Source organism: Panicum virgatum, chromosome 3K, assembly GCF_016808335.1.
Source record: "Panicum virgatum strain AP13 chromosome 3K, P.virgatum_v5, whole genome shotgun sequence".
NCBI lineage: Eukaryota > Viridiplantae > Streptophyta > Magnoliopsida > Poales > Poaceae > Panicum > Panicum virgatum.
The window spans coordinates 31,960,670-32,103,587 of record NC_053138.1 but is presented as its reverse complement, the minus strand read 5'-3'; the positions used below and the strand labels follow the sequence as shown (position 1 = coordinate 32,103,587).

The 142,918-nt window shown below is 45.3% G+C and overlaps 7 protein-coding genes and 2 long non-coding RNA genes across 14 annotated transcripts in view; 4 read left to right on the top strand and 5 right to left on the bottom strand.

Annotated features, from left to right (window-relative positions):
* Window positions 1-46,283: 46,283 nt before the first annotated feature.
* Window positions 46,284-50,608, bottom strand: LOC120698995 (lysophospholipid acyltransferase LPEAT1-like). 2 transcript variants are annotated; one of them, XM_039982818.1, is made up of 9 exons: window positions 49,974-50,608; window positions 49,274-49,393; window positions 49,131-49,168; window positions 48,901-48,965; window positions 48,262-48,330; window positions 47,857-47,990; window positions 47,145-47,285; window positions 46,975-47,038; window positions 46,284-46,670 (listed from the first exon to the last, which is right to left on the bottom strand). In XM_039982818.1, the coding sequence occupies exons 1-9, from the start codon at window positions 50,484-50,486 to the stop codon at window positions 46,651-46,653; spliced, it is 1,164 nt and encodes a 387-aa protein (XP_039838752.1). In that variant the 5' UTR covers window positions 50,487-50,608; the 3' UTR covers window positions 46,284-46,650. The 2 variants fall into 2 exon arrangements, with proteins under 2 accessions (XP_039838752.1, XP_039838751.1); XM_039982817.1 differs by having other exon boundaries at window positions 46,326-47,038; window positions 49,974-50,606.
* Window positions 50,609-56,570: 5,962 nt separating this feature from the next.
* LOC120701413 lies at window positions 56,571-57,539 on the bottom strand. The gene has a single exon (XM_039985466.1). The coding sequence runs from the start codon at window positions 57,294-57,296 to the stop codon at window positions 56,835-56,837; it is 462 nt and encodes a 153-aa protein (XP_039841400.1). The 5' UTR covers window positions 57,297-57,539; the 3' UTR covers window positions 56,571-56,834.
* Window positions 57,540-73,061: 15,522 nt separating this feature from the next.
* On the bottom strand, window positions 73,062-74,222 carry LOC120701412. The gene is made up of 3 exons (XR_005686091.1): window positions 73,899-74,222; window positions 73,516-73,596; window positions 73,062-73,445 (listed from the first exon to the last, which is right to left on the bottom strand). It is a non-coding gene; the product is annotated as an uncharacterized LOC120701412 (long non-coding RNA).
* Window positions 74,223-75,111: 889 nt separating this feature from the next.
* Window positions 75,112-84,855, top strand: LOC120698994 (pyrophosphate-energized membrane proton pump 3-like). Its single transcript, XM_039982816.1, is given in 16 exon segments — window positions 75,112-75,452; window positions 76,279-76,556; window positions 77,400-77,603; window positions 79,016-79,167; window positions 79,250-79,397; window positions 79,479-79,611; window positions 80,481-80,653; window positions 81,252-81,274; window positions 81,276-81,370; window positions 81,630-81,817; window positions 82,390-82,827; window positions 83,314-83,478; window positions 83,565-83,720; window positions 83,803-83,914; window positions 84,003-84,222; window positions 84,444-84,855. Coding segments are annotated over 15 exon segments (2,397 nt in total). The 5' UTR covers window positions 75,112-75,452; window positions 76,279-76,466; the 3' UTR covers window positions 84,544-84,855.
* Window positions 84,856-89,017: 4,162 nt separating this feature from the next.
* Window positions 89,018-125,918, top strand: LOC120698991 (serine/threonine-protein kinase TOR). 2 transcript variants are annotated; one of them, XM_039982812.1, is made up of 58 exons: window positions 89,018-89,344; window positions 89,461-89,516; window positions 90,314-90,652; window positions 90,725-90,799; window positions 94,306-94,478; window positions 97,699-97,797; window positions 98,072-98,231; window positions 98,356-98,499; window positions 98,581-98,753; window positions 98,830-99,025; window positions 99,091-99,288; window positions 100,892-101,044; window positions 101,660-101,781; window positions 101,875-101,974; window positions 102,043-102,138; window positions 102,245-102,375; window positions 103,400-103,502; window positions 103,587-103,769; window positions 103,850-103,942; window positions 104,064-104,099; window positions 104,773-104,874; window positions 104,989-105,099; window positions 105,982-106,144; window positions 106,229-106,344; window positions 106,468-106,520; window positions 113,241-113,364; window positions 113,435-113,617; window positions 113,949-114,101; window positions 114,164-114,316; window positions 114,393-114,464; window positions 114,549-114,683; window positions 114,762-114,823; window positions 114,921-115,018; window positions 115,097-115,206; window positions 115,290-115,463; window positions 115,547-115,612; window positions 117,354-117,422; window positions 117,491-117,601; window positions 117,681-117,821; window positions 117,903-118,031; window positions 118,110-118,275; window positions 118,358-118,572; window positions 118,864-119,070; window positions 119,981-120,094; window positions 120,165-120,356; window positions 121,733-121,813; window positions 121,896-121,970; window positions 122,056-122,122; window positions 122,270-122,430; window positions 123,066-123,239; window positions 123,332-123,460; window positions 123,545-123,628; window positions 123,706-123,767; window positions 123,848-123,920; window positions 124,331-124,465; window positions 125,071-125,244; window positions 125,325-125,587; window positions 125,674-125,918. In XM_039982812.1, the coding sequence occupies exons 1-58, from the start codon at window positions 89,296-89,298 to the stop codon at window positions 125,690-125,692; spliced, it is 7,395 nt and encodes a 2,464-aa protein (XP_039838746.1). In that variant the 5' UTR covers window positions 89,018-89,295; the 3' UTR covers window positions 125,693-125,918. The 2 variants fall into 2 exon arrangements, with proteins under 2 accessions (XP_039838746.1, XP_039838744.1); XM_039982810.1 differs by having other exon boundaries at window positions 106,229-106,350.
* LOC120698993 lies at window positions 96,673-97,520 on the top strand. Its single transcript, XR_005685154.1, has 2 exons — window positions 96,673-97,007; window positions 97,147-97,520. It is a non-coding gene; the product is annotated as an uncharacterized LOC120698993 (long non-coding RNA).
* Window positions 125,919-125,997: 79 nt separating the features above from the next.
* On the bottom strand, window positions 125,998-130,029 carry LOC120698992 (DNA primase small subunit-like). Of its 3 annotated transcripts, none has more exons than XM_039982814.1 (17): window positions 129,889-130,029; window positions 129,661-129,799; window positions 129,148-129,198; window positions 128,889-129,064; window positions 128,708-128,785; window positions 128,495-128,606; window positions 128,272-128,356; window positions 128,152-128,203; window positions 128,008-128,069; window positions 127,802-127,917; window positions 127,560-127,681; window positions 127,276-127,344; window positions 127,130-127,187; window positions 126,959-127,032; window positions 126,800-126,848; window positions 126,607-126,686; window positions 125,998-126,398 (listed from the first exon to the last, which is right to left on the bottom strand). In XM_039982814.1, exons 2-17 carry the CDS (start codon window positions 129,779-129,781, stop codon window positions 126,336-126,338), a joined length of 1,368 nt encoding a protein of 455 aa, XP_039838748.1. In that variant the 5' UTR covers window positions 129,782-129,799; window positions 129,889-130,029; the 3' UTR covers window positions 125,998-126,335. The 3 variants fall into 3 exon arrangements, with proteins under 3 accessions (XP_039838748.1, XP_039838747.1, XP_039838749.1); XM_039982813.1 differs by having other exon boundaries at window positions 129,899-130,029; XM_039982815.1 differs by having other exon boundaries at window positions 127,276-127,338; window positions 129,899-130,029.
* Window positions 130,030-132,935: 2,906 nt separating this feature from the next.
* LOC120698990 lies at window positions 132,936-139,627 on the top strand (the record flags this gene model as incomplete). Its single annotated transcript, XM_039982809.1, has 7 exons — window positions 132,936-133,076; window positions 133,676-133,753; window positions 133,859-133,903; window positions 134,119-134,163; window positions 134,270-134,321; window positions 134,766-134,862; window positions 139,188-139,627. Coding segments are annotated over 7 exons (624 nt in total), but the record flags the coding sequence as incomplete, so codon positions are not given.
* Window positions 139,598-142,918, bottom strand: part of LOC120698989 (probable protein phosphatase 2C 48) — a 3,437-nt gene continuing 116 nt past the window's right edge. Inside the window, exons 1-3 of one of the 2 annotated variants that reach the window (XM_039982808.1) lie at window positions 142,179-142,918; window positions 140,377-140,797; window positions 139,598-140,297 (exon numbers count right to left, since the gene is read on the bottom strand). The exon at window positions 142,179-142,918 is cut by the window's right edge and continues 112 nt beyond it. In XM_039982808.1, the coding sequence (XP_039838742.1) occupies window positions 139,894-140,297; window positions 140,377-140,797; window positions 142,179-142,400 (1,047 nt within the window). In that variant the 5' untranslated portion in view covers window positions 142,401-142,918 and the 3' untranslated portion in view covers window positions 139,598-139,893. Of the gene's footprint in view, window positions 140,298-140,376; window positions 140,816-142,178 lie in introns of both variants that reach the window. The other variant, XM_039982807.1, reaches the window with a different exon arrangement.

Here is a 142,918-nt window from a genome sequence, read left to right as displayed (position 1 = left end):
AGTCGCGGACATGGGAGTGCAGCCGAATGGACAGAACCCTCCCCAGGATGAACAAGAAGTGAGCCAAAACCGGGGACCTGGCACAAATAATCCACAACCAGACCCTAATCCTAGAAACACTGGCCAATGCTCTTGTCAACAGCAGCCACGAGGACAAACCATGAATGACAAGCTGACAGCTTTCCTGAGGACCAAGCCGCCCACCTATGCTGGATCCAGCAATCCTTTGGATGCAAATGACTGGCTGCGTGTGATCTAGAGGAAGCTTGAGCCGTTCGAGTGCCAGGATCGAGATAAAGTTCTGCTGGCAGCACATCAACTCACTGGGTCTGCCTTAGCCTGGTGGGAGAATTACTGCGCTGCTGCCAAAGATGCCTCCACCATCACTTGGAATGAATTCGTGAAGGAGTTCCGCCGTTATCACATCCCTTCGGCCACCATGAAGCGCAAGGCAGATAAATTCCGCGCACTTCAGCAGGGGAGTATGTCGGTGGAAGAGTATACTCACCAATTTATGGAGCTGGCTCGCTATGCACCAGAAGAAGTAAATGACGACGAGAAGAAGCAGGATATGTTCAAGAAGGGACTAAACCCAGAACTCAGGACCCTGCTCACCCCTCATATCTATCCTGATTTCAACACCTTGATGAACAAGGCAATCCTCACAGAGAAGGCCAAGATTGATGAAAGAAAGGATAACAAGCGCAAGTTCCTGAAGAGCAAGTCACGCCAGCAGGATTGTTTCCATAAGCCTAGAAGCTTCAGCTACAACGCACCAAGGTCCCAAGCCCCAATGCAGTACAGAACTCAGTCTCAAGTGACAGGACCACGGGCCCCTAACACTCAGCTCAGAGGCCAGAACACCATGAGGGCCCCGCAGAGTAATGCAAGCCAGGTCACCACCAACAACAGCAATGTGAGGGCCTGCTTCAACTGCCAAGAGACGGGACATTTCATCGCCGACTGTCCCTATGCCAAGAACAAGCCCGCTACGTCAGCATTCTCCAACACGGTGAATGGACCAAAGCCAGTCCTGACTGGTGCCAACCGAGTGCCCATCCGCAACAACAGCAATGCCAACAACAACAGTCAACAGATGAGGCAGCCTCAGCAGTCGTTTGGACGAGCCCGCATCAACCACATCGACGCACAGGAAGCTCAAGGAGCTCAGGGCGTAGTACTCGGTGAGTACCTAGTCAGCTCAACCCTCGCAACAGTACTGTTTGATTCAGAAGCATCACACTCATTCATATCCTCAAGTTTTGTGGATAAACATAAAATACCTACAGTACTACTAAAAACACCCCTATTAACTCGGACACCCGGAGGTGACATCAGGTGCCAACTGGGTTGTCTACGGGTAAGGATCAACTTAAGTAGGGTAGAATTTTTAGCGGACCTGGTAGTACTTAGGTTAGAAGGGATAGACGTAATCCTTGGAATGGATTGGTTAAGCCGACACAATGGTCTCATAGGCTGTACTGATAAAGTGGTACACCTAACAAACCCGGAAGGAGTAGCAGTGGATCTCGAAAAGGTCAAAGCAGTGTCCAACTGGCAGCAACTGACCAACGTCAGTGAGATCAGAATTTTCTTGGATTGGCTGGGTATTATCGGAGATTCATTGAAGGATTTTCCAAGATAGCCCGACCCATGACAGAGCTACTCAAGAAGGAGAAGAAATTCACTTGGACAGAGTCATGTGAAAGGAGTTTCCAGGAACTGAAGCGAAGATTGACGACCGCTCCAGTACTAACCCTACTAGATATTCATCAGGATTTTGTCATCTATTGTGATGCATCCGGACAAGGATTGGGTTGTGTATTGATGCAAGATGGGAAAGTTGTTGCATATGCTTCCCGCCAACTCAGGTCTCATGAGCAGAACTATCTGACCCATGATTTGGAACTTGCAGCCGTAGTGCACGCTCTTAAAATTTGGAGGCATTATTTGATCGGGAATAAGTGCGAAATCTATACTGACCATAAGAGCCTGAAATACATCTTCACCCAGCCGGATCTGAACCTAAGGCAGAGAAGATGGCTGGAATTGGTTCAGGATTATAACTTGGAAATCCATTACCACCCGGGAAAAGCAAACGTAGTAGCCGATGCCCTAAGTCGGAAATCCTATGGACCCAAGAATGATCATCTGCGAGAGGAAATGGCACGATTAAATGTGCACATTGTCCCTCGAGGCTCCAGCCAAGTACTGAACGTTCAATCCACGCTAGAAGACAGTTTCCGAAAGGCACAAAGTTCGGATAAGGGGCTGATGGAAATCCGGAGGCAGACTGGAGAAAATAAGTCACCAGACTTTAGAGTGGATAATAAGGGAACCCTATGGTATAAAGATAGAATTTGTGTACCCCAGAAAGGATACTTCAGGCAAATGATCATGGATGAAGCTCACAACTCGGCATATTCCATTCACCCAGGATCCACCAAAATGTATATGAACTTAAAACAAAAATATTGGTGGAATGGGATGAAGGCAGATATTGCACGATTTGTCGCCCGGTGCGATACTTGTCAAATAATCAAGGCCGAACATCAGAAACCAGCAGGGTTGTTGCAACCCTTACCCATCCCGGTTTGGAAATGGGACGAGGTAGGAATGGATTTTGTAGTAGGTTTGCCCAGGACTCAGAAAGGGCACGACTCCATATGGGTAATAGTGGATCGACTTACTAAATTAGCTCATTTCATACCCGTACGGACCAACTACGGCGGAGAGAAGTTAGCCAAGCTCTATTTGGAAAACATAGTAAAGTTGCATAGTGTGCCCAGCCAAATTGTTTTAGATAGAGGGACCCAGTTCACCTCTAGATTTTGGAAAAGTTGCATAAAGCCATGGGCACCAAGTTAGATTTTAGCTCCGCTTATCACCCGCAGACAGATGGCCAAACAGAAAGGGTAAACCAGATTATGGAAGATATACTGAGAGCGTGTCCTCACTTATGGCAAAGATTGGGAGTAGAGTTTACCCTATGCCGAGTTCTCATACAACAACGGGTACCAAGCAAGCTTGGGCATGTCACCGTTCGAAGCTCTCTACGGAAGAAAGTGCAGAACACCGCTGATGTGGTCAGAAGTTGGAGAACGTGCCTTAGTCAGGCCCGCACTTATAAAGGAAGCGGAAGAAAGAGTTGCCGAGATTAGAGAAAAGCTGAAGGCAGCCCAGTCAAGGCAGAAGAGCTACGCAGATAAGAAAAGACGAGAAATAAGCTTCAACCCTAGAGATTTCGTGTATCTCAAGGTGTCACCCATTCGAGGAACCCGAAGGTTTCAGTCCAAGAAAAATTGGCCCCTCGGTACATTGGACCATACCAGGTTCTGAAGAAAGTTGGGGCAGTAGCATACCGCCTAGAGCTACCAGAAGAGATGTCAGATATACACCCGGTGTTCCACGTCTCGCAATTAAGAAGGTGTTTGAGGGTACCCGAAGCGGAACATGTGCCAGTAGAAACGATAAATCTGCAGCCAGATCTGCGGTACCAGGAAGTACCGGTCAAGATTCTAGACACTGTCACTAGGAGGACCAGAAACTCCGAAGTACGGATATGCAAAGTCCAGTGGAGCAGACACGGAGTGGAAGAGGCTACGTGGGAACGTGAAGACGCTCTAAAGAAGGAGTTTCCCCATCTGTTTAGGAACCAACCGAATCTCGAGGATGAGATTCATTTTAAGTGGGGTAGGTTTATAACATCCCAAAATTCGCTAAGTTAAATCGTAAGCTAATTAGTTTCAAAATCGAGTTTCCGTCATTGAGCTCAAGTTTTTCCCTAAAGCCCTAACCCTATTATTTCGGGAACTTTCCCTGTTCCGCCCGATCTCCCGATCCCTGATAGACCCGCCCCCGACACCCGACCGCGCACGCGTGATCGGCGCTGCCCGTGGCCGACCGCGCGCCGCGGATCCGGCGCGAATCTCTCTCCCTCTCTCTTCTTTCTCTCTCTCTCTCCCCTCCTTTTCTTTTTATCTCTCCTATTTTCCTTTTTCCTTTTTTTCTTTTCCTCTCTCTTTCCCTCCTCCTCTGCCGCGCGGGCCGACCGCGCCACCCCTCCCCGCTCCCGGCCCACTCTTCTCCGCTTGGCCTGGCCCCCCTCTCCTCTCTCCTTCCCCGCGCGCCCGGCCCGGCTTCCCTTCTCCTCCACGCGCGCGCGCCCCTGGCCCACCGCACCAAGCGCCCCGCTGCCCCCTCGCCCACCCGCGCAACAGCAGTAGCTCGCCGCTGCCCACGCCCGTGCGCACGAGCCGCTCCCCATGCACGCGTGCGTGCACGCGCTAGCCGCGCTGTGGCGCGCCGAGCCGTGCACGCCGCGACGCCAGCCGCGCAGCCGTGCCACGCCACCGCCCGCGCGCACACCCCACGCCCCTCGCCTTGCTCCCTGCCCCACGCACGCCACCATGCTCCCTGTGATACCTCAGGTGTCAGTACATTTAAATACAATCAATGTACCTTAGTTAAAGTTAAAGGAAAATTTTGAGAAATTAATTCAAAGAGAAAGGGTCAAATAAAAGACAAATCATACAAAAGAAATTAAAGGAAAAAGAAAAAGGAGTGAAAAGATACTCAAAAATTTAATTCAAAAATGTGCACAAAATTTTAGTTGGCTCATGAGAGGTGTTTCAATTAACATGTGCTCAATTGAACTTCAGCCAAAATCAAGTCAAAAACTGAATAAAACTAAAGTCCTTTTGTGCAAATTTGCAATTGTACAAATAGTTCAAAATGTGAGTTTCAAATGAAAATTTGCATAACACAAAAGTTGTAGATCTTGAAAAGTTATGCAAAAGTGGTATTCAACACTTTTCCATTTGAGCCCTCCAAATAGGAGATAATTTTAGTTTACCGAAAGGTCCCTGGAATTTTTAGAAATCGCAAAAGAGTCCCTATCTCCATCTCTCTCTCCCAGCTGGCTCTGTTTCGCCCGCCGCCCGCCGTACGCCGCCGGTGGACTTCGTCCACCGCGCGCCCGCGGCCAAATGGACCCGGAAAGTACCCCAGCGCCACCTGGCCCGCCCCTTGGCACCTCCTCGCGCGCACACGCGTCCCGGACGCCTCCCCGAGCCGCCACGACACCCCCGCCCGGCGCAGCGCCGCTGCCTCCTCCGCCCGCTCGCCGTCATGCGCCCCTGACCCAAATCGACCGCCCCCAGTCGCTACTTCCCTCGCCCAGGCACTCCTTGGCCTATAAGAACCCCCAGAGCTCCACCGGCGCGCCCCTTCTCCTCCTCCTTCTTCTTCCTCCCGCCGCTCCGCCATGGCCGCCGAGATCCAGCTCTCGCGGACCGGCTAACCCAGCCCCACATTGCCCCCTCCGACCACCGCAGCAGCTTCGCCACCTCCTAGTTACGCTCCACGCGCGCGGAATCGAACCAAAAACTCCTCCCGACGCCGTTCCCCTTTTGCGCCGCCGCCGGCGAGCACAGGCTCACCGCGGACCGGCCAGCTCCGAAGAAGACCGAGCACGACAGCTACCCCAGAAGCTTCCACGAGCTCACGCGGTGCTCGTGCGTGCCCTGTTCCTCTACCCCGAGCCCTCCTTCCCCTCCAGCGCCGGTGAACCGAACAACCGACCCGCCATTGACGCCGACGAGCTCGAACCCGTGCACCAAACACTCGAACGTCGACCAGGGTAGGTGTTCCTCGATCCCTTCTCTCCCACGCGCCTCCCCGTGGCAGCCCCGGTAAGCCCTGCACCGCAGAACACCACCGGCAAGATGCCACGGCGGAGAAGGCCGGCGAAGGACCCGGTTGTAATTTTTTTTTGTTCAAGGGTGTTTCTGCAAGTATTCCAGTGTATACCAGTGAACTTCTAAAATGCGAAACAAATCACATAAAAATCAGAAAAATGTAAACTCAACTGATCTAGAATCCTTGTAACAAAATCTACAAATTTTGTAACATTCACATCTGCAGAAACTCAACCGAATTTAATCTAGGGAAAAGAATAAGAAAACCACCTTATGCATGTTCATGAAGTTCTGCTCATCAAATGACCTTGATTTTTGGATATGTTATCACTAATGGAATTTTAAGATCACAGTAAAAAGATGGCACCAATCCAAAACATTTATCATGTTGGAACAATCAAGATTCTCTAATCTGTTGTTAGCTTTCTCGATTTAATTATGGAAAATATGCACATGAACTTACTCTGGAATTTTTACTGCGTGCATGTAAAACTAAAACACTGTTAATACCTAAATTGCATATTTATTAGAGTTCATTTGCTATATACCATGATTTATGCTTTTTTAATCAACTTAATTCCTCATATATAGTTCTTATGCTCAGAAAAATCTATATTTATTTTTGGAGTCTCTTTTTAGCTCTGTGTTCGTGTATAAAACTTTTGAGCTGCAGTTACTAAGTTTTGCTTTGTTGAATAATCATACTTAGCATCTTAGGGCTAGATTTACTATTTTTGTTCTGAGTAATCTACAATGTTTCTGATCATTATTTTTGGGCACGATCTTGTTTAGAGTATGCTCTGCCAGTAATAGAAAGTTCATATGCAATACTGGTTAAATGCACCTTGAGAAATTTATGCAAACTCATGCTAAGTTAACTGAATAACTAATTTACCATAGTGAGTTAAATCTTGAAGAAATTTCTGTAGTATGTTTAAATCACGAATAGTCTCTGGTAAAAATTTGAAAGCCATATCCCTAGTAAAACTCTCTGTAGAATTAATCTTAGTTAAAAGCTTGCTGTTTTTGTTCTTTTTGTCACCTCAGTTATATAAGTGAATAAAATCTGGAAAAATTTCAGTGCTGATTATATGCTATGAAGTTGCTCTCGTAAAATTTGTAGCACCAGAACCCATATTAAACATTCTGTACAAAAAGATGAAGTAACTAGAGTGACCTACTTGCATGAATAGTTATAGTTTTTGCTTTATGGTTAAATGCTGAAATCTATACCATAAGTACTTAATTTGAATCTGGGTTACTTTAGTGTTTCCTCACTAGCTCATTAGTAATTTTGGGTTGTTACAAAATAATGAAAGCATGCTATATGTTGAAATTAAAAATGGAAACCAAAACCCCACTCATTCATGAAGAAACGTAGTTATGTTTACTACTCTATAAATGACTGCCCATGAAATAAACTATTGAAATCATCACTAAAGTAACTTTTGTTGGACTACAACTTTATCGTGAAGGAAAGAAATTGTTATCCATGAATAACTCATAATCTTGCATTGCATATAGAAACGGTTAATCTCGCGGACGGTGACTACGAGTTGGTGCCCGCGGACTCTCGTGCGGAGCAGGAGGTTAATCTGAACTGTGCTAACTTGTCTCAAGACCTGGGCCAAGCCCCAGAGGCTTTTCTGCCTGACAGTGCCCAAGAAGGCAAGCCCCGGAGCATACTCCCACTATTTTCTGAATTATCATTCAGCTATCTATTTATTAATGTATTGTAATATTTTGTTTTCTGCATTTAAGTTTTCTAGGCGTTGATCGAAAACCCTAGATGCATGATCCCTAGGAACCTATGTTTGATACCGGATCTTTTTATCGACTAGTTGCCATGCTAAATAGGTACGGTAGAAGTCGAGTGGTTTCCTGCCTCTCGCGAGCAAATAGGAATTGTACTGACCTTAATTCCTGTTGAAATGTAAGGACAATGGGCGGGGTTGTGTAGTTGTGATACCCCGCTGGTATAGTCAAAAATGACTAAGGTCGTGGTGTGTGGCTCATTTCGTTAAGCGTTTGAAAGTACTAGCCACATACGGAGAAATTTGGTAATCGGTAAGCTGAAGTACCTGATTGGACCGGCGAGTGGAACGATCTCGCACCCTCCTGGTAGAAGTAGGATTTATATTTTTGTCGGGACGTACGGGTGCAGAGTGGTCGGACTCTGTAGTCGGGGAGGGTGCCCCGGATCCACGGACTGGAAAGAAAGGGGAAAAGTAGCGTGGGCGGGAGCAAAGTCAATCCCCATGCGTGTGGTCTAGGTTCCCCTGGCCAGGTTGAAATTCGATTCGGAATCGTCCGCCTCTCACGGCATGAGATTGCTTAATGATTTCGGTCACATAGAGTAACAAGTGGAACATGATGATGATAATGCTGCTGGTTGCTTAAATGATTTGCTCTACCATGTTTGTGTAGAGTTAGTTGCAAATTTAGAATGGTTAATCCCACTAGAATCCGGCTAAGTAAAACCTAAAAGTAAGGATCAACACTTAGCGGCATTTTTGGCAAACAAACCCCACCAACCAAAAAGCCTTGCATGTCTAGTTATCGGACTATGTTATATCCGGTGACGGGTCAGTCTTGCTGAGTATTAGTATACTCAGCCTTGCTTGTGGCACTGTTTTTCAGGTACTAACTTTGAAGATCTGTTTAAGAGTCTTACTTGGCCTTATACTTTGCCTCCGGGTTGGTCTGTTGAGTGGGATGGCCCTTCAGCTGGTGTTGACCTCCCTCCTGCTGAGTGACGCTTTCGTACGGGCTTTATCGATGCGTCATGTTATTTCGCTAGTTACCTTTTAATGCTTCCGCTGAACCATGAGACTTGAATAATTTGAGTAGATGGAACTCTGTAGTACTTCGCTACTCTGAACATGGTTGTAATAAATTTCCTTTCCGCTGCAATCACTCTGAGATGTATGAATTGTTCTGTGTTGTAATCTCTGGGCTCACCTTCGCGTGAGTGTTGTCTGCTGATCCTGGAATAGCGTGGCTTTTATCAAGGCTTCACTCGAGGAACTACCGTTGAGTGCCAATTTGGGTCAGAGTTGGTTAGCAACAAAGATCAGTGCACCCGGGCCCAGTATTTTTGGGTGGTTCCGCCACAGCTGGCATCAGAGCTCGCAGACAGCCTACCAGAGATGGCAACCTCGGTTTTCGAAACAACAATTTAAAACTTGACTTCAAAACTACTAAAGTTTTTGAAAGAGTTTAGGAGCTCCAAGGACAAGTCTAGGACGTAAAGCCCTAGGGGATCTTATGGGTATGATCAGGTGGCTTATATTGTATGGCTAACTTCCAGCACATTATCTTTCAGTATTTAAAATTCTGCAATTTAAATTCTGCAACAACATCGTCGCCACAGAGGTATGCTTACTCAGTCAGCTGAGGGAGTCTGACCTTCCCGTCGGTGATGCGAGCCGAACGCTGGAGCTCAAGCAGTGGCCTACTTGAGCTGCTGCCCATATACCAACTTCGGTTGATTATATGGGGAGTAATGGTTTGAAATTGGAATTCAATTCCCCGTCAAAGACGGTACTCAGTCAATACGTTGTTTCGATAACGTATGCTTAACGTTGTCCATACGGCAGTAATTGTATGGATGCCGATTCTATAGTAATCGGTAATGTATGGGAACGCTTTCGTGAGTGCTGGCACGAAAGGTTCATTTTATATACTGTCAATTTTCTGCAGGTACGCTAACTCGAAATCGAAATTTAGGCTATCTAGCTATATCGAGTAGCTATATAGTGAGGGACGTAATATGTATGCCACCAAAGTCATTACGTAAGACCAAGGTTACTTGGCAATTCTTTTCTTTGGTGAGGACGTATAGGTTCGGCATTCATTCTCAAAATGGTTAACAAAGAAATTCTTGGAAGAAAACCCAATCAAATTGGCTAAAAACCTATCTTAAGGAGCATCTTGATAGTCTGCGATTTCAGGGAAATCGGTTTCCACGAATTTTAACCTCTGCTAAAAATTTTTAAACCAACTTGAGTCAGTGAGATGAAATGAAGCTACTTAAATCACCAAACTACTGTAAAAGTTTGAGAATTTTTGAAGCCTTCTAGCTTGGTATTTGTGATTTTAGATCAACCCTGGGTAAAACTGTTAACTCTGAACAGTCTGTACAACTGAAATTTTTCGACCTTTATAAGTTGTTCAAACGAAAAATCGTTCCACATGAAAGTTGTAGACAACTAAGAAATTACCTTACCATAAAAATTTGAATAATTTTTCACAACTGGATTGAGAGTTATGGTCCAAATACGCCCTCTTTGGACACCCAGTTTTCCTGGTTGACGTCACTCTGAATACCTGAGCATATCACCCCCATGGAATCCGAATTGATCTTAGTGGTGACTAGATGAATCGTTCCTTAATATCAGAGGGATCTTTTGTAAAGTTTTGAGAATTTTTGAAGCAAGTTATCTACAGTTTTGGCCATTTCTTTCACTGTTCCAGAGTTAGTAGTTCTTGTTACCATCAGCTGATCCATCGGTCTTTTGTTGGGACAGATGGAAGAGCTGCTGGTCGTTGACGCGCAGGGGCACGTGCACTCCGCTTGCCTGCACTGGGACGGGTTTCCCCGCCGTCTTTGGGAGCTTTTGAGTGCAGCCGGTTACCTCCAGCCACCGGTTTACGATGGCCACGAGTTTGTGGAGGACGGAGTTCGTCGCTGCAGTGTGACGATGGTGATCCCGCAGCACCCGCTCAACGGGTGGGAGCCAATCGTGACTCAGATGGTCGGTCACTACCTGCTGGACACTTGGGAGCTTACCGCCATGCGGGCGATGACCACCTTTTGCTCTTTGCGCCCTCTGGAGGTGGTTCTGACCGCGTTCGGGTTGTTCCCTGCACCTGACCCGGCAGACCCGCTTTGGCTCGACCGGATGGCACACGTGGATGTGGTCGCTACCCTTGACCCGGTCGAGGCACTTCGGACGACAGCGATGTGCTTGGATGGTCTTTACAGACTTCACACTTACCAGAGTTACGTCGTCGCTCAGTTGGTGGACCACGCTCAGGCCCTGCACCTGGCGGTCCAGCTGAGAGATGGACAGCTTCAGGAGGCTAGCACCGAGCTCGAGAGAGGGCTACTCTTATCGCCCAGCTCCACGGTCAGGTTCACAAGCTTCAGGACACGGTGATGCATCGTGACGCTACGATCAACTTTTTGGAGGACCAGTTCCACGACCTGCAGCTTGAGTTGGACGAGGCCCAGGGGCAGCTCCACGCGATACAGCACGCGCAGGATGCCCTTCACGCACCTCCCGACGAGATGCAGGTGGACGAGGAGGACGAGCCCCAGGAGATCGAGGGCGTTTCGGAGATGGACTCCGAGAACCAGGCGCCGCAGCCCGCACCGGTTGAGGTTCACACTCCCGCGGCGAGTGAGGCATCGGTCAACATGTAGACCGGGGCGCTGTTTCTTAGCTTTTGTAGACTCCTCTTAGTGTAGCCTACTTTTGGAACATGGCTACTAGGCTAACTTAGAGTTGAGTAACCCCCTTAGTACTGAGGTTAGGAGTGACCAAGTAGAAATGAGAGAATGATGGATGTAATGAACCCCTAATGCTACTAGTGTGAATTATCAGTGATCTGTGAAAAGCTGAAAGCAGCAGCAAGTTCGAATTTTTATCCTCTTTTCCTTCCGGATTTAGCTCCTGAGTTGAATACCAAAGTTGTTCCAAATTTCATCGGGAACATGCTCGCAAAATTTCAGCCCAAACGGATTAGTATCGCAGGAGATAATCGCAAATTACAGAAGCTCTGTTTTCTGTGAAACAGAAAGACCAGAGGAGGAGTAGATGAATTTTTCGACTAACCTACTCTGGAAATCTGACTTTGTGATGACTACCAAAGTTGTAGATCATGAAATTATCTATCTCCTGTAAAAATTTCAAGTTTATATCATGTACATAACTCCAGTTATGAGCGTTTTTTGTATCACTGGTTTTCTGCACGACGTGATTTAAGCAATTCTGAATATTTACATGTCATCTTGAGTTGAAATTCCCATTCGAGATGATGATAATGATGAGTCTAATGCAAAAGTACTCACATTTCAGATGGTGGGATCAACTCGAGGCACCCCTAGTGGTTTTGGAGCCGGGGGGAATGGCGATCCACCTCCACCTCCTCCACCAGTGGGTATTGCTGAGGTTCTTGCCGCCCAGACGGAGATTTTGCGGCAGTTGGTTCAAGCTCAGCAACAACCGCGGGGTGGGCATCATGCTCATCACGCACAAGAAGCGAGCTACCAAGATTTCCTCAGTACTCAACCTCCGCTGTTCAATAAAGCGGATGAGCCTCTGGACGCGGACGCTTGGATTCGCACGATCGAGTCCAAGTTTTCTCTATTGACTACTCCTTGTTCCGAAGCGAACAAGACTCGCTACGCCGCGCAGCAGCTTCGCGGATCAGCTCGTATGTGGTGGGATCATTACCACGGGATGCTACCGGCTGATCATGTAGTGAATTGGAATGAGTTCAAATTGGCTTTTCGAGACCATCATATTCCAGCTGGGCTTCTTGACCGTAAGCTCAACGAGTTCTTGGCTTTGACTCAGGGCACTCGTACTGTGGTGCAGTATGCCCAAGTATTTCATCAGTTGTGTCAATATGCTGGACATCACGCGGATACCGACGCTAAGAAGCGTGAACGCTTCCGTCGAGGCCTTAGCACCAAGTTACAAGAAAGGCTAAATCTTGTCCGTGCAGACTCTTTCAATGAATTGGTGAATATGGCTATCTCTCAGGAGGATCTTATTTCTGCACACCGCGCTGAAAAGAAGCGCAAGGCACCTGCTGGACCCTCGAGTGCCTCTGCACCGAGGTATCGTATTGTGCAGAATAGCCCACCCGCACTCTCTCAGAAGGCCCCTCAGCCAGGGCGTTGGATTATTCGGCCTCCTCAACAGCAGCAGCAGACTCGATTCAGGTTTCCTCAGCAAGCTCGATTTGCACCTCAGCAGCCGTAGAACGGCCCTAGGCCGAATACTCAGCCAGCCGCTCGCCCTGATAATAATAACCGCTGTTTCAGATGTGGGAGTCCAGATCACTTTGCCAAGATGTGCCCCCAGGCGGGACAATCTCAAGGGCAGACTTCTCGCAGGAACGATTAGAACAAGGGCAAGAGGCAAACCGTTCAAGTCAGGCAGGGCCGACTTAACTTCACCAACCTTGCTGAACTACCCGAGGGAGCACCAATCATGTCGGGTACATTCTCTATACACCATCACCCCACAGTTATCTTATTCGATTCTGGTGCATCCCATAGCTTCATTAGTGCTAAATTCGGAGCAAGGGTTGGGTTGGATTTTCGTCACACGAAAGGGTCATTTATGATGTCTACTCTGGGTGGTAAAGTTGCAACAAACCAAATCGTTCGTAATGCGCCACTTAGTTTGGGTAGTAAAACTGTTCCTACCACTTTAATCTTGTTGCCACTAGAAGGTATGGACATTATTCTGGGAATGGATTGGATGAACAGACATGGGGTAATGTTAGATATCTCTTCCCGGGCCGTTGAAATAAATTCTCCAACTCATGGTCATTCGGTTCTATATTTACCTCATCATCAATGTCCCAACTCTTGTGCCTATGCCATGAAAGATATTCGTCTCGAAGATATTTCGGTAGTCCGTGAGTATGCAGATGTTTTTCCGGATGATTTACCTGGTATGCCGCCAGACCGGGATATCGAATTTGTCATTGAACTTCAGCCTGGTACAGCACCTATATCAAAAAGGCCGTACCGAATGCCGCCTAAAGAATTAGCTGAACTAAAATTCCAGCTACAAGAACTATTGGACAAGGGTTTTATTCGCCCAAGTGCTTCACCTTGGGGCTGTCCAGCATTGTTCGTAAAGAAGAAGGATGATAGTCTGAGATTGTGTGTTGACTACCGGCCTCTCAATGCGGTGACCATCAAAAATAAATATCCACTTCCCCGCATTGATGTACTGTTTGATCAGTTGGCTAGAGCCAAGATCTTCTCCAAGATTGATCTCCGTTCGGGGTATCATCAAATTAAAATCCGGCCTTGTGATATTCCCAAGACCACCTTCTCAACCAGATATGGTCTTTATGAGTACTTGGTTATGTCTTTCGGTCTCACAAATGCTCCGGCTTATTTTATGTATCTCATGAACTCGATATTTATGCCGGAACTTGACAAGTTTGTCGTGGTCTTTATTGACGACATTCTGATCTATTCCAAAGATGAGGCAGAACATGAGCAACATCTGTGCATTGTTCTTCAACGTCTCAGAGATCATAAGTTGTACGCAAAATTCTCCAAGTGTGAATTCTGGCTGGACACAGTCAAATTTCTGGGTCACACTATATCTAGTGAAGGCATTTTAGTTGATCCCAGTAAAGTACAAGAAGTGATGGACTGGAAACCTCCTACTTCAGTTCATCAGATCCGCAGTTTTCTCGGCTTGGCGGGGTATTACCGCAGATTTATTCCGGACTTCTCCAGAATTGCTAAGCCCATGACAAAACTACTAAGGAAGGATGTCAAGTTTAAATGGAACGCAAAGTGCGATGAAGCATTCCATACATTGAGAGCACATCTAACCACTGCACCAGTCTTGGCTCAACCTGACAACAATAAACCCTACGACGTTTATTGTGATGCTTCAGGCACTGGTCTTGGTTGTGTTCTAATGCAAGACAATCGGGTTATAGCCTATGCTTCCCGAGCTCTTCGGCCACACGAGCTAAATTATCCCACTCATGATCTTGAGCTAGCCGCAGTTATTCATGCTCTCAAGCTTTGGAGACATTATCTTATGGGCACTCATTGCAATATCTATACCGACCATAAGAGTCTCAAATACATTTTCACTCAAAGTGAGCTGAATATGAGGCAACGAAGATGGCTGGAATTAATCAAAGATTATGATCTGGAGGTTCATTATCATCCGGGCAAGGCTAATGTTGTAGCCGATGCGCTCAGTCGCAAGGTTCACTGCAATTGCCTTTCAGTAGAGTCGTATAATGACACATTGTGTGCTGAAATGCAAAGGCTGAAATTGGAGATCATCCCTCAAGGTTCGTTGAATCATATTTCGGTGGAACCGACACTTTATGACAAGGTCATCATGGCACAATTACAGGACAAAAGTGTTGGTATCATCAAGCAGAAAGTAGTAGAAGAGGAAAATAAATATAAGTGTTTCCGAGTGGACCATAAAGGAATTTTGTGGTTCGAGGATCGCCTAGTCGTTCCTAAGAATCCTGAGCTGCGGAAACAAATCCTGGACGAAGCACATCTCTCTAAATTCTCTATTCATCCGGGTAGCACCAAGATGTACCAAGATCTCAGACAAAATTTTTGGTGGACTCGCATGAAGAGAGAAATTGCCAAATATGTCGCAGAATGTGACACCTGCCAGAGAGTGAAAGCTAGTCACTTGAAAGTTGCTGGAACTCTCCAACCTCTACCAATTCCATCTTGGAAATGGGAAGATATCAGCATGGATTTCATCGTGGGCATACCAAATACTTCCCAGCACCATGATTCCAATTGGGTCATTGTTGATAGGCTCATAAAGACTGCTCATTTTATTCCAGTGCATACTGAATATCGAGCCAAGAAATATGCTGAGATCTATATTGATCGGATTGTCTGCCTACACGGTATACCCAAAATGATTATATCGGATCGTGGCCCTCAGTTTGTGGCACGGTTTTGGGAGCAACTCCTAGAGGCTCTCGGAACTAAATTAATTCGAAGCTCAGCTTACCATCCACAGACTGACGGACAGACCGAAAGGGTGAATCAAATTCTTGAGGATATGCTTCGAGCATGTGTCATTCATTTTGACAAGAACTGGGACAAATGTTTATCCTTGGTGGAGTTTTCTTATAACAATAGCTATCAGGCCAGTCTGAAGATGGCACCCTTCGAGGCCTTGTATGGTCGACGGTGTCGAACTCCTTTGAGTTGGTCCCAGACTGGAGAACGTCAAATATTTGGACCCGAATTAGTGGTCGAGGCTGAGGAGAAAGTAAAAATAGTACAAGCAAATCTCCGAGCAGCCCAGTCTCGGCAAAAGAGTTATTTCGATAAAAGAAGGGACCCTTTGAAGTTCATGGTTGGTAACCACGTCTATTTACGAGTGTCCCCAACTCGAGGCGTTCAACGTTTTGGAGTCAGGGGTAAGCTCGCACCTCGCTATGTCGGGCCATATGAAATCATTGAAGAATGTGGACCCGTGGCTTATCGTTTGCGACTTCCTTCACGACTCGCCACCATCCATAATGTTTTCCACATATCCCAACTCAAGAAATGTGTTCGAGTTCCTACGGAAATCATTGATCAACAAGAAATTTTAGTGGAGCCCGATCTCTCATATACCGAGTATCCACTCAGAATTCTGGATCAAAATGAGAGAGGTACTCGTCGAAAGGTGGTAAAAATGTATAAAATTCAGTGGTCTCATCACACTGAAGAAGAAGCCACCTGGGAGACGGAGGATTATCTTAATCGGCATTATCCGGGTTTTCTTAGCTCCACCTCAGGTATACATTTTCCCCTACCTCAATTCAATCATCCAATCTCGGGGCGAGATTCTTTTAAGGGGGGTAGGTTGTGACACCTCAGGTGTCAGTACATTTAAATACAATCAATGTACCTTAGTTAAAGTTAAAGGAAAATTTTGAGAAATTAATTCAAAGAGAAAGGGTCAAATAAAAGACAAATCATACAAAAGAAATTAAAGGAAAAAGAAAAAGGAGTGAAAAGATACTCAAAAATTTAATTCAAAAATGTGCACAAAATTTTAGTTGGCTCATGAGAGGTGTTTCAATTGACATGTGCTCAATTGAACTTCAGCCAAAATCAAATCAAAAACTGAATAAAACTGAAGTCCTTTTGTGCAAATTTGCAATTGTACAAATAGTTCAAAATGTGAGTTTCAAATGAAAATTTGCATAACACAAAAGTTGTAGATCTTAAAAAGTTATGCAAAAGTGGTATTCAATACTTTTCCATTTGAGCCCTCCAAATAGGAGATAATTTTAGTTTACCGAAAGGTCCCTGGAATTTTCAAAAATCGCAAAAGAGTCCCTATCTCCATCTCTCTCTCCCAGCTGGCTCTGTTTCGCCCGCCGCCCGCCGTACGCCGCCGGTGGACTTCGTCCACCGTGCGCCCGCGGCCAAATGGACCCGGGAAGTACCCCAGCGCCACCTGGCCCGCCCCTTGGCACCTCCTCGCGCGCACACGCGTCCCAAACGCCTCCCCGAGCCGCCACGACACCCCCGCCCGACGCAGCGCCGCTGCCTCCTCCGCCCGCTCGCCGTCATGCGCCGCTGACCGAAATCGACCGCCCCCAGTCGCTACTTCCCTCGCCCAGGCACTCCTTGGCCTATAAGAACCCCCAGAGCTCCACCGGCGCGCCCCTTCTCCTCCTCCTTCTTCTTCCTCCCGCCGCTCCGCCATGGCCGCCGAGATCCAGCTCTCGCGGACCGGCTAACCCAGCCCCACATTGCCCCCTCCGACCACCGCAGCAACTTCGCCACCTCCTAGTTACGCTCCACGCGCGCGGAATCGAACCAAAAACTCCTCCCGACGCCGTTCCCCTTTTGCGCCGCCGCCGGCGAGCTCAGGCTCACCGCGGACCGGCCAGCTCCGAAGAAGACCGAGCATGACAGCTACCCCAGAAGCTTCCACGAGCTCATGCGGTGCTCGTACGCGCCCTGTTCCTCTACCCCGAGCCCTCCTTCCCCTCCAGCGCCGGTGAACCGAACAACCGACCCGCCATTGACGCCGACGAGCTCGAACCCGTGCACCAAACACTCGAACGTCGACCAGGGTAGGTGTTCCTCGATCCCTTCTCTCCCACGCGCCTCCCTGTGGCAGCCCCAGTAAGCCCTGCACCGCAGAACACCACCGGCAAGATGCCACGGCGGAGAAGGCCGGCGAAGGACCCGGTTGTAATTTCTTTTTTTTTGTTCAAGGGTGTTTCTGCAAGTATTCCAGTGTATACCAGTGAACTTCTAAAATGCGAAACAAATCACAGAAAAATCAGAAAAATGTAAACTCAACTGATCTAGAATCCTTGTAACAAAATCTACAAATTTTGTAACATTCACATCTGCAGAAACTCAACCGAATTTAATCTAGGGAAAAGAATTAGAAAACCACCTTATGCATGTTCATGAAGTTCTGCTCATCAAATGACCTTGATTTTTGGATATGTTATCACTAATGGAATTTTAAGATCACAGTAAAAAGATGGCACCAAACCAAAATAGTTATCATGTTGGAACAATCTTAGATTCTCTAATCTGTTGTTAGCTTTCTCGATTTAATTATGGAAAATATGCACATGATTTATACCATGATTTAAAACTAAAACACTGTTAACACCTAAATTTCATATTAATTAGAGTTCATTTGCTATATACCATGATTTATGCTTGTTTAATCAACTTAATTCCTCATATATAGTTCTTATACTCAGAAAAATCTATATTTATTTTTGGAGTCTCTTTTTAGCTCTGTGTTCCTGTCTAAAACTTTTGAGCTGCAGTTACTGAGTTTTGCTTTGTTGAATATTCATACTTAGCATCTTAGGGCTAGAGTTACTATTTTTGTTCTGAGTAATCTACAATGTTTCTGATCATTATTTTTGGGCACGATCTTGTTTAGAGTATGCTCTGCCTGTAATAAAAAGTTCATATGCAATACTGGTTAAATGCACCTTGAGAAATTTATGCAAACTCATGCTAAGTTAACTGAATAACTAATTTACCATAGTGAGTTAAATCTTGAAGAAATTTCTGTAGTATATTTAACTCACGAATAGTCTCTGGTAAAAATTTGAAAGCCATATCCCTAGTAAAACTCTCTGTAGAATTAATCTTAGTTAAAAGCTTGTTGTTTTTGTTCTTTTTGTCACCTCAGTTATATAAGTGAATAAAATCTGGAAAAATTTCAGTGCTGATTATATGCTATGAAGTTGCTCTCGTACAATTTGTAGCACCAGAACCCATATTAAACGTTCTGTACAAAAAGATGAAGTAACTAGAATGATCTACTTGCACGAATAGTTATAGTTTTTGCTTTATGGTTAAATGCTGAAATCTATACCATAAGTACTTAATTTGAATCTGGGTTACTTTAGTGTTTCCTCACTAGCTCATTAGTAATTTTGGGTTGTTACGAAATAATGAAAGCATGCTATGTGTTGAAATTAAAAATGGAAACCAAAACCCCACTCATTCATGAAGAAACGTAGTTATGTTTACTACTCTATAAATGACTGCCCATGAAATAAACTGTTGAAATCATCACTAAAGTAACTTTTGTTGGACTACAACTTTATCGTGAAGGAAAGAAATTGTTATCCATGAATAACTCATAATCTTGCATTGCATATAGAAACGGTTAATCTCGCGGACGGTGACTACGAGTTGGTGCCCGCGGACTCTCGTGCGGAGCAGGAGGTTAATCTGAACTGTGCTAACTTGTCTCAAGACCTGGGCCAAGCCCCAGAGGCTTTTCTGCCTGACAGTGCCCAAGAAGGCAAGCCCCGAAGCATACTCCCACTATTTTCTGAATTATCATTCAGCTATCTATTTATTAATGTGTTGTAATATTTTGTTTTCTGCATTTAAGTTTTCTAGGCGTTGATCGAAAACCCTAGATGCATGATCCCTAGGAACCTATGTTTGATACCGGATCTTTTTATCGACTAGTTGCCATGCTAAATAGGTACGGTAGAAGTCGAGTGGTTTCCTGCCTCTCGCGAGCAAATAGGAATTGTACTGACCTTAATTCCTGTTGAAATGTAAGGACAACGGGCGGGGTTGTATAGTTGTGATACCCCGCTGGTATAGTCAAAAATGGCTAAGGTCGTGGTGTGTGGCTCATTTCGTTAAGCGTTTGAAAGTACTAGCCACATACCGAGAAATATGGTAATCGGTAAGCTGAAGTACCTGATTGGACCGGCGAGTGGAACGATCTCGCACCCTCCTGGTAGAAGTAGGATTTATATTTTTGTCGCGACGTACGGGTGCAGAGTGGTCGGACTCTGTAGTCGGGGAGGGTGCCCCGGATCCACGGACTGGAAAGAAAGGGGAAAAGTAGCGTGGGCGGGAGCGAAGTCAATCCCCATGCGTGTGGTCTAGGTTCCCCTGGCCAGGTTGAAATTCGATTCGGAATCGTCCGCCTCTCACGGCATGAGATTGCTTAATGATTTCGGTCACATAGAGTAACAAGTGGAACATGATGATGATAATGCTGCTGGTTGCTTAAATGATTTGCTCTACCATGTTTGTGTAGAGTTAGTTGCAAATTTAGAATGGTTAATCCCACTAGAATCCGGCTAAGTAAAACCTGAAAGTAAGGATCAACACTTAGTGGCATTTTTGGCAAACAAACCCCCAACAACCAAAAAGCCTTGCATGTCTAGTTATCGGACTATGTTATATCCGGTGACGGGTCAGTCTTGCTGAGTATTAGTATACTCAGCCTTGCTTGTGGCACTGTTTTTCAGGTACTAACTTTGAAGATCTGTTTGCGAGTCTTACTTGGCCTTGTACTTTGCCTCCGGGTTGGTCTGTTGAGTGGGATGGCCCTTTAGCTGGTGCTGACCTCCCTCCTGCTGAGTGACGCTTTCGTACGGGCTCTATCGATGCGTCATGTTATTTCGCTAGTTACCTTTTAATGCTTCCGCTGAACCATGAGACTTGAATAATTTGAGTAGATGGAACTCTGTAGTACTTCGCTACTCTGAACATGGTTGTAATAAATTTCCTTTCCGCTGCAATCACTCTGAGATGTATGAATTGTTCTGTGTTGTAATCTCTGGGCTCACCTTCGCGTGAGTGTTGTCTGCTGATCCTGGAATAGCGTGGCTTTTATCGAGGCTTCACTCGAGGAACTACCGGTGAGTGCCAATTTGGGTCAGAGTTGGTTAGCAACAAAGATCAGTGCACCCGGGCCCAGTATTTTTGGGTGGTTCCGCCACACTCCCCGACCTCGCCAAACTCCCGGCCACTCCCCGCAGCCCGCGCTCTCGCTCACCCGCGTACGTGCGCGCCGCCCTGGCCTGCCAGTGCGCCTGCGCGCACGCACGCGGCCTCGGCGCACCGAGCCGCGATGCCGGACGTCCACACGCACGGCCGTGCCAAGCCTCACGCGCACAGCGCTGGCGACCTCGGCACAACACCGCCTGCGAAGGTCGCCGCCAGCCCGAAGCGTCGCATCGCCTCGCCACCCGCACGCAAGCTCGCCACCACCGTTGACGCTCGCACAGTGCTACCTGCCCGAGGCGTCGCGTCACCTGTGCTCACCTCGGCACACTCACCGCGTCAACACTACACCACCACCCCGGGGACACGACCGCTCCGACAGCACCGCCCCACACCATTAACGCCGCCCTCAGAGTGTGCCCCGCCGGACACCTTTGCACCCTCGCCTCCACCGCCTTAGCCGCCTATAAAAAGGGCCGAGGGGCACCCCCGAGCTCCACAGCCCCCACTCCGAGCTTCACAACCACGTGCCGCCTCTCCCTGAGCTCCCTAACACCGCCACCGGAGTAGCCTAGCGCCGCCGATGCCCGCTCTCGACGACCCGCCGCCTCACTCCACCTTGAGCCGAGCCAGGTGGGGGAATCGAACCGCCGCTTCACCCTCTCCCTTTTCCCTCTACCCCGGACCACCCCCGAGCCCCTGGCCACCGGATTTGGCGCCGCCGACGAGCGCCGGCCCCTCCCCTGTTTCCCAGCGTGGGGGGAGGGAGACGACAGGGCATTATGCCCAAAACCCCCTAGCTTTTCCCGTTTTTGTGAAAGAAACCCCCACCCTTTTAACCTTTTTCCCAAAAAGCCCTTCCTATTTCCCTATTTTGCAAACAAGCCCTCCAACTTATAAACCCAATAATAAGTAAACCCCTACACCTTCCTAATAGGCCCAAATATTTCTAGAAATTACAAACCAAGCCCCTGCTTTCTCAAATATAATTGCAAACAGGTCCCTGGACCCTTGTTTAGACCCTAAACACCCCGTTAACCTATCATTTCATGCGCCAAAAATAACTCTGATCAACCCGAAACTTTACCACGCCTCTTTTAACTTAGTTTCGGCCATGCCATTCAGAAACCACTCGAAAATATTACTCCGTGCTCCATATTTTATGTGTTTCCGATTCGAGCTCAATGATAAATCTTTATTTTCTGTGTCTTGATTGTGTGCTTGTTTGTTTACGTCGTAGACCACGGTGTGAACGAAGGAGAGTTCGTCAACGAGCAGTACTGCGAGCCCGCGAATGAGGACCAGTTCCGTGACCCTGAGCCCGAAGGACAGGACCTCCCCGAGGGCTACGGAGACGGCAAGTTCAATCCCATCCTTTGATGCATGTTTCTGTCCTAGTTTTTATAAACACAACCCAATGGCCTGCTTTATAAATTGCATATGTTTTGCTTGCATGAAAACACGGTTGGATAGCCACCCCTTGATTTGTGATGGCCATTCCTTGGCCACCTAGTTTTTATAAACACAACCCAATGTGCTTGTTTTGAAATTGTGTCCGGCAGTTGTGTCGTGTGCTACGACGGACGGGGAGTCCGGTAGCAGTTTAAAACTTGAACTCCGTGTTACTACAAAAACTGGTTTCTGAAATGTTTTCGGATAAACAAACCCCTGCATAAAATTTAGCTTTCTGCAAATTAAACCGTAACCTTACCCTTGATTTACCTGTGCATACTATTCTGATATAACCCCCTCCGTGGGTGTGGTTGGACTTGCTGAGTACGTTTGTACTCACCCCATTCTTACTTTTAACAGAGGAAGACCCAGACTTCGTACCAGACGACGCCGAGTAGGGTTATCGTTCTACACCCAACCTTGCCTGTGGAACCGGCCCTGTTCGAGATGATTTCGCTGATGCAGTACTCTGAGCCCGAGCTAGATCCCATGTGGGTCGCGCTCTGGTGTTATGTCGTAGCTTGGTTACTTTTTATTATCATCTGTATCGAGTGTCCTCCTCGGAGGTTTGTATGGTAATGAACCATCTGATGTAATAAATGTGGCATCTGCCTCCTGGGACTGATGTTTGTATCACATTTAAGTTCTCTCTTATGAGGGGACACTTCACGCATGTGCATTGATTTCACTGACCTCAATAAAGCCTGCCCGAAGGATGACTTCCCACTGCCAAGAATCGACAGAGTCGTCGATGATGCGGCAAACAGTCAACTGATGTCTCTGCTGGACTGTTTCTCCGGATACCATCAGATTTGGATGAGGAAAGAAGACGAAGAAAAAATAAGCTTCATAACCCCCTTCGGCTCCTACTGCTTCATGAGGATGCCCGAAGGATTGAAAAATGCAGGACAGTCTTTTCCAAGAATGTCTTCGATGGTCCTGGAGCACCAACTCAGAAGAAATGTCCTGGCTTATGTTGATGATATTGTAGTAACCAGTTCAACAAAAGGTAACCATGTGGCAGACCTGGCTGAAACCTTCTCAAGCCTAAGAAAAGCAGGGCTGTCCTTGAACCCCAACAAGTGCATCTTTGGAGTTCACAAAGGAAAGGTGCTAGGATGCCTCGTGTCCACCAAAGGCATCGAAGCAAATCCTGACAAAGTGAAAGCTCTCTGGAACATGGAGGAGCCCAAGTCCATCAGGGACGTACAGAAGCTCACAGGGCGGATAGCAGCCCTAAACAGATTTATCCCTCGCTCTGCTGACCGAAGCCTACCATTCTTCAAGGTCCTTCGCAATGCCAACAAATTCGAGTGGGGCCTCGAGCAAAGCGAAGCCCTTCAGGCACTCAAAAACCATCTCCAGAACACGGTCAAAATGACCTCACCTGACCCGAAGGATGTGTTGCTCCTGTACATCACGGCATCCTACTCTGCTGTCAGTGCAGCGCTCGTGCTCAAGAGAGAAATCGAGGGAAAGAAGAAGCAGGTACCTATTTACTTCGTATCCGAAGCTCTTGCAGGCTCGAAGCTCCTGTACTCAGAGCTAGAGAAAATTGCATATGCAGTAGTCATGTCTGCTCGGAAGCTTCGACACTATTTCGAAGCTCACAAGATAATCGTAGTTACAGATCAACCTCTGCATGACCTATTCAACAACAGAGAGGCCTCAGTCAGAATAGCTAAATGGGCTTCGGAACTCTCTGAGTTCTACATAGACTTCGAGAGAAGAACAGCCATCAAGTCACAAGTATTAGAAGACTTCATTGCCGATTGGACATCCCCAATCTTCAAGGAGGAACCTTCGGCTGAAACCTGGATCGTGCACTGCGACGGGGCCTGGTGCAACGACGGAGCGGGTATTGCTGCAATCATAGAATCTCCTTCGGGAGCAAAAACAAGATACGCAGCACGTCTAAGCTTCGGCAACCTCGAATCATCAACCAACAACACCACCGAGTATGAAGCCTTGCTCCTGGGCCTTCGCAAAATGAAAGGCCTTGGCCATCAAAACTTCATAGTCAGAACAGATTCGAAGGTTGTCAGAGACCACATTGAAAAAGACTCAGAAGCAAGAAAATCAGAGCTCATCGAGTACCTCGATGCCGTCAGAGTGATGGATAAATATTTCAAGGTCTTCGATATCGTTCATATCCCAAGGCACTTGAACGACGAAGCTGACAAGCTGGCAAAAGCAGCATCAAGAAAGGAGCAATTACCTTCGGATGTATTCTACGAAGAAATCACAGAACCTTCGGTCCAGCCGAAGAAAGAAAAATAGGTTTCAGTCATAGCAGCTGAAGACTGGAGAACACCCATAATGGAATACCTTCGGGGAAACAATGAACTGGCAAATGAGAGAGAAGAGAAAAAAATGTTCCAAAGAGCAAGGGGCTACATAATCTCCGAAGGTGAGCTGTTCAAGTCAGGCGTCACCAGCCCATGGCTGAAGTGCATCTCCACAGCCGAAGGCATCGAGCTCCTAAAGGAAATACACTCCGGGTTCTGTGGATCCCACATTGGCTTCAGACAACTCATCTCCAAAGCCTTCAGGCAAGGATTTTTCTGGCCCACGGCGCTAAAGGGCGCCCAGCACATAGTCAAGACATGCCAAGCATGCCAAATGATGGGCCCGAAGTCCTCAAAACCTTCGGAGCCAACCCAGCTAATACCTCCGACCTGGCCCCTGCAAAGATGGGGAATTGATCTCGTTGGACCCTTACCCACCGCTCAAGATAATTACAAGTACGCAACAGTTGCTGTCGAGTACTTCACAAAGTGGATCGAAACCAAGCCCCTAATCAACATCACATCAGAAACAATTAGAAAATTCTTCTGGCAGAACATCATCTGAAGGTTTGGGGTCCCACGGGATATCACCGTCGACAATGGCAAATAGTTTGATTCACAACTCTTCAGAGAGTTCTGTCACAGTATGGGCACGAAGGCAATCCTTGCTTCGGTTTACCACCCGCAATCAAATGGGGCCGTCGAAACAGCCAACGGCATCATCTTCGGCAGCATCAAAAAATGCCTGTTTGATCAGAAAAAGGGCAAATGGGCGGATGAACTACCGAAGGTCATCTGGTCCCACAACACTTCAGAATCAAGAACAACAAAGTTCACACTATTCAGGCTACTCTATGGTGCCGAAGCAATGACACCAGAGGAGCTTAAAAACCGAAGCCTAAGGGTGACTCACCAAGTTGAGGCCATACCATCGATCGACAAGGATCATATGGAACTAGATATCCTCCAAGCTTCGGAGAACCTTGTGAAGTATCAATAAGAAATCACGAAGTGGAGAGACAAAAAGGTCGTGAAAAAGAACATCACAGTCGGGGACTGGGTCCTAAAAAGAAAGCCAAACGCCGAAACCTCCGGCAAGCTCCACTCAAAATGGGAAGGGCTATTCCTAGTAATCAAGAGCAACAGGCTAGGGTCATATCACCTGTCCGACGCCGAAGGCAATGAGCTGCAGCATCCTTGGAATGCGGACAGCCTTAAAAAGTACTACATATAAGCATGTAAAAAGGCCGCATCGCGAAACTATAAGCGATTGCGGACCTTCGCAGATATTTTCAGTTCTTTTTACATTGTAAAAGGGCCGTACACTTTTCCTCACAGGGGGGAACTCCACACCGGAGGTGTGGTTTTTGACGAGGCGGACCCATTGTAAACTCTCTCAATGCAATGAATTTACCCCAAATAAAGTGTCACCTTCGCCTAAGCAGCCCAAATGGCAAGCTTCGGCCAGCATCTACATGCTGCATAAAACAGTAAGTTAGCAAAGTATGCAGAATCCGCAAACTTTGCATACTTATCAAACGAACGCCAAGGGGCCTCGACCTTTCAAAAGGTCCGAACCAAAAAACCTTCAGCACAAAAGGCACAATAAGTACAAAACGAACGACAAGGGGCTTCGACCTTTCAAAAGGTCCAAACCAAAAAAACCTTCGGCACAAAAGGCACAGTAAGTGCAAAACGAACGCCAAGAGGCTTCGACCTTTCAAAAGGTCCGAACCAAAAAACCTTCGACACAAAAGGTACAATAAGTATGCCAAGGGACTTCGACCTTTCAAAAGGTCCGAACCAAAAAACCTTCGGCACAAAAGGCACAATAAGTGCAAAACGAACGCCAAGGGGCTTCGACCTTTCAAAAGGTCCGAACCAAAAAACCTTCGGCACAACAGGCACAGTAAGTGCAAAACGAACGCCAAGGGGCTTCGACCTTTCAAAAGGTCCGAACCAAAAAACTTTTGGCACAAAAAGCACAATAAGTGCAAAACGAATGCCAAGGGGCTTCGACCTTTGAAAAGGTCCGAACCAAAAAACCTTCGGCACAAAAGGCACAATAAGTGCAAAATGAACGCCAAGGGGCTTCGACCTTTCAAAAGGTCCGAACCAAAAAACATTCGGCACAAAAGGCACAGTAAGTGCAAAACGAATGCCAAAGGGCCTCGACCTTTCCAAAGGTCCGAAGCAAAAAAACCTTCGGCACAAAAGGCACAATAAGTGCAAAACGAACGCCAAGGGGCTTCGACCTTTCAAAAAGTCCGAACCAAAAAACCTTCGGCACAAAAGGCACAGTAAGTGCAAAACGAACGCCAAAGGGCCTCGACCTTTCCAAAGGTCCGAAGCAAAAAAACCTTCGGCACAAAAGGCACAATAAGTGCAAAATGAACGCCAAGGGGCTTCGACCTTTCAAAAGGTCCAAACCAAAAAACCTTCGGCACAAAAGGCTGAATAAGTGCAAAACGAACGCCAAAGGGCCTCGACCTTTCCAAAGGTCTGAAGCAAAAAACCTTCGGCACAAAAGGCGCAATAAGTGCAAAACGAACGCCAAGGGGCTTCGACCTTTCAAAAGGTCCGAACCAAAAAACCTTCGTCACAAAAGAAACAATAAGTGCAAAACGAATGCCAAGGGGCATCGACCTTTCAAAAGGTCCGAACCAAAAATAACCTCGGAAAAATCGAAAGATGGATGCCAGAAAGGGGGGAGACGTTTTTTCCATCTGAACCCTCGGCACCCATCATTCGATCTACCCGAAACAAAAAGAACAAAACCCCTCGAAGACAACAACGCGCAAGAAAGGGGGGAGACATTTTTCCCCAAAATACAAAATTTCCGCGCGTTGCCCCGTTAGTAAACAAATTATCTATCGAGGTTCCACAAAGAAAGAAACCCCCTTATTTCATTAACTGCCTCCGGGCGACGACTCGTTAGGAAGGGGGGGGAGACGTTTTTCCAAGAAACACAACCCTAACGAGCGTCGCCTCGAACGACAACAACTTACTTCTCGAAGGACACGTCCGGCATCCAACAAAAGGCAGAGACATTTCTCATACTCAAAGCCGACCAATTTTTACCAAAGGGAACTTGCCCCTGCAAAAAGCAACCTTCAAAAAGATCCTCTGGGACAACACGCTGGCAAGGGGGGAGACGTTTTTCTCCAAAAACAAAATCCCCGCGTGTCGCCCAGTCCTACATTACCTAACAAACCTCCGAGAGGAATATACCAGAAAGGGGGGAGACATTTTTCTTAAGACCCCTCCCACATCCCACAACAAGGCACCTCGAAGGATGCACAAAACAGAACACCCCGAAGGATGCACACAACAAGGCACCTCAAAAGATGCACAAAACACAACACCTCGAAGGATGCGCATAACAAGGCAACCCGACGGATGCACACATCAAAACACCCAGAAGTATGCACATGCGTAAAGCACCTCGAAGGATGCATTCAAAAAGTCATCTCGAAGGATGCCCGCAGAAAGGCATCTCGAAGGATGCACACAGAGAGGAAGCCCGAAGGATGCGCAATAAGAAGCCCCGGGAAAGGCAATCGTGAGAATAACATACACGTCGAGAAGCATCGCGAAGGTCACATTCGGACGAAAAAGCAAAAGAGATTACAATGAATCACGACCGGACCAGCATAAGTATTCTGCAATGCTGCATTCGGGACGAGCAAGGCTGAAAGCCTCCCAGCTCATCAATACCTTAGCGCTGTTCACGTCCTGTAGCATGGGAATATTTACAAACAAATTCTAAAGCCCCCAAAACAAATCCCTACAAGCTAATCTTTAGACCTGAGCCCTCGGCGATCCGTCCGTGTCGCGTCCCGAAGGAGACCTGCTAGCCTCGGGCGTCCCACCAACCCCCAAAGGTTGATTAGGATTTAATTCCTGTACAAATAACAAAGTTTTACCACAAGAAAGCAAAAAAACACAGAGCTAGCTGAAAGAAAGCTTACCCCTGTCGCAGCAGCCGCGAGGGTCCGAACAGCGACCTTACCCGAAGGTTCCCAGAAATGCTCGAAGTATGCAATCTTGACACCCTGTATCTTGTTAACCTCTTCGGACAAACCCTGTATCTTGACACCCAGAAATGCAGTTGTCTCTAGCTTCGAACACTTGGCCATCATTTGCTTGTTTTCGTCCTTCAGAGCGAGAATCTCCGCCTCAGCCCACCGCAGTTTGTCTGCTAGACTCAATCTCTCAGTGGCGCTCTTGACCCGAAGGTCCGCATCTGCCTTGGCCTTCTGCATCAAAATACGACTGGCGTGGGCAAGCTTCTTACTCAAATCAGCAACGATGAAGGCAGCATCGGAGGTGGATGTTTCTGCCGCGGCTGCATTGAACTCTGAATCAAACACAACATCACCTTCGGGGACACCAAAAATTGAACAAAAGCTAAACGCAATCAGACCCCACCGTACCCTTTTCAGGGGGGAGAGTCCCGATCGTGCCAGGCCCGTGCATCACGACCAAAAGCTGCTGCATCGACGCAGACACAACTGCAAAGACAACAAAAAGGGGGCCCCCAGGTCATAAACAAACCAAGTGCCCAAGCAAAACAAAGAAATGAAGCTTACCGGGCTCGACGAAGTTCAACCCCTCCAACATCTCCAGTTCTTTGTCCGCAGGTGGAGCCGAGGACCCACCCGGGATATCCTCGCCCCTAAGAGAGAGCAGCGTCTCACCAACCAAGACCTCCCCCTCCTCGATGCCAGCCGCAGGGGTAGGAATGGCCACTGCCAACACCGGCGCCGGAGCCATCGGAGCACCAGCCGCAGGCCCGGTGGGTCTCGGCTCAGGCGACTTCGGAAGGTCTGAAGGCTTGGCGCCAGTCTTAACGAGACTCTAAATCCTCCGGCGTTTTGTTATACCTTCGGGGGGACAATAAAGGTTAATCAGTGCCCTCGCCACCTCAACCTGACGGCCGGAACCAAAAAGCATGGTCCCGTACTCATCGCTAAGATCATAACGGGATCTAAAAAGCCTCCCTTCGGGAACTACAATCTTCCCGCCCACCGTCCCCATGAGCTCTTCCATAAAGGAGGGCGTACCACTATCTCCCGAAGAAACCTCCTCGTCCCGCGCCTTCCTCTTAGCGCTCTCGGCCCTCGCAACCAAATCCTTCGAGCTCGAAGGCTTCCTCCCCCTCCCGCGACCATGACCACCCCCTCCGCCACCTTCGCCCGAAGTCCCAACCTCTTCTTTCTTAGCCTTGCCCTTGGACTTCTTCGATGCCACCTCGGAGCCAACATTGCCCGGAGGCGTCATCCTTGAAACTGCACCTGCAGGCACCGGCCGAAGGCCGTACTCCACGCCCATCTCCGCCAAGCATCTGTTCAAACGAAGGTTCCTCTTGCAAACCTCGACCAAGGAAAGATATTCCTTCCTATTCCAAGGCCCCAAGATGTCCGAAGCCTCCCGCTCCAGCTCGGCAACAATCACCTCGTCACTAGAACCTTCGGGTCTCCGAAGACCGAAAACTGGAGAGGTCAAGTCATACGCCATCCCAGAAAAATGCTTCCGCTCGAACCCTCGAGGAGCCCAACCAGCGGACAAAGGCCAAATCCCCGCAGCCAAAAACTCTTCCACCACGTCTCTGCCCCCGCAAACTTGACAGGCCGTCATAAAAGCTTCCACACACGGTTTAAAGCCTGGCGCACGCTTGTTGTACGCAGGCTGATAAGTGTGATCGAATGGCTCGATATCCGAAGCTAACAGATACTTCTCATTCGAACCCTCGGGATCCGGAAAACCGATCTTGGCATAAAACCAGTACCCCAGCCAGTTCCCCTCCCATTTATTTTTTTGGGCTGCGGCAAGCACAACCTTCGCCAAGCCTGTCTTGTTGTTGAACTTGCGAGGGACGAAGGTGCAACACCCATTCTGCACCTCACTCTCTTCATCATCATCATCCACAAAAACCTTCCGAGGCTGACAGTGCAACTGAAACAGCCTACAAAAGGCATCAACGGACACCCCACCTCCGAACGTCCTCGCAACCCACAAAAATTTTGACAACGCTGCTATCCCGTTCGGGGTGAAATGGTGAAGCTTCACGTTGAATGGCTCCAGTAGCTTCGGAACTATAGGATCCATCGGAATGCACAACCCAGTGGTAAAAAATCCTTAAAAACAACCACCTCCCCAGTCTGAGGCACCAGGAAAACCTCTGGGCCAGGAGGGCGTCACACCCCCTCGGGAAAATATCCTTTCGAAACATAGAAATCGATCGTACTCTGGGAGACGACAGATGGCTCGAAGAGCAAGGTCTTACGCTTCTCAGGACCCATCAGGTCGGAAACACTCACTGAAACCCCCGACAGACTTCCGCTGGCCTGTTCTTGTTGGACTGGCGGCCGCGAAGCCTCGGATCCTTCGGGGTGTTCAACGGGATCAGAGTCTGCACGGAGAACCGCCCTCTTAATAAATGCCATATCTACATAAAAATGAAGAAAGGAAAATTAGAAAAAGGGGTTCAATCAAACCTTCGATCAACCTCGCTGTTTGCTTAGTGCAAGCCATGAACCGCTATTCTACTTACACCGACAAAAACGAGCAGCTTGATCACGAACGAAGCAGAACCTTCAGAAGAAGCGCTTTATAGCAGAAAGCGTCGAAGGTAAGCAAAGCTCAAGAGGGCACAGGTTTTACCCCCCCCCCCCTCCGCTTATATAGGCGGGGTAAAGCAACAGTACCAATGATAAAATCGAGGAGTCAGCCGCCCAAGTGACGCAATCGGAGCCTGACACGTTGCAGCCGATGGTTCGGGAGACATTTTTCCTCGGGAGCTTCCCGAAGGTTATGCGCAATCTTCTTCTTTAACGCGGGTTCGGACCGTCGGCTTCGGACCGCGCCCTCGAGGGGCTACTGTTGGGGATTGGAACTTCGGATAGGCTCCCACCCTCGGAAATGCTCCCTAACTCGTTTGCAGGGCTCCAACGAAGGAAGGCGAGCATACCCGAAGGGCGACGGTCGCTCCCTAGATCGCCTAGGCCAGGGAGCTCACCTTCGGGTGGCCGAAGGTGATGAATAATCACTCAGAAGCACAAGCTTAAAGATCAAGATCTTCGGGACCAAGGGGATCGCCTTCGGGAACGAAGGTGACGCCTGATCGCTCGAAGACGGAACCTTCAGGGCCGTGACCTCCAAAGTACCCCAAAGGACACGAAGACATTCGTCAGATGTAGGTGTGCGTGTAAAACATGAATACGTGAGAAGGTCGGATTTGTACACCTCTCACCCTGTAATTTTACCCCGAAACCGGCTGTAAGTGAGCTGTAAATGAGTTGGAAGGGGGCAATTTAGGAAAACCTGGCCGAGGGCTAGGGGTATAAATAGCCCCCTCTCTCCACAGTGTAGAGGGTTGAATTTTTTGGTTATTACTGGAGAATTAAGTGCCAACTTTCGTTGCCATTTTCATAATGTTCATGCTCCCTGTTTGGGCATCTAAGAAGCTAAGATCCCAACACCCTGGAGGCCGATAGGAGGTCCCGGAGTGCCTCATCGGCTGGGAGGAGGCGCTGGGTGATGAGGTGGTGGACGAAGGTGCCATCGATGAGGACCTTGTAAGGCTCACGGAAGCCGAAGCAGGTGGAATAGAACTTGACCGCCTTGCGGTGCTTCGAACGCATCTTAACCCGCATCCTGGCCGCTCAGTTGGGAGCAGGTGGCAGTGGTGGACCTAGGAATTGGAACTAGGGTAGTCCTGGCAAAAAAATTAAAAAAATAAAAATAAAAAATAAAAATCAAGGTGCAATCCAATATACTCTAATAGCTTTTCGGCAAGAATACAGTATAGAATGATCAAATTACAATAACATGAGTAAAAAGATCCATAATACATTTAATTCAACAAATTAGTTCAGAACTCCAATAATTTACAATATAAATAGTTGCAGCATCAATAATAAATTACATAAATAGAATATTACAATACAAATATAGTCTAATGCTTTTGCTTTACGCCTCGTGTCCATGAAAGTGTGAGCTATGCCATCCTCACTTATATTAGAGAAAATTTCATGCTAAATAAAAGTGACCAAACAATCATTCAATAACTCATCACACATGTGATTTCTCGTTTCATTCTTCACAAGATTCAACCCAGAAAATACTCTTTCCACTAGATTCTTTCACACAAGCAATTTTTCAAAAAAATGGCCCAACAACTGCCTCAGCCCAGAAGTACTTACCAGCGAGGGGATTGGCAATGGAGCTGGTTAGCTAGTAGCCTAGCTGCTGCAACCGAGCGCCGGATCTAAGGGTCAGGGCGGCGGGCGGCGGGCGGCCAGGCAGGTGCACGGACGGCCTGAGGAGCCGGCGCGCCGGGTTTGCCGCGGCCGCGTGCCCGCGCATGGCGCCGGCTGGAGGCGTGCGCTCGCCCAGGCGCACAGCAGGCACCAAGGCGTAGGGGCAGCGGCCCGCGTGCGTAGTGCGGCAGGTGGCAGCCAGCGGGAGGCGCAGCCACGCGGGTGGCGGCCGGCGGGGAGAGGAGCGGGTGGGGGCGGTGCCCTCGGGGTCGGGGATTGGGGGATGGCCGAACGGGAGAGGTGGCAGGGGAGTTGGGACCAGAGTTATTGGTGAAGCAAAATCACACTATTTTACTCCCGATAGCCCATAAATTAACTCCTTTTCAGATAAATCATTTTGCTTATCGAGGACCAGGATTTTTAAGCTAATCGAGAGCACATAAAACACGCACTTGGGAAACGATTTTTAATCATATGGATATATCATTTTACTTCTAGAATACACAAGTAATCCATCTGAACGATTCACATATTAGTGAACCAAGCGAGTAGTACACAAAAATCACACCTATTTTACTGCTTTGGATACATCTTTTTACTTATTATGGCCCATAATATATAATGTGCAACTCGTCGAGACTTCGTCCATAACGTCTAGACAGGAGCGCTGAGTATTATTTTTCTTTCACTACGCTTAGACTTTCGAAACACTACTTTTTACTTCCACACATTCTAATTTATACTTCAGCGGTACACGGTCAAGGCAGCCCATAAGACACACACGACTGGAACAACATCTTTTTTTGGATGCCACGACCCACACGTAAGTGTGTCGTAGTTTTTTACTTTCGCATATTCCAGTTTATACTCCATCTAAACATTTACATCAAACACGGGAAGATATGACACGCTAATGTCGTCATATTCACTGGTCAACCTATGCTCAAAAAAATTGCAAATCATTGAAAATGTATTAAATACCCATGGCCATGTCAGCCCATGAAAATTTGACCAGATCCACTGCAAACTACGTTAAAATCAAACCAAACACTAAAATTTACTACCAACTTAAGCATTAACCGTAATATCCATGACGCGGGAAAACTACTTTTTACTCACATGCCGGGAAGCATGAACCTCTTTCGACAAAACTACTTTTTACTCCATGGCAATCCAATTTATACTACAGCGATACCTGGGCAAGGTAGCAACACGCTCATGGCGCTATATTCACTGGTCAACCAATTCTAAAAAAACATCCAAGTCATTTAAAATGTATTGAATACTCCATGGCCACATCAACCCATGAGAATTTAACCAGATCCACCGCAAACTATATTAAAAGCAAACCAAACACTAAAATTTACTACCAATTCATGCATTAACCGTAATTTCCATGCCGCAAGGGGAGGGGTGGCGCTCCGCCGTGGGTGTTGAATAATATTCAACACCCGGGATGCTAAATAGACCAGCCCTATTGTCTATTCTACACACAGGGTATTGAATAGTATTCAACGCACCGGAGTAAAATTCTCATGATATTTACTGCTGCAACAGAAGGTCTTCCTACAATAAATACACAATAATGTGTCACGTCATAATTTCCTGTCCACTTTCAGTGCACATTGACTACGCATTCTCTTCCCCCCTTATTTCTCTCACATACCTGGTTGCAACCGACAAGCCAGCAGCCGGTAATACTTTCCTTATTTTTTTTATAATAGTTCTACATACAAGCGTAATTCTTAGTTTATGGTGTGTGGTTGGAATACATTTTTTGCCGTTAATGCACTTGAAATATATGGAATATAACTTGAAAGCTTGATTTACAGTTCTTTAGTACTAAAATTACTACAATCAAGTTAATGTGCTTGGAGTATATGGTACAAGTGCCGAGAAGTTTGAGCATGATATGTGGGAGCCTTTTATTTGAGTTGGTCCCATGTGACCTGACTTTGAATTCCAAGAACTACAATTGAGAATTGATATTAGTAGTAATATTATCAATATCAAAGAGTATTATCATAAAATTAGAGAAGTAATAACAACATAAACAGCTTCTCTATCATTGGGTCGATGTCATAATTAATTTTACTCCTCAAAATTTGGTAAATTACTCCTAGATATTACATGTCTAAATTTTCTAAGAACAAAGAAGTATTTTGTAAAGGAATAATTTCTAAAATTGTGTTTATATAGATGAATGGATTAAATGCCAAGTAAGGAATAGTATTGTGCAACAAGGAATAATTGGCCATATACACAAGAAATAAAAATTGAGACTAAAGGAATCTGTGTGTTGTATGTGTCCATCATGTGGTTTTTACACATTCTGTAATCATGTTACAAAATGTTGCATCCATACAAGGATATCTCATTTTAAAATACAAATGGATGCTAATTACTCTCCTAAATCTTACTCGGGTTAGTTTCTGTGCATCAATGCGTTTAACAGCCTCCTGAAATCCCTCATCCTTCAATTTTATGACAACTACAGATTCAATGTATTCTTTCTATACACAAAGGCCTGCAAGTATTTCTCTCACAAATCTCGCTCAAACTAATAGGCTGGCAGGCAGGTTTTGACTTCCTCCTAAAATTGCTCTCTAATGCAAGTTTAAGATAACATCAATGGAGATTCCATGCATGCCGCATGAACAGCATGCTCAAAAAATTTTGCATGATGAAACATGCACTCCATGGACGAAATTGTTTTTTTTACTACAGACCACGCACCTCCTCATACGGATTATTACCCCTTGTGTGTGGCATTGGCACGGGCATGGCGTTGGTGCACAAGATGGCCGATTGACAAACCGGTTACACGAGAGAAAAAAATGGTGATTGCGACATCTCTGCTACGGTGCACTACTGCCCAATGTTCTAACATGCTGCCATCCACGCACAACAGGAGATGCCATGCTTCGAGGGACCAGCAGTGCTAAAAATGGATGCTGACAAAAAAATGATGGATTTTACGGTTGTGGAAGCTTGCCAAACCTCTTTGCAGCCCCAAAGGTACACGCACCATGCTCTGCGCACAGCAAGACTCGGTGGAACATGCAACAAATCAACAATGCTAAAAATCAGATGCGAAACTAATGTACAACCAAATTTTATGATTGCAGCACAAAGCACAGCACGCAAGTTTTTACGGTCCTGGAGGCTTGCTGGACCTCCGGCTAGAAGCGCCGCCACGGACGAATCACTAGGTTTACTTCCACAACTCTATCACTGACGAACCACTACTTTTTACTTCCACACCATCCACTTTATACTCCATCCGCATATTTTCCATAGCTCTAGTGTTGCTGAAGGGAAGGCCGCGCAAATGACCCATGCATGGCGCCGTTTTTACTTGTCAATCGGTGCTTTATTAATGTCGGAGCAGTCAAACATGCATTAAAACAGGCCACAACTGTGACAAAACCATTGGCTCCAGGGCCATGTATGCATTAAAAGTACACACTTAACCAAATTTTACTACCCTCACATTGTGGCACCGTAATTTTGCCTTGCTAGAGTGCTGGCTCCCCCGTGGACGTTAAATAACTATTCAACACCCCGGGTGCTAAATAGACCGGCCATGTATATATATAGACATATATATGTATATATATGTATATATATAGACATATATATGTATATATATAGACATATATATGTATATATATGTGTGTGTATATATATATGTATATATATATGTATTAAAGATCACATGTGCATATACATATACATATAGACACACACACTATTTATTAAATATTCATGGTGTTTAAAGAAATGACAATACATGTGCGATATGTTTTCGTAACGGAAAGTCAAGTTTGATATAAAGATCACACGAAGTTGACGTGACTCCCACGTGTTTTTTGATGAACCGAACCCATGCCTTTTGCGGGATCTCTATAAGATTTTGATATTTTTCTTGTGGCTTCCTCAAAGAGTCGAACACCACAACTCGAGCCCGATTGATCTCGATACTGACCAAGATCCAGTGGAAGCTGTTGACATTGAAGTTATGAAAAAAAGTTAAAGGGCTCAATTGAAGTATGTACAGCAAACTGAAGTGATGAAAAAAAGTCAAAGGACTCACTCGAAGTTGTACAGCAACTGAATGATTGTACAGGCGTGCTGCCCATCCAAGGCCATGAATATGTTATTCTCTATTTTATTTGGCCATTTACGTACACTCTCCTCATGCATGACATTTGGGTCCATGAAGCCAATGTTGTAGATACCCTTTTTTCAGCATTCGTGTATCTTCATCCTACACGATTAGAAATAGAAGGACGACATTCTTGTACATTGTTAACTTTTCTTTTTACGAATGTCTCTTGATCGTGATCATCAAACTGATCAAAATCTTCTGAATTGTCCGAAATGTCTTCAACTCCAATAATTTTTATTTTTCCTAAAAGAATTATGTGGTGTTTTGGCTTGTCGTCGGACTTGCCTTGATTTTTCTTAGGTGTGCTTGCCATGTCCTTCACATAGAACACCTGCGTAACATCCTTGCCTAGGACGAATGGTTCGTCTTTATATCCAATATTTTTGAAGTCCACTATTGTCATCTCATACCGGTCTGTCGTTATGCCGTCTCCTGCTCGGTTCACCCATTGGCACTGAAACAATGAAATGTTCAAAGGCCCATAGTCTAGCTCTTATATCTCCTCTATGACACCAAAGTAGCTATCCTTATTTCCATCATGGCCTATTGCATCTATACGCACACCGCTATTTTGGTTCGTGCTCTTTTCATCTTGGACTCTCGTGTAAAATGTATATCAATTTATCTCGTACCCTTGGTATTGCATGAATGTGGCCGATGGTCCCCTACCCAGCCATTGCAGTTGTTCATCAATTGTGCCATCACCCATGAGTTCCCATTTGAGCCAAATAGCAAAGCTATCTATGTGATGACGTGTTATCCAAGCCTCAGACTTCCCTGGGTTTTCAAACCGGATAATATTCATGTGCTCAATGCGGGTGCTCTGAGAGCCTGTGACTACACGGTTGAACGCTGCTGTCAACTTTCGACCTTTGACCAGCTTCCGGTCATGCATTGGATGTGCGCACGCCCCCTGTCCTCCACCCACTACACCCAAAAGCCTAGCAAGGCCTACGGGTGAGCACAATTTCCCGAACCCAAACCCCGAACCCGATCCCAAATTACCCGAACCCCTAATATACGAGATCACTATTTCGGGTAGAAAGTTATGAAAGCATCTAGGCCCCTGATTCGTGTTTTGGTAATTAATGATAACATTTATGGACTAACAATTTTTTGAGAGAATTTGTATGTAAGGTTGGTCCATGAGAACGTGTGCATGAGTTGATGCCATGAAAGAAATTGGTGATGACAAGGATGGTTTCGCTCAAGGCAAAGGTATATGTTAGGGCTTTTCTATTTTGCCGGTCATGAGGCGATTAGTGGTTGAAATATGACCAGATTAATAGGATACATAGCCGTACTATCAAGAGGGGTCGTTGTGCCCTTGCTTGACTATTCTATAGTGCCATTTTGCTCAAACATAAGTTGCATGCATGAGGGCTAACAACAATTTGAGTAAACCATGACTAAGTTGGAAAAACCTGTGCTGACTGCCTATGGGCGGACGGTCCGGCTTTATAGGGTGGACGATCCGCCCCTTAGTTTCCTGATCTGGATAGAAACACAGTGTTTCTGTGTTGAGCTCAAAAGTCATGGGCGGACGGTCCGACCCAAGCGGGCGGACAATCCGCCCTTCATCTTGTTATGCTGGACAGAAACACCAAGTTTTTGTGGTGCGCGATACAATACAGGGGCGGACGGTCCGGCCCATAGGGGCGGACGGTCCGCCCCATAACTTCTCTGCCCGGACAGAAACTTTGGGTTTCTGGTGAGTCGCGCAAAGTGTAGGGCGGAAGCCCATCCTTTTCTGACTTGCCCAGAAATGTTTGTTTCTCTGAGTGAATGAAGTTTTGAATGGCAGACGGTCCGCTCCTAGGGCGCGGACAGTCCGCGAGATGCTATAACGGTCGACTCTGACACGTAAAGAATATGTTTCTAGCCGTTGGCTTTTACCGGCGGACTGTCCGGTCTGTCTAAGGCGGACAGTCCGCGAAACCCCTGCTTGCACGCGTTTTGAACATAACGGCTAGATCCCGTGGGGTACACTATATATATCTCATAACCGGCCGTGGGGGAGCTCTCTTGGCCTCTTGAAAAGCTTTCTTGACATCCTAGAGCTGGTTTCCCCCTCTCTCACACACTCTTTGCTTAGGGATTGCATTCTTGTGAGTGTGAGAGCATCCTAGTGTATTGCATCAAGAGTTTGAGCTTTGTGGCACTAGAAAATCTTCAAGCAAGTGTCATCGACTTGTTACTCTTGGGAGTTGCCGCTCCCTAGACGGCTTGGAGGAGTTGATTTCGTGGAGCCCTTCAAGAAGATTGTTGAGGAGCCCCGAAATTGGTGTGAGAGGTCTTTGTGCTCACCTCGCCGGAGTGGTGAAGAGCAACTCTAGTGGAATTGAGATTTGGAGATGTTCATCGATTCAAGCCGGCTCAAGATCAAGGGGAGTCTTGATAGAGGAGCGGTTAATTCTTTGAATCCACCTCAACGTGGATTAGGGGTGACCGGCAAGTCATCGACACCATGGGAAAAAAATCTTGTGTCAAGCTCGGTTATTTCTTTGCTCATTTCAATTCTTGCAATTTACTTTGAGCAATTTACTTTCCTAGTGCTTGAATTGTCTCTTGTCACCCTAGGTTGCAAACCCAACTAGTGATAGGTTTTGCTAGAAGTAGAAGCTCTCTTATTTTACTAATTAAATCTATCTAGTATTTGTGTATGAACTTTAAAACCGCCTATTCACCCCCCCCTCTAGTCGGTGTCCTTGATCCTACAAGTTAAGAAACCTAAATTTAATTCGAGTAATTCGGGTATTGACTCCCGGTACCCGAATTACCCGAACTTTATTGAAAACCCAGTACATCATGACCTAATCCACTCACTTGACCCTAACAATCCAATAAGAAATTTATTTTGATTTGTTGATTGCTTGTTTGTTTGATTTGTACAATAAAAGTGATATATTGATCTTAATTTTGTACTTAATCCTCTTTTTTACTTGTTGCCTAATGAGAGAGACATGCAGTTAGCAGTTGATCGCGTATTTCGGGAAAACCCGAACCCGAACCCGAAATTTTCAGGCACCTGAAATTTTAGGTATTTCTTTTTTCGGGTTGATTTCGGATAGCATTTCTAATTATTCGATATTTTCATTATCCGAATTACTCGACCCGAATTACTCAAATTACCCGAAAGCCTAGGGCTAGCGAGGCCCATGCCATTTTTGGCATCCCATCCTGCCAGCAGACCCGGACGACGGCCTATACCATCTAGTCGGAGCGGAGCCAGCTCGGCGCTTGTCCTTCTGGAGTAAAATTGCTTGCACCAGGTGCAATAATAACTTAGCGCGGGTCCTTTTTCTCAAGCTTTTTTTTCTTGGTGTCCCTTGAGTAGTGTGGGTGCAGCAGTAGATCGTCTGTAACCGGAAGGTCCCAGGTTCGAGCCCCAGCCTCTACACATTTGTGTGGGTAAGGCTTGAGGCTTAAAGACAACTCTTCCCCAGACCCCGCACAGTGCGGAAAGCCTACGGGACTGGGTACGCCCTTTCGCTTGAGTAGTGTGCATGATTTATAGGAATACTGCATTTGCCCCCCGCCGACTCAGCACTACCATGTGTGTTTTGCCACCAGGTCTGCGGCCTGTCCGCGGTATGTATTTATAGTTGCACGCGATATCTGGCGATCAAAGAACCTCTCCATGTGATCTTCACTTCATCGCAGCATAGTGCTTTTCATTTGAATATTGCCTACCACTACTGCTTCGTGGTGTAGCACAGTGATTTATCTGCAGTAATTGTGCATGTCCTCAAAAATTTGGTGATTATGTGCAGCAGAATGTCAAGATCCCAGCAGAGGATCCCAAGCCGTGTCCGTGCATAGATGCGTACGGAAAGAGAAAGAGTGCAAGGAACGCTTAAAACATCACAGCCATGTAACTTCAAATTTGACTTAATTTGTCAAGTTATCACGCACTTAAAATGGTATAATCTGGCACTATGTCAGGTAAATCCTGATAAACCACGTAATCATGGATCAAAACAAAAATACTGCAAGTCTCGCATGAACACGAGCACAGATGATACAATCATACAAATATTTTTAAATTTAATTTACAACACAAAGTTTTACAAATTGAGTTTAAAACAAATTAACCAAGTTCAATATGCAGCAGAATTTAACTAGAAGCTCAGTTTAAAAATAACAATAACTACGAAGACATGAGGATGTCACATCGAGCCCACCGATGTAAATCTTGGTTAGCTCCAACCAACAGCAGCCAATGTTTAAAATAGAGGGCTATGAAGTTTAGCAGGGGCCTTCTCTAAAAGCTACGAAGTTTAGCAGTGGCCTTCTCTATAGCGAAAGCTAAATCATTTAGGGGAATGATAAAATCATCAATAATCACATATAAAATTATAAGCATTATTGGTCTAACACCAAAAAATAAACTCTAACATGTCCCTTATCTGCCTAATGGTGCCCATGCTACATACGCTGTCTAGGGTCCACAATATGTTCATTTAGTTATATCGATTCTTTTGACTGCGTCTTTAAGCAAACTGACTACACCTTTGAGCGAATGACACCACTAAAATCTATTGGCTACTTGAAAGATTTGTTAATTTATTTTTACAGATGATAACCTTAGCTCTTATTCCATTTCAATAATATACAACTTGTAGCATGACTACCCCCAACACCTTACATTTGAATCGGGAGGGTCATGCAATGGAATCATCCTCGTTCTCTGAAACTAGAATCTGTAAGATTAGAAACGACATCATCTTAACAAAACATGTTCAAGCCGCTCAACGCTCCATTGTCCACTCATAAGTTAGATCAATAAGTTCCTTGACCTTTCAAACTATAGTCGAATCACATTTCTGTGCATGATGGAGCCTTGAGCAAACATAAAAAGATGGCTAAAGGCAAAAGTCCCCGATGCACCAGACAGTGAAGGGGGCAAAGGCGGCTAGAGTGGGCGGGGATGTAACAGCGTTGGAGAAGCGAGGAGGGCGGGAAAGGAGAGAAGGGTGGTTCGTGCACCTAGAGGGAGGAGTGGTAATCCGGGACGAATCCAATGGGGGGATAGGGGGCTTCTAATGGAGGGCTAGGGGGGCTCATGCCCCCCAACCAACCCAATATCAATGCATACCCCCTAAGCCTCTCCCCTCCATTTTTTGGAAGAAAGAATGATGAAGAAGGGGTGAGAAGAAGAGAAGATGAGCCCCGTTTTCATACGTTGGTTGGATTCTCCACTGGCGATAATAGAGGCGATGGAGCGCCTGGTGATGGGGGTGGTGGACAAGACGGGGTGGAGGGGCAAGTTGGCTACTTCAAGGGAGGCTAGGGTGGCGTTGGTGCACTTGCAGGGAGGACGGTAATCAGGCACACATATTTGTATCATCCGCCGTTAGGCTACCATCTTTTGAAGGGTCTTCATCACTACTGTCATCCACATAGGTTATGAAATATTCATCATTTATGTCATCTCTCAATAGTCACAACAAGACAATCATGCATGCATGTTTCTTGACTTAATTTGTTGCTTGATGAGCCTGGAGCAGGTGTTCATGGGAATTCATGGCCCAAGACCTAACGATCCAGAACATGGCAGGCCCAGAGAGTCTGCAGGCGGTGGCACTCATGTCAAGGTCGCACTTCTCCCTAGTCTACCGGTGCTCCATCGAGGGTTATCAAGATACCCTCGACGCTGACACTAGTGGGCGCTGGAGGCAGGAGACGGCGGGCGCCGCAAGAGGACGACACGGCGGGTAGGCGCTGCAGGAGGAAGGCCCGGCAGGCTAGCGGCCACTCCCTGAAGGCGGACAAGAAGGCGGGCATAGCAGCCTGGAAGGAGGAGCGGCGGTTGGGCGGGCGCAACAGGCAGACAGGGGTGGCCGGCCGCAGGGAGGAGAGGCCAGCGACTAGATCCAGTCGGGGCAAGGAGGGAGAGGGCCAGTGCCCTGATCCGCAGGGAGGAACCGTGCGGGAGGAGACCGAGGGGCTGGAAGGGGAAAACCGGTGCATTTTCGGATGAGCGAGGTCGGAGCCGCGTTTCGAAACGCTGTGGTGAGATTTTTTTCGCGGTGGCGGTCCAAATAAGCAAGTTGATAATCAAGGTGTTTGGCGGGATTATTTCGCTTTTTTCGCTTAAAATCTAAGTTAAGCGGTGCCAAACAGGGCCTAAGTGGGGCTAGGGGGCACAAGCCCCCCTACCATCCTAAGATCAACGGCAAGACGCGTTGGCTTATATTTGTTGAGAAAGCAATTATTTTCATAAGACTGTTGTTCATTAACATTGGTCGGATCCCTTCTCTCCAAATTATTAGTTCAAATGATCATTTGCAATTATAAAAAAAATAAAAAGGTGCATACTAAAAGGTGCTTAGCAAGATTACGGCTATCAATTAATCGAAGCGTGGAAGACCATCTTGAAAATTCACAAAATTTTGCATATATGTGCATTCATCTGTCACTCTTAGTTCATTGGTGTCTGCACATATTGGTAGCTATTTTTATATTACTATTGAATTATGTAGCACGTACATGTACACTAAAGGCTCATATGTGTAAACACCCATGCACTAAGAGTGACATTGACATATAGATGAATGCCATTATATGCAAGTTTTTTTTTTGGAATTTTCAGTGTCGTTCCTCTTAGTTATTACTTCAAATCAAATGATAAAAAAATAAAAGATACATATTAAAATGTACTTGGCTCGTGGGCCAGTACAATAAAATATAAAATGGTAGACCAAGTAGCAATTAGAAAAGTAATTTGGCCAGTTTGATGTAATTCTGTTTTGGAGAAAATAGTCAGATCCAGGCCAATGTCAATGAGGTATTTCAAGTTTATGTTTTCAATACAGCCACATAAAGTAGTATTCCCTCTGTTCCAAAATGTAGGTCGTTTTGATTTTTTTAGATTCATAGTGTTTGCTATACATCTAGATATAACGTATGTCTAGATCCATAGCAAAATATATGAATCTAAAAAAGTCAAAACGACCTACATTTTGGAACGGAGGGAGTACTTTGCAAAAAATAAAAATATCATCTCCAATGCATTGTTTTATAGCACTTGTGAAGATCTCTTCACTTTCTTTAGGCAAGCTAAGCATTCGTAATCGTGTGGTTACTCTGACCAGGGGTATAGTCTGCAAACACATACTCTATAATAGGATAGTGTTCCAGTGCCAAAGCACTAACACTATCGGCAGATCATCAATCGCATAAACCGGGCACACACACGGGCAGACAGCTTCAGCCTCCATGCAATATCTTCCAGAAATCAGCCTCTCATTCCATTAATCATCGTGTGATTAGTGTTTTCATGGTGTTCCTATTGTCGCAACTCGCAAGTGTTGCTTCTCCAAACACATTTGAAGAGTTGTGCCATTGTTTAAGGGGTGAGAATGATGAGGACATCATCCACTATTATTCACTGGCAAAGACGCAACAAAAGGGCCAAGTGACCCAGTTGTAGTCAGACGGCGACCGTGTGAGCCTCTGAATAATCTCACCTTGCTTAGCTTGGGAGGAGGAAGCCACCTTAAAAGAAAGAGCCACCCTTCCCCTATTAGACTAGTCAAACTGTTAGGGTCCGAACAACTATACATAGCCATGCAGCCCGAGCCCGTTGGCCCAGCCCGGAGCCCTTTTTTTGCCCGGTCCAAGCACGGCACGTCCCGAAGGAGCAGGCCGTGCCTGGGCCGCAGCTCAAGCACGTGACCCGGCACGAGCACGGCCCGATCTCAACGACGGCCCGTTGGCGGCCCGGTGCCCCAACTGCTTTCCCGGCCCACCCAGCCCATGAATCCTCCCACATAAAAATGTCCCCTGGGCCTTAGCCCCCCACAGAACCCTAAAATCCCACCCATTCCTCCACCCCCGTGCGCGTCGCTGTGCCCCGCCGCCGCCGAGCACCAATGCCGCCGGCCCGCCGCCGAGCACCAATGCCGCCGGCCCGCACCTCCTCCCGCCACTAGTCCTTGCCGCACCTCCCCCCGCCACCGCCGCCGAGCACCACCGCATCCCGTGCCTCCTCCTGTCGCCGGTCCTTGGCGCACCTCCTGCAGCCGCCGCACCGCACCACCCACTGCCCCACGCCTCCTCCCGTCACAGATGCTCTGCGCCTCCCAGCGCCGCCAGTGCGTGCCGTCGCCGTCGCGCCTCGTGCATCCTCCTCCCGCCGCTTGTGCGCGTCGCGCCACCCAACGTCGCCGCCGCACCTCCTCCCGCTGCCGCCTCGTCCCGAGACCCCTCTCACCGCCGCGGCGCCGCCACACAGATCTGGGGCGACCGGTGAGGGGCTAGGGGCTGACCGGCTGAGGAAGGAAGGAGAAGATTGGGAATGTTTTAAGGGTGTTGGGCTGTGGGCCAGCACGACACGTTTGGGCCATGCTTCACGGGGCGGCACGGCCCGAAAAACGGCCCATAGTGCCGTGCCTGGGCCGAAGGCCAGGCACGAAGCACGCAGCGGCCCGGCCCGTGACGGCCCGACCACTAACGGGCCGTGCCGGCCCGACGTCGTGCCGGGCCGTGTCGGGCTGGCCCGTTGGACATCTATACGGACAACCTTAATTTATTGGGATAAAAAGGGACCTTGCTTAGTTTGGGAGGAGGAAGCCACCCTTCCCCTATTAGACTAGTCAAACTGTTAGGGTCCGGACAATCTTAATTTATCAGATTCACTCCTTTTAAGGTGACTTAGATCTTTTATTTGCGTAAGTCACCAGTGTTGGGCTGCCTATGTTGTGTTCACTGATCTATCTTTTCTTTTTTCCTTTTCTATTTCTATGATGTAGATGTATTTTTCTATGTGCAACTAACTTGTTCGCAATGCTGAATTATTTGTTCGTTTTGTAGATTAAATTGTCCCGTGATGTCGATTTATTTGTTCGCAATGTTCGTGATATGTAATATTTTGTCCGTTGTATTATTATTTATTCGTCATGTTCAACTTTTTGTTAGTAGAAAATAATCATTTGTTCGTGTTGTTAAAATATTTATTTTTGTAAGTCAACAGGTGACTTACATGGTGCAATATCTAAATCACCTGATGAGGAGACATATCCTTAATTTATTGGAATAAAAAGGGGCCAAGTGAGCCAGTTGTAATGGACGGCTAACCAAACATGCAAACGCGTTGCCGGCTCAGTGTGACAAACGTTTTGAGGGGAGTCATGTTGCATCTGCCACAGGTGCTTAGTGCGACTAACTGACCATAACAGGTTCAATGCCTGGTCAGGCGTGCATGCTCCAACGCCAAACAAATGAGACACAGATATCCCCAGCCCATCACGATGGTTTCTAACTGTAAAACGTAAGGCAAACCAAATATCCGCTGAACTGAACACACCAGGGAACCACCATCAAATATTTGAAGTTTGTTACACATAAAGCCAATTGTGTTTTAGCAAGAAACGGTTAGTACAGTATATTTCGATGTTCTGCATAAAAGAATGTGAATACAATTAATAAGCCAGCATCCTATTGAAGAAAAAAAAAGAAAGCTATTATATTTGTTAGATGTTAGTCACCGAATACATCAGGTACATCATATTAACTCAAAACACATACCAACATGAACTGTGACACGAGTATAAGAAAATAGCAAATTCGGCGCTAAACTTGCTCCCTATGTTGAAACTCCGGGTTTAAAAGCCTATCTGATTCTTGCAGCAAAACAGTGTGGTCATCTACAGATGGTCTTTGATGAGAAAGATCGGTGGCAAAATCTGGTTTCTTTTCCTCTACAACAATGGTACAGGTACAACTAGAAAAAACTAACAGCAAGCATTTCCAAATTTTATCCAAACTAGCTTTGACACAACAATCCTGCAGGGAAGATCAGGTAGATGGTTCAGTTTGTGGAACAAGCGATAGTAAAAGGGTTCCAAATGACCAAATGTGCGAAGCGGTCATGTATTAGTATAACTGACATAATTACTGAACTGGCAGTTGGCAAATTGTTTTACAGCTTTATGTCAATATGATATTCACAACACTCCTCTCAGCCATGACAATGCACAAGCATGTATACACAATTACAAGCAAACCACTCAGCTGTCAGTATAATGGAAGCACGATAGAATGGCATTTCAATCATCTTTCTGATGTAAAACTCGAGGTAGACTATTACCATTCAGTGCTGCATGGTATACTCGCTTCTCTGCCAGCCCAAGGTCTAAAAGAAATAAGTTTCCCTGAAAAAGGATGTCAAGATTTTCACATGGAACTTACCATAATACCATAAATGGTATGATCAAACCATTCCTTGCAATTAATCATTTATAAATGTTAGAAACATACCTCCACTGCCATTAATTTCCGCACATTATTTGCATATAGCTTAGGATCATTCTTTTCTTGCTCAGAAGGATAGTAGACGGGCAAATGGATCACCTCTAGATAATTTACAAATTGACAAAGGAGCAGAAATACATGGCGTGCCTGGAAGTTTTTCAGGACAATTCAGCAAACATAAATAGACACAAGAGAAGCAGGCATTTTTAGTAAGTCACGTATAAACTATCCCCAAACATAACTTTGTTATAAAAAAAACTAGTTTACAGACAGAACAAGCCCCACACGGCACCCATACATGATTACATATGTACCATACTAACATTGCCACAACCCGCAGCTGTCTCATAAACTTTATGAAGTGTTGCTATGTTTAGAGGTGATGATTCTCTGTATTATTTTGCATCTACAAACTGGTACCAGTGAAGCAGAATTTAATTTGAAGGCAAGTTTAAATAGTTACTCAAATATTCAGTGGCTTCTATTTGTCAATAAATAATAGTAATAGAGGTGCAAAATGGTACTGAAATGAAGAGGGGCATTTTTCAGTATTTGTAAGCATATAATTAATCAAATCCATGGGTCAAAAGCCGCTATAATGAGGATAACACCAATTTTATATAGCATATTTCACGGTATTGCTATAAATCTGTCTCATTATTATTAGCATTTAAATTGCAAATTTCAGTCAGAAAAAATAATTGTCCGTGATACTTACCCCTGACATGGATTCCCATGCTGGATTAAATCTTCTGTAAGGATATCTTAAAATGACAGGCTGAACTGGTGCTTTTGCAATAAAAGCACCTGTCTTGAATGGAAGGAGATAATCCCCATTTGTAGTTGTGCCTTCTGCAATTACAGAATGCAATTAGAATAAAGCAGTAATTTTGTACATAAGCAACCGATTAATCTTACTATCAAGACTGGATAGCAAAACCAGCAAGAGAATCACAATATGATAACAAAAGATGATAACACGATGAAGATGTGTCAATGGTTCAGTGAAAAAAGTAAAAATCATATATTCCATGTATATATTCTGGCAAATAACCTTTAAACCAGTATCCAAAATAAGACACAGAAATAGAGAAGATCAAATTCAAAGTTAATATGAACTTACCAGGAAAGAGTAGCATCATTGGCGCATTTTTCTGTTGATGAGCACGCTGGATTCTTTCAGTTACAGCACCTATAAACGGTATAGAATATCAGAACCTAAAAGAAACAAAATGGAATCAAGTATTCCATCCAATATCTGTATCCATAAAAAAGTGCCTCAGCCTAGAACTCGTATAGAAAAGCTGGCAATACCATCTTATACTCAAAACTTCCAAATTTAGTTAATCTTCATTAGATCTTTCATGAATTTTAAGTTTCCAATCTTTTGGCGCATTCTTATGGTTCTGGAACTTCCTAAATCTTCTTAGATTTTTAGTTGGTTATGAAAGTAGCTCCCCGCTTCCCAAAAAAGTTGTCAAACTGCCAAGAATAGTATTGCCCCATTAAAATTGGTTTGTCTATTGTATAATATTCGATCAGTAAATAGTTTACAAACGGAGCATGGATGGAATTTATTAGTGGTGGACACTCATCAGCTAGTGAAAGGTTTAGCGCACAATTTCATGACCAAAATTTGGTAGTCACTTATATGTCATATTCCAAAAAGCACTCAAGTTTTAATGAGAAAATAATTTTTATCTACATAAGCTAAAAAAAAGACAAGCTATGTTGATTTAAGACCATGGACATCACCAAGTACCTGAAACACCTTTGAAATCTGATGTTTTAGACTCCCGCTGAACAAAAATGCATCCAAGACATTTGCTGCATGATGATATAACAAAATCGTTATTTTCAATTCATCTTACACAAAATAAATATAAATACAAACATTTGTCCAGTAAAACTATCTGCTACAAGTCCATGTTATAATTTCTGGTAGGAAACTCAGAGAAACAAGACTTCAGAGACAGTGGAGAATGGTAGTACCTTATGAGACCAACTAGGGGCGATCTGGCTACTGATCTCTTCAAGGACAAAATGTGCAAGAGAGACATGTCAAAATCAACATATCATAATGAAAAAAAAGAAATCATATAAACACTTGCCATGTCACAAACTGTTTGCAGTACCTTAGCAACAAAACTGGGAAAAGAGGCCGACATATGATAAAGAATATCCACATAAGAAACATGATTAGATACAATAGCCCCAGGCCTTTCCATTTCTTTAGACTGGTCCGCATGCCCATCCTGGAAAAAACGAAGAATGACTAGCTGCAGATGACAGAGACACAAAACTAGCCATATATATTATTCATACCAATTCACCATTCAAGCCCCCCAAGTAGGACTCACCTACAGACAGTTGATAAAGGCTAAAAATACATTGATATTATATTCTGCTATGAATGATGACTGCACTACACAACCACCACTAGGTTCATCACACTATCGACACATTCTGATATCTAAGGAACTTTAAACCCCACATCACAAATACTTCTCTAACACCTAGCAACATTTTAGCTGCAAATAAACACTCGGGAGCTAGTGGGGTGTGGCACATAGTCACCATGATATTTAATCAGTCTATGTATTATGGATCTATCCCCACAGGAAAAACATCTTGACAACAAAACCCAGTCCCAAAACTAAGCATGATGCATATCAGCATATGGCATCAAAAACTGTGAATATCGCCCATGCCAGGCCTTTCTTTGCTCAGGAATCAAGCACAATGTAAGCAAAAAGAAGAAATAAGACAATAGGAAACTTGCTTATAGAACTAGAACTGGTCATCAACACTCCCGGAACTAGAACTATTGATCACCTCGGCATCGGCGAAGCGGCAGTCGTGCTCCGGGATCCAGTAGAACCCGAAGACGAACAGCATGGCGCGAGCGAGCGCGCGGCCGCACCGCACAACCCCCTCCCGCCTCCACCCCTCCAGCCGCGCGTACCCGTCCCCTTCGCCGCCCTCCCGCTCCTCCTCCACCCGCAGCGTGCACACGCGGCACACGAGGTAGTAGACCACGAGGACGAGCATGCCTGCCACGACCCGGAGTGGGATGAGTACGACCGCCGCGAAAGCCAGCCGGAACGCCTCCACCGCGCCCACGGGGCCGCGGCCCATCGGCCCGTACGCGTCCCGCCGCGCGTACGGCGCGTACCTCCGGTCCAGCTCCTCTATGCTATCCCGCACCGGAGCCGCGGAAGCTGCGGAGGGGGAGGGGGAGGGCGCCGAGAGGAGCGGCCTCGTGGCGACCGTGTCCTCGCTGCTCATCCGGCCGCCGACGCTCTCCGGCTCGGACGGAGCGGTGGTAGCAGCGTCGTTTGGAGCCATGGCAGTGAAGGCGAAGCGGAAACCCTAACCCTAGCGCTGGCGCCGGATCGGCATGGTGAGGACGCCCAGATGGAGATGCGGTCGCGGTGGTGACTTGTGCGACGAGGAGACGCCGACCAGACGGTGACGGGGGAGAAGGAGGACGAGCCGTTGAATTTCGATCGAACGGCCAGGATCCCTGGGAGGTGTTTGATTGGGTTTGGGTTTTGTCATGGTGGTGATTAGCTGGTTTTTTGGACTGCCTCCCGCTTGCTCAAGCCACTCGTGCTCATGATTCAGCTTTGCGCCTTTGTTTTTTTAAGGAAAAAATATTCTCCCTGTTTCAAAATAATAAGATATTCCCTCTGTTCTAAATTATAAGTCATTTTAAGAATCTTGGAGAGTCAAACCATCTCAAAGTTTAACCAAAATTATAAGTCATTTTAAGAATCTTGGAGAGTCAAACCATCTCAAAGTTTAACCAAAATTATAGAGAGAAATATAAAAATTTATAACATCGAATAAGTGCACTATGAAAATATAGCTAACAAAGAATCTAATGATACTTAATTGATATTATAAATATTATTATCTTGTCATATAAATTTGGTCAAACTTGAAAAACGTTGACTCTCCAAGATTCTTGGAATGACTTATAATTTGGAACGAACGGATATTTCGGTGAGGTCTTCAAGCTATTCTAATATTTATTGAACAGAAAAATATGATGATGTACCACACCAAACCAGATTTACGAGATCCATCATAAAATATATCTTGGTGGTGTATTTTTTTATCTTGATGGTGAGCGGTGAATGCTTGCAAGCATTTGGCATGATGTCCAGGAGTTTTTTTTAAAAAAAAACTAGCTTCTTCATTTATTGAGAATCCAAATTCCAATCCTCATGTAGAGGTGGCAACCAGGGTTAATAATCCCGACCGGTCCGGTCAAACCGCCGTCCTCCGGTAGCGGTTTACCGGACCGGAAACCGGTGGAAACCGGTTGAATTCAAATCCAAATTCAAAATCGCATGTGTAATCGGTTTAGACCAGTATACCGGCCGGTTTGACCGGTTTGAATTCAAATCCAAATTCAAAATCGCATGTGTAACCGGTTTGGAACAGTATACCAGCCGGTTTGACCGGTTTACCAAGTGGGCCTTAATGGGTCGTCTCATTTTTTTCCTTTTCTTTTTTGGTTTAACTTTAAATGTTCGAAAAGTATATAAAACGAACGAATTTTTGAGAAAATTTGACACCGTTAGATTCGTTGCACCTTGAAGTATTTTTAGAATTTTTCATTTTTTTAAATTCAAATTTGAATTTTGAATTTGGGCCGGTTTGGTACCGGCCCAAACCGAAACCGGGCCGGACCGGTTACCGTAACCGGTCAAACTGGACCGGTTCCCACCGATTTTGTAAACTCTGGTCGCAACAGAACCCTCTATCCAAATACGAGGAGAACAAGAACTAGAATGCTTAGCATAAAAATGGGCGGCAACATTAGCCGATTGCATAATCATTGCAAACTCATGTGGTTGTTGCGGTCCTTCCAGAGCGCGACCAGTTTCTGTGAATCCGTTTACAAAACAACATCTTCGCCGACACCCTCACGTAGAAGGCGAACTCTATCTCGACATGCGGCATGATGTCCAAGAGCTAGTTAGACAGTGTTTATCTGCAAAATTTTCTTATGCTTGCTGAGAAGCTAATAGAGCAGCACATAAATGTGCTAGGAGGGTCTCGGTGAACAAGAGCCATGTAATTTGGAGCGGCAGCACTCCAATCTTTCTTTACACGGTTACCTAGACTGTCACGTCAGTTTGACACTAGAATGAAATAGTCACTTTCAATGCACAATTTCATTGCACAGTTTGTGATCAAATGTGCTATGTAAACTTTGTAGCTAACATGTATATACGATTGATGTTTGACATGGCTCTAGTTATGTGAGCTATATTTCCAATCAAATTATAATATTATTTCATATTAAACAAAAAATTTTGATGACCATAATTTCTCTCTTTAATTTTTTCTCTCCTTATTTTTTCCCTTATCCGTTCCCCACATCTTTGCCATCCTTATCCCTTCTCGTTTCTCTATGGCGTCCACGATGCAATGCAGCTCTGCTCCGTTTCTATTTGCTACCTGATGCTGCTCCGCCTCCACCATTGCTGTGCTGCTTGCTGCTACTCCGTCTCCAGCGTTGCCTATCTACCCGGCCGGATGCTGCTATTGTTGCTCCGCCGTCGCAGCCAGCACCAGTCGGGTGCTGCTCCTGCTCCGGCACCCCTGCTCGGCAAGCGCGTACGGACCACGATTTGGAAAGGAAAAGGACGGCGCCAGCGCAGGGTGGAGGTGCGATCGAGCGCGGGGAGCGGGGAGTGATGCGAGCAGGGAGGCGGGTATAGTTTTCCATTAGGCCCAAGGCCCAAGGCCCGTGGGCCGGCCCAAGGCACGAGTTTTCGGCCCAATACAAGGCCCGGCCCGGCACGAAGTTAAACGTGCCCGGGCCGGCCCGGTACGGACATCGTGCCGTGCCTGGGCCGCGCCTCAGGCACGTGGGCCGGCCCGGCCCGGCACGAATATATATTCAGTCCACATAAAAATACAAAGCCCATGTCCCAAACCCTAAATCTAGCAGGCCACAGCCCACATATGCCACCCTACTGGCCCACCCCTCCCTCCCTCACGCGGCTCACGGCCTCACGCCGCCCGGCCCCCACCCCTGTCCTCCCTCGCGCCCCCGCCCCTCTCTCCCTCCGTTGGGCGGCGACGCCGCCGCCCTTCCTCCTCCGGCCGGCGATGCGGCAGATCCAGGCCGCGGCCGCCTCCTCCAAGCCGCGGCCACCGGCTTTGCGTCCTCTTCCTCCAGGCCGCGCCTCCTCCTTCCCCGCACCGTGGCCGGCGGGCCGCCTCCTCTCCTCCGTGTCGGCAGCTCCTCCGCGCGGCGTGGCGGCCGGCAGCTCCTCCGCGCGGCGCGGCGGCGACTCCGCGCCGGTAGCTCCTCCGTGCGGCGGCGACTCCGCGCCGGCCGTTCCTCCGCGTGGCGGCGACTCCGCGCCGGCAGCTCGGGCCGTGCAGTGCTTAACGGGCCGGTCGGGCCGGCCTGGCAAGCCAAATTGGCCTCGGGCCGTGCTCGTGCGCAGTGCCTCGGCACGTGGGCCGGCCCGGCCCGGCACGATTAGTTATCCGGGCTAATCGTGCCGGGCCTAATCGTGTCGGGCCGGGCCGGGCTAGGCCCGTTGGACAACTTTAGAGGCGGGGGAGGATGGGGGTCGCCACAGGAGATCCGGTATGAAATGAAGTTGGCCTCAGTGCAAGTTTCATTTCGTGTCTTCCACCTTGGTAACCGAGCCAAGTGCGTTTCACCACCCATGAAACGTCTTTTACCTCTCTCTTCTTAATTATTCTGCCAAGTAAGCATTTTTGCTGGTGTGACATACACTTAAATGCTGATGAAATTCTCATGACCCTGTATTCAGACTGGCCTTAGAGGCACTTGTCGAAGATTGTAATTATATGTTCAATGAATGAATGTAGCTGCTGACATTGCCTAAAAAAGCATCAGAATCCTGAGAGGCTTTGGGTGTGTTTAATTCCCCTCTTTTGGAATTTTGAAAAAAAAATATTTTCACATTTGAAGTATTAAATATGCATTAATTAAAAAATTAATTATAGAACTCGTCTGTAAATTGCGAGACAAATCTAATGAGCCTAATTAATTCATCATTAACATATATTTACTGTAGTTTTACTGTCTAATCATGATCTAATTAGGTTCATTAAATTCGTCTCGCGATTTACATTTCATTTGTGCGATGCGATTTTTTTTTCAACTATATTTGGTACACCATGCAGATGTTTTATAATTTTTTTGGAATTTTAAAGTTTGAATCTAAACAAGAGCTTTGTTGCTTTTCTTGCGAGCCGTGCAGTCCCAATATTCCGTATGTGGCGCTTGTTGGTGCCCGTCAGCCGTCACCGCTTTAATTCAGTAATTAAAGCCTACGCAGGCAGTACGTCAATTCATGCTACCAGCTAGTGACGCACTGATCCGGCATCTATCGTTCCAGGTTCATTACGTGCGGAGGGGCATCTATCAAATTCAAAGCGGCAGGCGCGCTCCAGGCCTGACGTACAGTACGCGATCCCGAAGCTAGCCGACGTACGGGGAACCTCGCGAAAGCGACCGCGCCCGCGTATTCCTCGATCCGCCCCCCTCTGTACTCCGCGCCGGGCATGGGCGACAGGGCGACGCAGGGTGGAGGGAGCTCGTCGTCCCGTCGCCATCCGCCCCGTCCGGCCGCCGTCGCCTACGTCCGCTGGCCGGTACGTGGCAGCCGGCCCCCGGCACGGCGCAGTAATGCGCCGCCTGCGGATTTAATTATTAGGTAAAATGCTTGACGGTGGCAGCCTAATGCCGGGCAATATGGGCGCCGCATGCGCATGGCATGGCCTGCGTGGGCGTGGCTGCATCTCTCCAGATCGCGCAACGGGGAGGGTGCCGAGACGTGACGTGGCACCAAAACAAGGAATTGCAATCGGAGCTCTGAGCGTGCTGGGTATCTACGGAAAGGAGGGATTTGCTCTAGGGGTTTCATCATCATCAGTCCATAAAAATAGATACTTTTTTTTAAAATTCGGCGTGTGTTTTTTATAATTTCTCTTTTCAATCCGTGTACTAGTATGTAACAGAGCAGAAACAGGGTGCTGCTACCACGAGCAGACCAGATAGCAGCCGGCTTGCGTAGGATGGTGTGGAATGCGACCAAAAAGGCACCCAACGTGACGTGCCAAATCCCAACCAATTTTTATTCTGCCTGCCGCCATATATACTGCTCGCAGTAGTAGAGCCCAAGAAGGCATCAATCACATCACGCCTTACGTGGGAAGCCAGAGTTCGGTTGACCTGCACCTGCTGGTACAATCATTCAAGAATCAAGATGTTACAAACCTTCCATGTGCTGTTTTCTATTCTATTCAGGGCGCGTTTAGTTCCAAAATCAAAAAATTTTGGTTGTCAAATTAGCCGTTTGACCAGATGTCGGGAGGACTTTTTGAACACTAATTAAAAAACTAATTTCAGAACTCACCTGGAAACCACGAGATGAATCTTTTGAGGCCTTTGACCGCATCATTTGTACATGTGGGTTACTGTAGCACTTATGGCTAATCATGCACTAATTATGCTCAAAAGATTCGTCTCGTCGTGTACATCCAAACTGTGTAATTAGTTTTGTTATTTAATTACATTTAGTGCTTCATATATGTGTTCAAATGGGAGGTGAAAATTTTTGGGTGAAAATTTTTGGGAACTAAACGGGGCTTCAGAGCAGTCAGTCAGTCACATGGACTGAAACGTATGCAGCCATTCATCAAGAAACAAATAAAATCAAATGAAGGGGCTGGTACTCTGTTCATTCTCTATTGGCCACCGCACTGAAGCTGCAGTGGAGTATTATTAACCTTCGGCCTCTCTTTTGTACTGGTTGTTTACTGCAATCTGTCGAATTTGGAACAACATCCCGATCCTTGTGAAAACTGAAAAGACGAAATTCGTCGAAAAGTTTCTTCCAGATTCTAGTAAAATTCAAATACTCAAAGGATGCGATGCGGCTCCGAGTAGTTTACAGTGCAGTATGCTCTGGAATTTCCCTTCGACATACGAGCCCATGCGCTATGTACTGTGCCGAAAGGAAATCCTAGTCCTAGCATACACGAGTCTTGCATGAGCCAAGAAGCGTAGAGAGCGTAGAGGAGCGTGCCGACAGCTCTGCGCTCGCGTCGGCATCGTCGGCGTCGCCACCGGTTCGGGCAAATCAGACCGCCGCGGGCAGCCGGGCGGCGGCGACCGCCGGCACGGCCTCCCCGCGCGCAAGGATGGCCCGTAGATCTCGACGAGCGCCTTCTCGTCGTAGTCCCTCCTCAACCAAACATGGCCTCAAATGAAGGGGCTGGTACTCTGTCCCATTCTATTGGCCACCGCACTGAAGCTGCAGTGGAGTATTATTAACCTTCGGCCTCTCTTTGTACTGGTTGTTTACTGCAATCTGTCGAATTTAGAACAGCATCCCGATCCTTGTGAAAACTGAAAAGACGAAATTCGTCGAAAAGTTTCTTCCAGATTCTAGTAAAATTCAAATACTCAAAGGATGCGATGCGCTCCGAGTAGTTTACAGTGCAGTATTGCTCTGGAATTTCCCTTGGACATACGAGCCCATGCGCTATGTACTGTGCCGAAAGGAATCCTAGTCCTAGCATACACGAGTCTTGCATGAGCCAAGAAGCGTAGAGAGCGTAGAGGAGGCGTGCCGACAGCTCTGCGCTCGCGGCGGCATCGTCGGCGTCGCCACCGGTTCGGGCAAATCAGACCGCCGCGGGCAGCCGGGCGGCGGCGACCGCCGGCACGGCCTCCCCGCGCGCAAGGATGGCCCGGTAGATCTCGACGAGCGCCTTCTCGTCGTAGTCCCTGGTGAGCGGCCGCGGCCGCGCGAAGGGGTCGGCCGCGGCGCAGTAGGGCCCGGCGACGGCGGCGGAGGACGCGAGCCGGAGCATGGCGTTCACGTAGGCGTCGCGGAGCCGCGCCAGCAGCCGGCGCGGCGAGAGCAAGCGGAGGAGGCGCCGCCCGGCGGCCCCCGCGCGCCGGCGCACGCGCCACCCGCGCCGGCGCCTGCCCGGCTCCGGCCGCGCCTCGCCGCCGCCGAGCTCGGCAGTGGGGATGCGCGGGCGGCGCTGCGCCGCGGCGGCGTCGAGGCGGTCGTAGCCGCGGCGCTTCCAGTAGGCCTTGATGCCGCCCTTGTGGGTGGCGCCGCCGGCCGCGCCCGGCATGGCTGGCTGGCCGGGCGCTGGTGTTCTTGGTGTCTTGGAGAGATCAGGCCGGTTGGCCTGGCAGCTCAGGTGGCCGAACTTGCGTGCCGCGGAGAAATGGTTTGGGGGTGAGTGAGGGAGAGGGAGGCGTAGCAAACTAGCACAGCTGCTGCTACTTATATCAGTGTCAAGTCTGGCACGTAATCAATTAAGTAAAATACTTAGGGTTTACTCTTCGTTAGCTTTGAATTTCGGTCTTACACATCACACAAAATGTGGCACTTGACCTTTTACTAATTCTGTATGGGTCTTTTAGCAATTGTTTTGGCACAATTTTGATGTAGTCCCATATTTGACTTTTTTTACAACGTACCAATCGAACTTTCTTGGCGTGAGGAAAAGCCGCCCAATTCGCCATATTGGTACCTAATTCGTGCAGCCTCCTTTAACTGTGCAAAGAGTGTGTTCATGATGAGTATTGTTGATGTGTTTCAGTGTAAGTGGATAGACCATGATTGTTGGTAGGGCTTCTCTGCTGGCCCGGTTCATCATTCGACGTGATCTCGATGACGCGAATGAAAACTGCTAGAAGGAGTCGATTCTTATAACCCCAATCTCAATGAGAGTGTCGTGATAGTGTTATGAGCATTAATTTTACTGACATGGCAGTCTCATTGTGAAGAATGAGGGAGGAGTGTGTCATAGAATGTAAGAAGAGTGTCATCACCATGACATTCCTCCAGCGATTACCTAATTACTGTCTAGTAATTGTGCCGATGACACTTCCACTGAGACTGGCCTAAGGATAGAAAAAGGATCAACTCTATTTCATTAATCGAATCCTAGGCAATAAAAAAATAAATATTATTAATTTTCAAAAAGATTATGAACAGTATCTCTCATGACAAGCAAACGAATCAAATCCTAGACAATAAAAAAAATGGATAGTGTCTCTCTTGAGAAAGCAAATGCAAGCGCTGCATCTTAAAAAAAATATAATGCAAGCGACTGCTCCTCTGCATGTGCATGTAATATTTTTTAGTTAGATTGGGTCCCACCCATGCGTACGATGAGCTGCTCGTTTCTAGAGTCCAATCACCCGACTCATCCAGAGGGGAGAGAATAATCAATTCGTGCTTGAGGAGTCGACTCTTGAGAATAAAAAAAATGGATTAGCCCACGCCCGATGCAAGCACCCGCGCGCCGGGGAGGCAAGAACGTGCAGCCGGCGAAGCGGGCGGAGGGGCTTCAGCCAGGGGTGCGTGCTGCCGTGCTCAGCGGCAGTCCGGCGAGCACGCACGGCGGATCTTCGATTACGGCGGCGGGGCATAATCCAGCTCGATTCGATGCAGTTCTCCTCGCGATTCGAGATGGGCATGCTTTGACTATCAAAATTGGCATGGTTGTGCAGACCGGTCTGACCGGTATATATAGACCGGCCAGACCGGTCAAGTTGATTTTGTTATAATACAAATCTGATTTTACCATTGCATAGCTCTCGTCGAAAAGATCAAAATGCATATATGGAATGTCCGATTTGGACTTCGGATGAGAGAGTTATGACTTCGGAAAGACTTGACTCAGACCGGTTGGCTAGGGCAAATATATTGAGTTATTGAGTTAGGAGTTGTATTTTGACACGAAATTAATTAGGATTTTGAGAGAATCCAATCGATCAAAAATATACAAATATATTACTTTGCATTACATTTTCTCTTCTTCAAAATCTAGCTCTTCCAACTCCTGTATTTGTTGTTTTTCTCTTGTCTCCACGACGTTTGAAAGTGTTCTAGATGACCTGCTGACTTTAGAACAACTCTGCGTGCGTTTGGCCTGATAGGGTCCCCAGGCGAGGGTTCAAAAGCATCTTCGTCGACTTCATGGCGAGACAAGTCTGACTGACCTCGCTGACCGGTCTACCGGCAGCACAGCAACCCGCGCCCTTGCTCCCTGCACCTTGACGTGGTAGTGCAATCGTGTGTTGGCCCAGGCCAGAATTTGCGCCAACATCTTCTCAATGCTCGTTTTACAACAGCGCTCGTCCAGGCCTCTGATGTCACGCCCTGCTCTCCATCACGCCTGCAGCACTCGCCGGGGCTGCCGTCCCCGTGCCGCCGCCGCCGCCGCCGCGGCCACCGCCACCGCGGAGCTCTAGCGCGTCGGAGCCTTCCTTTCTTTCCTCGGCGGAAGCAGGCGCGTGCTGCGGTCATCAGATCAGAGCAGAAGCAAAAGTGGCGGACTAGGAACGAAGCGGAGGTTTTTACACATGGGACCCACATATATATAGCTTTTTGCGGATGAGTCAATCCGATCGTTTTGTGTAGCTGTCTCTCTCCTCAGCAATCGACTCAGCACTACTGCGGATGCTACCGCTGCAGATACCTAGTTTGGCAGCTAGTTTTATGCTGCGGAATGGGGTTTGGAGTAGAGAACCGGTTCGTCCTATTTATTTTCATAACACGTACAGTATATCTATGTTATGCTGATGTGCAATTTTTTGTAAGTAATTCCGGAACCAAGCTCTATGGCAAACAGAGCCGCATTTGACTACACCAAGTGCGTAGATGCTTTCAAAGTTTGCTTCGATTCTTTAGATGATACAAGCTAATTAGCTAAACAGAGAAGCTTATGCCGGAATATGTCGCGGTCATCCTCTGTATGACATGGGGGATCATAAGCCATTCCGTTTTGACTATGCGGGGTGTCCGTTTTGACTATGTGGGGTGACTTTCTTCAATACTCTACCCCCCACGGCAATCGAACGTTTGCGTCGAACTCGCAAACAAACGGCGGGGCACGAGGCGACAGCCCAGTTGCCGGATGCCAAGCAGAAAGACCGGCACCACCCGACAGTTAATTTCCCGGGGACGATTTGGCACCACGCCAAGCTGAACCCCCGTCACCGTTGCCTCGCCTTGGAATCGCGTGCCTGCTGCCTCATCCCAAAGTCCCCTGATGCTTCTTCCCATGTGCGTGCGTGCTGCTCTCGCCTGCTCGGTGCTCCCGTGACCCCACGCACCAACCCAACCACGCGTCCACGCCGAGCGAGCTGGGATCACGCGCGGGCCGCACGGATCATCGTGGATGGGAACCGTCGGGTCAATAACCCCCGATACGGATCTGTACCGCACTACGCACCACAGAAGTATTGGCCACTACCACTGGCAGCTGCAGGCTCTCCACTAGCAAGTCCTGTTTAGTTGCCTTCAAAATTCCAAAATTTTACAAGATTTCACATCACATCGAATATTTCAATACATACATGAAGTATTATATATAGCTAAATAAAATAACTAATTACATAGTTTGTCTATAATTTGCGAGACGAATCTTTTGAGCTCAATTAAACTATGACGAGATAATACTTACCAAATACAAACGAAAATGTTACAGTATTTTACACCCAAAAATTTACGCATCTAAACAAGGCCCAACAGTAGACGATCACAGATATGCACACACATTCGAGAAACTGGGCGGAGGGAACTTGAGATTGACAAAATTAGCGCTGTTAACTTTTGAAATAGGACCGTACCGTTCCAAACTAAGTCACGTACAATGGCAGTATTTTACGCGACGTTGCGGAAAAAGCCGACTCGGTGAAATATGCCATGCCCACATTAAGATTTAAAACGTCAGACTTTTGAAAAGCTAGGAGCTCAAGTGAAGAAATTCCTCAAGTAGACACAAGCGTCGTGCCAGCCTGATGAGCTTTGATCTTGGAATAAGTTACGCCTACATTTCATTTACCGGGTTCTTTAATATCTTTTTTTTTATTTCAAGCTGGAAGCTCAACCTCCATGCTAGCTTTGATAGATGCAAGAAATTACGTTGAAGCCCGTAAACATCGAGGTGACTTCAAGCTTTCATGAAAGGTTGTTATTACATTCAAGTGGTCTTTCAGCTTAATCGAGTCGAGCTTGCAGGTAGCTCTAAGCTCAAAAATAACTTAGGACACGAACACATCAGCGAGATTTTTTTTTGGAAACTACCCTTCCCAACCCTTTCATTTTAGACCGTGGGGCTGGAATAATTTTTCTTTTGTTTCTCCCACCTCTCTCATCTCCTTTCTCTCTCACCTCCGCTCCAGGAGTAGGGATGGCACCCGCGGATGTGGGTGCGGGTTTGATGAAAACCCGCCCGTAGGCAAACCCGCGGGGTTGGAAAAAACCCGCCCGCAGGTAGACCCGCGGGTGCATTTTTACACCCGCACCCGCACCCGCGGGTTTTGGGCGGGTTTCGGGTGCCCGCGGGTGTGACAAAAGATATAATAAAAATGCACAAATCCTTTAATTTAAATAGTCAAACATTACATTTCTATAAGTAATAAGGGCAAACTAACAACAAATTCCCAAATTCAAAGTTTTAACGACAAACTAACAATAAATCTATAAATTTTTGTACTCATTTTATAGTTAGGATAGTTGGAATAAGCCTTACCTAAGCACGTTGGGTTAGAGTTTCTTTGTTTGTGGATGGGTGCGGGTCCACCCGCGGGTGGAATCTCAAACCCGCACCCGCACCCGCAATATGCGGGTGCGGGTGCGGGTCCACCCACGGGTGGAATATCGAACCCGCATCCGCACCCGTCGGGTCTAAAATCCGCGGATACCCGCATCCGCGGGTGCAATTGCCATCCCTATCCAGGAGTCCAGGTCACGAAAAAACTGCTTGGGGGGAAATGCCACGACGCAGCTCATTGCCATCACCGGCCGCCAGATCGTCGTCCCAAAAGAACAAGCAGATCCACCATTTCAAGGACGGTGCCTGCTCCTGCGGAGACTACTGGTGAGGGGCCTTCTCAACGACTGCAACAGATCAGTAGATCACACGCATCTCTCCATTGCCGTAGCTGAAACTTTTGAGCAACAAATTTGTAAAATGTGAGTACAGCTTGTGCGGTTGCTGATACGCAATTCAATGGTAGAACATGGAGAAGACACGATGCTAGGTGAGGACAATCTGGATTTCCCCAAATCGAAGTAAAGATACAGACCAATGAAGTCTCGAAGCTCTACAACAATCTGCAGCGATGAGAACTCACGGGCTCATCTTTCGGGGAAAAAAAAAAGAACTCACGGGCTCTGCTCAATGCGTGGCCGGCGGCTATGCCGTGCGCCCATGCCACCACGCCGTCCGCTGCTGCGACTGGCAGACCTGAGCCGGGAACTAGCACCCGAACCGCTGCATCACCATCCCCTTCGCCGCAGACAGCACCTCCAATGCGCCGCTGCCCGTCTCGCCGATCCATCTTCTTGATGGCTTTCGTCAATAAGCTCCTGCTCCGGCGCGCGGAGGAGGGGACCGAGCAGGCTGCGGATCTTCGTGCGTTCGATACCGAGCCGAACTGTTTCATGCTCTCTTCCTCTCACCTCATTATTTTCTCTATCACACCATATTTTTATATTTTAAAAAAAGTTCAATTTACTTTCTTAGAAAGTCTAAATAACACCTAAGCTATAATATGGTTTAATTTACCCCCTAAACTATGCTATTTAGTTCATTTTACCCCTATACAATTTGTCTCTTTTGTTTCTCCATACACAAGCTAAATTTTAATTTCAAATGTTGCAAGGTAGTAGTGAACATCACAATGCATATTAAAAAACTTGTTATAATTTTTTATCATTACTTTTCATTTCATTTTAAACTCCAAGGATTAATTAATTATTAAATATTCTAACCTATCAAAATAATAATAATAAATTATGATATATTTTTTCTAACATGTGTTATGATGTGTACTATTATCTTGTAAATTTTCAACTTAAAAGTCTGCATATGCATGAAGAAATGAAAAATAATTTGAACCATAAGGTATAGTTTGGAGGGTAAAATGGATCAAGCGATAGTTTAGGGGGTGTTAAGACTTTGGCTATAGCTGGGAGAGTAATGTAGACCTTTTCCTTTTATTTAGGCCAAACTCAATAAATAGGAGTATTACGAGCATTAAATGTCATGCTACATCAGCAAATTTGCTGACATGACAATCATTTATTAGAGGAGTTTAATGGAATGAGAGAGGAATGTCATCACCATGACACTCCTTCGATATAGTTACTAAGTTTTCAGTTTTGATAATCGTATGATAACGCTGTCCATTAAGATTGGCCTTATGTCCTAACATATTTAGGATCTGTCTGGGAGTACTTCAACTCTATCACGAAGCAGGGCTCCCATATTCGTCTTCTGAGTCTAAACTTATAACCTAAGGTTAGGATGGCGCTTAAACTTGCTCAAGCTTTACTAGGGTTATATACTATTGTAGCCTTGCTAGGACTTAACTCGTGTACAAGAATCTAGTTGTTTAGGATGTGTACGTAGTGAGTCTAAACTATAACCTAAGGTTAGGATGGCGCTTAAACTTGCTCAAGCTTTACTAGGGTTATATACTATTGTAGCCTTGTTAGGACTTAACTCGTGTACAAGAATCTAGTTGTTTATCTTTAGGATGTGTGTACGTAAGTTGTAGGTTTCTTGATAATTGTAGTAGCTGCATGATTTGATGCTTACAAGCAAGTTAAGATGGGATATCACTCCATTATACAATGAAATCATCAAAGTTTTGAAGTCAAATGGTTAAAAAGGTTTGAATTTCTTGTATGAGCCGATCTTAAATAAAGTAGAGAAGTACTACTATATTCGTGTAAAGAAAAGTTATATCAACAAAAAAGAGTGACACAAATATACTTATCAACAAATATAGTTTTATCATCGGTTTGAGTGATTGTTGTGACTAAGTTATATTTTTGATAGTACCTATTAGTGATTTCTTGGATTTGCTAGCAAAACTTAAGAAACTTTTTCCTAATAGGATACGCTAAACATTAGGCGAACTTTCGGCCTAGTGACAACAGCTTTTGATGCAGGAAATTAGAATTATTAGCACCCACAAATCTATAAAACATATATAGTTGATCCTCACTAGAGATTTCTCTCAACATACAAGTTATCCACCTCAGCAATGCACTATCACATGTAACTAAAACCCACTACACTAGCATTTTGTTATCCACATCAACATGTCATGCAATCCACTAGCACTAATTTATAATAGTTTATTCATTTATAAAAGTAATTAGAATATATATAATTACTTCATTCAACCGCGTTAACATGTGCATCACTATTGGGATCCATAAGAATTTATTACTATTTCTCTGTACTCTGAATCAGCCACATCACCTTCATTATTGTAACTATCCAATTAACTTCGTCTTATATCCATAAAATGCATGTATTTTTCATTTCTTTCTTCTCTAACCAAAGAATAACTCAAAAATCTATTATTTTTCATCCAAGAGATTTCTCATATGACTTTCACTGTAATCTCTACAAATGCACCATTTATACGAGCTTTTCATTATTAAAAAAATCTATTACTTTTTTGGTTTTTAGCAAACTCGATCTAAATGCTTATTTGTCTTGCTACATGCTCTCCATTGAGTTTTATTGAAAGAATTATTGTATTTTTTATCATAGTTTATCAAAAAGAACAATCTCAAATCCTGCAGCAACGCTCGAGGAATCACCTAGTTTAACATATAACACATGCCATCATTAAATATTTAATACGCTTTCCAGATAAAGATACACCTTTCTAAGTATAGATGATGTTGCATTGTTAGAATTCTTCTGCAATAATAATTCATATCAATATTTGGAACTTACGTGCACACAAGTTATGCATCTCTAGCCTCCGTGAGTTAGTTGCTGGTTTGCAAGATACACATAAAACTCCAAAGTGGGGAATGAAGGGTAGGATTTCACCTAGGTGAGCTAAAACTATCAATCCTTATTTGGCCTCTCCGAATTTGTGGTGCAAATTCAAGAATTGCACTCCGTTCCCTTATCGAGATCCCATAAATAATCTATGTGAATCTAATTAAAAAACAATAGTGATAAATAGAATCTACCCTATCTATGAACTGCATAGAAGCAGAATATGAAATGGAACTTGAGGTTCTCTTTCTTGTTTTCCTATTCCCACGGGACCGATATGAACGGATAAACCCTACTACTTTCGGCAAATTCACTCAAGTAATTTAGTTTTAACTCAACCCTTACACAGTTTGGTTATCAAAAGTAAAGTCAGTCTTAGTGGGATTGCCATCGGCATAGTTACCAAGACAGTAAACTAAGTAATCAAGTCGGTGCAGTGTCACGGTGATGACACTTCTCTCACATCCGATGACACCCCCCTTCTCTCTTTTCATAATGAGGCTACCATGTCAGCAAAATTAATGACCATGACACTCCCACTGAGATTGGTAACAATAAGATACAGGATAAACAGTGAAGATAGGGCACAAGTATGATCAGTACAGGCAACATATCCACCAACCATCACACGAAATGACTGATGAGGTGAATTAAATGGGCCGTTAGCCAAATAATATAATGACTATCTGTTTGCGCGCCAACATGCATGTTGCCGGTAAAGAGAGGAGAGATTCTGTGCACCCATAACTAGAGAAGACAACGATGATGATGTCACCAACATGCATGCTAATAATTCAAAACTAAAAAAGCTATAATTATTAACCCAAGTCTAAATTAAATTTGAATTGCGCCATTATCTTTCTTGTGACAAGATCTTCAAAACAATAGCTATGTTTAAACGATATTTTTAAAAGCATATTCCCTAATTCTAAACAAAATTAATTTTAGATACCAGAATAAATATTTTAACAACACGATCAAATAATTATTTTCTATAAAAAATATTAAACACGACGCACAAATAATAATATACTACGAATAAAATATTAAACATCATGAATATTTGATTGTATATGATAACTAATGAAAAATGCTTATATCGAACAAATCAATATACATTACTAAACAATTTAGTCTACAAAGCGAGCAAATCATTGGACATTGAGAACAAATTAGTTATACCCAGACAAATAATTTTACATGAAGAACAAATACATCCATATCAAACAAAATTATCCTTATAGGTATATACACACATGTTGAGCAAGTTAGTAGACAATGTAAATAAATCATTCCACACACTAACTAATGAGTCTACAATAAAAACAAATAACTATATACTAAGACTAACTCACTCTAGAATGTGACTAAATAACTTTAAACTATTGAAACAATTAAGTATAGACATTCTAACATCTTATTATATAAAAATAAAATTGAACTATGATTTATAGAATATATGAACTACAATTCAAAGAAAGAATATATAGGGTGTGTTTGGTTGCTAGCCACACTTTGCCACACCTAATCTTAGGCAAGTGTAACAGAACCGTCCAAATTAAACCGGCTTAAGTGCGCTAACTATCATCTTAATGGTTAATCAAGCTATCACGCACTTAAAACGGTGTAATCCGGTCGTCTGTCGGGTTAAGGATCGAAAAACACTGGAAGTCTCGCACGAAGACGAGCACAGATGATTACAAGTAGACAAAAGTTCTCAAATTTAATTTACAATGCAGAGTTTTACAAACAAGTTTACGTAAAATATCAGAGTTCAAGATGCAGCGATAATTAAATAGAAATTTGATTTAAAAATCACGATACTACGAAGACGTGAGGATGTCACATCGAGCCCACCGGTGTGAATCCTGAAATCAGGATAACAACAAACCCTGAGTATAATAATACTCAGCAAGGCTTACCCGACTATGGTTATATTTAGCCCACTATCTAGACATGCAAGGCCTTTGGCTTTGTAGTTTATTTTGCTGGAAAACTACTAGTAGTGGATCCTTACTTTCAATATTTTAGCTCCAGTTTTAAGTACAAATAACTGCTAGGTTTGCATAAACATCTAGAGCAAACATGGTATATCATATTAATTTTTCCAAGAGTGCAATAAACATATATTCCATCTTCGCCTTTCAACTCTTATTCCACTTCTTTACTACGATGTGACGAGGTTGTAAGCATCTAGGCCCTCTAGGTATGTTTCGGTGATTAATGACAACCATTATTATGACTAATGAGTTTGTGCAGCTTAATGAAATATTATTGCTCATTTGGTCATATGTTAAAGAGGCCCTTCAATTTCATTATTCAAAAAGGCGATCTCCGTATTCAACTCAAGTATGTAACAAGACTAAGGATCTTTCTAGTCCTAAGTGTCACAAGGTTGAGAAGGACACTTAGGATAGTATAGGTTTTATAGTTTTACAGAGATCGCACTATTAAGAGGGGTTAAGGCCAAGTAACTTGAGCATGGACATGGTCAATCAAAAATGGATGCACACTATGGTCACTCAGGTTATTAGAAGTTCAAATAAGTGGTTTTTCAACTTATATCTCAAGAATATTTGGATTTCATTCAAGACTCAAATCAGAAAAGGCAAAATCAGAAAAAGTCTATACACCGGTTTAACCGACGACTCTAATTTTCTATACGTCGGTTAAACGCAGTTATCAGAGTCTGGACAAGTACATACACCGGTTAAACCGACGATATTTGAAATTAACGTCGGTGCAGTTGTCCAGAACGTTGGTTTTCCAGGGTGTTTCAAGGTTATATTCACCGGTTAAACCGACGATATTTGAAATCAACGTCGGTGCAATTGACCAGAGAGTTGGTTTTTCCAGGGATTTCAGAAGTTATACTCACCGGTTAAACCGACGATGGATTTGAGTTAACGTCGGTGCAGTTGTCCAGATAGTTGGTTTTTCAGTTGATCAGTGGACAACTACACTCACCGGTTAAACCGATGATACGTCGGTTAATCTGCCCGAGTTGTAACGGCTAGTTTTCCAAATGGTCATTTTACATTCATTGGTTAAACCGACGATGACTTTTGGAGGACCGTCGGATTAACCGGCGTTGCGTACTTTTCTGGCAGCTTTTCTCCAACGGCTCTATCCGTGTGAGCTGCCTATATATACCCCTCCAATGGGTCATTTTGATGTCTCTTGACACCAGGCAACATTCATACACTCATACTATTATTGAGAGTCACCTTGAGCTTCATATTCCACACATTTGATCTTTCAATCATTCAAGAAGCAAGACTAAGGACTTGAGTAGAAAGAAGCTTGTGTGCATCCGTTCTTGGTGATCGGTTCTTGCTCAAGTGAAGGCCCTAGCTTATTACTCTTGGTGATTGGCAGCACCTAGGCGATCTTGGTGATTGAGGTGTTTCTTCCGGAGCTTGCCAAGTTGATTGTGGGAGCCCGAAGAAGTTTGTACGTGGCTTGAGCTCCACCACGCGCGGGATGGTGAACGGAGACTCTTAGTGAGCGCCCTCGTCTCGGTGACATGGGAGGTGACAAGACTCTTAGTGAGTGTCACAACGTGGATTAGGGGTGTGTGCCAACACATCGACACCACGGGGAAAAATCCGGTTGTCTCTTGCCCACTCTCTACTTTCAAGCACTTACTTTCATGCAATTATTCATCTGCTTGACCTTAGAGATCATAACTTAGCTCTACCTTGCTTAGTTTCATATCTTGTTGTATTCTTTATAGCTTGTGTAGTTTGCTTAGTTAGCCGGTTGGTGAATTGAGCCTTACTAGCATTGCATAGGTTAAGGTTGCTTTATTTTGTTTTAGAAATTTGAAAAATGCCCAATTCACCCCCCTCTTGGTCCATCGATCCTTACAGCAGTGACCAAGGCTCTCATATCCGCGAGTCACGGTGAATCGATCCGATTTAACCTTGCAAGGTGGACCTAACTCACACGACACATGCAAACCACACCGGGCCACACGCGTCTGCTGTTCCCATCATTACCACGACATCTGAACCACGTCTGCTAAAACCCAGGTGAAGGGCCCCTCACGGAGAACTCCCGAAGAACCCGGAGGCGACATCCAATCCAACACCCGCCATCATCCCACGCCCAGCGTAGCATGACGGAATTCAAAGTATCGTCGCAAAGCGGTACACAGTTTACCGGTTTCGACTACCTCCTACTTCTGATATGTGGTTAGTACAGTTTAATCCTCGGTCATCAGGGCCAACAACGGTACGGTCCTCAATCGACACAGGCGGAGGTCCACTTTCCATACATTCCATATCCATAATCCAATTCCTCTCCGCCCGGTCTCCATTTTTCTTTTCTCACAGATTCATTCTCAAACCACTTTGCCATAAGTATCAAGATCTTATATCTCGCGAGTGACAGGAATCACTCGACTTCTACCGAGTTCCTACTTAGCAAAGCATTTCTAACGGCACATGTATACTAGTATAGACTCATAGGTACCTAGGGAGAAGCATGCATACTAGGGTCCCATACAATTCCTAGAAACGTAAATGCACAAATACTTAAATAAACATTGAATACTGAAATTAGGGGTTATGCTCCGGGGCTTGCCTGGGATTTGACACAAGTCAATTAGTTAGTTTGCACAAGCTTGATAGCATTTCCAGTGCAAACATGTACTCCAGGTAGTCCGTCCATCTTCGGGATCGATCCACCAGTCACTGTCTTGTGGTTCGGTTCCGTCATCACGTGTTTCACGTCCACGCATCGCACATCTAGCGTACCTAGATGACATGCAACAATGCAAGTGCATGAACTTAAGGAAAACACCATATGATGCATTTAAAAAGGCATACAATGCAAGCATAAGGCCACAATTGCATGGGTACTGATGATGGCATGCAATGCAATGCGATTAAAAAAAACATGACTGGGCAATCATTTATCGAGTAAACACAACAAAAAGCTTAAAGGGCAAAAGGGTTGGTGCTGCAATACGAGGGTTCATTCAATTTGCTTTAGCCTGAAGTGTTTCCTACAAGAAGTATTACTAACTTATTTAAAGGAGGCTAAGCAAGACATAAAGCAAGAAAGAGCAATCAGGACAATTTATTCAACTAACAAGTTACAAAAGCCTTTCTACTAGTCTAAGCAAAACTGCACAACCAAAAGTGGTAACTCATAGCTCTATCATAGAGATAGTAAGCACAACAAGCATGGTTCATGAATTAATTTATGTCAAACTATTGCAAGCAGTAAAACCGAGTTGTTTGAAAATGAACCATATTTTGATCCTAATGCAGGAACATGAAAGGTAAATTGAACCAAGCGATATAAAGCAAACCACATATGATCCCAAATGAGTTAACAAGATTTAAATATGATCACAAAATTTTCTGAATTTAACATGCAGAAAAGCATTTCTTAGCAACCATATACAAGGAAAACTAACACTAGGAACCAAACAAAAGTAAAAACTTAACTTGTTATCATAAACTGGTAACCACATTTTACCAGCATGATAAGCTACTGACAAGGAGTGTAAAAACAATTAACCAACATTTATTGATAACATAAAGCATTTACTTTAGCCTCAACAAGACAAACTGAACAAAAATAGATTTACAAACATGCACATAGCTTCTGGTTCTAAAATTTTTACAGTGAACTAAACATGCAAACAGTAAGCTACTGCATAAATTTCATAATTTTTGACTTCCATAACTGCAGATATTAAATCAACAAGCTAAAACAAGCATTGCTCACGATTAAATCAATACATCATAGAAATATTAAACAAACAGAAGGTTAAATATTTTTCCTAAGTACTACATGCCAAAACAAAACTAACCCAACTAGTTTTACAATTTTACCATGTTTCTACTATTTACTATACATTTTCAAAGCTTACAACCACTTAAACTATCATTTAAACTAGAGCAAAAACTAAACTGAAGATCAACCTATAAGAAAAAAGTTGTAGATCTTAGAACAAGGAATCCAACAAATTTTAGTTTGCATTTTTCTATTTTTTCTATGATTTACTATGATTTTCCAAAGTTTCAGCCAATTTATTGCAAAAGAACCCTTCGGGGCACTATTCATCTGAGTCTATAGCTGTGTACTTGGCCCCCTGGATTTGTCCCTATTGCTGCCTGGGGTCCCTGGTCGCAAAAACAGGGGAGGGCGGCGCTTGCCGGCCGAATTCCGGCGAGGGGGCTCGCCGGCGGCTAGGGGCCCGGGGTGGAGGAGCTAGAGGAGATCACGGGCTACCTCATGGTGGGTTGGATCAGGCTTGGAGGTGGCCGGAGATGAGGCCTCCGCTGCGAGGTGGGGGCGGCGGCGGCGTTCCGGCGATGGAGGGTGAGCGGGGTCAGGCCAGGAAGCTTCAGCGTGACGAGGGGAACCCGTTCAGGGGCTTGGCTTGGGCGGGGGATGGTCGGATGTGAAGGCACGGCGTGCAGGGCCGGCGGCGGCCATGGCGGGCGGCGTCCTCCCCGGTGGCGATGCGAGGCGGCGGTGGGGCAAGCCGGTGCAGTGGCCAGTAGGCCCAAGCGGAGCTGGGACACACGACCCACGTGGCCGTCAGGGCCGGCGCGACACAGGCGGCAGTGGCGCGGCACACGTGGTGCGTAGGCACGCGGCGACGCAGGCGTGCGGCGAGTGCGCGCAGGCACGGCAGCGTGCAGCGGCGAGAGCATGCCCGGCAGGAGCGACCGTGGCAGCCCACGCACAAGAGAGAGAGGCAAGGGAGTGAGCGAGAGCGAGAAAGGAGCCGGTGAGCGAGCGAGCGAGTGCCATGGACGACTTGAACACGGAAGCGTCCCGGAGCTTCGAGAGAGGAACGGGGAGGAGGATTACATGTGGGTCTAGTGAACAGCGGCCTCAAGAAATATCTTCTACAGCAAATCTATTTCAAAACTCAGATTTTAACTCTACATTGCTCAAATTTTGGTAGATTTTCACAATTGCAAGAAAACTTCAAAACTAAACCGACACCCAAACTTTCATTATTTAAAAACTCGTATTTCATCTCATTGGTGAAAAAAACTAGAAACTTTTAATCAGTGATTTTATGTACGCCTAATTAGTGCTAATGAGAATGTTAACTGTGTGCTTAGTCCTAATACTAGGTGATTAACACCTCGGGTGTTACAATAAGTTTGACCAAATTGATAGGTGTTTGGTTGGTAACTAAATTTAGGCAAAATTCTTTTTGAGCTCCACATGTCATAGAAACTAAAAGTGTGGCAAGATTGCCTTAGGCAAGAAAAAGTGTGGCATCAAATTCTTTGCCACACTTGCCTAACCTTAGTTGTGGCAAAGGGTGGCTAGCAACCAAACATGCCCATAGATGTGGTTTTCTAATGAAACGACAAAAGTAATAAATAAATAAATAAAATATATAAAATGAAAAAGGAAAGAAAAATAAATTTAGCAAGGAGAAAATGAAAGACAAAAAATTCAACTAATTTGAAGTATGAGAAAAAGAAATAATAAATAGTAAGAAACAAAACATAAACATATTCTTTTTGAATAAAAACATAAACGTTCCCGCGCTTCTCCATATTTGCGTCAAGGATCAAAAGATACACGTCTCCACACCATGTATAACGCACCGGTAACGCAGACACATTTTTTCACTATTGTGCTTATTTATTATGTCGACGTACACACGATCTTTTAGGTGATAGAATTTGTAGCGCGCGTGACAATCACCGCCGTGAATATGCGCATAACAAATAACTTCTGGACAAATACGCTTTCCAGCTTAAGAAACGCCTTTCTTCAGTGTCGATCAGCCGACAGTTCCACTTCCATTGTTTCAGAGTTACTAGTAAGGTGCCCGTGCTAACACCACAGATAAATTTCAGACGTCCATCAAACAACACATGATCCATAGAGTTATTTCAGACGTATACCAAACAACACATGATCTAATTGGGCTCTAAGTGCCTGTGCTAATGCTACGGCTGACACTTTCACACCTATAGAAGTACTATAGATACATACTTTCATCGTCTGACCCAGAGGCATAGACCGAAAGAGCATCCATCCAGTTATCCAAATGAATATGGAAACACAACATAGGTAAAATGATGTTGATCTTAGCAAATATATTTTTTGAGGTTAATTTATTTACATAATAGTGTCAAAGCACAAACAAATCATATGAAAATATGGATAATCAAGTATGTAGTTTAAATTAAAGGAAGCACAACCTAGTTTTTAGTTTTGCGAAATCCCATTGAAATTCAAAATTATATAGCTCAAAACGGGTATTTCTTCATTTCTGAAAAATATTAATCTCATTAGATCACAGCTAACAATATACAAAACCAAGACGGTGGTTATCTCATTAGATCTCATTAGTACCTATGACCAAACCATGGCACCAGCTAAAAATGCAAGGGTGTGTATTATCTCATTCTCAGCATTCAAACCAAACTTTGTAACTAATTCTCCAGATCTCTGCAAAAAGAAATGATCAGCCAAAATACTTGCATAAGGATATTGATGGAAGCAAGGGATTTGTTTTTACCTTCCAAAACCAGGGAAGATTCTTCCCACGGGCTTCCCCACAACCGCCTCCACCTCCGCCACGCATCAACCATCCATACAACTGAGAATTATTGATCAATTTAAAATGATCATATCCATGGGATTATTGAAAATTATCATATCCATGGGATTATTGTTATGGCATCCCTGAACAAACAATGCCCATGCTAACGCTATGGCAACATCATATAATGCAAATTAAGCAATCAAAAAACAATATATGTGTTGGTAATAAAGCATATTGCATATGCAAAATCTTCTAGGTTTATCTTTTTGACTAATTGTACAATGGCAATCTAAACAGCAGTATTCCAATGTTTTCAGTTCATTATAATGTTTCAAGAACTGAACAATCCTAGTTACCTATATTGCCAGCGAAAAAATTGGTCTAAACGGCAGGAGCAGCGGCGCGGAGGCACGAGGAGAGGAGCTGGCGATCGGTTGTTGCTGCTGTAGAGCCATGAAAGTAGGAATTAGTAGAATTGGACTAACTAGGGATCAGAAAATAAACACTGAAGGCTATAAACAAAACGTGCATCATGTAGTATGGTGAGAGGGCTCGATAGACATGGTGGTCCCAATGGATGATATTGTAGAGGCCTATTGCACTTATGTAGAGAAGCCAAATGCTGAAAGTCATACATTGTTTATCTCCCAGTTAGACACTAAAAAAACATGAAACATTTAGCAACATGGGAGGGGGCGGGAGGAGGGAGGGCCTCGAGCCCAATGCCGCAGCGGCGCTCACCCGCCCGCCCGCCCGCCATGGCCCCACGCGGAGGAGGAAGGCGCTGCCGGCGCGGGGGTGCGGCGAGGTCGCGCGGCAGGGGCAGCCCAGATCTCCGGGGCCGGCGAGCCACGCCGAGGTCTGGGGGTGGCGACGAGCAGGGCCGGAGCAGAGGGGCCGGGCGGTGGGAACAGGGGAGGAGCTCGACCGGGAGGAGGAGGCGCGTCCCGCCCGCCACCGCTGCGAGGGAGCCCGGCGCGCGCGACCCCTGCTCGCCTCCTCCGCCCCTGCTCCGTCGCGCGTGGGGGCGACGGCGTCGCGGACTCCACCTCGCCATGGCCGCCTCGCCATGGCACCCCGCGGCTCCGGCCCCACACGCGTGGTGGACGCGCTGCACCAAGCTCGACCATGCCGCGCCGCGTGCAGGGGGCAGGGCCACGCCGCGCCGCGCGCTGGTGCCCCGGTGAGCTCCGCCGACGAGCCGCGGGAGGCGTGCGCACAGCTCCACCTCCGCGTCCGCCGCAGGATCTGGCCGCCACGCGGGGCTCCGCCGCCGTGTCGCCATGGCCACGGCCCACGGCGGGCGGAGCTCGGGGAGGCCCGCCATGGGGGCGGGCGGAGCTCGGGGAAGGGGGGAGGGGGGAGGGAGAGACGGGAGTGGAGGGGAAAGGGGAGAGAGAGGAAAAAGGGAAAGATAAAAATAAAATAATTCTGATAAGTGGGTCCCCGCGGATGGTAGTTGATATAGAGTATAGATTTAGAGAGTGAACGAGCGCGGAGAAACGGAACGTAGAGTAGAAAATCTTGATGACCAGAATAGAATATTTTATTTAGAGAGCCAATTTAGAGAACTTACAGAGGGCCGCCGCGCAGTCCGTCCCGGTACCGCGCCCCACTCGCCGCAGCCGCGCCGCCCCCTCTCTTCTCCTCACCACGACCGCGGCTTCTTCGCGTCTCCTGCAGCCGCGCCGAGGCGACACCTCCTGGTTCGCGTCGGCCGACTGGAAGCTACCGCCCCCGAGGCCGAGCACGCCGGACCGCGGGACTGCTGCGGGGCGCCGCCGACCGCGCGCGGCTCTCCTCCCGCCTCGGGCGACGGCCCTCCGCCAGGGTAGGCTGACGCCCCTCCGCCAGGCTCGCCCGACCGCAGCAAGCCGCCGCCGCATCAGTACTCCTCCAGGCCGTGAAAGGTGAGGCACAACTCGTCTCTCTACCTCAGATCTGTACGTGAAAACTGGATTGTTGTGTTTGGATCTGGATGAGTCGATGTATATTTGTTGGAAATTGATTGGAAAAATGGGCTGGTATGTTCGATCTAGTTTTTGTTATGGCTCGGTAGTGCAATTCCTTGATAATTGGGGCCTCTTGTACATTATGCAGTATCTGTTATGCTCATATAGCTGTGGCAGAGTGATGTTGCCATCACTTATTTAGAAAATAGATTTATGCCTCATGCGAAAGTGCAGTCCTGCATGGCTTGCAATGTTTGGTTAGCTGCTTGGTATGTAAAGCTGAAACTTATTCTGGACCTATCAAGTTTTTTGCTCCATATCTTCAGTCAAGAGACTGTATTTCAATATAAATTCAAGCCTTAGCAAATACAGCAAACTCACGATTTGGTACTCCCACCAAAGTCCTAATTTAGGCCTACAAGGCTACAACACACGCAAACAAGCCAGCACTGTGCACGCATACACAACCACAAACATTAACTGCTACACTTCAGAACACAACTACCCAAGTCAAAACAAATCATAGATATTATCATAGGTAATGAAATGGTATTCTAACAAAGTTTCCAATGTAAACCTACAAATTGCACGTGGCAATTCAGATCATACACAATCCAAAACAACTCCCATGATCCCAATTCTATGTATAATCTACTAATGAGCCAAAGTTCATCAGACAACAATTGTACTTTGGGCTTATTTATCATGCTTCTACCAAAATGTTCACTAGATGTAGTGTCATGTTATACCATCTTGTAGATTGACACAAAAAGGACATTTTCAGTCGAAGACAAATTTGTGGCTGAGGCTGAAGAAAATCTGGATGTGCTTGACTTGCAAGACTCGCTGTTTTTGAGAGGTGTCTGACATAGACTATCCAAAATTCAGCGCCAGGGATCAGGGAGTGACCTACCCCGGGGTGGGGAGTTCATTCCTTTTCCAGTTACAAGGAGGGCAAACTCGTATTCCATCATGATGGAAGAGGACATGGAAAATGGAAGGTCGTATCAGGAAAGACCAAGAACCTTTTCTACAGTACGAAGTAAATCATCTATACCACTGGTATGGTCTATCACTAAGCTTTCTCCACCTTTCAAATATGTATACGAGCTTTATGGCTACTTCGAAGGGTATTAATTTAGCTTCCATTCATGTTTCGTGTGCTCACTTTGTGCATGTATTTCTTTCTTGCGTCCTAGCGTATGCAACTGCAGGGCATTTATACTTCATAACGGCAGTGTGAATTGTCCTTGTTTTTGTTGATATGTTCCTGCTACTTTTTGGTGGGAAACAAATATCCATACATTGATTTATTGTTTTTCATACCATCATTTTGCCCATCAACAGTTATCATAAAGTATACTATGGATCTATATCATTCCTTTTCCATCTTTGTGTGTTTAGTTTTATATTTAAACCCAAGAAATTTAACCATAAAGTAACCAAATAAAGTTATCATTCTAACAACAAGAAGCCTTTTATTCCCACCTATAAAAAGAGCCTTTTTAGTCGAAAGCAAGTCAAGGCAGGCTAAAAGTTAATCTCCTGTCATATCCTAATAATGGTCATTCAGCTAAACAGAATAGTGAGTTTAACACTATATTAGTCTTTTTTATTGGTTTTGAAAAGAGTTGAACTGAAGTACTCTAGGCAACATAGATTTCCATGCTTGAACCAGTCCTTTTTTTTTTACCACAATGTGCATTGATTCCTTACGTTATGTTTCTAAGCTACTTGCATGGTTTGTGGTTCCAGGTCGCAAACTTTGATAAATGAAAAATCGTTGAACTGCACACTTCTGCTGATTGGTTGCCTGATTGGCACAGTTTTCTTTAACATGTCATGAGCTACTGTTAGATGTTTTTTTTTTATTTATCTCTTATACAATCTATTTTGTTGCTACAGGTCTTCCGCTTGTTGATGAGGATAAATCCCCGTGCCTTGATTATTCTCTCTCTTTTGGTCTTCAGTGGTGTTCTATATGTGGGAGCCAGTACATCGCCAATTGTGGTCTTTGTATTCTGCATATGTACTCTCAGTTTATTCTTCTCTCTTTACCTCACAAAGTGGGTTCTTGCCAAGGACGAAGGACCTCCAGAAATGTCTGAGGTATAAAAAGTGCCTCAGTTCAGATCACTGATAATGTGCTTGTGCATTCATTTTCTGCACCTTCAATGCTTTGCTAGTTGTAATATGCTGTCTCTCTATGTCTGCATAGTTCTGCATACCACTATTGCGACCTTGCTATGCATAATATTCTTCTTTATGCAGTTAACTACAACCTGTTGCTCTAGAATTATGCTAGCTTACCCTGCAAATTTAAGATTTAGTTGTTAATTGTTATGATTCTTATTATTTTGCTAATAAGCTATACTAGATCCTGGATAGTACTTTCTTTATATTTGGCTCTGTTCTCCTTTATCTATTGGTGTGGGCTGAAGAGTGATATTCTAGGGATTACATATTTACATTTAGCTGGGGGCCTGTGTGGAACTGTGGATGCTGATCTGCATCCACACGCAACCAAGTTAGGCACATCACATCAACTAGCATGAGATCATTCATTACTTTATGAGATTACTCTATATTAGTTCATGCAGTAATCTAATTTTTTTAGCAATATAAGGTTGCATAACATGAACCTGCAAAGTATCAATCACTTATTTGAAAATGGACCAAATAAATAAGCAAATAAGCATATTTAGGGCGCAGGTTTCAAGCCTCATCTTTTCCCTGCGGTGCATCTAGAATTCCTGTATACAAGCTGAACCTGCCAAGTGGCAATCTAAGTTGTCTGGTTGTGCATGGCTCATATTACTCCCTCCAGTTACAAATAACTGCCCATTTGGAATGCACACATTCATTGCATTTGAACTTTGACCATCAATATCTCTTTGAATATTTCAAATGAAAACTTGAAACGTAGTGGTTAGATGTTTTTTTTTAAAAATGGTTGTAAAGTATTGAAACTTTGCTATTTTTTAATGGTCAAAGCAGTGTCTTGGTGCCACTGTTTGAAATAATAGTTATTTATGACTGGATCATGTACTAGTTTGTGGGCATTTTGGCACCAACAGAGCAAACATGGTATGGTGCTGACACCATTGACTTACCGATTGTGCTGTTAAGTAGATGTCACTATGTACAATAAAAACAATAACAGCAACAACAAAACACATTTTAGTCTCAAGCAAGTTGGATTAGGCTATAGATCAGACCCAATGTGACTTGGGTGTCATCTCATTATGAGCGACTGGGTTTTTATGTTGGCTCGCCAAACCTCTCAAAGGCCATTTTAGGAGAAGGGACCCCTCCTCCTTTGTGTGGGTTTGGGACAGCTATGCTGAAACAAAATAGATTTTACTTTTAAATTAATTGAATTTGTCTGTAAATTTACAATCATATTCTATGCCGCCCGTTCTGTTATCCCCTTCAGTTATTTCCTATTTTTATATAAATTTTGGGGTTTGACCTGTCAGATCAGTGCTGTAGCATGATTGATTGCGCCTTCTCTTGTTCAGATATCTGATGCCATAAGAGATGGTGCTGAAGGATTTTTTAGGACACAATATGGAACTATTTCTAAAATGGCATGTATTCTGGCCTTTGTCATTCTTGGCATTTATCTCTTCCGCACTACCACCCCACAGCAGGAGGCATCTGGATTAGGAAGGTGATTTTCTGCTATTATATGAAAACCTTAGTTGTACTGATATGTGATATGTTGAGATCTTATAAATCTCATGACTACACAGGGCAACATCTGCATATATTACAGTTGCTTCATTTCTCCTTGGAGCTTTGTGTTCTGGAATAGCTGGCTTTGTTGGGATGTGGGTCTCTGTACGTGCAAATGTTCGAGTTTCAAGTGCTGCTCGGCGCTCTGCGAGGGAAGCATTGCAGGTTTTGTTTTCATTCCATGATGTACTTTCAGGTGTTACTCCTGCCATATAGTTCGAAATGATGACAGATTCCTCAAAACAGATTGCTGTCCGTGCTGGTGGTTTCTCAGCCATTGTGGTTGTTTGCATGGCTGTATTTGGTGTGGCAATACTGTACTCAACATTTTATGTTTGGCTTGGAGTAGATTCACCAGGTTCCATGAAGGTTACCGACTGTAAGTTTCTTGTACACAGTGCACCGGATATTCTTAAGTGGTGACGCGGTGTTAGATATAGCTATGCTTTAGTTGTCAATTGTTATATGGGTATCGTTGCAATAATGTTTTTCTAAATTTGACTCTTATTCTACTATGGCTCCAATTTCGACTTAGAAACTTTCCTTGGCCACAGAGAAACTATGTGCATTGCTGATAAGCAAGGTTAGGCCCATGTGACAGTACAAAAAAGACTTATTAAATTTAATTAACTATTTTTTTGGGACTAAAAAAACAAAACGGAAACTTGACCTAAATGGACCGGAGACCAAAGCTAGTAGTTCTAACTTCTAGCACTACCATTACAGATTGATTATGATAATCTCGAAGCATTCACTTCTAATACTACGTGTTTGATATATGAGGATTGGAGAATTCACATTTTTCCTTATATTGGTGACATTGACTTAGCCAAACATTAATGCTCCATTTGTCATGTGTCCTGCAATTTATTTTAGCTTAGTACAAAGATGAGCAGCATGCTGTTATTCAGTTGGTTATGATTGGAATCTGATATATCTGCCTGGAGTTGCTCTGCAAAACATTGTTATGTGCTTCATCAATGCTGCAAGATCTATTCAGTTGGTTCTCAGTCTTATAAGTGGCACTTAAGAGCAAAGTCCTGTCTAAAGGATGTTAGACTCTACTGTAGACCTTACCTCGTGTTGGTGAAGAGTGAGTTGGGCTACATGTAATTTTCCTATAAGGTCCTGAAACTGCACTAGATTATGTTCCAACCTATCCACATGTCCTCCAATTATGTGATGTAGTTGCAATATCATTTCCTTGTGGGATATTACTGTACTGCTTATTCATATGTTTTTATGTAGTGCCTCTTCTCCTTGTGGGATATGGATTTGGTGCCTCCTTTGTTGCCCTGTTTGCTCAGTTGGGTGGTGGAATATACACCAAAGCTGCTGATGTTGGAGCTGATCTGGTTGGAAAAGTTGAGCAGGGAATACCAGAAGATGATCCTCGCAATCCTGCTGTCATTGCTGACTTGGTATTGATGTTCTCTATTAAACGTTACTGCACCTTTTTTTTCATATTTTTCATTAAAGGTAGCTTAATTATGTTCGAATTTGCCTACGCATTAGTGATAAAAATCAATATTCATGTGCTTCTGAACAGCGGCGGATCTAGCATTTGTGGGTATAGGGGGTGCTCATTTTCTTCCTTCTCCTTCCTCTCATTTTCTTCTTTCCTTCTTCCTCCTCTTCACTCATGGCTGAAAAATGTTGGGGGGCTTGTGGGGGCTCCAATGGAGTGCATGGGGGTAGGGGGGGCCCCAGCCCCCACGCTGGATTCACCACTGCTTCTGAAACTTTATTTAGGATAAAATTGTTCTCAACAACTTGCCTTCATTTTGAAACTCAATGAATGGTCATGTTCTCTGCTACTATATGCGCTAAGGTTCCCTTGTTGCCTAAGGTATGGTAGAATTCTGAATTGTATGCGCTCTCAAGGATTGAATATTTGTTGTCTATGTTGCAATGCTCAATAGTAGATTTGCTTTGATCTATAACTACTTGTCTGGTTCTTGTTGTCCTATAGTTCATATGCTACTATGTATGCTTGTGTAACAAAAGAAAATTACTCAGGTTGGTGACAATGTTGGAGACTGCTGCGCGAGGTGCTGATCTTTTTGAGAGCATAGCAGCAGAAATTATAAGTGCAATGATACTTGGGGGAACAATGGCACAGCGCTGCAAGATTGAGGGTAAGTCTCTTTTGTTGCCGTCCAATCTTCTTGTCAGCAAGAACACTGGCCACAACTTGCAAGTGGTTACCCATATTTTTTATATGATAAGTTCCCAATGATCTATATATACAGAAATAATCTTTGGATAACTATGTGTGGACGTTAATTGGTTTTAAATAAAATTAATAGCTGCTGTATTTTTGATACAATGATACACACCTCGCACCTTTGTAGTCGCATTGATCTGGTCTATAATCAGCATTGTTTGTAATTGCAGATCCCTCTGGCTTTATTCTGTTTCCTCTTGTTGTCCATTCATTCGATTTGGTGGTGTCATCAGTTGGAATTCTCTCAATCAGAGGGACACGCGACCCTGGTCTTATCTCCCCTATCGAAGATCCCATGTCAATTATGCAAAAAGGCTATTCTGTTACTATTATGCTTGCTGTTCTTACATTTGGAGTGGTGAGTCTCTTGTTATTTTGGTAAATACTTGTGTTGTTTGATTATGTTGTCTTCCTGCTTGCAGTATTTGTAGTATTATTTTGGTAATCACTTTGGAATTGCAATATGCAAAAGCGGTTTGCAGCATAGTTGAATATCTTTCATGTATGCTTCCCATTATCATCGGATGTAATATAAGGAGAACTTATCAATGAATCGCTGAAACAACAATTATGGTTACTTGTTCTCGGAAGAATGTGATCCCAGATATTTTCCAAAAGGGGAGAAGATGACCTCAATCTAGCAGTTATTTATAATTAAATCCATAGGCCATAGCCATAGGATGCATCCCCATGATATTTGAGCTGATAACAGATACATATTGTAAACCATGAGGAACACCTGCTAAGGTTGCTATAACTCTACATATTATAAACCATGAATCTGGTTAAAGTTTTTATGCAAGCCTTCCAACTCACTGTGAACAGACGCTATGTTTGTGATGTCATTTTTGTTCCCTTTATACAAAGTAAAACTGAACCTTTTTTCACCAGAAGTTGCTTTATAATTTTTTATCTGTGTTAAATTTCCAGTCTACTCGTTGGCTCCTGTATACGGAACAAGCACCTTCAGCATGGCTAAACTTTGCGCTGTGTGGCTTGGTGGGGATCATAACGGCATATGCTTTTGTTTGGATATCGAAGTATTACACAGATTATAAATATGAGCCAGTCCGCCTTTTAGCTCTTTCAAGTTCTACCGGACATGGAACTAATATTATTGCTGGAGTAAGTTTGGGAATGGAATCAACAGCCCTTCCAGTTCTAGTGATAAGTGTAGCCATTATATCAGCATATTGGCTGGGGCAGACCTCTGGCTTGGTGGACGAGTCTGGTAACCCAACTGGTGGTCTTTTTGGGACAGCCGTAGCAACAATGGGGATGCTTAGCACAGCAGGGTATGTTCTCACTATGGACATGTTTGGTCCTATAGCTGACAACGCTGGTGGTATTGTTGAGATGAGCCAGCAGGTATTACACTCATATGTTTCTTGTGTAGTTCAAATGCATTTTATAGGTAGCAAACAATCTGTATTATTTAATTCTTGTACCACTGAAATTTGGAAACATTTCACAGTTCAAATAAAAGAAATAATAATTGAAAGTATACATGTGCTATTCTACACCCTAGGTGTAGCTACACCCAACTAATTACTTAACAAATTTTTGGTAATGACCGCTGCGCGCGATTACTGGCACCCTTTACTGAATGTGATTCAGTAACAGTAATACGGGAAATCGGTTCAGTAATTTCTGGTCAGTTTGTTCAGTAATTTCAGTGCTGGGTGTAGAATAACCGCTACACCTAAGGTGTAGAATAGTATTACCATTGGAAGTATTATGTACTGTTTTTTCTTCCTATAATAGCAGGTTTAGCATTTGTGTCATGTTTTAATGTGGACACTGATATTCTGTATTGTGTTTAATTATCTTAACTCTGATTGAGTACTGCTGCAGCCTGAAAGCGTGAGGGAAATCACAGATGTTCTTGATGCTGTGGGCAACACAACGAAAGCTACTACAAAGGGATTTGCCATTGGGTCAGCGGCACTGGCTTCCTTCCTCCTTTTCAGTGCGTATATGGATGAAGTAGCTTCTTTTGCTCAATTGCCATTCAAAGAGGTATGCAGTTTATATTAGTATGCCACATGGAATACTGAATTTATGTGCTCAATTGCTCATATTCTGTGGCCTTACACTGGTTGCAGGTTGACATAGCAGTCCCAGAGATTTTTGTTGGTGGTTTATTAGGCTCGATGCTTATATTCCTGTTCAGTGGATGGGCTTGTTCAGCAGTTGGCAGAACTGCACAGGAAGTTGTTAATGAGGTCAGGAGACAATTTATTGAGAGGCCTGGTATTATGGTGAGTACATGATTATGTCTTGAAGTTATTCAGTTCCCTTATGCTTGAAAAACCTGATGTCAACTTGTAACATAATATCCAGGACTACAAAGAGAAGCCTGATTATGGACGTTGTGTTGCAATTGTTGCATCTGCATCCTTGAGAGAAATGATAAAACCTGGGGCTTTAGCAATTATATCACCCATGGCAGTTGGTGAGTTTTTATGCCATACCTGTGCTAACTGTGGGATTCTTGTTTGTGTCCATGATGCTTTATATAATTCGGTTTACATGGTTTTCAGGCATTATCTTCCGGATTTTGGGCCACTCCACTGGCCAACCTCTTCTCGGAGCTAAAGTTGTGGCCTCAATGCTTATGTTCGCTACCGTTGCTGGTATTCTCATGGCACTCTTCCTGAACACTGCTGGGGGTGCTTGGGATAACGCGAAGAAGTACATCGAGACTGGTGTTCTTGGTGGCAAAGGCAGTGAGTCTCACAAGGCTGCGGTTACTGGTGACACGTAAGTTTCTCAATTATATATAATGCCATTCTATTGATACGGGGGCTGGGGCTATACTCTTGAGCTGAGGTTCCACTGTTGATCAACTACTAGTAAAAAAAGTGATGTTTTCATACTGACAACATTAGGGCACGGGACCTGGCAAATTTCTGATTATGGAAGCTTGATAAGACCTCGTTGATTATGGTAACACTTACAGGAGTACGTGTGTTATATTGCAGGGTTGGTGACCCATTTAAAGACACAGCGGGGCCTTCGCTTCATGTTCTTATCAAGATGCTTGCCACCATCACATTGGTCATGGCGCCGATATTTTTGTGATTAACCAACCAACCACTCATCAAGCTTACCCCCAGAGATGTATTTACCGGACTCATTTAGCATCACTAAGAGAATCAGTGCCGCCCTCCTGATATTTCACGGTAATATTGTACTGGATGGTGCAAACGTCGGAGAATGCATATACTTGTGACGGAGATAACAGAGTTAATCGCCTAGTGTCTTGTGTTTGACGTTGGAGAATACTTATATTTGTGACGGAGATTACGGAACTAGTCGCCCGAATGCCTTGTGTTTGTTTACTGGAACATTTTGGTAGCGTTCATTATGCCAAATGCAACATCCGTTGCGCTAGCTGGAGAATTTAAATGAGTCTGGAAAACAATAGGATGGTAGGACCAGGTCTGAATCTGCATCTACCTAAGCTGCTTGATGTCACACGCTACGTATGATGCTGCAGCCATTAAGCTCGTTGATCATTATCTGTCTTCTGAAGGGCTCATCCACCAGGCGATACCCTGGTGAATGACTATGCCTCTCGAATCCTACCACGAGTTTCGTGATTGGTCTAAGGCCCCGTTTGGATGTCGACATTGAAGTCTGGAATTGAGAATTGGCATTGGAAGCACTGAATATCAGTTGTTTGGATGCTTCAGGAATTGGTATTGGAAATTCGGTCCAATACCGAGCGGTATTCGGCCTCCAGCCGCAGCCCCTCGCACAATGTCGAGCGCTCACCCTCCGTATTGACTGGAATCGCCCTCCTCCCCTCCCTGCATCTTTCTTCCTCCTCGCGCCCCTCTCCATGCTCCCCGTTCCCTCTTCCTCTCCTCCCCGCTCCCCTCTCCCTGCTCTCTGCCCATGGCGGCCACCAGCAGGTCCTGCGCCGTCGCTCCTACAGATCCCCTCTCATCCCCTTCTCCGCTGGCCTGGGCGGCGCCGGCAGCAGCGCCCACTGGCCCTCCGCCGGGTCCAGCCGCCCCCGAGACTGTTGCCGCCTCTCCCTCTCCCTCTCTCTCGCGCGATGAATCCACCGCGCCGGTCTCCTCCTGCTTCTCCGCGCCTCGCGAAGCCACCGTGCCGGTCCCTTCGCTGCTGCGTAGGTCCATCTGCTCGTCTCCGCTCTGCTCCGCTCCTCTCTGCCGCCGCGTCCTGCTCCGCCGCCGCCAGCCCGCCACGGCGCTCCTCCCTGCCCCTCCTGGCCTCTACTACCCTCGATGCGGCGCGGCGGAGATCGATTCGGCCTCGAGGTCGATGACGAAGGAGTGCCAGGGTTGGGAGGTGAGAGGAGCAGTGGCCTGCCTTCTCCTCAGCCGGCGACGATGTCCACTTCTAGCCCCCTCTTTCAATTCCATGTTTATACATCCAAACAGGAATCGAATTGTTTTCCTTCTTAGGATTCCAAGGTCTAATGCAATGTTCATCCAAACAATAGAATTCGAATTGTGGCCATTTCAATATCATGGCTGTTTTGGTATTGAACCCAATTCAATGCCACACCCTCCAATATCAACAGCCAAACGGAGCCTAAATATTTCCTGGGTGCAGATAGTTTGCCTTCTCCGGTACGGTAAGGTTAGACTACTTTTTAGGAAGGTAGTTCTGCGCTAAGGAGTACAAATTCATTTTCTTCAGTGTGGGCCATGCCCGAATTTCATCATCATTACTTAACAAAGCAATGAAATTACAAAGTGCGGTAGAGGTTTAGCGCAAAAGTAAACAGCGTGCAACATAACAGGTCTCAACCCAGGTTTTAGCACCAACGGGGGACGCAGCCACCCAAGCCAAGAGAACAAAGCTCAGAACGAAACAGACCGAGGGGACTAAGCGAACTAGACTAGGAACCAAATCTTTTTAACGAGAGGTATGTGCACGCGCAGGGAAGCCAGCTACTACTAAAGTAGAACCATCCCCGCATCATCAGGTGGGGCTTCCTGTGGGCTGTGGGTGGATTAGCAGCGCCGTGTTGTTGAGGGCCTCGGCACCTACCTTCAGTTCGACCTTGTCGTCGGAACTTTGCGGATCTGACCAATACAAAATAAATGAGGAAGCCAAGCAAATAATTTTAGTAGGTGATCTGCATTTTTTTATATCCTCAAAGAAAATGGAGTTTCTCATTCTCCAAATTGCTCAGCAAATGGCTGCTAGGCCAATCATATGGATTTTTTTATGAGCCGGCATAAATCTATTAGCCCAAACCCAGTATTGGTTCAAAGAAGCAGGTCTACAATCAGCACCAATCACAATTGAAACAAGACTCCAACAATATTTAGTCATCACACAACCAAAGAATAGGTGTTCAATACTTTCAGGATTAGCAGAAAAGGAGCAGGTTTTATCACACTTCCACCCTTTTCTTGCCAAGTTGTTTCTGGTTAAGATTGCATTCACTTTGATTAGCCACATAAAGATTTTGATCTTCAATGGAATCTTTGCTTTCCATAATCTTTTATTTCTATCTCCGGTCTCCGCTTCACACCAAGATTTATATTGAGATAGAAAACTTCCCACCTTTTTTCACCCAACCATTTAGGCTGGTTTCTGCTACTCGATAATGCACATGGGACTAACATATCTCTCATTTTTCTCAATTTCTCTTGTTGCGCCTCGTCCAGCCACCGTCTGAAAGATAAATTCTACCCTTTTCTAGCAAAATAAGCATCAAATATAACTTGACATATGAGTATCCATCCATCCATCCTTTTGCCCACAAATAGTACTCCTCTATTCTTTTAAATATGACTTGATTAGTTTAAATTCGAGCTAACAAGCATCAAATATAAAAAAGTACCTTAGTTTTCCAAAATGAAGTCTCATATGAAAACTTATACATTTATGAAACAAAAACATTAGTGAATGTCTAGTTAACAAATTTGCATGGCCACCCGCAAAAATATTTAACACTGCCACTAATTTATTAAGTTCTTTTTTTGTGTCATGATAGAACCTAAGTGATACAAATAATAGGTAAATATCCAGACTAAAGAATCTGAGTGATACATTGGTACCCTTATTACCTAGCGAAGTTCATTTACTTATGTATGTGTGTTGTCTTTCCATCTTGTGTGCACAACATCATGGAGAAACCAAATTATAGTGGGCGGAATCAAGGATGCACATTCAGAAGGTAGGGAAGAACTAAGCATCTTCACGAGAGTTAGGGCGAGCTGCGAGATGTGCACAAGGGCTAGTATCGCTTGAGGAAAAGGAATGGACTTTATTTCGAAGGAATATATGCATGTGGGTTTTTGGCATGTTGCACCTACTCACTCAGCCGAGATCCACAATATATAGATGTAGGAAGGCGCAGAACGGATGGGGAATCACGAAATGCGGGAATGCATGAATGACTAATTACTTATTTTAAAATTATGCCTAGAATAACAATGAGCATGTACATGAAACACGATGATCTAGCACATTTCTCATGAACTACTACTCTCTCAATCCGTTTTTGTTGATTTGTATGCTGCTCCCTTTCCTTCTCCTTGTCTCATGACAATATGAAGAGCAAAATTAGAAGAATTGAAATGTACAATGCACATTAAAATACATATATAATGGAAAATTGGACGTTTTCGCAACAGTAAAGTGTGAGACATGAGTTGGGGAGCGAAATGCAAAGTGACATAAACCGCGGTCGGTAGTGCTTGCTGTAGTTGCGGCTGCAGATGAAGCAAGCACTACCAAATAGGCTCATAGTGATGGACGGATAACGGCAAAATGCATGAAGGATGGAGTGACGAAATCGAGAACGGCAAAACGCACAAAAGATGAAGTGAGTAACCGAAAACGGCAAAAGGAATTAAGGATTCAGTAACAAACTGGTAGGATTAGTTAGTTACTTTATTATAATTAAGATAAATGAGATTTGAGCAAGGGCGAAGCCATGTTAAAAATTACCCTGGTGCACACTCTAATGTTTAAAGGAAAATTAGTACACCTTAATTGGTAAAATTGGATCATGGTACAATACCCTGGATATAAGACCAGGAGCAGAGACAAGAAGCAGCGCCCCCACGAGAAGCATCATCGATTTCAATTTTCCGCTTCCGAGGCTTTTTTTTGTTTGATATAAGACGCTTCCGAGGATCATACAGTCCTGTTTGGTTCCGCCTATCGCAAAAAGAGAATTTTATATGCATAAAATATTAAACGAAGTTTATTTGTAAAATTTTTTCACGGATGGGTGTAACTTTTCGCGACGAATCTAATGACGCTAATTAATCGATGATTGGCTACAGTAATAGTACAATAACTAACCTCTAATCGTGTGGTGAAGTTAGTGCAAAGTTGTGAAATTAATTTTATAAATTAATTTTATTTAATACTCTTAATTATTAGTCAAAGTTTGCTATATCTCCTACCGCAAACAAACCAAACGGGACCCAGAGTAGTGTGGCGCCAGGCCGCGCTGCCGGATCGGGCCGCCACGTCACGCGCGTGCGGTGTGTCGGCGCCGCATCCGCCGTCCATTCCATCCAACGGCTCCACGCGTGGCTCACGTGACAGGGGCGAGCGAAACGGGAGGGGGTTCTTTCTCGCGCAGGGGAGGCAGGGGCACGAGTTCTCACCCGCGGCGGAGTCTCGGCCGCCGGAGTTGTCGCGCTCGCCGCCGCGCTGCCTCCACTTCCTTTCGAGAGGATTGAGCCGTGACGTCGGAGGCGGGTATCAGGGGGGGAACCCACTCCGCCGCTCCTGCCGCGCGGGCTTGCGGGAGCTAAACCCTTCCCCTCCCCTTCCGCCGCCTCCTCCTCCTCTCGCCGCCGCGCCGGCGCTGGAGCCGCCGCAGCCATGATGAAGCCCTCGCCGCACTTCCCGGAGATCGGGAAGAAGCCCAAAGGTACGCCAGACTCCTCCCCCGCGGCAAATCCCACCCGGGCTCCGTGTGTTAGTTGCGCCCGCGGAGCCCCTTTGGTTCCGCCGAAATTAATTGAGATTCCCCTCTCGTCCGCGCAGATTTGATCGCCAAGGACCACGCATTCAACATCGCGGTCTACATCTCGTTGGGAGCGGTGCGTGCCTCGCTTTCATCCTCCCCGGATTCCTGAGATTCCGTTGCGTCTGCGTCTCCACTAGAGCATGACTCTGCGATTAAGATTGGGGCTAGGGTTTTGCACCGTTGTCGGTTCGTGTGGGGATACTGTGCTATTTTACTTGGTTTAAATGAGCGCGTGCATTGCTCCTAGCTGGGTGTTGCTTGGTAGGGCATGACGCAAGTGCCGGCTAGTGGTGGATGATGGGCGTGAGTTTCTGTTCTGAACTTCATCCGTGAATATGGTTGGATCACTTACTGCTGCTATTTATTGCGATGTTTCTATATGCTTGTGTCGGTAGTGACTAGTGACAATGTGGGAGGTTTGGGGTTTATGAACATGGTGAGGTTCTTCCTTTTGGCAGTATCCGGAGTGTATGGGTTGCAGTCTTTTGAGTGTCTAGATCTAGAAGATTCCAGTTCTTTGTGCTCGCAGCATACGGTTTGTTCAGGTGGCGTCAAGTGTCGAAGAATCTGTCAGATGTCTTAAGAAGACCATGAGCACCTGTTCCGATGAGGATGATAATGTGAAACAAATGGTCCTCAAATATGCCTTATGTGTTGATTGTAACATTCCTTCAATAGCCTTGTTTCTGACGAGGGTTTGTTTCCATGTTTAAGCTTTTCGGACGGCTAAACCTAAGAACTTTTGGTGCCTGACACGATTCTTTTGTTTCGTCAACAAATACTTTCTTTATTTTGAACTGCATAGTGTCTTTTTCTTGGCTTTTGTATTCCTTATAGCTATTTATAATTGGATTTTCATGTTGCTTCTAGGATGTCATTGCTGCGGCGCTACGTAAACATGTTGAGGAGGAAGCACGGGATCTTAGTGGTGAAGCTTTTCTAAGGTTTATGGATCAGCTCTATGAGCAGATATCTAGTTTACTGCAGAGCAATGATATTGCTGAAAATTTACTGGCTCTCCGTTCTATTGATGCCTTAATTGATATGCCCTTTGGAGAAGGTGCTTCCAAAGTTTCTAAGTTTGCCAGCTTCTTGAGGAATGTATTTGACGTGAAGCGTGACCCTGAAATCTTAGTTCCAGCAAGCACAGTGCTGGGTCATTTGGCAAAAGCAGGTGGAGCAATGACTGCAGATGAAGTGGAGCGACAGGTGAGCCATAGTTGTTTCAAATTTGTTTTGAAAATATTTTTATTTTTTGTTGATAACCTTTCTTTTTAAAAGATTAAAACGGCTTTGGGGTGGCTGAAAGGTGATCGAGTGGAATATCGCCGATTTGCAGCTGTACTTATTCTCAAAGTAAGTTGAACTGATCAGTCTTTTGCAATCTTTTACATGCAAATAAGCCTTCCATCATGAATTTTGTATATAATTTTTCGTCTTCCTTTCTAGTACTAAATATATTACTAAACATGGGAGGTATTGTTTATAGAAGGACTTTTTCAAAAAAAAAATGTTTATATAAAGTAATGTATGCTTTATTTATTTGTTTTTGATATCTTGTGCAGTGCATGCATGACTGAACAGGATATACTAGAACATCTAGTTTCTCTCTCACTAGAAGAAAAATGATAAATCACTAAATGGTTTCCCTCTATCAAATAAAAAATAAGAAATAAAGCAAACCACTCTATGCATAGAGTGTGAACACACTATATGGTCTTAAATAATTGCTCATGCAAAAACTGAACCCCTAGCTTGATGTTATCGTATAAGCTTAAATTAGCTGTAGAGGCAATCTACAGATGTTGACTTGTACAGCTTGATACTTCTCCAAAATTTGAAGATTTTATTACGACCTAATGCTCTCATTCAAGAAGAAATGTAAGCAAAACTTGTTTTTTTTTGTTATTTACTTGGTGGGAGGTAGCACTACATATTTATCTATAAACTCCAATATGATTACGACCATTTTAAATAGTATGTAGTAACTAGTACGTAGTTGTATGTGGATCATCCAACTTATGATCAATCCAGGACCTTAATTTGTCGCAAACACTAAGGGCGCGTTTGGCAGCGCTCCCTCCGCTCCGCTTCATGCTAGGTTTCGTGGAGTGCTGCCAAACGGTGATTTCTCCGGCCGCTCCTCCCCATAATCGCTTCGAGCGACTACCAACTTTTGCACTACACGGTTAGAGTGAAAAAACCTGCTTTCCCCAATTTGCTTCCGATTCGAGGCTATGCCACCCCTCTCCGTAGCACTCGAGGCCGCCCACAAGATCTCTCTCCGCCACGCCTACTTGCTCGAGGAGTTCGGGAGCTCGATTCGTCTCCCCCTGCTCGCCTCCCTCCTTTGGCCAGTGGAGCTCGATTCACAAGAGGAGCTCGATTCGCCTCCCCTGCTCACCTCTCCTCACCTCACCTCACCTCATCTCTTCTCCTTGCTCCGGCCAGTGAACCTTGATTTGTAGGAGGACATCGGTTTGCTGCTCCGCGAGATCGAATCGTTGGAGGAGGAGCTCGATTTGCTTCTCGATGAGGTCAAATCATGGAAGGAGAAGCTCGATTGCTACTTGTTGATCCACCGCGGGCCTGCCGGAGCTGGAGCCACAAGGAAGCGCCACCAAATGGGCTATTCGAGGTGCTAGAGCGGCTGTGAGCAGGAACAACGTGAAGTTGGAGCTAGAGCGGCGGGGAGCAGGCCCAGAGCTGTGCCAAACGCATCCTAAGAGGAAATAATTATAGCTTCAGTCAGATATTGAAATGTGGAGAAGAGAACCTCAATTTGTCTGAACACAGTTAACAATATTACTAGTACCAATGAAGGCAGGTACATTGCTACACGTCATCCGTCTCATTGGTTGTCTCATGCAATGCCACATAGGATTTTTGGTGATGTGGAGGAGAGAGAGCAAGGTGCGCATGGTTTTAAAGGCGTCGCCCAGTCGTCCGGGCGGAAAAAAAGTCTGGGCGTCCGCCGCCGCCTTGCCAAAATCAAGGAGAAATAGCCAGGGATGAATGGAGGAAGAGGAGAAGAACGGGAGGGGAGCAGCAGGTCAAGAAGCGGCTGCCTCACCATCTCTTGGCAGCTCGGTCGGCGGTGACTAGTGCAGAGAGGTGCGGACCTCCTTCTGGTGAGCGGCGGCGGCGGCGGTCAATTCAGAAGGGGAGTGGCAGCAGGGACCCATCCAAGGGCCGGGTAAGAGGGGGAAGAGGCAGATGCTTGGAGGAAGGCGAGAGATTGGAGTGGCGGCGCAGCTGCTGCGAGAGAGATGCGAGAAAGAGCGACGGGAAGAGCTGCGAGAGAGAGCTGCGGCGCTGCTGCTGCGAAGAAGAGGGCGCAGAGGGGTTGAGGGTAGTAAGATATGGGCCTCTTCGTGGGCTAGGCCAGTCTCCTTCTCCTTTCCCTTCTTTCCTTTTTCTTTTTCCTCTTTCTTCTATCCTTCCTGCTGTTTCTGGACAGTCATAAGGCGTCGCCTTGCCTCACCTAGGCGTCGCCTAGACTTCGCCTAGGCGTCCGGAAGGTGGGTGAATGCCGCAACTTGCCTTACCGCCTTAAGAACTATGAAGGTGAGAGAAAGAGGTGGTCGCCTCGCGAAACAACTGCCTCATATGCTAAAATTTAGGAGTATGAGACTACTTCCCACCATTGTATGAGTTGTTGTTGCCATACAACTCAAAATATTTCTTTATTTCATCCACAAATCAAGGAATGTGGTATAACTATGAGACAACTAAAAAGATAAGTTATTGTAGAAGTTTGTCTAGTAGGTCGTCTCAAGATTACATGTCACTGCATGAGACCGCCTTAAGACGACACCAATGTACTTGCCCTGAGTTGGATATTGTGAGGGATGAAATATTGCATGGTTACCAAAAGCAGTAGCACTTTAGGTGGTTAGCCCATGAATTTGCAAACTCTAGTTATCTCAGTCTGCAATTTCTATCTGAATTATCCTCATAAATCACCTAGTATCAACTAAACAAAAAGGCTGTTTCACGAGGGACCGTTTGATCTGGAAAATCAGCCACTAGGCCACCAAAAGCACTTTGTACTATGTAGCGTTGACAGGTTGCTTTGTATGCTACCATCTGTTTTCTTCTTCTTAATGTTATATTATGTAATAACCTGTTGAGCCTGATCATGAAACTCTAATTTCTTTTGTTTTCTTTCTGAGGAAAAAAATCAAATTCAGGATTCAAGAAAAATCTGAAGCATCGGCACCCTATAAAGATCTATTATAATGTTGCCTCTTTTAGGCACGCACATGCTGCTGTTTACATAATTACATCCATGTCATGCCTTAATCCCTTGTTCTGATGTCATAAAAGCTTGGCCCGAGCTAGCTTTCTCCGAAGCCTTCTTACCGCAGAATAAAAAGTTGAGCGGTCCCAATATTTTGCCCCTGCATTCTTCCTCTGGTAGGTCTGAACTAGAGCACATAGTGTGCAATGGGACATGGAAGAAGGTTTCTGATTAACCCAGAGGGAAATTGGGTAGTAGCTTCTGATGTTCTAATTTTGTCGTGAATGTTGGAATATAAGTGAATTGCCCACCTCTCCCAATTCTTTTGGGTTAATTAATTGCCCACCTCTCCCAATTAATTAACATCAGATTATAGGCAACTCAATAGTGAATACAATTCTTTTCACCAATCCACCTCTACCATCTGCCCTGTAACGAACCTTGTACAGCTATACACTACTAAGTCATTTCGATTACATGCATGCCAGTGAAAAAGATGTATGTATTTGTGATTTTATTTATATTCTATCATGTTGATATATTTGAAAATTAATGCCAATATTGTTCCCAGATGCACACTCTATAGTTTGTATAAATCTGCATTTTTTTGTTATTGTAGGAGATGGCTGAAAATGCATCAACAGTTTTCAATGTTCATGTTCCTGAATTTGTTGACGCAATATGGGTAGCACTGAGAGACCCCAAGCAGGCTGTTCGTGAAAGAGCAGTGGAAGCCCTGCGTGCTTGTCTCCATGTAATTGAAAAACGGGAGACTCGATGGCGTGTACAATGGTAAACCTAATTTCTTTTTAATCTCCACATTCTTTCTGCAAATTCAGTATCTATGGGTCATAGATCTTGAATATGTGTTAACTCGCTTTGATCAGTTAAATGGCCCATTGAAGAATTGACCTGGTTTTCTTGCTTTCGGAACTGATTGTCCATTAAAATTGTGTACAAATGAATCAGAATTGGAAATTAGAATAAGTTATTTGTAACTGGAATGTGTACTTGATAATCTATCAAGAGTTGACCAAGGTGAAAGTAACTGAATACCATAATTGTGAAAGAGAATAAAGGTATAAGTAATATTTCATTGAACATTAATGGCTTTGGGGTTGATGTAGACATGGATGAGTTGTAAGTGTCGTTTTAACCTACTCCCTACTCCCTACTCCCTCTGTCCTGTTATGTAGGGCGTTGTAGCTTTTTGTCAACAAAATAAAGAGATGGGAAAAAGACGCATGTACCCCTCATTAGTTCCTTGTTTGGTTAATTAATTGCAAGATTATAGGCCAGCTATTGGTTGCTGCACCAAAATCTAGGAGATCTTCATTCCTTTTAGGAAAAAGTATAGTTTACCTCCCCCAATTTTCACGAAAGTCTGATTTTCCTCCTCTAACTATAAAACCGGGTATATTTACTCCTTCAACTATCCAAACCGGTACAAATGTCCTCCCTGACAGGTTTTGACCCCGGTTTCATACTTAAAAAATCATAGTAAATTATAAAAAAATCATAAAAGGGACAATCCAATTTTGTTGGACCCCATATAAGTAGATCTATACAGTGAACATATAATATAGTATACTTTAGTACAAAGTTTTTGTTGCAGCTTTAGATATATACTATTCTGTAATTAATTCATAGCTACAAATCTATAACACAGGATTATATGATCCAATGAGCATGAAATTTTTAGTACAGCTCAAACATGTAATGATTAGCCCACCACAAAAATTTCACCATAATTAGACCAAGAAAACTGTAGTTATGAATTAATTATAGAATAGTATATATCTAAAGCTACATCAAAAACTTTGTACTAAAGTATACCATATCATATGTTCACTGCATAGATCTACTCACGTGGAGTCCAACAAAATTGAATTTTCTATTTTGTGATTTTTTTTTTGTGATTTAATATGATTTTTTAAAGATTCAGCCAAAATAAACATAAAAGAAAAAGAGAAAAACCACTATGTAATGATTAGCCCACCATAACTCAGGCATGAATGATCTAATAAGTATGAAATTTTTAGTACAGCTCAGGCATGTAATGGTTAGCCTACCATAAAAATTTCACCATAATTGGATCACGAAAACTGTAGTTATAAATTATTTACAAAAAAAGTATATATTTAAAGCTGCAGCAAAAACTTTGTACTAAAGTCAACAACAACAACAATAATATAGCCTTTTTTCCCAAATAAGTTGGGGTAGGGTAGAGATGAAACCCGAAAGAAATAAGTTCAAGGTTCAGCCACATTGATAGCTAGTCTCCAAGCGCTCCTATCCAAAGCTATCTCTCTAGAGATATTCCAATCCTTAAAGTCTCTCTTAACCGACTCATCCCACGTCAGTTTAGGTCTACCTCTACCCCTCTTTACATTATCGACCCGCTCAAAAACCCCATTACGCACCGGCGCCTCAGGAGGCCTTCGTTCGACATGTCCAAACCATCTCAGCCGCTGCTGGGTAAGTTTCTCCTCAATTGGTGCCACCCCGACCCTATCCCGAATAACTTCGTTCCGGACTCTATCCCTCCTTGTGTGCCCGCAAAACCACCGCAACATCCGCATCTCTGCTACACTCAGTTGTTGGACATGTTGCCTTTTTGTAGGCCAACATTCAGCACCGTATAACATCGCCGGACGAATTGCTGTCCTATAGAATTTGCCTTTTAGCTTTTGTGGCACCCTCTTGTCACAAAGGATGCCAGAAGCTTGCCGCCATTTCAACCAGCCAGCTGAAATTCTATGCCTAACATCTTCATCAATGTCGCCATCCTTTTGTAGCACCGATCCTAAATACCGAAAAGTATCCTTTTGGACCACCACTTGCCCATCTAGACTAACATCTCCCCCCTCATGCCTAGTCGCGCTGAAATCGCACATCATGTACTCGGTCTTGGTCCTACTAAGTCTGAACCCTTTCGACTCTAACGTGCGTCTCCACAGCTCTAATTTCCTATTAACCCCTGCTCTACTCTCATTAACTAGCACCACATCATCAGCAAAGAGCATACACCAAGGGATCTCACCTTGTATATCCCTTGTGACCTCATCCATCACTAAACTTTGTACTAAAGTATACCATATTATATATTCACTGTATAGATCTACTTATGTGGGGTTCAACAAAATTGAATTTTCCATTTTATGATTTTTTTATAATTTACTATGATTTTTTTAAAGGATGAAACCAGGGTCAAAACCTGTCAAGGAGGACATTTGAACCAGTTTGGATAGTTCAAGGAGTAAATATACCCAGTATTGTAGTTAGAGGAGGAAAATCAGACTTTCGTGAAAGTTGGGGGAGGTAAACTTGACTTTTTCCTTCTTTTTATTACTTCTTGGCCCATCGGAATTAATTGAGGAGAGAAAGATTGGGCCCAAAGGACCTTAGGATGCTTTACATTTGGGTACAATTTTAAACTCTCTAGTGCCTTATATTTCAGGACGGAGGGAGTAGTAGTTTCCACTTTTTGCTGGAATTACTTCCACAATCTTGTAATATAATCCAGCACCACCACCACGTCCGCCCCGACGACGACGCCCGCGGCCTCCCCCACTCCCGGGCTGGCCGGTGAGAGGAGCACCAAGGAGGGGGTCGGTCCGGGATCCAGACCCAGAGGGTGGAGCCTGGTGGGTCTTGGCGGCGAGGAGGGCCGCGGCGAGAGCAGCTTCGGCCGTAGCAGCGCCGACGGCGATCGGCTGCTCGCTGAAGGCATTTAAATCTTGACAAATGAATTTAGGAGTTTAGATTTAATATCATGTTGACATTTAAATCTTCTCATTAAAAATGAAATATGGATGGGGTTCTTCTTGGTCAGTTTTTTTTCTTGGGACTAAAGGTTATGAATAATTATCTGCATGCAGGAGCCTTTTTTTGTTGATAAATCAGTGTCAATGTCTAAAGCACATCATTTGCTGCAACTCTTGACCAATGCACTTCTGCTATACGATTATAGCAGTTTCTGTCTTATTCTTTGATTTCATGATTCTACTAGGTATTATCGAATGTGTGAAGCCGCACAAGTTGGGCTTGGCAGGAATGCTTCTGTTCATAGTATTCATGGCTCATTATTGGCTGTTGGAGAATTGCTAAGGTAACTTACTGGTTAGTTGGTCTTGGATGCCTTTCTTGTTCTTATGAAAAAAAAACACAACGCCATTAATAGTCATTTTGAAGAATGTTTTATCTGTACTCCTTAGTCCTATCCATACCTAATTATTTCTCCAGTTATGAGATGCATGTCTAATTATGTAATTTGTGAACAGTGATCTATCATGACAGCATGAAAGGTGTAGAATAATATAATTTAGTTCTGGCAACAATGTTCAATATCTGATCCTCTGATTTTGCTGCATGGAATATCTTAGGAATACAGGGGAGTTTATGATGTCTCGGTACAGAGAAGTGGCTGATATAGTCCTTGATTATTTAAAGCACAGAGATCAGCTTGTTCGCCGTAGTATAACATCACTTCTTCCTCGAATTGCCCACTTCCTGCGTGACAGATTTGTGACTAATTACCTGAAGGTTATTCTCAGTACATAATTCTTCTCTTATAGCTTTCCTTTCCCCACTAAATCTAGTGTTACAGTGGAAAGATAAGAATGTTAAAACTGTGGTTTTCCCTGACAAGGATTCTTCTCCCTCCCAGATTTGCATGGATCATATCCTTTTTGTTCTACGCACACCAGATGAGCGTGCTAGTGGGTTTGTTGCACTTGGAGAGATGGCTGGGGCTCTGGGAGTTGAACTTGTGCCGTATTTACCAGCAATTACCCCACATTTGCAAGATGCGGTATGTTTTTGGCAGCCCTATCCTATTGTATGCTGATGTTTACTTGAAATTTGTCATGCTTATGGGACCTTGCATCTACAGATTGCTCCTCGCAGAGGAAGGCCATCCCTTGAGGCAATTTCTTGTGTAGGAAGCTTTGCAAAAGCTATGGGTCCTGCAATGGAACCTCATATACGTAGTGGACTACTAGATGCTATGTTTTCTGCCGGTCTTTCTGATAAACTTGTAGAGGCACTTGAGTCTATAAGCACGAGGTAAGTTTTCCTCACCTCAGTTCCTTGCGTGGTTGTTCTCTAAAGGGCTGTTATGTGACTCCATCATCTCGTATAGCATCCCGTCTTTGCTGCCCACAATACAAGAGCGTTTATTGGATTGTATATCTCAAGCACTACCAAAGTCATCTACAAGGCCAGGTGCTTCTGGTGGTCGAGCAAGCAGGTCAAACAATTTGCAGCAGCTTGTGGATTCTAGTAGTCCTGTTCTTGTGCAACTTGCACTGCGGACTCTAGCAAACTTCAACTTTAAGGTTTGAAATGCTCTCTTAGCTGACTGATGGTAGTGTTTGGAACTTAAAATGTGCATTTCTTTCAGGGTCATGAGCTCCTGGAATTTGCTAGAGAGAGTGTTATCCTCTATCTGGAAGATGAAGATAGCAGTACTAGAAAAGCTGCCTCATTGTGTTGCTGCAAATTAGTTGCGCACTCTCTTTCTGCTTCCTCAAGTTCACAGTTCAGTTCAAATAGATCAAATCGTATGGGAGGAGCTAAGCGCCGCCGGCTTGTGGAGGAGGTTTGTCTGAAAAATTTATAGTTTAACATGTATTTAAGCATTGCTACTTTGGCTTAGTAGCAGTGGATGTGTACTCAATATTGTTCTTTTTGGCAAGAGCAAGTGACTTGAATGCATATCATAATATACGACAAAAAGTTTCGTATCGGTATAGTTAACTACAGATCAATCTCATTTACTATGGTAGCATATGTTGCAGCGCACCTTCCTTTATTGGGCTTTAATTATCAGATGTTAATTTATTGAAACATTCTATACTACTTAAGCATCACCACATTAAATATTAGATCTGAACTCAGTATTGCGTTACTGCATACACTTCTTTTTTTTTTTGGCTAATTCTGTTGCACACAGATGATTTTTGCTCGCAAGATTGTATGTAAGGTGAAGTTATTGTGTGTAGAATCTGCCATGGAAAATTAACTTTTAGGGTCTTACAAACTTTATGTTGCTATTGTTAGCAGGGAAAAAATATGGAGTCGCATTGCTGCAGTTTTTTAGTACTTTAAAGCAGAAATACATCATACTTAACTTCAACTTGTCCCTGTTTAAAAAAGTATATGTTTACCGATATAGCCCTTTGACAGCCATATTCCTATGTGGCTTTTAGATGTACACTGTTATTCTACTGTACAACATGGATGGGCTGTGATAGTACCATGAATGCAACTTTCATACCATATATCTAATAAATTCGCGAACTTGACATTCCTTACATTAACTGATCTCTGGGGTTTAATATGCATATTAGAGGCACTGGAATCTATATCAATTAACACATGCTTGGTCTGAAGTGCATATGTTACATAATGTGAGACACGATATTTTATAGGACTTTGTTGAATCGTAATTTGTATTTGTCATGGGAGGTTAAATTTGTTTGTTATTTTAAATAAATGGCAATAACAGCTCTTTTACCACATTGAATGCCCTTGGTGAAGTTATTACATTCACCGAATAGATGTCAGATGTGAGTTTTCAAGGAATAATTTCACCCGTACCACCACTTGATGTGCACTTTTCATCTATATGATCAGCCTGTGTCGATCACATGTAGGGCCAGACCCCATATGTCATTGACTAGCCTGATGGTATAGATGAAAAGAGCATCTTACATACGGATGCAATACACTGTTAAATTTTGTGTGGAACATTATAATTTGAAAATGTAAAAGTTTATATAAGAGATTATATGCATAGAGAAGGAAGGGAAGAAAAAGCAGGATAACATTTGTAGCTGTTTGTTAAAGTTTGGACTTCTATGGTCCTTTAACGATATATAAAATGGGAAAATAGCTATACATTATCTGACTGTACACTAAGTTCTATGACCAGTATTATTATGTGGGTCTGGTGTGAATTTAATTCCTGCTTTGAAACTAGTTGTACAGCGAAGTTGTACAGTCTGGACACTAGAAAAGATGTTTCACCTTATCAATTCTTGAGATGAGAATGAGATTCTTCAAAAGCTGAGACTTAGTTCTTGTTTGTTATGTGCTTTATGTTCTTTTGCTGTAGGCTACCTATGATAATAATTCCCATGGTACATTTTGATTGACGTTATGTTAATTATGTCTGTTGCTGTTCTTACCTTCACCTGCAGATAGTGGAGAAACTTCTTATTGCTGCAGTTGCTGATGCTGATGTTGGTGTTAGAAGTTCAGTCTTCAAGGCTCTGTATCGGAATCCAGCTTTTGATGATTTTTTGGCTCAGGCTGACATCTTGACTTCCATTTTTGTTGCCTTAAATGATGAGGTACACAGAATGACATGTTTATCTCATTAACTGGGCCTATTAGATCTGTCACCAGCTTATCCTTTATTTTTTTTCTCAAACATGCTTATCCTTTATTGCGGTGCCTGCTAGATCTGTTACCAGCTTCTTCGACACAACATCTATCCACCTGTTCTTGCTGTTTATAGAGTATTGTACAAACTGTATGCCAGAAATTACTATGATTTCCTTAGTACACAGTAGGATGTTTTCCTGACCAATCACGTGCTTTCCATCGTTTAGGAGCATTGTATATTTTTTTTCATTTTTGATATTTGGGCAGTTAATAGTGGGTTTAAAGTTTTAAGTCCCACCACGAGGAAGTAGTGAACTATGAACTATGATTTTCTCAATAAAAGATGACTTGTGACTTAGTTGGACAGAAACAGGCGCTCAATATGGCTCACTCTATTAGGTGGTGTTACTTTCAACTGCATGCCGATGTAATTATATTTTCTTGGAGTGTCTTAAATTCGAAACAAGCTGCAAATTAAACTCTGTTGCTTTCATCATATGCAAAGTGCTGCACTTTGTACGTCCATGAAGTACAATGACCCTTTGGAACGTTGACAAAACTATCTTTGTTTCAATTCTTAGGAATATGATGTCAGAGAATTGGCAATTTCGGTTGCTGGCAGATTGTCTGAAAAAAATCCTGCATATGTACTGCCTGCCCTTCGTCGCTATCTTATACAGCTGCTCACATATCTTGACCAGAGGTTTAAACCATGAAATTTCTGATAACAAGTGTGGTTCCCATTGTTACATTTTGTTGCTCATCTTGCTTATGAAAGTCTTCACGTCATTTGCAGTATGGATAGCAAGTGTAGAGAGGAGAGTGCTAGATTGTTGGGTTGCTTAATTAGGAGCTGTGCGCGGTTAATTCTTCCTTACATTGCTCCAGTTCACAAGGTTAGCAAGAGAGATCAGTATTTATGTTTATTTTGTAAACTTTATTGGCTACATCTTTTTTTTTTTAGGCACTAGTGACTAGACTGTGTGAAGGAGTGGGACCAAATGCTAACAATGCTCTTGCTGCGGGAGTGCTTGCTACTGTTGGAGAATTGGCCAAAGTGGTTAGTCTTCCACTCTTCCTCCATGTCGTGATGTTCGATCCATTTTCTCATGGTTGATGTCCTCGTAACTAGCACAACTTCTAAACATTTATCCTCCACGTTGTAGGGTGGTTTTGCTATGAGGCAATATCTTCCTGAGTTGATGCCAGTAGTTGTGGATGCTCTTTTAGACGGAGGTGCTGTTAGTAAAAGGGAAGTGGCCGTAGCAACTCTGGGACAAATTATCCAAAGCACAGGGTAAATACTTGCTTATTCTTTATTTTGCGTGCTTCTTGAGTTGCATGTATTTCACATTCCCTGCATAGTTACTGTACGGCCATGCAAGTTTTTTGCAACTAGTATTTGCTTGTTGAACTTTGTTGCTTCTTTGAGCTTATATTGTTAATATTTTATATATTAGTCACAAATCAGTGTTGTTTTTTAACGAGTTTCTAATCGAACTTTTGAAACTTTAACTGCCTATATTATTGAAAATATGTAGTTTGAAACATGGAAATTCGTTGTGAAAAGTACTTTCATAATATCATAAATTCATTGGATTTAATTATCTGTTCTAACAGAAAACAATCTCAAAGCTCGGCTTTTGAGACATTGTTGCTGTCCAAATTGGCAAATTGTCAAGAGAAAGTTGCCAGCATACCACTATAAACCTGAGTTAAGTGAGTTTGCTCTTTTACCATGGGGTATCTTAATGACAGGTGGATCCTGCTCCCACTTGTCATTGAACTATTTGAAACATCCAAAGCTAAAATTAGCAAACTGAGGTTTGACCCCACGGTATGTTACTATGTTTGCAAAATTCCCAAATGTCAATATTTGAGACTGATGGGAGTATGAAATTCTGATGGAGTATAGAATTCTCAGGTCTAAAACTAGATTTATGAACTCAATAAATCCTGAATCTACTATAGTATTTGTTTTATGCACTAATGGTTCTGGCCAGCAACTTTATTTTGATATCGTGCACAGAAGCAGATTTTAGGTTTGTTGTGCTGGATACTTTACTAGTACTTTGTAGTTATCTTGTTTGTCTCCTTGATGTTGCTGTAGTGTCTTATAGACAAGGGTAGTGCTTCTAGTGCTTTGCTTCTGCCGTTTGTGCATATGTTCTATTTCCCTTTGTTGCATGCTTTCCTACCCATCGTATGGTTGGACTAAGAACATTGAAGATAGCTGCATGATAAATCCTGTGGTTATACATTTTATACTAAGTATATTACTGCATTTTGGTTGACATATATATTTTCAATGGGTCCACCAGCTATGTTGTCGCCCCCTATAATGAGTATCCGCCATTGCTTGGCTTACTCTTGAAGTTGTTGAATGGTGAATTGGAATGGTCAACTAGACTAGAAGTGTTGAAGGTATTTGGTTTGATTTCTGCTTAAGACTTTATGAAATTGTATAATGCTCCTGGCCAAGTAATAATGCAATGTCTTCTCTTTCAGGTTTTAGGAATTATGGGTGCATTGGACCCTCATGCACACAAGCGAAATCAACATAATCTACCTGGTCAACATAGAGAGGTCCTACGACCTACAATAGAGACTGCACAGCATATTGTTTCCATGGAAGAGTTACCGACCGACTTCTGGCCATCTTTTTCGGCATCTGAGGACTATTATTCAACTGTATGGTTTTATGTTCCTTTATTAGCCATCTGAGATTCAAAGTGTTAGCCTACATTTCACCTTATTCCCTGTTTTGCTAGGTTGCAATTACTTCTCTCATGCGAATTCTTCGAGATCCTTCGCTTTCAAGTTACCACCAAATGGTGGTTGGCTCCCTTATCTTTATTTTTAAGGTAATATATTTCTAGCTTTTCTTTTTTTAGATAGCTATTTTACTCAACAACTTTTTGTTCTTCAACACTGTAGTGACTTTATTTATTTTGCTTCTTTTCTCTATGAAAAATTGGCATCTAGTCAATGGGCCTTGGCTGTGTTCCTTACTTACCAAAGGTGAGAGCTTCTCGATTTTCTTTGCTGTACTGTGATGCATATTCTGTTTCATATATATTTATTTCACTTAATTGGTGCCTATATGTTCAACCATACTAATGTTGACCACAGTAGGATCTAAGATTTCACATATGCTCCATGTTCCCTAATTGGCAGCAAGGCACATGTGTCAGCTTCAGTTATTAACATTTAACTGTTATTGAGACAACCATGACCTTGAAGCCTGGAATCATAAATGATCTTGGCTAACAGCTTATTGCATTTGATCCTTGGACTAATTCATGATTCTAAGAGTATTAGTGTTACCACAAGAATGCTCACCAGTCTGCTTGTCATAGAATTCGGAGTTTTTGTCATCAAAGCAGAATTTTTGTAAGCTTTTGCGGCGCTGTTTCATATGATTGGCTTTGCATCGTACAATGTTTGGGGTGTGTTTGTATCTTCCTATTTCTGACAACCCAGCAAAGAATGTCAGATGGCCATACACAACATATCCTGACATTATTTTGGAGGAAATGTTGGGGCTAAGTTGATGACCTAAATCTTTGTAGAATTAAGCATTCAATTATAATTGGTTTGGATGTTATACAATTGAGCATGTTTGTGTTTCCTGGGAAAAAATGTAGAATGAGTGCACACAAATTTCTGATATATTTGTCTTTTGCTTCTAAAGGTTCTCCCTGAGCTATTCCGTGCTGTTCGCATGTGTGAGGATGGTGGTTTAAAAGAGTTCATAACCTGGAAGCTCGGAACATTGATTTCTATTGTCCGGCAGGTACGCTGTCCTTTTTAGTGTTGCAAATTATTTTGGTATTATATTGCAGTTGTTGTTAGATTCTTTCTGTTCCAGTTGATGTCTGGCATATTTATTAACGTTACTTATTTTCAGCACATTCGGAAATACTTGCAAGACATACTCTCCCTCATCTCTGAATTATGGACTTCCTCATTCAGCTTGCCTGCACCAAACCGTACGATTCAGGGCCCACAGGGTTCACCGGTAATTGTGCTCAACTTTTCCTTTGCTATTGCCTTTTGTGCTCTATGATCTTAGAACATTTTGTACACAATGCTTACAGTGGGCAATCTATTTAAACCATGCCATTAGCTAGCAGAGCACAGAAGCATGTCTGCCAAACTATGCCCTTTTGTAGATCCTGTCATAGTGCACAATATTCTTGTATTGTGGAAGAACATAGTTAACATCTTCCTTATTGCAATGGTAGACAGTTGGTTTTCACATTCTTATTTTTATCCTGGACCCTATGACTATGCCGTCTTGGTCAAAATATAAGGCGTGGATGTTACTCTATTCCATCTTGTTTCAAAATTATAAGGCACGCATGCTGTTCTAAATTCTAATGACCTTTTTTATCTCTCTTTAACATCTCTCCTTTTGACATTTATGGGTATACACCAGCCATTATGCCCCCTCTACTATTCGCTTTTTCATTGGCTCCTTAATCCTCAGGCCTAACCAAAATATGCTTTACATTTGTGAGTATTGAGTTGCCACTAGTGCTCAAAGCCTTGAATGCTGATCAGTTTCATACTTTCTTCGTATTCTGACTCAAAATCTACTAAGGATAATTCGGCTAGTCAAAATCTACTTGTTTCTTGAAACTGGAAACCATTACTGGGTCACTAGTGGGAAACAAGATAATGAGTCTGGAACCCTGTATGAGTTTGTGCTTTATATTACCTTTTTAAAAGAATGATTATTTGTTGTTACTGTCTAGAAGAACAAAGCCCATTGAGCTCTTGCTCCTTTCTTTTGAGGTTGTCTTTACATTCTCTTCTATAACCCGCTGAAGGTTTACCTTTTCTGATTCTATATCATACCATGGTTTTGTACTTTCTTAACTCAGTGTTTCCTGTTCAGGTTCTTCACCTTGTTGAGCAACTATGCTTAGCATTAAATGATGAGTTCAGAATGTATTTACTTCACATTCTACCGAGTTGTATTCAAGTCTTAGGTGATGCTGAACGTTGCAATGATTATTGCTATGTTCCTGACATATTACACACACTTGAAGTTTTTGGCGGTGTGTCCCTGTTTCCCACTTAGTTTCACGTTCATAATGGCTGTTATTGGTTATAATGTATGTTGCATTGATTGTGCCCTTTAGGAAATTTGGATGAGCACATGCACTTGGTTGCTCCAGTGCTTGTCCGTTTGTTTAAAGTGGAGCTGGTTGATATCAGACGTCGTGCCATTGTTACTTTGACTAAGCTTATACCTAAGGTGCAGGTTGGTTGATGTTCTTATCGGATTTGATATTTTGTCAATGCAATTTTAACCAAAATGATCCGCATTTATAGAAGTTACTGTGTGTAATGCATATCGTGCTTTACGTATCCTGAACAGGTTGGTACTCATGTTTCGGCTTTAGTGCATCATTTGAAGCTTGTCTTGGACGGGTAAGACTCTCTACTAAAAGTAACTCCTTTCTCTAATTTATGTATTTCGTCAATTGGAAAAAAGATGAAAGTAAATCTATCATGGAGCATTGATTGTTTTTGTTGCTACTTGCTAGGAGTATTAGACAACTGACTTTGTGTTTGATTTATAATGGAGAGAATAATTTCTGTATTCTTCCAACCCTAGAAGGGTGGGTATATATAATGCCTATACATGTGCCTCTAGATGAGCCTCTATACACACGGGCTCAATATACTCCAACACCCCCCCGCAGTCTGAACCATAGTCACAGGATTCGGGGTCGATGGCGCGTTCCGCGACCCTGGGACGACGAGTAGGGTCGGTGTCCCGTTTCTGCCTGGGTCATCGCTCCCCTGCAGCAGGGACAGCATGGATCGAATGGGCAGCCGCCACAAGGGAGGATTAAGCCATCTCCAACAAATCTGAGAGCGCAGAATAGAAGAGGAGTTCATGGGCATTCGATTTTACTTGTTCCTGGCGCAAGGGATGGCTCCCGGCTGTTGATTTGTGGCCGCCGGCACTGAGTCGCCTGAGAAGAGAGAGAGAGAGAGAGGTGGCTGCGTGCAAGACTGCCTGGGGACCGGAGGCTGGCTAGGGTTATATTAGGTGGAGGTGGGCAGTCGGTTACTGGGCTGGATGGGCCGGTCAGCAGGTGCACAGCCCAATTTACTGTTTCTTATTCTTTTGCTTTTAATCCATTGTATTAATCATCTGAATCATCTGATGGGCCTTCATCATGGCTCATTGACCCGGGCCATCGACCCTAACTGATTGGGGTCCATCGTTCCGAAGTAACCCCTTTCGACCCATGTTTTTAGACACCTGCGTATCGTGATCCTCGACCCCGACCCGCGACCCGATCGACCCAGATTTCTGGTGACTATGGTCTGAACTACCGGCACAGCGGTGTTCAAGACTGGACAACAAGAAAGTAAAAGGGCTAATACCCCCCGCAGCCACAACTAGCCACCGGCTACGTTGAGGCTGGAGCGAAACTCCGAGAAGGTCGAGGAGGGCAGTCCCTTGGTGAAGATGTCAGCAAACTGGGAGGTAGTCGGGACATGGAGTACCCGAACATCGCCAATAGCGACTGTCGCGCACGAAGTGCAGGTCAATATCCACATGCTTCGTCCGCTGATGCTGGACGGGGTTGGTGGAGAGGTACACGGCGCTGACGTTGTCGCAGTAGACGAGCGTGCTCTTGGCAAGCGGGCTGTGGAGCTCCGCCAAGAGCTGTCGTAGCCAGGACGCCTCCGCCATGCCGTTAGCGACAGCCCGGTACTCCGCCTCAGCACTGGAGCGGGAGACAACCGGCTGCCGCTTGGACGACCAGGAGACCAGGTTGCCGCCCAGGAAGACGGCGTAGCCGGAAGTGGAGCGACGAGTGTCCGGGCAACCAGCCCAGTCAGCGTCGGTGTAGACCACCAGCTCAGTAGAGGACGAGCGGTGAAGCACCAGGCCGAGATCCACGGTGCCACGGACGTAGCGGAGGAGACGCTTCAGGGCAGCAAGGTGTGACTCCCGGGGATCATGCATATGGAGACAGACCTGCTGGACAGCGTAGGTGAGGTCCGGCCTGGTGAAGGTGAGGTACTGCAACGCGCCGGCCAGACTCCGGTAGGCAGTAGGATCAGCCACCGGATCACCCAGATCAGCAGACAGCTTCGCCTGAGTGTCGACAGGAGTGGAGCAGGGCTTGCAATCAGTCATCCCAGCCCGCTTCAGAATATCGAGTGCGTACTGCCGCTGGTGAAGGAGAAGACCAGACGGGCGAGGCTCAACAGTGACGCCCAAGAAGTGGTGGAGTTGACCGAGATCCTTCATAGCGAACTCCTGCTGCAGAGAGGAGATGACACTCTGAAGCAACCGCTGAGTGGAAGCTGTGAGCACAATGTCATCGACGTAGAGCAGCAGATATGCAGTCTCATTCCCACGGCGGTAGACGAAGAGAGACGTGTCAGACTTGGCCTCGGTGAACCCCAGTGTCAGCAAGAACGTGGCGAACCGACAGTACCAAGCCCGAGGAGCCTGCTTCAGACCATAGAGAGACTTGTTGAGCCGGCAGACCATATCCGGACGACTGGAGTCCACAAATCCCGCTGGCTGAGAGCAGTAGACAGTCTCTGACAGAGTGCCGTGAAGAAACGCATTCTTCACGTCTAGCTGGTGCACAGGCCAAGAGCGCGAAAGCGCAAGCGAGAGGACCGTGCACACCGTAGCGGGCTTCACGACTGGACTGAAGGTCTCATCACAGTCCACACCAGGTCGCTGAGTGAACCCCCGGAGAACCCAGCGAGCCTTGTATCGCTCCAGTGTGCCATCAGCCCGACGCTTATGCGTCCAGATCCACTTGCCAGTCACCACATTGCAACCAGACGGGCGCGGCACGAGGTCCCACGTCTGGTTGGCAAGAAGAGCCGTGTACTCCTCTTCCATCGCGCGACGCCAGTGAGGATCCGCCAAGGCGTCGCGGACAGAGTAGGGTACTGGAGAGACTCGCGGCTCCTCCTCGGTGGCGGAGAGAGTCGCGGCCGGAGACGCCATCCTCCGAGTCACCATGGGATGGATATGCCGAGGATCCCGATGGATGACTGGCGGGTGGTACACCTCCGGCTCGGCTCGAGAGGGAGCCAGAGGAGGCGGCGGCGGCGACGGCTCCGGTGTCGGTGTCGCAGGAGCCTCTGGAGCAGGAGGCGGCGCCGGTGTCGACGCCGAACGACGCCGGTACACCTGCACCTGCTGAGCGTACCGCTGCGGCGCCGGGGTAGGCGCCGAGCGACGCCGGTACACCTGCACCGGTTGAGCGTACCGCGCAGGTGCAGGGGAAGGCACCGGGGCCGCGCGTGGCACAGCGGGAGACACCGGGTCCGCGCGCGGCACCACCGGAGGTCTGGGGGCGTGCGTGGCGTGACTGAGGGTACCGGGGCCGCGCGCGGCGCAGCAGGGATCACCGGAAACGATGCCGGTGTGCCGGGAAAACCTGCAGAAAAAGGATAGATAGGTAACGGTGGCTGAACCACCGGGTCAGTCGGAAACAGAGACTCCAGCTCGGGGTCGGGAGGAGGTGTGGAGGAGGTGGAGTAGGGGAAATCCGACTCATCAAAGACGACGTGTCGGGAAATTAGAACGCGGTGAGAGGTGAGGTCAAAGCACCGGTACCCCTTGTGGTCAGGGAGTACCCGAGGAACACACAACGAGTCGAGCGGGGCGCCAGCTTGTGAGAATCGGTGGCGGAGGTGTTAGTGTAACACGCGCACCCGAAGACCCGTAGGTGGTCGTAGCGAGGAGGGGTACCGAAGAGAGCGTGGTGGGGAGTATGAGCAGGAGAGGCAGTGGACGGAATGCGGTTGAGCAGGTAGGTGGCGGTGTGGAGGCTCTCAGCCCAGAAACGCGGGGGGAGAGAAGCCTGGATCAGAAGGGTGCGCACGACGTCGTTCGTCGTGCGAATCATCCGCTCAGCCTTGCCGTTCTGAGGAGAGGTATACGGACAAGACATACGCAGCGGAACACCCCGAGATAGGAAGAAGGACCGGGAGGTGGAGTTATCGAACTCCCGCCCGTTGTCACACTGGACGGCCTTAACGGTGAGGCCGAACTGAGTGGACACCCAGGCAAAGAAATGGAGGAGGGTGGGGAAGGTCTCAGACTTGGCGCGCAAAGGGAAAGTCCAAGAGTAATGGGAAAAATCATCAACAATGACCAGATAATATTTATAACCAGACATGCTGAGTACATGAGATGTCCACAGGTCACAGTGAATCAGATCAAAAGCATGCGAAGAAGAAGAAAAACGGAAGTCTAACATGACGACCTAACTGGCACGCATGACAGAGGTGCTCAGCAGGAGCCCTAGTACATGGAACATCGGTACTACGGCTGAGCTGAGCCAAAACGTCACGGCCGGGGTGACCAAGCCGGCAGTGCCAGGTGGTGGAAGAAGGCGTCACGGCAAAAGCAGTAGACGAAGAAGCCGAAGGCGAGGCAGCGGAAGCAGGAAGCCGAAGAGTGTAAAGGGGTCCCGGGCTGTCACATCGGAGGAGCGGACGCCGGGAAGGACTGCGCCAGTGCGGCCTGGTCCCACCCCCCAGGTCAGGTCGGCTGCTGGCTGTGCTAAGCTGGCGGAGTCCAGGACGACGCGAAGAGAGGAGCAGCGCTAGTGAACATGGCCGCCGGCTGGAGCTGAGGACGAGGCCCCCCTCCCGGACCCTGGAACGGCCACATCGAGATGCGCCCTGACCATGGGTTGCTGAAGGATGGCCAGGGCGTACCTCCAGGGGCAGGGGCGGGAGCAGCGGGAGCCGGAGTCGGAGTCGGCGCGCCCCGACGGCCCCCACCGGTACCGGTACCCCCAGAAGCAGTGCCACTACGTCCCCCCCGCCGGCGACGTCCACGGCCCCCCCTCCTCCGGTCTGCCCGGCGGGAGCAGCTCCGAGCAGGGAGGTGGCAGGAGCAGCGGAGGAGGTCGGTGGAGTAGCAACGAGCGCGGCGGGGGTGGGCGAGGACGATCCGGGCGCGAGACCCCTGGTGATCTCCTCGAGGGCGAGGTCGTCCCGGACCTGCAGGAAGGTGGGGAAGGGCCTCTGATGGGCGATCCAGCCCTTCAGGTGGTCGTAGGTGCTGCTCAGGCCCCGCTCAGACCCGATCGGACACCGGATCCCCGAGGTCGTGAAGAGCATCTGCCATGCTCTTCATCCGCCGGCAGTACTCACCGACGGAGAGGTCCCTCTGCACGAATGTGCGGAAGGTGGCGTTGAGCTGGAGGGCGCGGTACTCGGCGTTGCCGAGGAACTGCCCCTCGAGCGCCACCCAGGCCTGCCGCGCGGTGCCGCCGTGGGTCCGGACGAGGTCCCGAAGATCTAGGGAGATGGTCCCGAAGATCCAGGACAGGGCGATGCTGTCGAGGCGCAGCCATGCCACGTCCCGCGCCTCGATCGGCGAGTCGACGAGGACGTGGTCGTCGAGGGCGTAGCGGCAAAGGGTGAGGAGGACGCGGGGTCGAGGAGGATGGAGACCAGGGCCCTGATGTTCTGGACGCCGGCGGCCTGGAGGTGAAGCTGGGCGACCATGGGGTCGGCCGGGTCATACCGGGCTCCAGATCCACCTAGCGGGGCCTGGTGGGAGGAAGAGGCGCCGTGCACGGGGTCGACGGGCAGCTGGCCGGAGACACGAAGGAAGTGCTCCGCCTCGGCGACCCGGAGAGCGAGGGCGTCGGCCGTGGCGCGCTCGCGCGCTCGCGCTCCCAAGCGATGGCAGACACGCGGACCCGCTCCTGGGCTGCCGAAGCCTCCGACTTGGCGGCGAGGAGGGCCGCGGCGAGAGCGGCGTCGGCCTGCTGCCGACGGAAGGCGGTGGCGGAGAGCGGCACATCCACGGGAGGCATCCCGAGCTCGGGCCACGTGGGATCGGCGGCGGCGGGCTGCTTCCCGGCGGCGCGGTGGGCGTCCTGCGCGGCGGCCGTAGGTCCTGCAGCCCCCGTACCCGCGGGCAGGGGGCCCTGCTGGGCGGCGCTGGCGGCCTAGGCAGCCTGCTGCTCGGTGGCCTGCTGGGCGGCAGCGGCGGCCGCGGCAGCTGCGCCCGCGACTCCCCCGGCGGCGGCCCCTGCTGTGGCGTCAGCAGCTGCGGGCGCGAGGGCCGCCAGGGCAGCAGCGGCCGTGGCAGAGGTCCCGGCGGCGGCGGATCCGGGCCCCACGGCCGGAGCAGGGGTCCCGGCGGCGGCGGATCGAGGCCTGGCGGCGGATCCGGGCCGCATGGCCGAAACAGAGGACCAGGCGGCGGGCCAGGCGGCTGCGGGCCACACGGCCGGTGTAGGGGAGGAGGAGGGGAGGGGAGGGAAGGAAGAGAGATGAGGGGAGGGGAGAGGAGAGGCCGGCGGCGGGCTGGGTAGGAGAGGGAAGAGGGAAAGAGGAGACCTAACCCTAGGCTATTGATACGATAATGGAGAGAATAATTTCTGTATTCTTCCAACCCTAGAAGGGTGGGTATATATAATGCCTATACATGAGCCTCTAGATGGGCCTCTATACACACAGGCTCAATATACTCCAACAATTTAGTCCAGTACCATTTTGGTTTCTTGGTTAACACTAGAAGTCCTTGTATTTTGCATTATTGGTAATAGTGAAGCATTAAGACTAACTGGGTGACTTTAAAGATATGGAGAACATATGAGCCTTTTAAATTTGACTATTCAAAATAGTCTTGTTGGAACAGAAAAAAAAATTGTTAGAATTACGGTGACAATGGCCGACCTTGGGTTCATGTAATATTTTTCTCTCTCCAAATCTTATGTTCTATGATTACGAATTTGCTATAAAATCATACATAGGAATCATTGAAGCACTTGTGTCAAAATGTTATAAGGTAGGGGATTTTGAATGCAATTAGGTTGCTTGTATTTTTCAATTGAATCTTAGGAAGCATGCAATTTAGAATAACTTCAATAGCACCAGTAAAATTTAACTAATTTGCAAAAATATCTGATCATATTGATCATTAAAAGGTTTGTGAGTTTGCATGCACTTGACATATACCATTTTGTGGTTTGTCTGCAAGAAGTTCTGTTTAGCTTATTCTTCATTATGGCAATATTTTTTTTTACCAAATACATTACCGGCAATACTTTGTTTGCTGCATTATTGGGCCTTTTCCTATCGTTTTTATTAGCTAAACTAAGTTCCTTTTATCCCTTGTATGACTAGAAACAATGATGATCTGCGGAAAGATGCTGCAGAGGCACTCTGCTGTCTTGCACATGCTCTTGGAGAAGAATTTACGATTTTCATACCATCAATACGCAAAATTCTTGTGAAGCACCATTTGCGGGTATGCTATCATTATTTTGTGCATACACCATTTCAGATGTCTGCCTAACTATGCTCGTCATTTCTTGCAGTATAGAAAATGGGAAGAGATCGAAAATCGGCTACTGAGGCGAGAGCCACTCATCACTGAAAACTTGTCTGTACAGAAGTACACACAGTGTCCACCTGATGTCATTAGTGACCCCCTTGATGATTTTGATGGTACACCTTCTGAAATAGCTGATGAAACACAACGACAACCAAGAAGTCATCAAGTAATATGCTTACTTTTACTCATAACATATTTCCTCTCTTGTCCCCTGCATCTTATGATGGCTTCTTAAATTTTGATGCTTGAAAGAGCTTGGATCATTATACAGGATTTTTTGTGAGTTTGTGATGATTAAGAGATGTGCTTCATAACTAGGAAGTTGTTTCTCTCAGCAAACAAATAGTTTGCAAAAAGACCTCTGAATTTCCTGTGGAACATAAGTTGCTCTAGATTAAAATCAATGTTCTAGTTTGATTTTTCTTCATATCATGTCTTACAGGCAACCTCAAATCATGTCATTAATTTTTAAGAATTAAGGCTTTTGACTGCTCCAGGTCGATGATGTTCGGTTGCGGAGTGCCGGTGAGGCTTCTCAGAGGAGTACTAGGGAAGACTGGGCTGAATGGATGAGGCATTTCAGTATTGCGCTTCTCAAAGAGTCACCGTCTCCAGCTTTACGCACTTGTGCAAGGCTAGCTCAGCTTCAGGTGAATTAATTATTTTAGATATATATGCCACTTTTGAGTATTTTCTGACACAAATTATCCAGCCCTCTGTTGGTCGTGAGTTGTTTGCTGCGGGTTTTGCAAGTTGCTGGGCCCAAATGAGTGAATCTTCCCAGGAACAACTAGTGAGAAGTCTCAAGACAGCCTTCTCATCTCAAAACATACCTCCGGAAATTCTTGCTACACTGCTGAACTTAGTAAGTTGGTCTAGTGTTTAAGTTGTATAGTTGATTTGACATGCATTCTTATTTAATTGTTCTGTTCTGTAAACAGGCAGAGTTTATGGAACATGATGAGAAGCCTCTTCCCATCGATACCAGGCTGCTTGGTGCGCTTGCTGAGAAGGTAAGTTTTCTTTTCTTTTTTACTTTTTGTGTGGTTTGGCATTTTTTTTTCAATCTTGCGATACTCTTTCAAACTATTTGTCAGTGTCGAGCATTTGCAAAAGCCCTCCATTATAAAGAAATGGAGTTTGAAGCTGTGTGCAACAAGAAGATGGGTGCAAATCCTGTTACCGTGGTTGAATCCCTTATTCATATTAACAATCAGTTGCACCAGCATGAGGTTAGTTCCAATATCATATGTTTCAGGTTAAAAGAATTATCTGTTATTGCTTGTTGACTTATTCTATTATTTCTTCAGGCAGCTATCGGGATATTGACTTACTCGCAGCAGAATTTAGAAGTTCAATTGAAAGAATCATGGTATATATTCATTGCCCTCCTATTTAGTTTCATCCAGAAACAATGGTTCTTCCAATACCATTAGTTCACGAACTTGCTTAAATTTTGTGCAATTTAGGTATGAAAAATTGCACCGTTGGGATGAGGCCCTTAGAGCATACACCATGAAATCATCTCAAGCATCTGGCCCTTTACAAAACTTGGATGCTACATTAGGTAATGCTCAATTCTGTTCGCCTTCTTTTGGTTCGTTCAAAGATAATGGTAGCCAATTAAAATTCATGTTTATGCTAGGTCGAATGAGGTGTCTAGCTGCTTTGGCTCGCTGGGAAGATTTAAGTGCATTGTGCAGAGAGCAATGGACTGGCGCAGAACCATCTGCTCGACTGGAAATGGCTCCAATGGTTGTTCATATGTCTGCTTATCGATTTTGTTGTAGATTGTAACTGATAATCTAATTTCCCTTTGCTTCTTTCTATTATCATAGGCTGCAAATGCTGCTTGGCATATGGGTGAGTGGGATCATATGGCAGAATATGTTTCTCGCCTGGATGACGGGGATGAAAACAAGCTCCGTATGTTGGGTAACACAACAGCTAGTGGTGATGGAAGCAGCACTGGTGCTTTCTTCCGGGCTGTTCTTTCGGTTCGTTCGAAGAAGGTAGTTACCCGCTGCTATGTGTGATTGCATCGTATTCATTATTTGATTTTACTTTTATGACAAGTTCGTGATTTCTTTGACAGTATGATGAAGCTCGGATATTTGTCGAGCGAGCTCGGCGGTGTTTGGCTACAGAACTTGCAGCACTGGTATGACATATCTATAGTACTACATAGTGCAGCATTTTATAAGATTTGCCTTTCCATCTGTTTTAAGTCAAACAATCTTGTGAAGTTACCTGAATTATAAACCAATTGTTATGAATATATTGTAATGCATGTGCAATGCCTAATTTTTCACCTGTAATGTAACCTAACAAATAAAAATTAGGGAAAAACCCATTTTACTAACCCCAACTATTTGGCTTGTTCACTTAACAGCATGTACAATATTTTGACTCCTAGTGCTGTAACTATTGTGTCTTCGATGGAGGGACCCCCAATTTAACCCGGGTCTTCTCGGCTTTCAGGGAGGAGGCTCAGCAGTGGTCTGTAGCAGGGGCTAGAGGAGTGTCTTATCTCCTTGCCCTGGCTCCTACCTCCTAGTGCTGTTTTGAGCTTGTGGTCTGGTCCTAGTCCTACCTTAGTTTGCTAGATAGTAAGACAGCTTAGTGTGTGTGTTCTTAGGGTGTGTTACAGACCCTTAATCCTCCCCCTTACTCTTCTTAATATATTGATGCGCAGTTCTCCTGCGCGTTCGAGAAAAAACAATATTATGACTCATTTAATTCCCCAAACTATTGAAATTAGTCCAGTTTACCCCATAATGAAGTTTTTTTTTTCATTTCCCCTTGTGCAAGAACTACTGAAATTCATCCAGTTTACCCCATAATAAAATTTCTATCTTTTGTTTTAACATGTATAAGCTGTGCTTTAGGTTCATATTTTACATCATGATAGTTATTGTACCCTATGTTACAAAATAAATCATATTTATTTCTGATTGTTTTTATAGTTTGAGAGACTACTTTTACAGGAAGAAAAAACATTTTAGTATAGGGAGCCAATTGAACAATGCGATTTTTTTTGTGTGTGTGGGGGGTGGGGGGGAGTAAAATTGACTTTTTCATAAGAATTACAAAGCCCGCTGATGGAGTGGCCATATTTTTTCTCTATAAATTCTGTCAATTTTATATGATGTATTAAATTAAACTAACTGCTTGCTATGGTGGTCCTCATCTATTTGGAGTCGCACAAAGGCCCAGCATACATGTGATAAATTGCAGAAAAACCCTGTTTAATATAGACATGTAAACCCTGTTTGAAACTCATGGTAGATCTAGATAAAGTGGATTGTTGGCTGATGTTAGATGTGTCTATCGCGAAAGGTTGCCTAGCCGGATTGGTTAGGTGGCCTCAGTAGCACTCCTTAGGTCCTGAGTTCGACTCCCGGTGGGAACTAATTTCAGGCTGAGGTTAAAAAAAATCCCCTCGCTTGCCTACACGCCAAAGCACATGGAAATAGGTCCCGGCTCACCCCGGCCCACTCTCGCACGGGTTACGGTATGGGTTACGGTACCCCTGTGTAAGGGTGGGGCAAGGGTTCGGGGGTTTTCTCAACCTGCGTGAGAGGTCTTCTTCTTACATTAATGCTCGGGGGGCGGCTTGCCCCTCGCAGGTCGAGTAGATATTAGATGTGTTTGTCAAGTAACCAAAGGAATGTCACTATTATTTTTAATTCGCACATTTTATAAGGCAGTACTGTTGCGCTATCTGTCTTCACGCTTCTCTAATAAACTATAGTCACAATTGCCTGCCATGATTATTTCGCACTGTATTTTTGTACTGATTAATGAACGATTATTGCTTTAAGATTTTACCAGTTTGCTCTTGAAATTTATCATTGAATCATAATTTTATATTTCCTTTGTGTGACAATACTTACGGCCAGGTCCTTGAGAGCTATGAGCGTGCTTATAGTAACATGGTGCGGGTTCAACAGCTTTCAGAACTGGAAGAGGTATTTTCTTGTTTTTGATTACGTTCTGAATACATTTGCTGTTGTACTAACAAAATGTGTGGTCTTAGGTAATTGATTACTGCACTCTTCCAGCGGAAAGCCCGATTGCTGACAGACGAAGGGAACTTATTCGCAATATGTGGAATGAGCGCATTAAAGGAACAAAACGGAATGTGGAGGTTAATATTATGTTTGTGGTGTTGACTGCTGACCTGAGCCGCTTTTACTATTTGCATTGATTTCAAAAATATATTTCAGGTGTGGCAAGCCCTACTTGCTGTCAGAGAGTTGGTTCTTCCTCCCAACGAAGATAGAGACACCTGGATCAAATTTGCTAAACTTTGCTGGAAGAATGGTCGTACTAGTCAGGCTAGATCTACTCTAGTCAAACTTTTACAGGTAAGTGAGCAGTCATCATTAATTAGCATGTGCATGCTGACTCCTATCTATAACAAAACTAATTTCTGATGCCACTTGCAGTTTGATCCTGAATCTTCTCCTGAACTGACACTGTATCATGCACATCCACAAGTAGCACTGGCTTATCTCAAATACCAGTATGCTGTTGGCGATGAGCTTAAAAGGAGGGATGCATTTTCTAAATTACAAGTAAGTTTGTTTTTGCCCATGTACTTTGATGGTACATTGCAGTGCACATCATACTTTCTATTTTTCTTTGGGGAATAGGAGTTGTCTGTACAGCTTGCTACCACCATGGACAGTTTTCCTGGAACGTCAGCAAGCCATGCTAGCATGTCAAATGCTGGAGTACCACTCATTGCTCGTGTTTATTTGACACTTGGTAGTTGGAAGAGGGCACTCTCACCTGCATTAGATGATGATTCTATTCAAGGTATCAACAATTTCAGGTTTTGCACTTATTGTGCCTTTAACTTTTTTTTAAAAAAAAATAACTGTATTTTTTTTCTTTCTAGAAATTTTGATTTCTTATAACAATGCTACACTAAGTGCAAAGGACTGGGGAAGGGCCTGGCACATATGGGCTTTGTTCAACACAGAAGTCATGTCACGCTATACCTTGCGAGGCCGACCAGATATTGCTGGAAAATATGTTGTTGCAGCAGTAACTGGGTATTTCTACTCTATTGCTTGTGCATCTACAACGAAAGGGGTTGATGATAGCTTGCAGGTGAATCTGCTGTTCTCTGATTTCTATTATGCAAAATGTGTTTTGAGTAAGGTTCTTTTTTGAACTCTGTCATTGACCACCCTTGTTTTGAGTGAATGCTTTTATCTCACCCTTTCAATGTTAGGTTTGTTAGAGGCCAGACTTCTTTATTATAATAGTTTGCTCAGTTTGTCCTTGCTGTTTTTGTTTAATAGTTTGTCCATTGCTCCATGCCTACAATAAAATTGAGCTACAGTTCTGATTAGACGTAAATTTGCTTAATTGCTTTTGACATTGAGTTTTGTCTTTTAGGATATTCTTCGTCTCTTGACTCTTTGGTTCAACCATGGTGCTACCTCAGAAGTTCAAATGGCATTGCAGAAAGGCTTTTCACTTGTCAAGATTGAGATGTGGTTGGTTGTGCTGCCCCAGATAATTGCAAGGATTCATTCGAATAATAGAGTGGTTAGAGAACTGATACAGTCTTTGCTAGTTCGAATCGGAAAGGGGCATCCACAGGTCTGTATTGTCACCTACTTATGTTAGCTATGACTACTACTGTGACTAGGCTTCTATGCTCTTCATGCAATTAATTTATAATGACTGTGCATTACTACGTCAACCATAGTGCTGTTCCTGAAGTATCATTTTCAGTTTAACTATGGAAAGAGGTGCAACAGAAACTGACATCCATCATATCGAGCAGTATAGAGAATCAAATATAAATCCTTTGTTTTAGTTTGACATATTTTAAGTTCATTTGCATGGTGTACACAATATGGCCGTGGAGTTAAGCTCTCCATGCTTCACCATTTTTTTATCGAACACACAGGAGAACACACAGGAGAGCTGTGTATTTTTATATTAAGAGAGAAAAAAGAGCGGTCCAAATACAAGTTGAGCCATTCCTCACCTTGGACCAGAGTGAGAAATGCAGAAAATAAAAAAAGAGCGCTATTACAAACAAACAAGCAAGTAGGGCCAGACCATTGCTTCACCATTGTTGTAGGACTGTTTGGTGCTTATGTTTTTTCTAATCCTGCTTTATCCCTTCTTTTTTTGAATATTTCCACCAAGTTCTGTGGTTATTGCTTCATCACAAATTTTCTTCAATTTCTCCTTTTCTTTTCCCATGTTAAATGAATTTCATAGTGCTCTGGAGCTTGTGTTCATTTGAAACACATTTGTGTAACCGGTACTCCCTCCATTTCAAATTGTTGGTCGTTTTGGCAAATCTAAACACATAACTTTTGCTATTCACCTAGATATACGCTATGTCTGTCTAGATACATAGCACAAATTATGTACTGGATTTGCCAAAACAACCTACAATTTGAAGCGGAGGGAGTAGTTGCCAAATGTTCCTATAATTTACAACAGGGATTTTTTTACCTTCTAATTTTCCTTTTTGATGTGTCATCTTAATCAGGCATTGATGTATCCTCTCTTGGTTGCCTGCAAATCTATAAGTATATTGAGACAACGTGCAGCACAGGAGGTCGTTGATAAGATCCGCCAGCATAGTGGAGGTCTTGTTGACCAGGTTTGCTTCATTAGCTGTGGATCTTCTAAGGAAAGATGCGTAGCATTCTAATTCTACTTTGTTGCACCAGGCACAGCTTGTATCAAAGGAACTGATACGGGTGGCAATTTTGTGGCATGAAATGTGGCATGAGGCTCTTGAGGAAGCTAGCAGGATGTATTTTGGTGAGCACAATATTGAAGGAATGCTTGCTGTACTTGAGCCATTGCATGTAATGCTTGAGAGGGGGGCTGAGACAATTAAAGAGAATGCCTTCATTCAGGTACTGTTTCATGAAAATTATATTCTCTAATTTAAATGTTCCAACACTTTGTGTGTGTTGACATGTATCCAGTTCTCTGTAGTCTGCCCTGAGCACCTTACCATTTAGGTAGTGTTTCATGATATATTTAATATATATTAACTGCTCAATCTGTTCTGATTTTTGAACTCTGGTCATTCTGCACCTAGTCCGGTTGAATTAGCAACAGTTAGTTTCATATTTCGAAATGAATTTATTCTGTAATTGAAAGAGATTGAATTGTGTGGAAATTGTGGATGGATTAATTGAGAGATACACAAGTTACATAGGGCTGGGAGATCTTGAGGCTAAAGGAAACAGCAATCAAGATCTCCCCAGGACTCTCTAACCAAACATATCTCTCTAACTAACCATACATAGGGCCGGCCGGCTATAGGAGCCAGGCGCAGGACGTAACACAAAGGGCAGGCCGGCTAACAAGCCAGGCGCAGGACCATAGTTCTTAAGGCGTCGCCTAGGCGTCAAGGCGCTCAGGGAGGCCAAGGCGTCGCCTAGACGCCTAGGCGACGCCAAGGCGTCAAGGCGCTCAGGGAGGCCAAGGCGTCGCCGACGCCCAGCAAGAAGAGAGGAAGAGCAAGGGGAAGGAGCGACCGGGAGATGAAAGGAGGAGCAAGAAGGTTACCAGAACTAGCAGGCGACGACCTCTGCCTTCCTCATCCTCGACGGCACCGGCGCCGGCGAGATCTGTCCCCCAAGAGAGAGGGTGCAGGCCGCCAGCACCTGGAATCCTCGGCGGCGGTGCTCTGCTCCGTCTCTGCCTACCTGCCGGCGCCCCTTCCTGGAGCGGCGGCGCTGGTGCTCCATCTGGGGGTGGCTGCGGCAAGGAGGAGGACCGGCGGCGCTGGTGAGGAGGACCGGCGCTGGTGCTCTGTCTGGGAGGAGCGGGCGAGCGGCGGCGCACGACGATAGGGTGGAGAGGGTGGGCTCACGGGAGGACTGATGAGTAGTTTATGGGCTGGTAGTGACTTGGTGGGCTGGGCCTTATATTCTTCTCGGGCCTTTTCTCTTTTCTTTCTTCTTTTCTCATTTCTTTTCCCCTTTATACTGCTAATATGCTGCTTTTACGTTGGTGTATGGCGTCGCCTCGCCTCGCCTAGGCATCGCCTAGGCGTCCAGAGGAGGTAGGGCGCCACACCTCGCCTCAACGCCTTAAGAACAATGCGCAGGACCCTAACACACAAATGTACATAGCAACCTGCTAACAGTAATGCATTTTGTAACACAAAGGGCAGGCCGGCTAACAAGCCAGGCGCATGACCCTAACACACAAATGTACATAGCAACCTGCTAACAGTAATGCATTTTGTAACTTTTGTTTGTTAATTATATATGTTCAGGCTTATGGACATGAGTTACTGGAAGCTCATGAATGTTGTTTGAAGTATCGGGAAACAGGAGAGGATGCTGAACTAACAAAGGTACATGAAGACTGTCATTTTGATAATTTGTGTATTGTCTTCTATTGATAATGTGTCTGAGGATGACTACTATATTCTTTAGGCCTGGGATTTGTATTACCATGTTTTCAGAAGAATTGACAAACAGCTTCCAAGTCTTACAACTCTTGATTTGCATGTAAGCACATTATTGTTTCTGTCATTAGAGTTCGTTTTTTTTTTTGCCGTGTCTTCCCTGATCAAGTATCTGTTGTTTCTTTCAGTCTGTTTCTCCTGAGCTACTCAAATGTCGAAAGTTGGAACTTGCTGTGCCAGGAACTTATGCTGCAGGTTATGCAGTTACTGATTGAATATTCATTTTAGCTCTGTTGTTTGTGAAACCTGTACTTTGATTCATACATCCTTGAGCCCCCAGGACCCTATATGTTAATTCCATTTCATAGAATTCTAATATTTAACTTGATATCTTACTTCCAGATTCACCAGTTGTGACAATAGAGTATTTTGTTCCCCAATTGGTTGTGATAACATCCAAACAAAGACCAAGAAAACTGACAATTCATGGAAGTGATGGCAATGATTATGCATTCTTGCTTAAAGGTCATGAAGATTTGCGGCAAGATGAACGTGTAATGCAGGTCTGTATTTTATGACATCTCTGTTTTACACTTTTTTAGATGGTCCTTCTGTTAGTAGTATAGTCTTCAGAAACACATCTTCATGTAGTGTCCCCATAAAATTGTGACAGTCATGGCTCTTCATGTTAATGAAAAAACACTCCAAGCGCCCTGAGGCTTTGCATTTGAGCAGTGACCTTATGCCTCAGTAGTATCGATCTGTGTCTTTGATTTAAATCCAAAATAAGTAGGCTGAGAGAAACCACAAATCTAAAATCTATCACAAGTCAGTTCTGAGTGTCCATTCAAATGACAACTAATGGGCCTTATTATAATGGGAATGTAATAGTCAGTTTGAAACTAGGTGAAAAACTGCACTGGCGGCTTCTTATGGCTGAAATTGTTAGAAAATGTATGATCTGAGCATAAATAGCAGGAGCAACTGTCCTGCCTCAACTCTGATTCTGAATAGTCCCGATGTACTCTTCGGGGGGCTGGAGCCTCCTGGGCATTCAGTAATTACCACTTGAGAAGCATCTACTAAATTCAATGTTCCTGCTCTATATTGGAAATAGCATAAATATTACCTGTCATTCAACCTTTTCAGTGTAATTTTGTTCTTTTGCAGTATCTAATTTTCATTCTTCTCCATTTAGCTTTTTGGTCTGGTGAATACTCTCCTAGAAAACTCAAGGAAAACATCAGAGAAAGATTTATCAATCCAAAGATATGCTGTTATACCTTTGTCACCTAACAGTGGTTTAATTGGATGGGTTCCAAATTGCGATACACTTCATGCTCTGATCCGTGAGTACAGAGATGCCAGGAAGGTTTGTCTGCTGTAGTCACTTGTTTTCATCTGAAGCAAGCTCTATGTATTTTGCTTCTTTTTATTTAGCAATTAGTGTTTTTTCCTTGCCAGATTTTCTTAAATCAGGAGCACAGGCTTATGTTGGCTTTTGCACCTGATTATGATCACTTACCCCTCATTGCAAAGGTGGAAGTATTTCAGCATGCTTTGCAAAATACTGAAGGAAATGACCTTGCGAAGGTATTGTTCTGGTCTTATCTCAATGAGTATGCCTTTTGTATTTATGACATCGTAGCTTTATTCTACGTAAATAAACTGTGGCAGGTTCTATGGCTAAAAAGTCGAACCTCTGAAGTATGGCTTGAGCGCCGAACAAACTACACTAGAAGCCTGGCTGTTATGAGCATGGTATGAGATTCTGTCTTAATATTGTTTTTCAAATGGAACCTTCATTGGTTTAAGGTGCTCAAAAGGTAATTTTCCAGGTTGGATATTTGCTTGGTTTGGGAGATCGACATCCAAGTAATCTCATGTTAGATCGCTATAGGTACATCTGTTGAACTATTCTTCAAGTAACGTATGTATTCTACATTTATTTTTGTAATAAGAGTGTTCCTTTTGCTTCAGCGGGAAAATATTACACATTGACTTTGGAGATTGCTTTGAGGCTTCAATGAATCGAGAAAAATTCCCTGAAAAAGTAAGTAATTTTTTTTCTGTACATTTATGCCTGGCCAATTGCTTCTTCATTTATTTTTATAAGGCACGCAGGTGTTTCAAGATCCGAAATTTGTAAAATTCGACAAACAAATATTTTACAGTTCGCAGATTTTATGATACAAAACTTGTACCATTTGATTTGTAGAGTGCTTTCTTGTGGTATGATTTTATAGTCATAGACAATATACTCTTAAGAGAAATTAGTGATCAAAGTATAGTCTTGGATACTGCACCGAGCTAAAATGTGCTATACTTATGACTGTAGGGAAGACTGGACAACTTAATACTATAGTTCTCATTTTCTTGCTTTTCTATTATTGTACTTCACGACTTGTAACTGTGACTCTTTGTTTGTGACAGTCTCTTACCCATTTGCAATGTATGGTATAGGTACCATTCCGCTTGACAAGAATGCTTGTGAAAGCTATGGAAGTTAGTGGTATCGAGGGTACATTCCGAACAACTTGTGAAAACGTGATGCAAGTCCTTCGAACAAACAGAGACAGTGTCATGGCCATGATGGAGGTGAGATGGTGGCCTTGTTGTTCATATGACCATATTACATAGTATATATCACATGTATCTTGGATAAATAATTAGGGGTTATTTTCTAATTGTTATCACGAATTCTGAAAAGTAAAAAGTTTAATGTTTAGGGGTTATTTTTAAAAAGTCTGAATTAGATGGCAGAAATCCATAGCTTGATTAAATAAAGCAAGTTGCCCATTGCTGCGTGTGGTAACAGTGGCCCTGTATGGGTTAGAGCCATCTTTCAGGTCCCTTTTCACGACATTACAAGCAATGCCTTTGGGATGTCTCTCCCCTCGGGTTGAGTTTTTTTTCTTCTTAATACTGTGCTACATTTTGAGTAGCCACTGATTTCTCATATCTGTATATCATTTTCTTGAGTTGACTCTTCCATCGTTCCCACAAAGATATGATGTTGGGGATTGGTGAGTTGTGTTCTGGGCATAGTTTGGGGTACAGAATCTGCATAGTTTAATTATTTGTGTAGGGTAATGACTGCATCTTTTTCCCTTAAATTAGATATTTGTATGCGGCTTGTACCCACTACCTACATGCTTTGATTTATGTATGCTTTAAACATTTCTTATTGCTTTTCTCCACAGGCATTTGTACATGACCCATTAATCAATTGGCGTTTATTCAATTTCAACGAAGTTCCTCAAGTGTCAAACTATGGTAATGCTCATGCTCATGCAGTCGTCAGCAGCGAAGAAGCAGCTGCTAACCGGGAACTCGTGCAACCTCTGCGGGGAGCCCGTGAAAGGGAGCTGCTACAGGTTGCCTCTTCTTTTCCACCAATGTCTTTAACCTTAGCCGCATCCTTGTAGGAGTAACCATTCATACTCTGCTCATTCAGGCTGTCAATCAACTTGGTGATGCCAATGAGGTTTTGAACGAGCGTGCTGTAGCCGTGATGGCACGGATGAGTCACAAGCTAACAGGGAAAGACTTCTCTTCCGGGTCAACATCAGGAGCTGGCATCTCGCCCCAACATGGCAGTGAGCACTGGGCTTCAGGAGATGCTCGGGATGCAGAACCTGGTCTATCAGTGAAGGTCCAGGTTCAGAAGCTCATACTACAAGCGACATCTCACGAAAACTTGTGCCAAAATTACGTTGGGTATGTATTGATAATTTTACCTTACCCCATTTCACGCAACTTTTTTATACTCATTGTTCGATGCATGTTGCTACTTTGTTTCCCAGGTGGTGCCCTTTCTGGTGAGCTCTTGTGCAAGCAGTAGCTGTTTAGCATGTAAATATTGTAAATACCGTGTAAGCAGTGTGTTGTTTGTATGTAACGTGTAGCACTGTAAGTAGCAGAATCACATTTGTCAATGAAAGATGCCTTTGACCGCTCTGTGTGTGGATACATAGGCCTAGGCTTTGTACTTGCACAGTTGCACCCTGTCTCAACCTGGAAATAAAAGCATTGTCAGCGTTTTGGATTTGCTTCGAGCTGCACGCAAGTTCGTGGAAAAACTCTCCTGTCCGTTTGTGTTTGTTATGCTAGTCCAAGCTCCATCAACGTGTACGGCAATGCAAATACCTAGAACATGCCATCTGGATTCTCTTTTTTGTTACAAATTGCTGGGCATATGTAGCCTAAGTTGCATGATATACCTTGGCACCGTTGACCATCAAGTGTTACACTCATTCTCTGAAGCCCAGCACTGAGACCTACAGACGCCTAAAGCACGTAGTACACCAGTACGGTATATAGCTCTGATCACATTCAGGAGCTACAACTTTGAACCAACATGGTACCATCTACAGAGCAGCGTCATGGAATAATCGCCCATTCATCCATGCAGAGGTCAGTGTCCAGTTGCAATAATCGCGCATTCACCCACATACGCATGTGGATTTTACCAATTCAAGGAATTCTTGGACTGTTGGAGCTTTGCGTTGTATGCACTTTCCAGTTCCTCCTGCAAAAATTTCAGGTCGAAAAATGTCATGGCTTTCATGGGACACCAAAATAGCAAAGCATTATTTTCTTAAATTGAAAATGTTTAAGCTCAACATACAAATGCTTTCGAGCATAGAATCACATGATATCAAGAAGCTACAGCTGAAGATCTTTTGCAGGGTTTCAATTATTCACATACATACATATGAATGAACTGCCACTAGTACCTTGCAGACTTTCAGCAGTGGTTGCAGAAACGAAGTCCTGAAAAACTTTATGGATTTCTCCAGGGACGTTCTTTCCCAATCTGTAACTCAAAGGGTTGAGCAAAGAGGGTGTCTTAGGCAAGGTTGCATGGTACTAAAGTGCTATATTTTTTTTGGCAATTACAAATCATGGAAAGTGATGCTTATCACTTACTATTTTCAGAATCTGTCTGAAAACCAGCAGCATTGAGCTCTCCTAAAAGCTGTATAAAGTAATTGTTTTCACAAATCAGCATTGTACCATGATGCTTGGAAGAAGAATATGAAATGTTAGTGCATAATCTTAATTCATGCTAGTGTATATGGACCATACCTGTGATAGAGTCGGAACAGCTGTAGGATCAAAATCATCGCAATTATTGGGATCAATCGGAACACAAACACGACCTAGAAAAAGAAGATCCATAAGGGAGCATACAAAAGGGAGCTTTCACCACATTACAAACTAAAACAGAAATTGAATGAATTATGTTTTTTAAGTTACCTGTTTTGGGGTGTATACAAAAGGGAGCTTTTAGTAAATGATTCATGTGCTTTGATACCTGACGTGTATAAAGTTGATTAGGAGTGAGAACAGCCTTGGATAGTTTTACTACTACAAACACATAAAACTGATGAATTCCCTTTTACCTCCATGTCAAGTCTAGGATATGTGTATGAGAAGATGATCTCTTCCACACATCTCCGAAGGCCCTGAGCCTGAAACATATAACAATTAGCACAATTATTGAACATAAGAGCATGAATCAGCAGATGCGATTGTAAATGGGAAATTGGGATATTATACAATCTGGTGAAATCAAAAGAAATAAATAGCGATCGATAAACAGACAAATGTCCAAATAAAAGTGGACAGGACTGCAGGGGATTGAACACAGAAAAATGTATTAGGATTGCAGAAGATTAAATAGAACCTTGTGCTTTCCTGACTGTAAGGTCGTCTTCAATTGTTTCCATCTGGCTGCATTGACATCTTCCTTTGAAATAGAAGATTGTCTATTTCCCTGCCACTTTTCATGGAGCTCACTAGCAACATCTAGAAATGAAATCCACTTCAGAATGATGGTGAACATAATTTATGCCATGCTAAACAAGGGATGGTAGGTTTAATCTATATCAGATAGTAATGTTCATTTCTTATGGCGCCTTTTCTTACTTTCATCAGGGATGAGATCAAGTATCTTCTGACATCTCTCCTCTGATGCAAAGAGTTGTTGGCTAAGTAGCAACTTATCTTCAAAGAAGCTTTCAAGAACATCCGTGTATGACCGTCTGCAGGCGCATAAATTACATAATAATCAATTTAGCTCTTCCGTTTTCTGTTGGTAGAACAAACAAATTGACAAGATAATTAAGACATACGCAAGGAAAGGATGGAGGACAGGTCCAGCCAAGGATACTTTCTTCAGTGCGTTTTCACCACCCTGAGATAGATTCATAGAGTTAAAATATATTTCTGGTGTGGATGACAAACGGCATGTAAAGTCATGGATGATGAAGTGACACCTTGTAGACTCGAAAATAGTCAGCAACTGCAGCCCTTTGTTCATTGCTGAGCCTAACAGGTGAACACAAATGTATTTTAGGATCAACAAACATAATAAACAGATAGAAGTTCGAACATACTTTCTTGCTCTGGTGTCACAGACCCAGCAATGCACACCACGACGGCCACTGTATACCCACAGTATGTGATTGAAACCAAAATCATCTGCAAACAATAATTATAATTAGTAAACAAATGCACACCACAGTAGAAGTAACCAACTGCAAATCTGCACTTCATGAATATAAATCTGCAAAAGTGGATAGCTCATGTTATGATTCATTGCATAATAAAATAACATGCCTCTAAGAGAAGTATCCAGAATTTTGATAGCAATGGTCATTAAGGGCCAGCAGTCCGAGCAGACATCAGCTCCAGAGCAGCAGTAACGCACATCATCATAATCAGATATATCCTGCATAAATTAAAGATGTTGGCAACTTGCAACGGTTGCACAAGAATATAACGTGCACAGATAAAGTGATCAGGGAAATAAAAGAAATGTGAATTTCTTACAATGTCAAAAATTAGTTCCCTTTCCACTGGTACAAAGACATTATTGCCAGATTGGGCGTAGGCATGACGCTTTGCAGGCTGCACAAAAAACACAATTCTTCAGACAGTAGCAAACAGAGGGTAATGCAGGAAACTAGAATCAAGCAAACAAAATGATATGTTTAGTGATACTGCATCATACATCTACGCTGTAGACAGGTCCAACATCAATCTTGAAAGGGCACTTCTCCTTGATAGAACTCTCCAATTCAGCAGCACTATCAAAGGATTGGAATCGCAGGTAAATGTCATTCTCTAGTGTAAATGAAAACTCTCTGCGTCCAACATATGACTGATCACATCCGGGATGCTTTCCATCTGCATAAAAACAATTTTTGGTTAATCAAGAAACAACAATAGCGTAAGCCTAACCCTAACCAAAGAACTAGATGAGCACAAACCATTTGCATAGCAAAGCCATTTGAAGAAATCACCATATGGGAAGAGCTTTCCTGCAATAGTATCATAGGTAGTTAGCAGAAGCAGTAGCGAAAAATCGAAGAAACTAGTATCCTTACATAGTGGAGTAGATTTTTAAATGCAAAACCTCAATCAGGTAAAGAGCATGCCTAGTTAGTAGTTACACGAGAAGAATAACAAAATGTGTTAGGTCTGAAAAAGAAAAGAGTATGGAAATAATCGCAAGAAATTGGAAGGAGTTAAAGAAAAAATATTGAAGCAAACAAATATTAGCCATTGCTTAAAACAAAAACTCGATGCTACGTCTCACTCAAAATCTCAAATACAGCAGAAAAAAAACACGAATTCATCAGAAGAAATACGCAGAGCCTCTACAATGAGATGCAAGATCACAACTTTGTCCAGAATTAATGGAAATTAAATAAGACAGATAGCTATGGACATATCGGACGCAAGGGTCATTTTTTAGTTTAAAAGGGAACGAATCGCTTTACCGTAGTAGACTCGGAGGTAGTCGGCGTTGAACCCCTCCGGCACCGCAGCAGGGCCTTCTACCTTCAGCTGCTGCTGGCCGTCAATCTCCATAGAGTCAACCGGCTCATCGTCCCTACCCATCCTCAGATCAAGAACAGACTGAGCCAAAAAGAAGAAAAACAATTAAAATTAGACACAAAAGAAGCACGGGCTGAATTTGCTGGGGAAAATGGCAGGAAACGAAGGACCTGTGCTTACTTGGTTGGAGACGGGGATGTAGCCGGCGCCCTTGGCTCTCGCGCCGGCGGCTTCGGATCCAGCGGTGGCGCAAGCAACGGACGGCGCAGTAGGGGTGCGGAGCGGTGCTGCTCAGGGGGGGGGGGGGGGGGGGGGGGGCGCGGAAGGGAGGGGGAAAATGCAGGGAATGGCGGCAAGAAGGGCACTGCTCCCGCCAAAAAGCCAAGCCGCCGCTGGCGCTCTGCTGGTTCTGATCTGGGCCTGCTTGTTGCAGCGGGAGGGAAGGGGAGAGCAGGTTGGCCCAATTCCTCAAGGCCCTCAGGCGGCTTTTTTATTTTTATATTTTTTAAAAACATTTTTTATAGAAATATATTTTCGGTTTCATATTTTATTGTTTTATACCCCTACCCTCCGGCAGGAACCGACATGTAAATAAATATATTTTTTTTGCACGGAGGCCCCTGGTGGGAGCCTGCCGGCAGCCCGCCCGGCAGGGGGCAGCAGGCTCCCCCCCAAATATAAAAGTCAAACTGCACCACCTCCAGCACCAAGTTCTGTTAACTGGGATGACGACCAGATGACTTCATGCCCCCCCCCCCGAACTATGGGCTCCAAGAAATGACATGATGTCTATCATATGGTGTTATGGTATTAATCGGTCTAGATTGTGAAGTAAATTGTGACGGGGCGGCAGGCCTCCTCTACCTTTAATTGCAATACTTATATGTTTGCTATGTTTGATTGCAATGATTATATTTTTTTGTGAACCTTGAACCTCGTGTGGCTCCATGACTCGGTCAAGTAGAGCTGGCGTTTAGAATTGTTTGATTTGTTTAATTGGTGCTTGTGTTAAAGGTGCCCACAAACCATGTGTCCAAGCATTTGGGGCTGACCAATTTGGTACAATGAACGAAATTTAAATTGAACGTTAAACAAGATACCACATAAGATATTACATTGAAGGTTTCATTCATTACAACCAAATTCTATAGAAATACGCACTGCCAATTAAATTGAAGTCACCGTAATGAACTTGAAACGCCACCTTGCTCGACATATCTGGCCATCCAAAGACTTTATTTTAATTAATCCAATATCTAGAAACATGGTATGACTTCAATTATAACCACTAATCCGAACCCTAAGTGCTTACAATAATAAAAAATACTAATCATAGAATTAAACATACAAAAAATTTTCAATGAGAAAGTTGAAAAATATTGGTTACCTGCGGTTCGGATCCAAAATCCGGCAGGGCTTCGCCGGTGGAATTACCTTCCTCACCCCTCCTCTCTCCCTCTCCCCTTTCTGGATCTCGTCGGCAAGAAATGAGAGTGCGAGGGAAGGGGCTCAGCTTTTATATTTGGGGGGAGCCTGCTGCCCCCTGCCGGGCGGGCGGGCAGCCTGCCGCCCGAGGCGGCAGCCCGCTCGCTCGGCAGGGAGGCGGCATGCTCCCGCCAGGGGCCTCCGCGCAAAAAAATATATTTATTTATATGTAGGTCCCTGTTGCCCCCCTGCCGGGCAGTAGGGGTATAAAACTGTAAAATGTGAAACCGAAAATATAGTTCTGTAAAAAAACATTTTTTAAAAATATAAAAATAAAAAAGGCGGCCCTCAGTGCAAATCTAATCTCTCCATCCATCATCAGCTGTTTGCTTCTACAAATGGCCCATATATGGTGATTCTTTTCCCGTGTGACCTTGTGTCGATCTGAAGTTCTGGACGTGTTCTGCAAACGGTCACCGGATGGTAGACAAGTTCTGATCGACTGATTTGACAACAACAGTTCAGCGAGTCATGAATTGGTCTGAGAATATGCATGTTTTGTAGGTTTATTTGCTGAATCCCAACATAATCTCAGGTTGCCTCTATGATGTTATTGAGGAGGAATGATATTGTTATGGATCTTTCTCTGGTGGCGCAACGTTTTCTTTTGACACACTCTGGATGTGCGTCTTAAACAAAAACAAGATGCATAAAAGGATAATAATCATATAATTTTTAGTATTTTTTATGTGAAAAATAAGTGCAGTAGGCTAGACAGTAAGGTTAAATTATTTTTTTATCATTTATAATGTTTATTTTTGAAACATGGTATAAATACGCTCATCCCTATGAATATACATTAATTCTATCTACTTCCTCAATTTCAAATTAAAGGTCGTTTGATTTTTCTGATACCAAGTTTGACCACTTGTCTTATTCAAAAAATTTGTGCAAACATAGTCAAATTTAAATCATTCTTGGAGAATTGATAAAGCAAGCTACAACCAAAAGAAGTGATATTTTGTACAAATGTTGAAAAAGTCAAATGACCTATAATTTGAAACAGAGGGAGCATATGAGCATCTCCGAGAGACTGAGCCAGCTGATCCTTAAGATTGATGAAGTTACCCCAAACCCCTCACTGACGACAGGCATCTTTGAGTTAAATTCCGAAATAAATTCAAAAAAAAAATGAGCACATAAGCCGAGTCGAGAACTCGAACCTGAATGGATAAGTTTCAGTAGAAGAAACATTATCATCTGAGCTATGTTCAGTTCGCTTGTGAGGTTCATTTTTATTTAAATATGCAGTATTATTTTACATAAATTTACATGAATGCACCACACGAACGAGTGTCAATACGCACTCGTTGCGATAAGTAGGCTTACTACAGACAGTTCCAGCATAATCTTCTCTCCAAGGAATCAAGAATCCGTTAACTTACGGAACGATTTGTTGGGGAAGAATCACTTCAACCAAATAATCAATTCACTAGAGTATCAGTTGTGCAGCTATGCCAAAGCCATTAGGAGCATTTTCTTCTTCTTCTTCTTTTTTTTGGACGACACGCAGTTGCCGCTCCTTTTGGCCCTTGCGCGGTTGCGCCATCGGAAGAATCAGATCCTCGCCTCGACTGCCTCCGTAATGCGCGCCCGCGCGAATCCTCTTCTGGGGCCACTGGCAGCCGTCCGATCATCATCCGACGCCCCACAACGCCCTGCCCTCCTCCGCCCGCGGCCGCGCGGGTAGTGGGTTTCCTTGGTTCCTGAGCCCTGGTAGGCCTGACGCTGATTGGTGGCAGAGCGGAGCGCGAGGAGCACGTTCCCGGACCTGGAGGGCTTCCGCGTGGCGGCGCTGAGGGGGTTCCGCCGGGTGTTCGCCCACGCTGCCCCCATCTTCTTCGAGCGCGGCATCGCCGTCGAGGCCACCAAGGTGCTCACCATAATTGACAGTAGTGTGCGACTGAACGCTACAAGGTGGATAGAATAATTTCGATTAGATCATATGGACGGCTTGGGGATTTTGATGTGTGATCCCCTAACGCGGCATTTGTTCGCGAAGTGCGATCGTTGCAAATTTTGTACGACTGTGCTACGGTCTAACTCTTCTTGTCATGCACAAATGCTACTTCCTGTTCAGGATTTTGGGTAATCCCTGTTTATTTATTGTAGGAATACATTGAAGAACCTGAATCTGCGTGTAATAATGGAAAATATAGACTAGTTCTAAAGCTAGTTTGTTTTTCACGCCTCTTTCTCCTATTCAAAGTAATAGCAAATTGCAGTACTGGTGCGATGGCACACAAAAGAGTTGGGATTTCAAACAACATGTCCTGACTCGCATATAAGGGCATAGAGTTAGTTCTTGTTGACGAGCTTTTCTGTAACATAGGCATCGCTGCCTTTGCTGTATATGACCTCGTTATGGAGGAAATTACACTTAGATGTTTTTGTTGAGAGAAAGTTGCATTTTTGGTTTCTTTTATTTCCATTATGTTCTCTTTTTCACTCTAGGCATTGTGTGATTTGTAGGAATTCTCAAGCCTAAGCGTGGAGCCATGCGAGGGGGAACTGATAGTAGTCACTGTATTCGAAATCAAGGAGGAGGAGGTCTTGTAGTTTTCTATGAAACATATCATATCTGCTGAAGGGCAAAATAATGGACCGTTCCTGAGCTCCTCTTTGGTGAAGACTGAAAATCCATAATATTTGCAGGTGCCAGCGTTTATCGAGAGGGAACATGAATTTAGATTTCTTGCGGTGGGTGACCAATCGATTCATTTCATGATTGCAGATGTAGCCTATTTTGTTTAATGAATAAATCTTGCATCATTTGATATGATGTTCTGTTGCTTAATTTGGAGTCTGAAATGCTTTTAGTATCGATTTTCATTGTTCAGTCCTGAACCATAATCTGGACTTATTTTTGGCAATTTTTTTTGTTGGCACTTATGTTTGTATTTTAATGTGTTCAGGTTGTTCCTGAAGGATTGGATGGAGTGCCGTTTACAAATCAAGCAGTATGTAATCTGCATCTGAAACCATACCTGTAGTTTTCTTTTTGCTCTTTGCTGTTGCTTCCTGCAATCAGAGCTATTCTTTGTCTTGTTGGAATTTGTCGGTCAGGTTGTCTGTGCACGCTACAGCGATGAAGAATATTTCAAAGAGAGATGCCAAGGTAGAATTTGTGCCTTCATATGATTCCAACTTTTTCAACTGGTTCTGTAATTATTGTCAATGTCTATGTGGTTTCAGTCTCTCTCACTTCGGTTGCTGATCAGATTTTGTAGTAGTTCATGCTTTGAAGGAAATGATAATCTGTTTTTAAGTTCATCCAATTCCTTTTATCTATATTCCCTTTGTTTTAATAATTGTCCTAAACGTCATATTATGTTAGACATGTTTGAATCCTGCTCAAATAAGTTTATGATAACTAACAAAAGCTTTATGCTGAACATTATTCTCACCTTTTTCTGAAAAATAAAAAAAGTACATTTAAGTTGTTTTCAGGGTAATGAAGTTTTAGTTGCTTACTTCTAGAGAATTGCTTCATGCTTGAGACCATGCTGAATCATATCCGAAGTCAATTACATATTGAAACTATGAACCATCCGTTCTGCAGGGAGCAAGGAAATATATAACCAGCGCTACGGACGGTTCAACATTGACAAAATATGGAGAGATGATATTTTACCATGTCGCTTGTATGTTAGACATTGGTGAGTATTTCCTGTTGAAAGATATAGACATATAGTGTTAAATGCTCTGTGGAGTTGTTTCTTTCATCTCTTGCACAAATTCGTAATTAGCGTCACCCAAATTATGCACGCTACCAAAAATTTAGGTACCTCAGGATTGGGGTACCCCCTCTTGCTATGTCAAAACTCGTGTAGTTATCCATAACTACGCCCTAAGGAGCTGAGCAGCCGGATCTCCCGGGTCCGGCCCCGTCTCACCGGATCAACAGCCCCGGACCTGCTTCCCGCTCGGGACAGGTCCGGTGACACCACGTGTCCTGAAGAAGAAAGAGCTCAGGGCCAAAACAGCCGGGGGCCCCGGACCCCCCACGGGGTCCGGGACCCCCATATACTATCCGGACCCCTATCCGGGAGGGAACAGACACCCCACCTGGGGGGTCCAGAGCCGCCACGTGTCCGCAGACGCAGATACGCGCGCGCGGCTGCCAAGCTTCCTCGGGAAGACTTGGCCACCTACCGCATTCAATGCGGGAGGCGTTAAGAGCGCTCTGCCACAGCAGAGTCCGAGGAGACTTTCGTCAGGCTGTACTGTTGACCGCGCGTTACCAAGGTACACTGTACAGCCGCTGGCGCCACTCACGCCACGCACGTCAGTCTGCTACACCAGTTAGACACGACAACTCGGCGACGGAGTATCATAACGCCTACACGGTAGACCCAACAGTCTACGCCGCAACCTACACTGCCTCAACGGGCGCCTCGCCGATGTGACAGGAGAAGACCCCCCACGGCCAGAGAGTCTACAGGACGATGAAGTGTATCCGGCAAGAGATTCTCCATCACTGTAGTACCACTACTGCATAGTAAAATATACATTCTTGTTGGGCCCACCTATCGGGGTCCAACGCCTGTGTACGCGTCCTCCTTGCTCTATAAAAGGGAGGCGCCCGTTAGAGAAAGGTCAGGCCCAAAGGAGGACTGGGAAGCAGAGGATAGTCTCATTCATTCCTAGTGCAATACACCACACAGTGGACGTAGGGTATTACACTCCGGCGGCCCGAACCACTCTAAATCTGTGTGTTCTTGCGTTCTTGCCCCGAGGCTAGATCGGCCTAATAGCTTAGCACTTCCCCGAGTACTCCTCCTCTGGGATTAGGCGGGTGCGTTCCGCCACCCGGCTGTGGGTACCCCAAAAGCCCGCGACATTTGGCGCCGTCCGTGGGGATGATGCAGGCGTTGGCTAGATCTCCAAGCTTCTGAAGCTGAGCTCATCCTCTGCAACAGCGACGAGAAGATGAAGAGAGGCATGGCGGCACCCACGCCGCATGCCACGGCACCGAGACGACGATGCCCTCGGTGCGGCGGCGCACGGCAGCGGCGCCTGCTATGCGTCGCCACTGCGACACCTCTGTGTCGGCTCAAGATTTTCTCTCAAGCAACCGCCAGGGTTCCCTGGCGGCGGCATGATGTCGGCTCAAGGCTTTCTCTCAACACGAAGTCTGGAGCCAACCACTGCCGCCCGGGGGAAGTTGACCGTCGACTCCTCCCTCCCCAGGACCGAGTCTCTCTCGGTGCTGTTGCAGACAGGACTCCGCCACCAGGCGCGGGGGCCCAACGCCAGCACCAAGGTCGAGCCGGCGAACGACCGCCCTTCTACACGCTCCGTGCTCATTCAAACGAGCACCCAGCTCGTGATGAGTGGTCATCGGGCCGGCTTCCGACGGCAGACGGCGACAACTGGCAACGGCAGGGCCACTCCCATTCAAAGCCAAAGAATTTGTTCCCATGCTATCTGAGCATAGGACAATTCTTGTGCTGGGAAGAGCCCCGCAAGCTCCCGAGGTGGTGCTGGATGATGCTGTACAAGCACGTCCAGGGCGCCATCGCCCCAACGACTCAGGAGAGCCCCCAAGATGGCAGCTCCACTACGGCCAGCAACATGCACGCCTTACGGGGCGACGGCTGTAGGTTATCACTAGATAGGATTGAGTGTGTTTCTCCTTTGTAATGAATTGGTGCCTACATGTGGTCCAGAGCGGTAAAGGTCCACCCTTGTAAACCCGATCTCTGGCTTCATCGCACAAACAGGCAACACCAGCAAGTGGTCCAGAGCGGTAGAGGTCCGCCCTCGTAATCCCGGCCTCTGATGTACACCACTAATCAAGTAATGAAGGAGATTTACTTTCAGTTCTATCTTATCTTTACATTAACCTAATAGCACTTCTCCGGTCAGCTTGCATGTTTCTTTCTTCCGTACGGAGTCTTTTCCTTGTTGCTAACGATCCAAATTGAGCTGCTGGCTTGTGGTCAGGTGGGGACACCCCTTCTAGCTGGAACGTAGTTCGGACCCCTAGGGACCTGCTCAGGAGAAGTGGTGCTCTATCCTGGGGTAGAGAAGCTCCGCGTAGCTTAGTCTGGTAATGTACCCTAAGCCTACGTACTTCACTGCCCTGTTACGAGTTCCCTAGTATCCGAGGCTGCTGTCCCTAGAGGTCCCGGGCTCCTTTCTAGTATAAGGCCTGGTTTCCGACATCTTGCTGTGGGGTCCGGTGGCGTAATTCATGGGGTCGTCGGCAACGCTCCAAGTCCACTCCGGTGGCCCGCTCCGGCGGAGACCGCTCGCCACGGTCGCTCCAAGTCCACTCCAGTGGCCCGCTTCGGCGGAGACCGCTCGCCACGGTCGCTCCAAGTCCACTCCGGTGGCCCGCTCCGGCGGCGACCGCTCGCCACGGTCGCCAGAAGCCGGGTCCGGGGAAGTAGTGCTTGCTCCTTGGGCAGTTCGAGGTCCGCTTAGTTCGGTTCCGTACCCTAAGCCTGCACCTTCGCCGCACTATGGAGATCACTCTAGTACCAGAACCTGGCGACAAGTGCAATGGCGTTGAAGGGGTCCGGAGCACTCGTTCTCGACATGGGCACGCCAACGCAATCAGCATGGCGATATGATCCTGGTCCCACCTGCGGGTTCGAACCTCTCCCGAGGTGGGCCCGGGGGCCACTGTCGGTACCTCAGGACTGGGGTACCCCCTCTTGCTATGTCAAGACTCGTGTAGTTATCCGTAACTACGCCCTAAGGAGCTGAGCAGCCGGATCTCCCGGGTCCGGCCCCGTCTCATCAACAGCCCCGGACCTGCTTCCCGCTCAGGACAGGTCCGGTGACACCACGTGTCCTGAAGAAGAAAGCGCTCAGGGCCAAAACGGCCGGGGGCCCCGGACCCCCCACGGGGTCCGGGACCCCATATACTATCCGGACCCCTATCCGGGAGGGAACAGACACCCCACCTTGGGGGTCCGGAGCCGCCACGTATCCGCAGACGCAGATACGCGCGCGCGGCTGCCAAGCTTCCTCGAGAAGACTTGGCCACCTACCGCATTCAATGCGGGAGGCGTTAAGAGCGCTCTGCCACAGCAGAGCCCGAGGAGACTTTCGTCAGGCTGTACTGTTGACCGCGCGTTACCAAGGTACACTGTACAGCCGCTGGCGCCACTCACGCCACGCACGTCAGTCTGCTACACCAGTTAGACACGACAACTCGGCGACGGAGTATCATAACGCCTACACGGTAGACCCAACAGTCTACGCCGCAACCTACACTGCCTCAACGGGCGCCTCGCCGATGATACAGGAGAAGACCCCCCTCGGCCAGAGAGTCTACAGGACGATGAAGTGTATCCGGCAAGAGATTCTCCATCATTGTAGCACCACTACTGCCTAGTAAAATATACATCCTTGTTGGGCCCACCTATCGGGGTCCAACGCCTGTGTATGCGTCCTCGTTGCTCTATAAAACGGAGGCGCCCGTTAGAGAAAGGTCAGGCCCAAAGGAGGACTGGGAAGCAGAGGATAGTCTCATTCATTCCTAGTGCAATACACCACACAGTGGACGTAGGGTATTACGCTCCGGCGGCCCGAACCACTCTAAATCTGTGTGTTCTTGCGTTCTTGTCCCGAGGCTAGATCGGCCTAATAGCTTAGCACTTCCCGAGTACTTCCCCTCTGGGATTAGGCGGGTGTGTTCCGCCACCCGGCTGTGGGTACCCCAAAAGCCCGCGACAGGGTACATTCTATCTGTTGTCCCTTGTAGCACATCCGTGAGACTGACATCTCAAAGCAAGTTGCATCTCTGAAGGAAAAATGATATCATTGCTTTCTGACATCTGAAAGCAAGCTACATTTCTGAAGCAAAGGGAAATCATTGCTTTGAACACTGTAGTTATCCAAGAGCACATTTTTCTTCATAACAGCCATTCATTATTGTATGAGGTGTGGCATAGAAGCATGGTGTTACTGATATTTTAATTAGCAATACAATTTTATATACATTCTTATGATTTGAATTGCTTTTCAGTGTTCTTGCTGTGAAAAATCTTGGTGAACCAGCATACAGCAACTTCTTAGACCACACCTATCTTGGCGACCGGAAAACCACCATAAGGGAATACTTGGACACTACTGGAGCCGGCATCATGGAAGAGGAGCCTCCTGAATCGCTAAAAAGCCGCTACGGTGGCTGATTCAACGGACTCTCATAGCTACCACAGATTGGACTTCCATGCGCTTGTATCATGTCAAATAGTTGGTGAATTGGTGTGTTCCAGGACGTGCGAAATAATGCGTGGTGCTCAATTCCACAAGATGTAGTACTCCGATTTGTTGGGCGGATGGCGCCAAATATGTGATTTGCGACCAATTTGTGACTGATGTGCACCTATAATTGCGACTATTTGCCATCATAACAGAGATTTCAGAGCCATACACTGGAAATGAGGACAAAATGCATCTTTCTCTCCCCTTTTCTGGTGGCTGGTGTTCGTTCTCGTACATTTTTACAAGCCCGGTGTGAAAGCCGGGATTTTTTTTGTTTGGTCATCCACCAGCTGCTGCAGTGTCGCGATCATGCGACAAAGCTGCACGTTCTGAATCGTGGACGGCGACAAGTGCGCTCCCAACCACGAACGCGACGGGCACGACGATCGTGGTCTCGAGATGTGCATCTCGGTGTCTCCTTGACGTCGATGGAGGCCGGTCTACGTGCCGTGCGGCGCCCGCCCCCCCTACGACGGCGGCGAGTGGAAGAAGAGGCAGATCGCCGAGCAGTCGTCGACGGCGATGCCCCGGCGGCGGCGCCTCCACGCGCGGACGGCGCACTCCACCAGCCGCTTGGCCGCCTTCCCCCTGTCCGGCGTCGCCGCCACGATCTGCACCGCCTCCTCGTTCGACAGCACGTCCCAGACCCCGTCGGTGGCGAGGATGACGAACTGGTCCCGGCTGCCGATCTTCCTCTGCGTCACCTCCGGCGCCGAGATGACGCCGTAGTCCTTAACGGAGTAGTCGCCGAAGGCGCGCGACATGGCGAGCCCCGGCGAGTCCCGGCTGGGCTGCCACACGCGGTACACGCCGGGCTCATCGGCGAGGCAGTACACCTGGCCGTTGCACCGCCGGATGCGCTCCTTCTCCTCTGCACATCGCGTTCCAGTCAGCAACGGCCGCCGCCGCAATCCGCAATCCACCACAAGGATATGGCCAGCGATACTTACGAGGCAGGTTGGGCTTGAAGTCGACGGTGAGCTGGACGGCGGCGAGGGCGCCGCCGTCGGACGTGAAGGTGCCCAGGACGGCCCGGGAGTCGCCGACGTTGGCGACGACCAGGAGGTCGCCCTGCTTGACGACGGACAGCGCGGTGGAGCCGCTGTAGACGGCGTCGAGGCGGCGGCTGCGGCGGAGCTCGTCGTCGACGGCAGCGCAGGCGGCCACGTAGGACTGCTTCCAGAGGTCGAACCGGCAGTCGCCGAGCTTCTTCTCGCCGTCGATGAGCGACGCCAGCGTGAGGGCCTCCTGCCAGTGGCACAGCAGCGACGGCGGCAGCGCGTCGCGCACGGCCTTGGCCACGTAGTGGCCCCACGGGCCGTGCCCGTCGAAGATGCCGCAGAAGATGGTGTCCTCCTGGCACCCGAATCCCTGCAACGGACACGATATCTATTAGAAATTAGAAAAGCCATGAGACCATTTTTTTTGTTCAGAGCACAAGAATCTCGATCTTACAAAGTTCTAATTTTTTTCATAAAAAGTTGTGTTCTTCAAATTTTCTCCAAAATAATTCCAAACATTCGCATGACTGGGCAAGCAGAAGAGGTAAAAAATTGAACCCAATGCAAATTGTTGCAAGTTTTTCTTCACATGGTGTTTGCCAGCTGCTGGTGTGAAAGTTTGATGATTCTGTATGGTGGGTGTTGTTCTGCCGGTTTGGCATTATATGTGTGGCTCAGCTTTAAGGGGGTTCTTAATCTTAAGCTGTACAATCATTACATGATAATTGGCAATATAAGATTCCAGTGTGACCTCACACACAACCAACTGAACAACCCAGACATAAGGGCTACCTAGAAGCAGTGGGTCATGGCTGTCCTCACTCTATTGGATGTCTTGGGTTGCAGAATTAATAAAAAGCCAAATTAATTCAAGAATACCATCTTAGAGAGATAAAAAAAAGCAATCATACAGTTAAAGGCCCTAGCATGACAACAAGGATGAACTCTCAAGAATACTTGTGTGGTAATCTACTACGTGATGTGGCTAACTTTCCATCTTAGGCTGCGAGCTTAACAGCCCAAAGCTGCAACTTTGGGTTCAGATACCAAGAGCTGAAAAGGGCCATCATCAGAAACAAACACCTTGCTCCTTGATGAGGTGATGAGGACACGTATGATCCCTTTCTGTTGGCAGAGACAGAGAAAGCCCTAGAAAGCCAAAAGGAAACACCAGACTCGCGCTCCAATACCTATGCCTCCATGAATATTTTGACCTTATCACTAGAACACGCTGTGGTCAATATATACCATACAATTCATTTAGTCGTTGCTCACTGAAATTAAGAAAAAAAATATTATTTCTGGATTGTTTTTCTTTTTTTTGCTATTTTTAGGAGCACAAAATGAACTGAAACACCTCTCCGAGGCTCGAAAATAAGATGAACAAAATAAATTATTGATTAGGTGAGCAACGGAAAGACAAGTCAAGGTTCAGACTTCAGTACACAGGCACATCAAAAGGCTCTTTGCTTTCTTCCATAGAACGCATGAGGCGAGCCCCAACGAGAATTTTCCTGATTTTTTTTGTAAAAATCCACAAAATCCGTACAATTCATAGGAAATTTGTGCCTTTCAAACTAGGCGTTTTGGGCTATCACGTGCAATCGCAACTTTATGTCACCAATGATTTTGACAAAAAAAAACAAAATAGAGAGAAATTAAGCAAAGCATGGAGCAACGAGCAGACTAGCAGAGCAGGAGTTACAGAGATATTCTCAGAGAGAGAGAGAGAGAGCTGAGTAGTAGCTGACCTCCCAGACGATGGAGCAGTCCTGGTTGGTGCCCTTCTCGCCGCGGCGCGAGCACACGGCGGCGAACGTCTCCGAGCCCTCGCCCCACACCGTCCCCGACGTCCTCAGCACCGCCGGCGCGGCGGCCTTCCCGTCGCCGGCGCCGGCGCCGTCCCCTCTCCTGTCCCTCCCCACCGACAGCGACCGGGCCAGGCCCTGCAGCAGCGACGAGATCTGCCGCATTTCTCCGGGACCAGTTCCCCGCAGCCGCGAAGAGCTTCTGCCACCAGCTCTCTCTCTCTCCTCTATCTTGTTCCGACGGCGAATGGTCGAGGGAGGCGCGAGTTCAGCTGGGGTACCAAGCGCGGACGGAGACGACGATGATTGGTCAGTCAAGCGGATGGCACGGCGGCGCTCGTGGACAGGAACAGAGCACCAACCATGGCCATGGCCGCCCTCGACCCGGAATCTTACGCCGGCGCCGTTTCTCCTCGATCTTTAATTTCTCCTCCCTTTGGGACCAAGCAAGCAACGAGCTTCGACTGGATTGGCGAAGATAGGATCAAACGGAAGCGAAAAGGACACGCTTCTGAGCTCTCACGCGCGCCGAGAACCAAGCGCAGGGCGATCGAGCAGAGCAGGCGAGTTCCTGAACAGCAAGGAAGGCGAGAAAAAAGAAAGGAGAGCAGGGACGGGAACCAAGGGAGGAGGGAGAGGGAGAGGGCTGCGTGACTTGTGGTGTGAAGTGGGGTGAAAGCTTG

Bases quoted from the DNA above. Each gene is read 5' to 3' on its own strand.
- LOC120698995 (XM_039982817.1), bottom strand. From the start codon at position 50,486: ATGGCTCCAAACGACGCTGCTACCACCGCTCCGTCCGAGCCGGAGAGC. The intron at 48,966-49,130 runs GTACTACCATTC...ATCATCATGCAG, and splicing joins CCCCTAGTTGGTCTCATAAG to CAAATGTCTTGGATGCATTT. The intron at 47,991-48,261 runs GTAAGTTCATAT...CTGTAATTGCAG, and splicing joins AATGATGCTACTCTTTCCTG to AAGGCACAACTACAAATGGG.
- LOC120701413 (XM_039985466.1), bottom strand. From the start codon at position 57,296: ATGCCGGGCGCGGCCGGCGGCGCCACCCACAAGGGCGGCATCAAGGCC.
- LOC120698991 (XM_039982810.1), top strand. From the start codon at position 89,296: ATGATGAAGCCCTCGCCGCACTTCCCGGAGATCGGGAAGAAGCCCAAA. The intron at 117,423-117,490 runs GTATTTTCTTGT...GTGTGGTCTTAG, and splicing joins AGCTTTCAGAACTGGAAGAG to GTAATTGATTACTGCACTCT. The intron at 118,276-118,357 runs GTATCAACAATT...TTTTCTTTCTAG, and splicing joins AGATGATGATTCTATTCAAG to AAATTTTGATTTCTTATAAC.
- LOC120698992 (XM_039982814.1), bottom strand. From the start codon at position 129,781: ATGGGTAGGGACGATGAGCCGGTTGACTCTATGGAGATTGACGGCCAG. The intron at 128,357-128,494 runs GCATGTTATTTT...TATTGTTTGCAG, and splicing joins TCTGGATACTTCTCTTAGAG to ATGATTTTGGTTTCAATCAC. The intron at 126,849-126,958 runs GTATGGTCCATA...TACTTTATACAG, and splicing joins CTGTTCCGACTCTATCACAG to CTTTTAGGAGAGCTCAATGC.